This window comes from Passer domesticus, chromosome 3 (genome assembly GCF_036417665.1).
Source record: "Passer domesticus isolate bPasDom1 chromosome 3, bPasDom1.hap1, whole genome shotgun sequence".
NCBI classification, from domain to species: domain Eukaryota; kingdom Metazoa; phylum Chordata; class Aves; order Passeriformes; family Passeridae; genus Passer; species Passer domesticus.
The window spans coordinates 39,769,268-39,913,446 of NC_087476.1; the positions used below are offsets into that span (position 1 = coordinate 39,769,268).

The window sequence follows — 144,179 nt, forward strand, 5'->3', positions numbered from 1 at the left end:
TTCTTCAGACTGTTTTCTTGTTGTTTAGATTATAAGACTGAGGCAAATGTGGATACGTGGTGATGCCTTAAAGACCTAGAAATAACAGACTTTCAATACAATATTAGTATAGGAGATAACATGAAGGCTGGTCTTTAATGGAGACCTCCAGGCGTAGATATGGAAAAATGCCCACCCTACTCAGGGTGAATACAGTTCTATAAGTTTACCAAATTAGCATAATTGACAAGTATTGACAATTAGAAGCATAGGTGATGAGGGAATTCCCCCATCTGGTTAAACCCTTTTCTGGACAGCCCCTCTGCCCCCCTTGGTACTAGCTGTACTTTGCTCATGAGAAAGTGTCTGGGGAGAGTAGTTCATCCTTGCTTCCTAGAGAATTTAGTCTTGGACCCCCAAGACTTGGAGTCTCTGGAAGATATATTTTGTCTTTCTGCTTGTCAGGGGAGGAAAATTACTGGAGTTAGCTTGGAACTATGTAACTATACAGCGATAGTCTACAGACTATAGAGAGAATATATAGAGAGGAAATACAAAACAAAAATAATTTTGGCATCAGTGGTATATTCTGTTGTTCTGACTGCACAGGAATTCTAAGGATTCTACTCTCTAAATATATGCATACCCAGCGATGTGCTAATCATCGAAGCAAGAATATCACAATGGAAATTATAAAAACATGTTAACAGCTGGAAAAAAGTATCTGCACCAATTTTTTAAAGTCTGTTTGGTATTAAGGAGAAGTATAGATACCTCCTGAGACAAATGACATTTTAAGGATAAATATGAATTTCAGCAGCTGTTATTTTTCATCTTTTGTAGGTTATAGAGAGTAACTTTCTATTTACAGAGATGTGGAGACAGGTGAGCAGGAGTGTTTGCTGAGGGCAAACAAAGGTTAATTGATTTTACTTACATATCAAGCTCATCCCCTTCTCAGTGCCCTTTCTTGAACACACAGCAAGTAAATTTTATCCTCAGTTTTAATTATGTGTCTGTATGTTTGTTTACACACATAAGTAAGGGCTTGGACTGGTGACCTAGCCACTCATCATTGTTTTTTTTATTTTCCCTCAGTAACAATAGTGCTGTGCTGTATTGTAACACCAGACCATTACAAAATAAAACTATTTTGGGACTGTGCTCATTGCACTCGGGGATCCAATTGTTCAGGCCTCAGGCACTATCTGTACAAATGATGTAAAGAAATTATTTAATCTCTACTGGAAGGTAGAGAAGTATCACTGGAAACAGCTGAAAAGAGCCCAGGTAGGGAGAGTGGTCAAGCTCATTCTATATCAGGGCACAGGCATGTCCATGCACTTGCCTTATGGCAATGGGACTATAATTAGAGCTGTAGCTGCTGGATTAAAAGAAATGCTGCTATACTCAAACTCCTATTATGGGCAAAAAGGAACATAATATATAAATGAGGCTAAGAACATATTTTTATTCCATTTAAAGTTTTACTAGTCTAACAGTCTGAGTTAGATAATTAATTGTCATAGTCCTCAGCACATCAATAAGTTTTAATTGCTTTCACCTCCATCCATGTCCATTGGTCCAGGAGATGCAGTTAAGCTCCTTGCCTGAATTATGCTGTAGGTATGTTTGTGCTCAGCTCTGACCCTAGCTTTGTTGCTTGTTGCTTGGTGTCCTAGATCATCATTAGACTGCAGTAACATACACCACACCTATGCTTTTGTTAGAATGAATGCTGTCCATCTGCACATTGTTGTACCCAGCTTGAATATTATTTTTTGTGCTGAAAAATACTTAAAGAGCTATGCCACCAGCCTGGGTTTTATAACCCTGATATGGCATTATTGCTACAGTACAAGCAGCTGATGAAGAGCCAAGACACAGAGGCACATCTTACCTTCTATGGCAGCAACAAAAATGCATATTTTCTACCCAAACATTGTCTTTTCTGTTTCAGACTGTAATGGCTCAGCACGCCGTGCTGCTCCCCATCTGTGCCTCAAGCTACAGTAAAGCACTGAACTATCATGGAAGCTCTATTAACATGCTGATATGAATTCATTCAACACCTGTACATTAAGTACATTACTAAGTTTTATAGGATGAAAAAGAAGAGCGGGAAGAAAAAAAAATAAGTGCTTTAAGGAAGACTATTCTACAATGATTATCACTAAGACATGTTTGAAATAAGCAGTTTAGAAAAACATCTGATATTCACTCACAGATGCTGCCACCTAGAGTCTGGCATTATGACACAGTGAACACAAGGATTATAAAGTAACTTTCAGGCAGGAATATTCAATTTGTGTGGAGGTGGAGGTGTTAGTTTGTGGGGGAGTAGGTAGCAGGAAAAGGTGAAAGAGTAGCCAAGCAAGCAGAAGGCAAATTTAGACCTTGAAGTTTGTGTCTTCCTTCAGTAATGGTCAAAGTCAGGTCTTACAATGAAAGGTGGAATGGTAGAACTTAGAATGGGAAAGCAAATTGGACCTGCTATTCTGTCCATTTATCAGAATACTTAAAAATGAGATTTATTTCCAGTTCAATTTCCAGGTCTGAAAAATAATGGTCAGCAGAATAAGAGATGTTCTAGTTGTGCAACCTTGCCTTCAATTTTGATGAAAAAGCCTGCCAGTTCTCAAAAAGTCATAGAGAAAACATATTTAAGCTTCTCTTTCCTTCAGTAGAATATTGCAGAAGACAAAATATCCCCATGAAGCAGCCTAACTGGAAATCCAAGGCAGCCTGGAAAATGAGCTATCCTGCTATGCTTTAGAAATTGCAAATAGCAGTAACCCAGTTTCTCAGCTAACCTGAAGGACCTGGCAGCATTTGCTACAAGATGCCTAATTCCATGCCTGGACTCTCACACTGTGTGTTATTTGTTTAGAAATGAGCTACAAACCTGGATCTCAATTTGCTCAACAGGATATGGTTTGATTAAATGTGCCTGGATGCATTTGTAATGGGGTTATAGATTTCAATTAGGAGTCATTACAAAGCAGTACTTTGTCATGCATACTTTAGCAAGCAGAACTGGGGCAATATATAGGACTATGATGGCAAAGTCTCTCTTTTCCCTCCAAGACGTTATTACTGCTTCTTCACACTCTAGTACTGTTTTGTTTTTCTTTTTTCTCAAGTTCATATTATGTTTCTTTCCTTTCTCTTTGCTGTACTGTTGTCAAATTGATGGCTTCTAGTTCCACTGAGCTCTGAACGTGGTCCCAGTAACAGGCTGATCTGCAATTCTTCTTCCTGCTGGTGAATGAGATTGAATAGATCTTTACTGTATATGATTGCAGAAGGGTTAAGCCAATTGCCTCCATGTTGGTAGGGGTTTGACTGAACTAAACCAGCACTGCTTTACCTTCTGTCTGTCCTGCATGGTGGAGAACAGGCTTGAGAAGTGTCTGTTCTGAGCCCCACAATCCTCCCAGCTGGTGACAGCTGAAAGAGCCAAAACCCAACACCTACTGATAAAAGGTGAGTAAGCCTTACTTAATCTGCTTTGTCAGCCTGCATCCCAAAGTGCCCTGCTGCAGAGCCATGCACACAAGGATTCTCTCTTCTCCAGGAAGCACTAGAGCTAAGACTGGTTTGGCCCCTTCATGCAAAATTAGAGGTTTACAACATGGTTTGTGGTCAGTTCTCCTCTAATGAGTGGATTCATATCTCTGCTGCCTATAGTAGAGACTACTGTCACAGAGACATGTAACACAGTGCAATTTACAACCATGCACCTGTATTTTCTTTCCACCAAACACAATGAACTCATTCAAAATGGAAATGATGCATAGCCTGTACTGCTCTCCAGTCTGAAAGAAGTCTGAAAAGCTATTACCTGGCATGGGCTAAAATCATGCTAAAAAGAGAGTGCTGGACTTCACTTGGATCTGTGCCCTAGACTTGAATAGTCCTGTGTCCTCAGAAAGCAGGAACTCAAGACAGCAGTGAAAATAGGTGTGCTACTGATTTTGAATAGGATGCTGGTTTAACAAAATACTGTTTGTTAACTATGGTTTAAGTGCCCATATCCTCCTGTGAAAAAATAAAAAAGCTGAATGGCAAAGGTGAAAACAAGACAAAGCAGCTTATTCTCCCAGGCTCCCTCTAAGGGCATTGTTACTGAAACAAAAAATAATCATTTAGGATAGGCAAGACAGCAAGGTTCTTACGTGTTTTACAAGCATGACATCAGGAAATCTATACAGTCCCATACAATATAATGGAATCACAGAATCATAGAATGGTTTGGGTTGGAAGGGGATCTTGATGATCATCTAGTTACAAACCCCCTGCTGTGGGCAGGGACATCTTCAACTAGGCCAAGTTGATCAGAACACCTTCCAACCTGGTCTTGAACACCTCCAGGGATGGGGCATTCACAACTTCCCTAGGCAACTGGTTCCAGAGCCTCATCACCTTCCCAGTAGAGAATTTTTTTCCCAATAACTAACCTAAACCTACTCTCTTTTGATTTGAAGCCATTCCCCCTTGTCCTGTCACTACATGCTCTCGCCCCATCTTTCCTTACTGGTTAGAGCTACCTTTTCTCCTTATCTATCTTTGTGGTGGTTTGTTATGTCTATTATTAGATAGACATCTGGCCTGCTACTGTTATGATCTGTCAGTGATTGCACATGCTCAGATTTTATTCCAACCTACAGAACCAGTCTGCATCAGTTTGCACTGTACTGGAAGCCCCGTTTGCATACACTGCTGTGCACTGGCACAAACAGTATGGAAATGACTCATAGGCAATGCACTACTTATAATTTTGCCAAATGGGGCAGTGTATTGGCAATTTTGTTGCATCTGCCATGATATTCAGGCCAACTTTCTCTTCTGCAAAGGAAAGAATACTGTCTTCCAGACGAGATGAATTTAAAAGGAAATATGACAAATTCTGCCCATTCATTCTACTAACATATTCACTAGTTACTATTCACTAGTAACTATTCACTAGTTACTATTTATTTACATCCTTTAGCATAGTGAAGATCTGGTGCCTCTTAGTTCCAGTAATCTGGGTAGCTATTACCAACCCTTTTTTTCTTACTACTAAGAAAAAAACTCCTTTCTACAAGAACAGCACAAAAATATGCAGTTATTTAGCCTGGACTGATCACCCAGTTTCTTGTTAATCCTTTATTTGATGGAATTCAATTCTTTGAAATGTACAGCAAAAAAAAAAAAAAAAAAAAAAAGTAAATACATGCCAGAGAAATGGAAAACCAACTAAGAAGAAGAAGAGAAAGTGAGAAAAGCAGGTAACAATTCCAAAGGCTCACAGTGGACTCACATGATGAATTATCACTAACTGTGTCAGAAAGGAGCTGACAATATCCTACAGACATATCTGGTTACTTCAATAAATGAGAGAGTGGGAAGAAAGATTGCTGACAAATTGCAGTGACCTGAGATTAAGTTATCCTGAAAATCAGTCCATAGGGGACATAAATTTTAAAGTTATAGGTATGCTTTTGAAAAGCACCCACCTTTATACCATTTTCCAGGATCACAAAGCATGTGATGTTAGAGGTACATCAGACACAATTGTCAAAGGTCATAAGCAAAACCAGTCTTCGTTAAAGATAGGGTTATTAGACCAGACAATATCACTGAAAATGTTTCCTTCAGAAGGAATTTCCCTTATGTCTGAAATTAAAACCTGACCTGAAGATCTTCCATTCTTCCCAAATTTCTAAATCCTCTCTAGACCTCTCTGCTTCCTACTGGTCACCTCCAGGAAAACCCTCCAGGAGAAAGATTTCAGAAGCTTACAGATCAGGAGCAAGACTGAGTATCTGATATGTGGGGTGGCCAATGAGTTCAGGGCAAATCAAGCAATGAGCAGATTGAAAAAGGATGCCTTAAATGGCCAGTGTGATTCCTCTGTTCAGGGAAAAATGGGAGTCAGTGGAACCCATAGTCACTCTTCATTTTCTCATCCACCCCACTAATCCATATTTCCTAAGATTTTAATTTTTATTGTAATACTATTTATAACACTTCTTTTCTCCAGAGTCAAAACTAATAAACAGGGAAGTACAAATATGGTGGGATTCAGACAGGTGTAGGACCAACATGTATATGCCAAAAGGTAGCTGCCTGGGAGAATTAAATGCCAGCACTAATGAGCAGTGATACATTATTTTCACAACAGAGACAAGTTTTAATGCTTTAAATTGGAATACATTCAAGTTTTAGGTAAGGGTTTTGGGAGGTCTTTAGGGGTTTGGTTTTTTTGCTAGTTTGTTTAGAGAAAATAGAATGTATTTCCAAGACTGCACATTGGAAGAAATATTAATTTCCCTTCATCTTACAGGATCAGAGAAAAGAGTATCAGGTCTGTGTTCTCAGGAACACTTATCTGCTTCCACTGAGCAATGCCAGAACTGCTGTATTCCATGTGGCAGTATAATAAAGTTCACTGGAACCTCAGAAGGCTCATATTTATTTAAGCACATCATTTTTTAGTGCTGTTCTAGATAACAGTTTTGATCTATAATTCCCTGGGTGGTTAAAAGCCACTGATATTCTTACATTTTCCACCAGCAGCTGAAACCTCCTAAACCAAAAGCCACTGTGGGGTGTTTGCTGCATGCACAGCTAGGTTTTTCAGCAGTCAGCCTTTGCAACCTACCCTTGATTCAATGAAGCTGAAAGACATCTGACTTTCACCTAACAGAGCAAGGCAGAGAGCATTTTTCAAGGAATGGGAAGGCAATCCCAGCAGGGATTGCAGGCACACAAATGAAAACATTACTGTGGTTTCTTTGGAAGGACAATTGGATATGTAGTGAGGACATTTCATGGGCATACACTTCTCCCACCCTACCCTCAAATGAAGGACTTCACCACCCAAATGATTGGAAAAGCAGAGGCAAATACTACTCTGGATTTACCAAGCCATTAGTCCTCAATAAGTTGACATCTCTAAGACTGTGCTTAAAGTGGACACATGCTCACACACAACCTAACTCCATAAAGGACTGTTTCCTTAGCGTGTCCTTACTGAAGCATTTTAATTGCTCTTTACCTGACATATCAGCTACTTGTAAAGATTCCAATATTTTAGCACATTTATTCTTTCCTTATATTCATATCTGTTTCACTTTTTTATTCAACTGAGAAATGAAGAACAGGAGACACGTTAGTGCCTTCTGGGCTTGCCATAAGGACACCTGAGATGATCAGTAAAAATTCCCAGTAAGCACTTTGTCAAGAACTGAAGTATATAAAAAAGGGATGACCAACTTTCTGCTCTAGGCCAGCTGTGCCTCTTAAACACTCACAGCTTTACTACTGCTGACAGTGCAGTACAGACAGGCAACAAACAGCACTTGCATGCGGAGCATCTCTTGGCTAACAGTACAATGCACGATCCATAACAATTCAGTCCCGCTGGGAAGCATGGGCAAAAGACACTGTTGCAAGAATTACAAATTCTGACTTTTGATTCAAAGGAACTTCTATGACAGGTCTTGCATTTTAAAAGATCAGTTCTCTGGGAATGTGAATCTTTCCATTGTATTCACATATCATTTTGCTCAGCATCTGTGGACTGAGATTTCCTTTTCTATTCCTCTTATACACTGTCAGTCCATTTGATTTGGCATTTATTCTACTCACCTCTGGAGTCATCCTAAGGCAGCTGGTTAGCCATGGAGAACGTAATAAAATTAAAAACAGGAAACAAAATCCCAGAAGGGAATAGGTTGACTACCTCAGGGATATTTCATTTTATACAAATGAGCTATGCAATTTAGATTCATGAAATGTGAGAATCCAAGCTTTGACTCCAATTTGCAGATGTTACTTCATGCAGAAAAGAAACATGCTTAAGCAGTTAAATCTTTTGATGTCAGAATTAACTTATAAATGTATAAGTTATTTGTCAATTTTCCTCTATTTTCAATCAGTCTTCACTACTGCAAATTTTTTTCTATAAGACAGATCTCCAAGTTTCTGAACTGTTTGGGAATGAAAAGCTGTACTAACAGTGTTAAACTCAGCCACTCAAATTCATTGGCATTTATTTTACAGATTTCTTCTGTGCAAAATCCAAGAGTAAAATAGTGGAACTTATTTGCAAATCATCCTAGATGTTATCGGCTCAATGGTTATAAACATTACTTTGATTTCTGTGCACTCTGCTTTCCAGTCCTTTAAAAGTTATTGCCTCAGCTACCTGCAAGCTGTATTTTTGTCATGAAACCTACACAACTCATAACCCATTGCAGAATAATCAGAGGTTTGTAAAAGCATATTTAATCTATTGCCACACATATTTTCTTTCATTAGGTATTTCACAGTTCATGCCATGAGGTTTTTTAACTATATGGAACTAGAATGACTGCCTTAAGGTCTAGATCCCTGATTTCATTAGATGAAATTTGTTTCAAGGAGAGGATGAAAGCGTGCCAATTTCTGAGACTGGAAATAGATTTGAGTTCATTAAATGTCACTTAGATTAAAATATCAGATTCTGACTATACAATTAAGATTCTGTGAAATCCACTTCACTTTTTCTTCCATTTCTTAAAACTCCATTCCCTCAAGATGACTTTTCCTCCATATTATGGTGGATTGACCCTGGCTGGATGCTGGGTGCCCACCAAGCCACTCTGACACCTTGCTCTGCAGCTGGATGGGGAAATTTAAAAGGCTCATAGGTCAAGAGAAGGAGAGGGAGAGATTACTCAGAAATTAACAGCAGGAGTGACTTGACCTGAGGAAACTGTTTAATTATTACCAAACAAATCAAAGTAGGATAATGAAAAATAAAGACAAATCTTGAAACACTTTCCACCTATGCACCCCTTTGTCCTGGGATTAACTTTTCCCCAAATTCTCTTTCTCCTTCCCTCCAGCAGCTAGGTGGGACAGGAGATGGGGCTGTGGTCAGTTCACCACAGGATGTCTCTGCCACTCCTTCCTCCTCCATGGGGAATTCCTCACACTCCTTCCCTGCTCCAGTGTGGGGTCCATCCCATGGGAAACATTCCTTTGTAGACTTCCATGAAAACTGGCATAGTACTCAGACTTTAATTCCATTACTTTAAATTTCTATTCTTGATAGAATATCAACCTCCATAGCTTCAACCTTCATAGCTACTGAGAACACATAAGGAATGAGCCAAAAAAGCTGCAAAACAAGAAGGCAAATAAAGAACTCAAAAAATTATTCCTTTAATAAAAAATAAATTTAAAAATATAGACATAAAAGCAAAACTCATCATTTTGAAGTTAAGTTCCAGTTTTGCTGAACATTAGGGACAACCATTGCTCAAGTATTTGTCAAGGAAGTTAAGTGCCAGGTTTCTGTTTGTGGCTCCTGCCTGCAGCACTCCTGGTCACCGCTCTCCTGAAATGCCAGTTAAAAAGCAAACAGGAGCCAGGTGCAGGCATCTCCCACTCTTGTGGAAGATGCCTGTCCCCAGCAGGTTCCTTCTTGTAAAACTAAACATGCCGCCCTGAACCTCCTGGGCACAGCTCACATAGCTGTGTATGTAACACCATTACTGTCACATGCTCATTCTCCCCATGCCAACATCACAGCAAACTCAAGTAAAACCATAATTAGATATTGGTTACCAATTAAATAGGCATTTCTAAATTTTACCTGGGGTGACAGTCTCAGTGAGTGCTGAAGAATTAAATGCATCACATATTTTCACTGTCCAAAAATGCATTTAAGCTATTCTAAGCAGCTTTGTTCTGAATTCTCATGGCTGAGTAATGGACAAACTTGAACAATTTGTTCAATTTGTTGTTTTGAAGGCAACACCAGAAGACCAGCCGACATATCTACCATCTGTAAGCTAAATCTGAGTGTTCAATGTCAGTGCAGATTTTATGAAAAGCTCAAGAGCTTGTTAGCATATTCACAGCATTCCACATTCCAATTACAAAAGGGAAGATTAATATTATCAACTTCAGTCAATTTAAAGTTGACTACTTCAAAATGAGTAACCTTAAGCCCTGTATGTATGAAGAGAATGAATGAGGCACCTCCAGTGGGTAATTCATCTCACCTTAAATCTGGTGTTTTAGACAAGATAAATCACTCCATGCAGACACTCAATTCATTTCACTGACTCAAAACTCAGTGTGTAAACTTACGCAACTTCCAAGATTATAAATCAGATAGCATAAAGGTTGCATAAAACATCTCTTGTCTGAACTTTGTTATCAGATATCTACATAGCCATTTTCATTTGGAATGTATGTCCAGAAACACCTAGAAAAATAGGTTTCATAACAACAGGCAGATTCTGAGTGCAAATATTTCAGAGCTTAAAAACACAGTCATTATATAGCATTCAGTTCCTAATATCCATAGACATGACAAAGCACTACAGTATATATATGAACCTTCAGTAAAAAGATCCATGACTTTTCAGAATTCTGCTAATAGACTTTTCAAATATCCTTTCTGAAATGAACAAACCGAAATTTTGTCCCCTCTCAAGGAGAGGACCTGTTGACAAGGCTACAGTAGTTAGAAAAACTAAACAAAGCAGAAACTAGACATTTAAAAGGCCCAAATAATTTGTATTAAAATGTATTATCATTTTAGTATCATCATGCCTGGAATTCTGCATACACAATATTAGACACAGCAATTGTGCAGTTCCCTTATTCAGCAAATGCCAGAAGTACTGATGCTGTAAGTATGTGTCATGAGAAAGGGAATAAGCACATCACAAAACAAAAGAGCACAGAGGTGCTACAGAAATAGTGAGGCAGTTGGCTCATGAATACCTCAGACCGAAGTTGTTAACTTCTCATGGTCAATTATCTGGTGTTAGCCTTTCTATTAAAAGGTTGATCACCATCCCCTGCCCCCCAGTCTTTTTGGCTCTGCTGGAACTGGAAATTCCACTTCTGATCACAGCACTTTGGGGCTATCCTAAGAACTATTTTTCTTCTGTGTGTAAGCTGAAGATAATGGCTGCAATTCCACATGAGGTTAAATAAGCTGGAGAGTAAGTACAGACATCCAATGCATATGAAATGCTTTCAGCTGTTCAGAACACCTGCACAGGGCCTGTAAACATGACACAATCCCTGAGGAAGACACACATTTCTACAGGTGCTGTGAGAGAGCAAAAGAAATAGCCCACAAAACTTAAAAGACACTAGATACATGCAGCTGAATCCTTCCCAAAGGTAAGTGCCTGCAATCATGCTGCTTACTTAGGGTCTCACTACAACTAATGAACACTTAACCAGCATAATCCAAGGAGCCTAGAAAGCATCATCTTCCTGAGTAGATATTGACAGCTTGATTTCATTGTCCATCACCTGGTATTATTTCTGATGTCATAAGCTATTGAAAACTCATGACTCCCAAACATGACACAGGACTTGGGGAAAACCAGTGTCCTTCTGGAGTAGTGGCCAGAGGCCAGCAGGGTAGCTCTTTAATATCTCAAACAGCACTCAATATCTGTACAACCACCTCTCATAGCTGGTCACCTGAATCTTCCTCTGGGCTCCACTGACAATATTGACTAGATTCTCATTTTAGTTGACTAAGCATAAGAACCTAATACCATTTGAGATGTTTAAAAATCTTCCATGTGACTTTCAGAAAAGCTGACTCCTTTAGGCATTATGTTATACTTATCAGATTCACACAGGTGGCAAATGTTAATCTCAGACTGGATCCCAAGCAAGATTTCTTATCTAATATCTGAAGTTAACTAACTAGGAGGTTGCTAGAAGAGATAAAAAAAAAGCATAAAATGCTCATGGACTTTCACTTGAGGGCATTAATCAAGAAGACTATTCTCTTACTAGTAAGACTAAAATTTGTACTTGTGTTATGGAGCCAATGTTATGCAGAGAGTTCCAGCATATCAATGTAATTGCTGGCTCTTCCTTAGACAACAGTCTAACATCAAAAAACTCCAAAACCCATCCTAAAAACCAAGGAACATTGTTTTGCTACTTTGTCCTGTTGCAGCTGTTTAGGCACTCTTCCCAAGCCAAGCGTTCATTTTATTAAGTTGTGTGTGTGTATATATATATATCTCCAACAAAAGGGCAAATATCTGCCCTAGGAACCTGCAGTCTAACAACAAGACAAGACATAGCAGATGGAGACCAGTGAAATCACGACACATCTTTATGTGTCAAGTGCTCTCTCTGCACACCGGCAATCTGTTAACTTCTGTAAGAAAACAAAATTTTTATGAGAACTTTATAGGTGGCAAACTGATATAAAAGCATTTTCTCTATTTGAAATTAAATTTAAAAATCCGATCTCAGAAACAGAGTTAAACAGATTGTTTTTTTAAATAATAGATTGTATCTCAATTGATGACTCAATGATTTTTTTCCTATTTTTTCTTTCCGGCTTTTAATTCTCCTATTCCTCACCAGCATCAGTTTCTCTGTGCCCTTTACTTAGACTGACATTAAAAGATGGTGACTTCCATAGGGAAAGAGTGAATTAATTATTCAAAATATTGAGACAATGTGCCATGTGGAGAAAACAGAAGAGGAAAATCTCTACAAACTAATTTTCTGAGATTTAACATTTACATCGGTCATGATAACAGCAATGCAATAATAAATACTTTGTGCAGAATGCCAAAATCTAAGGCATACTTTTTGCCCTAAATATCTGACTCCTCAGGTTCAGTGGTTATCATTGGAGCACTTAGGAAGACTATTCTATTCAATTTTTGCATGTGCACAGGAAGACTTTTTTTCCTCAAACCTAACATCTGCAGATGTGCATTTTGCAGAAGGTTGAATTTAATTTTCTTTTTTTTTTTAAGCTGTATTGTTTCTTGTAGGATGAATTTGCTTCTCAGTGTGCATTGGCATTTCATAAATATCCATCTAAAAGATCTATTTGAAGTGTGCACAGCACAAATACACCCTCAAATAAAACACCATAGAACTGAATAAATTAATATGTTGAACTAAAATAGAGTTGTTCTGCTTGAGCATGCCTATAATTTCAGAGGTTTGGTGCTGCACTAAATTGAAACAAATATGAAAAAAAATCTGTCTTTGAAGGTTTTTCTGAAAACCTTCTACTTCTTTGAGTCTGTTTAATTAGTTTTCTAGAAAGATGTTAAAATTAAGTTTTTCAAGTAATTTTATTGTTCAGTTCACAAAGGAAAAGCCAAAGCGTAGGATTGTTTATTTCACTTACAAACATAAACAAATTTTGGTAAGAGCAGTCAGGAAATTGATTAGCAAATAGTATGCAAGACCACAATCAGAAACATTTGGGCTACTGCAACCTGGCAGGTTACCACACAGGACAGATCTCCTGCAGTGATCCACACCCTGGTCATTTTAGGCAACTGAGTCTCATCTCCCTTACAAAACTCTAGCTAAAACCAGTTCAGTTGTTTGCCTCATAACTCACATCCTGAAGTAGTTACAGAACCTCACTGTTCTGTTGAACCAAATTTGCCTCTGTCTTAATTATAGCTTTTCCCTATAGATCAGTTTTTAACCTGACTAAAGGCTCAATCATATTTCAGGCTTTTCAGATAATTTTTGTAAAACAGACCCTCCATTCCCTTGTCATAAACTGTACCTACACACATTACAGGGATTTTTCCTTTTTAATTTGGACAGTTAAAATTGTACATGATTCTGATAAGCACTGCCTTTCACTAGGGCATTAACACTCCCATCTTTACCAGAAATATCCGACCTCCAGCATCCTTGCATCATAGTAATCCTTCTCACAATATTACACATTTTTAGGCCACACTGATTCTGTGGACTAATTCAACTGGAGTGCTATGGTGACACAAACACTAATGCTCATTAAGTCAATCTGGAAATTAGATTAAATCATCTAGATAGACTGATTCCAAAACAGCTTTCCAGATGGAAGAGAGAATGAGGGAAGAAGACAGTTACTACTTGTACTTTGAAATGAAGAACATCTGGTCTCCTGTGAAGTGATATGAGAAAGGCAAAGCAGTGATCTGAAGTTTCTATTCTCACTCAGGACTGAAAACATCCCAAGGAGGATGGGAGAGCAGGAAAGAATCTGCAGTCGAAAGCCTTCTCTCCTGTAAAGTGATGGAAGCCACATGGTTCAAAGGGGCAATTTCAGAGGTCAAGGCATGACAGAGAGACAGGTAGGCTTGAAACTTGGTTCCTTCCTTTCCATTAAAATACCCTCTCCTGTGTGAAATACAGAATTCTACGCTTTTATGAAGTTCTCTCCCATTTTATAGCAATGTATTTCCAGCACCTTTAGTACCTGAACCCACGCTGTGCTCTGAACTGGCACCTCTGCCGATCTTTTGATATCTGTCAAGAATATGCAAAATCTCAGTTCTCTGCTTTAGGATGAGATTAGTGACAGCTCAACTACAACATAATCCTCAGACAAATGAACCATCACATGAAAAGCCTTTCAAAATATACCACTGTGAAAAAAAAAAAACCACTCCAGGGATTAAAAAATGTGGTTTTCTTTTTATTTAAGTATTTGTCCACATTGCATTTTTAATTGTATTAGCCATAAATCTGTACTTCCCTCCTGTCTTTAAGGTCTTTTATTTTAATTCTTTGCTTGTAAGTGCTACTTAAGTATTTGCTTGCCATTGGATTTTGAGACCTTCTGTTGATAAACTCCTTAAAATTTTCTCCGTTCGTTTTGATAGTATAAATGCTTCTTTATTTATGCAGCAACATATATTTTGTATTGTTGTGATACTTCACAAGGGTTTCTAGCACACTATGAATAAAAATTTTATATACTACTTCAGTGCTTTGTTCCATGATAGCTCAGTATATCAGAGGAAGATATATTTAATGTTTGCAGTTTCTCACTATGACATGCTGTACTATTACTGACAATTTGATCCTCTATTTAGCATTAATCAAAATATTCAGCTGAATGACAAAATGTGGGTGGCTTTTGTTTTTTTCAATTTTTTTTCTACAAATATTGAATTTTTAACTGGGCATATGGCTGAAAACTGCAGGAATACACATCTCTTCCCTTGAATCATGTTCACAGATCAGGTCAAACAAATGGTTACTCTAAATTCTGTGTATTTTGTTTAACCATTCCTCAGAACAGATCAAAGGCAGTTTTGTCAAACACAAGGTGGGAATTTGCTCATTTGAACACTTCAGTACATTTAGTCTTCTAATCCAAACAGAGAGAACTACCTTTCAAACAAGGATATAAACTGAACTCAGTACTTCAAAGCTTAGAAAAACTCATTAGCTGTATACATATCTTAACAGAAAGAGCTACTTAAAATAGTACAAAAACCATGGTACTTATATGAATATAATTTTATGACCATATGTCTGAACCACATTAATAAAGTGTATGAATGAGGCAGCTGCTGATGCATTTAGTACACTCACTTGTGAGATTTTGCACATACATGTGCTTGTTTAATACCCTGTATATCTAGAAATATTTTGCTCGGGGAAGATTTTATTATTGATACAAATATTCACTGCAAAGAAAGAACCAAATGAGTACCAAATTTCCTCTACCTACTGTTAGGTAGGTAATCACACTAATTAATTGAAAGTGTGTTGTCTCCTAACTGAACCAATTATGCAGAAAAGGCTGCCTGAGGTTGAGCTAAGCACACTCCCATTAGCACAGCTACAGTGCAAATGACAGGAAAAGAGAAAAGAGTGCACTGAAAAGCAAAGCATTATGCTATTTATAGCTCCGCATTAAAAAGGGACTGGGAAAATGAAAAAAGCAAAAGCCACACACAGCACAAACAGCAACAAAACCCTTCCTCTAATGAAAGTCCAATAGCCAGTTACCATTTAAAAAAAGCTTGTGCTTCATCCTGGCAGCTCTCTCTGATAAAGGAAGGGGTCATTAGGCACCTGTTCCCTCATCAGAATAATCCTTATGAATCACCACATCAAAATTGTTACTAATATTTTGTATACCAGAACAATAAAAAACAAATGAGATGAGAAGTAACCTTTTTGATTGCTGAAATCAAACCAAACACATTAATGAGCAAAACATGACAGCTGAACCATCCAAATCCACAAATTCACCTGTTTGGTATGAAAATATGTCCAGCAAGTTATGAAGATAATATCATGACATATGCAGAAGAACCATAAAAAAATTCTAATTCATATTCCATTTCATTCAGTTTACAAACCATTTTCAGACATCCTATTACACAATTATTTATTCATTTCCACCTGCCTCATTTCTAATTTTACACCAAAACAGTGGTTACACTGCTATTTACTGTCTTTGTCTTCATAAATTCTGTGTATCAAAAACATAGATTGCACACAATCCAATTCCCCTGCAAATATCAGGTAAAGTTCCATTATGAGGTGTGACACTGGTGTTCTGAGCAAAAGCAAAATATACTCTGCATTTCAGAATTCCTCCAACTCATTTTTATGCCAAGCAAAAAGTTTTGTAATAAACCACACTTCTTAGAAACTTTGTTCATCCCTATTTTGCATTACTCATTTCTTCGATGTTTTTTTCGATATACTCCTAAAAATACTTGCTATATTACTATTATATTATTACATGAATACTAGAATACCAACCTTCATAACGTACTTTATGTCATACAGACAGCACTGATTCATTTTGACAGGAGTAAAAACCTTATCATTTGCTTTTTTTTTCCCTCATTAAGACAGTGTAATTGATATTCCTAGGGTGAATCAATGCAATTCTGTGCATGGCTTTCATAAGAAATTATTTACTTTGTGTCAATGGAATATAGCCATCAATCTATATTATAATAACTATGTAAAAGTCCATTTAAACTTTTGCCCTCATTATAGCTACAAAACCTTTCACACTTATTTTATATACCTGCAACAATGAAACAAAAACACTTCTGCAATTGTGATAGCTCTGGAATCAATGAGCTCAGAAGAACTGCAGAAAAATTAATGGTATCAACTTCATTTTTCAGCATCATACCCATGCATAAAATAGATGCTAATGGCATTAAGGCTCAGTCAACTGCAAGAGGTTTGTGCAAGTATAGTAAAATGAATCAGTTACTCTATTTTTAAAACAAGATTTAACTTAACTTATAAGCTGTCTAAAGAAAATGGATTTTGACAGAAAAAAATAAATCTGAATTGCTACTTGATTAGCAATTCGGCATTGAAAATATTAATGCATCTGTTGTGCATGTGTACATAGATCTCAAAAGAAAAGTGTCCTTATAAAATTTCTTTGATTGCCGACTCAAAACAGAACCTGCAATTTGAAAATATTAAATGCTTGTAACAGTTGCGTATTTATGATTCATCTGCTTCTTCTTTGCATGGTGGTGGAACATATCTCTAAGCTTAATAAATATAAAAACAAACAAACAACAAGGAAAAAAAACAAACAAATAAACAAAAAACAAAAAAAAAAAAAAAAACAAAAAAAAAAAAAAAAACCAACCCAGCTGTATTTACAGACGAATATTTCCAAAAAATCTGGGAACAGTGGCTTGAACTCAAGTCATGCACAGACAAGTGAAGGTCCAGCCATAATACATCACTTTGGAATCTTAACTACAACACTCAGTTTGGTCAGTCCAGTGGTTCATATTTTAGCTGAAAAGGACTCTCTATTGCCTGGTAGAGTATACATATAATTAAAGGACTTCAAATCCATTCAAGATTAGGTAGGAGGGATACAGTTCTATGTCCCTAGTTCTTTTTCCTTGTCCCCCATGGTAGTCTATTTCTATATAATCTTCATAAATACTGTCCATAAAATTGCTATCACATTTTTCCCCTATTCTTCCACTACACTATTCATTCACAGAAATATGCCTAAATCAAGGACCTGGCTAAGCAATCTCCCTTGCTGTCTTCTTTGCCTGCGGAGGAACACAGACACCTCCCTGCTGTAATGAGTGAGCTTGGTTTAGAGCTATGTTTTAGGAAGAGATGTTCTTTGGGGAGCCTGTCTCGCTGCCGGCAAAGGCTCCAAGACCAGACCTCAACAGCAAACCTCAGATGCCCAAGCAAAATGAATCCTGCCCCTAATTTTTTATCTCAAAGGGAAGGACCAGTAAACCTGAAGGCACATACTTATCCCACTATAAATGCTGCTACAGCTTACTATGCCTGTTGCGAAGTCTTTGTTCACGCTATTTAAACCGCACCCAGCACGACACCAACCCTGACAGACACATTTTCCTGTGACTTTTGGAAGGCAGAGTCACAGGCTGTCAGGGTCAGTGAAAACAGCGGCCACGCAGGACGCAGCAAGAAATCTGGAAGGACAGGGACAGAGCCTCAGCAGCACGAACCCCTCTCCCGGTGCTGGGCAGCTGCCAGTGTCCTGCTGCTGTCCCGCCTGGCAGGTGCCAGCACTGTGTCCTGTTCCTGTCCCGCCTGGCAGGTGCCAGGCACTGGTGGCTGAGGCGGCGGGAGCGCTCCCTGTGCGGTGCTCTCTGCCATCGCCACAGGCGAGTCGGCTCCAGATAAGCGTCCAAAAGGCCTCTAAGTCTGTAGCGCTCACCTCTAGTCTGACAGCTAAATAAACCCAGCTTGCCCCTCGCTGCGTAACAGTGATCCCGCTAAGTGGCGACACTATTGGCCTCAACCCAACTCGCGGTCTAAATTTCATTTCAGGTTTCGCTAGTGGCGCTAGAGCGCGCTTCACGCTGAGAGCCGGGCTCCAGCCCAGGCCCGGCTGCGATACCCCAAGGCCAGACGGAGCTGCTGCCGTGCCAGCTCCGCCCGCATCCAGCTGCTGGAGCCAGCCCCGACTGCAGACGCCGCTTTTTGTTCCTTTTCCCGTGGGTAGCTTTTGTTCCGTTTGTTCGCAATTACCCAGCCCGCGCAGCTGCGCCTCCGTGCCGCGGGGCGGCGCTGCGGGCGGAGGCCGGCCCCGCTGCCTGCCCGCCGCCGCCCGCCCGCGGCTGACGTGTCGCTGCGCGATGGCGGCGGCCTGGGAGGAGATCCGGCGGCTGGCGGCCGATTTCCAGCGGGCGCAGTTCGCCGAGGTAGCCCACAGGTGAGCCGGGTGGCGCCGGCACCGCCGCCGAGCCCGCCTGCCGCGCCCGCCTGCCGCGCCCCTTCCCCGCGCCGGCCGCCCCCTTCCCCGCAGCCCCCGGTCCGGGCACCCCGCGGGGCCCGGCCTGGCACGGCCCGCTGCCGTCCCTGTGTCACTGCTGCAGCCCCGCGTCCCTTCGGGGACCCCAGAGCACGGGCAGGCCCAGGGACGCGACTGAGTGTGTAGCCACAGCTACGTTCGTGTTGCTCAAAATCGTCACGGCTCCAGTGCTCGGCTTCTCCCTTCTGTTTGCTTGACTAGCTGAGGCCGTTGCCCAGAACTTGTTTTTGTTGAAGAAAAATGAATCCGAAATGCGCAGAAGTAAAATAAAAACGCACCGAAGTGTCGTAGACACGAATTCTTTAATTACGGGCATTCCTAAATTCACCAGCAGGTGACAGGGCTGAAAGCTGTTCAGGAGGAGAGTAAAAGTTTTGGAGATTACCCGCTCAAGTGAAACCATATGGATGATTTGGTGGGTAATAAGCAGGATACAGACATTAATTTCTTAGTATGGACAAGTATATTGACAAAGAACTGCAGGCAGTCTTCATTGCATTTCCCATGTTTTGTGTGTTTGAAACTTTCAAAGGTAATTTTAGCAAGTATTTCCTTAGAATAACTGCTGCCTTCTTCTGCTTCTGCTAGATTGTCAGAACGGAATTGTATAGAAATTGTCACAAAGCTGATCGCAGAAAAGCAGCTGGAAGTAGTGCACACACTTGATGGCAAGGAGTATGTCACTCCAGCACAGATTAGTAAGGAGATCCGCGATGAGCTTCATGTTTCTGGTGGTAAGCTTGGTATTTTCCTTCTTCCTATGGATTTGGAAGTTAATTTTGAACACTACAGAAAGATTTTCAAAGTTTTCAGTACCCTTAATCTTTCAGAAAAAGTCTGTTTGCTTCATCTACACATTAATTCACCTACTGCTCTTTTATTTTCACTTCAGATGTGTGTCAGGCTTTTAGATAAGCATATCAAGATAGGCTGTTTGGTTTATTTTCATCCATGTGGAATTTCTGACATAAAAGTTGTATAAAAATCCTTTTGAAGGAAATTTGGCGGTTTAATATGATTTAGTACCTGGCCGAGATGTTTGGCCTTGTCTTAGAATTTTAAAATCATTCTCCTCTCACACCATTAGTGAGAATAATATTTCTAATTGTTATTGAGAGATTCTTTTATTTTACCAATGTGAAAAGCCACTTGTATTGGAAGATATGACTTAGATATGTAAGGAAGTTCAGTTTTTGTCGATGGCTTTAATGAGCACGCAGTGTATTGTACTTTGAGTTATACTTAAGGGTGAATTCCAAAGAGTCATATGTTCAGAAAAATGGACTTCTTATTATGTCCATACAGATTAGCCATTCTGTCACTGTTGCCACAGGTTTGCCTCAGTTGCCATGGTGTATCATACCAGTGGGACAGCTTGGACTGAATTAAAATTTGCTGGGTTTTTTGTTAGTAGCATCATGCAAAGATAGAAAGTTTTAACAATCTCTGGGCACTTACGGACTAGTTTAATTGGTCTATGGAAAAAGTAATTAAATATTTTATGCACAATGATTGCACTTTATTCTAAATCTGTTCAAATATGTTTCATGTACTAAAAGTGTGTTTTAACTTTTCTTGAAGGTCGAGTTAACATTGTCGACTTACAACAGGTAACTTTAGTAATAAAAATTTTGTACTTCTTTATTTTCTTCACCATGTATAATGTCAATGTGGAGTTCACTAGTTATACTCCAGCTAAATAATTTTTTTAAAACAGAACAAATTTTATGAATATCTGGTAGCTCCTGTCAGGGTACTGCAGATTACTTAATCTGTCCATTTATTGCTTTATTGAAACCTCTCTGCTTAGTGATAATCTAGGAGTTGTGAAATCACTACTGATATATACAGTTTTTGTTTATGAACTTTGTAGACTAATGAGGGCAGACGGAAATATGTTACCCATTTAAATTTAAAGCTGCATGAGCATGCATAATTAACTTTGCATGACTTTGAATCTGTCCTCTTCCTTCATTATTCTTTGTCTCCAATAATCTTTGTCCTGCAGTAGTCTTCCTCTGTGGCTAATTTTTCCTTCAGGCTTGAGCAAAATTACTTGGAAACAGAAAGCCTTTCTGAAAGTCACTTTCCTATTTTGTCTTACTGCTTTCTGGTATTATTTTATTATATAAGTTTCTTTTAACCTTGTATCAGTTGCAAACAGAGGTTTTTTTTCCCTAAAGGATTGCTGTTTTATTCCAAAACACAGATAAAGTGTGTTTGTATGCAATAGTATAAAAAGATAAGAGCAGCTTTCCTCAAGATATAGGAATGTGTACCTAATATCTCAATGTCTGAGAATGATTTTCAATTTAAAGTTCTGATAAGAGGTGTTTCTTTTAGGTAATAAATGTGGACCTTCTGCACATTGAAAACAGAGCTAATGACATTGTTAAATCTGAAAAAGGTATTCAGCTTGTACTGGGACAGCTTATAAATGAGTGAGTACCTTCAGGAGCAATATGTATAATTCATATTGTGTTTATTTTTTAAAACACAGACTAAAAATAATGTCCAACCTTTGCTGCTTCTGAAGTGAAATGCATTTTTCTTGGCTGATCTTAGAGCTGCTTGGTTGTGATCAGTGCTACTCTTGGCAGGTGAGACCCATCTCAGCAAAGCATCCAGTGAACCCACGGAGTGAAGGCCCTGCTGAATGTCTGTGTTCAGTGTCCTGCGTTTAAGGACTACATTTCTTACCCAGTGTCTTCGTGTACAGCAGCCAGATCTCATTTGCTCTCTGGCTTTGCTGTCTGCCTCCGCTATTGACGAACCTTCTACATCTTGTTTTACCTCACAAGCCTAAGATGTTTGAGCTAGTTATTTAATGGCTTCCAGCACACTAACAGCCACTGAAGTAATACTCTTATGGGGCTGTCCTTTTTATTGATTGAGCTTCAGGATCTGTTCCTGTCAAAGAATATGAAGTACCTGACTCTCTTGAAGTAGTTAAGACCTGTCTTGCTTACTAAAGCTGTTTTCCAATTTTCATTGACATACTGTTTTCCTCTTTCTCTTGCTTGAAGTTTTCATACAAGTAGATAAATGACCCATCTTACTACTAGCTACCTGCTTAGCAGGCTTTTAAAAAAAAAAAAACACACATTTTCACTTACACTGTTCTCCTTTATTAATTTAAAATAACTTTCAATTTATTTTTGCAATGATGTGGCAGGAAGAGGTCAGTTATTCAGTATGTGATCTTGAGGTTGATTTTGAATGTCATACTTAATGTGTTGTCTTTTTTTCCCCTCGTTTTTATGAAAGGAGTTATCTGGATCAATTAGCAGAAGAAATAAATGATAAACTACAGGAAACTGGCCAGGTGACAATATCGGAACTCTGCAAGGCATATGACCTTCCAGGAGACTTCCTGATACAGGTGATGAAAGCCACCAACCTGGTAAATGCAGAATTGGTTATGACCAGGTTCTTTCTTTGTCTTTGCCATATCCATGGCAAAGTTCAGTACAAAATTTATACTGAGTTTTCATGGTGCATCTGCAAACCATACTTCTGTTTTCTGCAAAGTTTTCTGTCATTAGATACCCATATATCTGATGGAAGAAAGCGTGCTTAGAAAAGCTTAATTCTTCTATTTACAGGCATTATCCAGGCGTTTGGGCAGAATTATTCATGGACAACTAGACCAGGAAAACCGTGGGGTGATTTTTACAGAAGCCTTCGTGTCCCGCCATCGAGCACGCATTCGTGGGCTCTTCACCGCGATTACTCGGTAAATTGCAATGCCTGCAACCACATATTGAAATATTTTTGCTGTACGTCTTTATGGTCCAGATTCACTTGTGATTGAAAAAGAAAAGAAAAACAGACCTATGGATAGATTTCCCTAAGTGTAGTTCAGTTCCTGGGACCAATTCTCAGTTACATTAGACTCACTTGTTAGAAATGGAGACTCTCTTTTGGAAAACAAGGGAAGTATAACAATATACCCTATACAACATACATTAGTGTTTTGGCTGAAGAAAATGTTGCTCTATAGTTATTTTGCTACTTTGTAGAATATCTGTCCTCCTGTCACTCCACTGCTTCTTAGTCGGTTACATATTGGTGTGGTTGCTACATATGGTTATAGATAAGTTTTTGTTATTAAATCAATATGGTTTTGTGTCACTTTGTAGGAAGAGGAAAACTTAACAGAGCAGAAATTTCCTTACAATTATTATCATAGCTTTTGTGTTATCACTTCACAGTAATTCAGAATTAAACGCTTGTAAGCTATTTTAACATTGGTGTAGTACCTTGAGGCTATGTTCGTCTGTAGTGACCTTTATAATTTTGGATTCTTCCCGTCAGTTTCACATCATTAATTTCTATTGTTTTGTTTTTCTTTTTTTCCCAAGGCCTACACCTGTAAGTAGCTTGATCACTCGGTATGGATTTCAAGAACATTTACTTTACTGTGAGTTTCATTCAGAATATTTTGTGTGTTTGTTAGGAAATCGATTCCTCATTATTAAAAGTGCTTTCAAAGAAGCTTTTTAGCACATAGCCTTAATTCTGAAATACAGAACAATGTGTTTCTCTTTAGTGTAGGAAGTATTAAACCCTTTGTGCTATCCATAACTGAAGGGATGTTCTCTGTATCCAAAGCAATGAAAACATTTGTTGATGAGATGCCTCTGGGGACAGAATGATGCAAGAAGTACAGTACTTATTTATTCATCTCTTTCATTATTTGCCCTTAGCTACTGGCAGTTTTATCAGTGAAGCACACAAAAGGGGACAGATTTTATGTAGCCAAATGACATTAATTGCTCAGGATTTTATTTACTGACTTTTTTCTGTGATAATGGAGGCTAAGCTTTTGTCATACTCTTAGTTAAATTACTTTGTATGCTAAGAGATAAAACATATCCTTAAACTGTTTGCTTTACTTTCTACAGTTCCTTTTCTAAATAGAAATGCATAAAGAATCCCTATTCAGCTGCTGAAATCTTTAGACTCTACTTGTTTGTCACTTTGTGTGCTTTCTCATATCTCTCAAAAATGCTGCTTCAAGCACCATTAGTCTTTTGTGCTGGCTGACCAAGTGGTGCTGGTCTTTTAAAATCCTTTAATGGTTTTCTGTCTTTTCTGGTGAACCTTAATGCTTCTTTTGATTGGGTCTTTTTGCCTTCAGGACGTTGCTCTCTTTAGCTCCACTGTTTATCCTGTCGTATCCACTGTTTATCTCTCTGCTTATCCTGTTCTCCACCACAAGCTTATTCATTAAAAATTAAAATCCTAGCACTTAAATAAAATCATATAAACAGTCTGCTTCCACATGTTCAATTTAAATTTCCACCTTTTTTTTAATAAACCATCCAAATTTTCATATATTAAAGGGAAAATCTGTGAAATTGCATTATCATAATGTCTGAATACCCAGCAAATTTCAGTGTTTCATTACAGTCCATTTCAGATAAGTCCTTCAAGCACATCATCATGCTTTAATGATGTACAGTGTTAATGTGAATTGAAGTTCTGGTATTTTCCTGACATCAGTGAGAATCACAATACATACTTCTAGTACTTCCATAGGGTTTTTTTAGTGAGTTTGTTCATCCTTTTCTTTAGTTTTTCTTACTTTCTCTCATTACCTCTGCAGTTTCTAAGTTTCAGAGAGTTTTTTATCTTTTTATTCACTGCCAGATTTTATTGTGTCCATTTGCTGAGATACCATTTTGATTTCACAAATGTTGGGAACTTGAAAAATACCTTTTAATGATGTTGCTTTTTATGTCTGTTGCTGTTAGCAATGTGTTTAAAAGTGGTCTTCATCAGTTTTCTGTCTCTTCCAGAATAAAAATATATGTTCAGTGTAATATTTGTATTATTTACAAACAGCTGATTATTTAATCAATACTTTGGTTTAGACAGGATAAACATTGTTCTTTGGTTCTTTCATTTAGATGTGCTGCTTTTCATCTTAAGCTCTCATAAAGTTACAATAAAAAGTAGTTTCAGAAATGAGAAACTCTTCAGGTTAAGACAGTAATTGCAAAGCATAATGAAATAGCATATGTTATTCATTTCTGGGCATTATGTTACTGGTGTAGGACTGACATGGAGGGACACTTACCATCTTTGTTAGACTTTGATGGAGCCTTAACAGGACACTACAAACTACTTGGTCACCTTTAAAAATAAATGAGAATTCATGGTAGTTCTACAGGGAGGGATCCTGTTGTTTTAAAACAAAATACGGTCTAGACATTGCCTGGCAGCAGCATAGAGCTAGACATTGTAGCAATGGTTTGTGAAATCTCTGAGAGCACCTCCTCTGCTCTGGAGTTTTAAAACTGGCACTTGATAAAATACAGAATTTAATTGGTATTTTCATTTCACTTCTTTATTTCTGACATCTTCTTTCCCTAAAGAATAGATTTTTCTTTCACTTCACAAACGGATTTTTCAACCAATTTTGTGGAGCTCTGGGAAAGTCTAATTATTTTTCCTAAAAACTTTGAATAAAAGAAGTTGAAATTGCAAACAGAGAACCATTCTGTGTTATCTGACAATTGCTTAAGTGGAATAGACACCTTGACTCTATTTTCTAGGGCAACTAAAATATTATGAAGTATAAAAAACTAATTTTATTTCCAGAATTGGTCTTAAAAGTTCCATTTTATTCAATGTAACTGAACCGTGGCAGAACATGATTTCTGGGTCTTGTCTTAAATTACATAGAGATATATCTTGTTTAAATCAGTTTCTCTTTCTGCTGCATTTTTTCAGTATAAGTATTGTTCAGCTTTGCTAGTGGCAGTTGTGTTCAATAACTGCTAGCTATAGAAGCTCATCTACACTGTGGGCATATCTGACAAAAACTATATGATTTGCTATGCACTGTTTCTTCTGGAACTGGGCTTTCAGGTAAACTTTCCTGCATAAGTGAGCTAAACCTCTGTGTGCTGTACTAAGCATGTTGAAGTGTTGATTGCTGCTTCTATTTAATGAGGAGGAAGCCTTGCCATATGATACCATTTAATGTTTTGTTCCAGAGTAGAACACGGCTTTTAATGAAATAAAAATGAACATAAACTGAGTATTAAAAAAAGCCGTCTGGCAAAGCCTAGAAATTCACGGAGTTAGTTAGTTGATGTCACTGATTTTTTAAATTATATCTCTTGTAAAACAGAAAGGCAGAAGCAGATCATAGTAGGCAAAACAGATATTCCTATGCAACTTAAATGTATTTAAAAAATCTTTTTCAGCATTGTACTACCAGTTACCAATATGTTTTTTATTAGCAGTATTTGTGTATTCTCAAGAGGTTATTATTGGCAACTGTGTTATGCAGTTTAGATGATGACTTTTCATGTCATTTTCTGCGTTCAGATCTTTTTTTTTTCCATTTTGGTTAACATGCAAGCAGTGAATTCAAAGAAAAATTACTAATAAAATGCTAGTATATTCTACTCTTTGGGCCAGAGAAAGATTCTTCTATGTCTGCATTTTTTAAATTACAAGCTAAAAGTGCCCAGGTATATATTCAATAAGAAATGTTTTGATCCTGCCATTGTGGCTCAGTCTTTAGAAACATTGTCTGTTTTCCAGAACTTTTGTGAAGAAATTCTCATAAGTGTTAAAAATAATTGATAGAGTTTGGCAATGTTTCACTAGAACAAGGACAAACTAATTGGTGGAAAGAAAGAGGAAACAAACCAGAGAAAATAATTACTGTCTTTTGATTAATGAATATACTGACTTAGGAAACATCTCTTCATTTATTTTCCTCTTGTAGCTTTGCTAGAAGAACTTGTTAACGCTGGTCGTCTGAAAGGCACCGTGGTTGGTGGGAGACAGGATAAGGCTGTGTTTGTGCCAGACATCTATACCAAAACACAGAACAAATGGGTGGATTCCTTTTTCAAGCAGAATGGTTACTTAGGTAATTAATCTATATTCTTACAGATAAAATAGCTTTCTAAAACTAGGGTAGGTAATTGGTCTTACCTTATATAGCTAGTGCTTAGAGTGAAGCCTCACAAGGAGAAGTAGAAATCAATGCAGTGGCTGATACACTTTTACTAAAAGATCTTCTTGCTCATAATGATGTGTGTTGCTTTATCGCAATGAACTGTATTTCAGCAGAGGGGACCATACTGCTAAACAGTAATTATTTCTCACAAACAATTGCAAATGCTGTTTTTGTTACTACTCTGAAGATTTTGATTAGCCTGCTCATTGTAGACTTTTCAGATCATCACAGCTGGAGTTTCAGGCCAAGTGTCCAGATTACAACCAAACTTTGGCTGCTAATAGTCCAAACATGCATTTTTTTCCCAAAATAATATTTGTAGAACTAGAGTGAGTAGCACTAGTGTCCTGATTAGAATCTAGACAATTATATTTAACTTCAAGCTGAGTGACGCTGGATGATGGTGTTTTGAAACACCACCATGGGAAAATATGGATCTAAATAAAGAGAGGAATGTCCCCCTATGGTCCCAAATGGTCAGGCCCTAAGTGGAAGTTATTCTTGTAGATTGAAAATGTTCACCATAACTTAAATAACTGTAATACTGCTTGACTGATGGAGTGTCTGTCAGTCTTTGGATGTTTTCCCCACATGTTAAGTATAAGCTGCTAAATAGTTGAAAACAAAACACTTAGACACTGTATGTATTGTAAATATTGTTCATTATCTATTAGAATACTTTGGAAATATATGACTGCAAATATAAAGTTAATGGTATAAGAATCTGAAAAAAACAATTTTCTAAACTCATATCAAAGTCACATCCATGATTTAATCTGCATACTTCTATTAACAGCATTTGGATGTAGGTTGTACTGAACTAAGTTTTAGGTCAGCATTACCTTAAGACTGCATTGACTTGTATAAAAAATATGTTTAACTCTTCATTGCTTCCTTTCAAAATAAAGTCATCCCATAAGATCTTGTATGTATATGAAAGAAATAAATTTTAACAGACATCTAACTATTTTATAGAATTTGATGCGTTGTACAGACTTGGCATCCCTGATCCAGCAGGCTACATTAAAAAAAGGTACAAGTCCGCACAACTCTTATTTCTGAGAGCAGCTTGTGTTGGTCAAGAAATTGTGGATCAAGTTGAAGCCTCTGTGGAGGAAGCCATCAGCTCTGGAAACTGGATAGATGTAGCGGTAAGCAATCCTTTCAGTTGTTGTTGGATTTATTTTTTCTTATTTTTATGTCAAAATTATATTTTAATGAAACTACACATATGTAAAGTGAAATTCTATGTTGTCAATGAAGAAAAGTCAGTCTAATTAAAATGACGAGTAAAAGGGCATTATTTGTCTTTGATTTGATCTGAACAAAAACAGGGGAAGGACATACTGGCATTCAGTTTATAGGCATGTAACACTAACTTTAATTTCAGAACTAGTTCATTTCGCTACTAGAGAGCAATATATTTCTGTTGGGCTTTTTTTTGTTGTTTTTGTTTTGGTTTGGTTTTTTGAGGAAATTTATGAACTAAATGCTTACAACACTTTGGTGAGCAGAGGGACTTTAGCCATTTTGTCCTAAGTACTAATTTTAGGCCTTATAGCACTACCTTTGTTGCTCTTAAGTACTGCTGTTGTTTTGTGTTTGCTGTTGCTTTGTAACTGTCGAGCTTCATTTTGAAGAAGTTGCCATGCATTTACCCAGAGGTAGCACACATTTCTAGAGCAATGTGGATTTGCCATGTTGGAAGATTTAAAATAGTGTGTACTCTTAAATTAGTAGCTTCATTGGAAAAGTGCAATACTTTCTAAATAGTTAGCAGATGTCAAAATACCTGTTTCTATTCTGTTTATCCATTTACAAGGCTGTTGTATTTTAATTTTCTTTACCTTAGACTCTTCTGCCCAGCTCACTGTCAGTAGAAGATGTTGGTATTTTGCTCCAGCAAGTGATGAGATCTTTAAACAAAAGCTCTTCAGGTTTAGTCTTCAGTGACACCATTGCAGTCAGTGAGAAATTTCTAAGCAGCTGTGCTGACCTCTTTTCTGATCTGATGCAACAGAAAGCAGAAAAGGTACAGTAGGTTTTTTATTGGTCAAGATATAGTGCACGTTGAGTGTTGGAGTGAAGCTCATAGGACTTTTCAGTCACTGTTACAACTTTTGAACATCTCATCTGAAATACAACTAGAGAAGAAGCAAGACAAATGAACAACAGGTTCCTATATTTAATGGGTGTAATTTATATTCTGGTGCACTCAGGAAGTCGAGTCTCATGTGTTACACTTGGAAAATGTGATGTTTGATTCATGTACTTGAAAATGGCCAGCTGGCTGAAATGTTTCTTCCATTGCTGTATCTTTTTGCTATGATGTGCGTGTTCTTGATTTTAGGAAATCAAAAACAACCCTGTTAATTTAATCACTGAAGAAGATTTAAAACAGGCTTCTTGTTTAGAGAACTCATATGCTAATAAAAAAGACAAAAAGGATGAAAGAAGAAAGAAGGCAGCAGGTAAGATATCAATATTCAGCTTAAGCAAAAAAAATCCACAAAAACAAAACACACTTGTTTATCTTTGAAATATTTAAATATAAAGTTAGTATATTTTTTAGTCCATTAAATGTTTCCAGTCTATTGCTTAACATATTCAAGAAAAAATCCAACTGCTTACTATTATACTGTGGATATGCATACTTGTCAGTTATGCCCATGAGAACTAATTTCAGACTTAGAAATGCATAGGAAGTACTATAATGGATTCTTGAATTAGTTCAACACAAGGTAAATGTTTTTAATAGCAAGGAATCCTGTGTTCATTTATTATTTTATACAGTATGATCACATAAGACTGAATAAAACCAGTATTATCTGAGGGACCTCTGTGCCATGTTTTATTACACAGTATAGATAAAACTTTAGTCGCCATTTTTTAGGGGTACAGGAAAATTAATATGTTTCTTATTATTAGTTCTTTGGATGTTAATTCCAAAATAACTTTGTCTAAATTGAGAATGAGTTTTTGGGGTTTTTTTTTAAGAATACTTACCATCATTTCTGAGGAAACCATGCCATGGAATTTTCTGGTTTTGCACCTGTGACAGTTACTTGGAGGTTAAGACAGTTTACTTTGAGGTATATTCTTGATTAAATTAATCCCAAACCTTACTCCATTTTTGTGGTATCTGTTTGGAATAGATTTCAGTTGAGGAAATAATAAATATATGTGGGTTTAACCCTTTGAAATCTTTCTGATTTTTAAAACAATATTCAGTCTGAAGACTGTGAATCCCAAAACCTTTGTGTTTCTTGTGCTGCTGCAACACAGCTGAGCAATCTATGTTGAATTCACTTGCAGAGTGTTACTGTGCTACTGAAAATAAGAGAATTAGAGCACTGATGCATCTGACTTGATTGAATGTACTCATCTGTAAAACAGAACATTCTACTCTTAAAAAAAGAGTATGAGTAGGCCTGAGTTGACGTGGAAATTAAACTTATTCTTGCCACAAGAGATGGCAGATTTTTCTAGGCCATGCTTAAGGCAGAGAAGCTTGGATCTTTAATTGAACTATCATAATAGAATGACTTTGGCTTCCAGTCCTCTGTGGGGTGAGACTCTACTGAGCCTGTACTACATGTATAGACAAATTCACACCCACAGGTAACATTCTGCACCATCAGCAAGCACTACCCTGAAATGTTTTATTATGGACTGTTATGTGCATTACCTAAACACACCCCTTAAAATAACAGTTTTATGTAATGTAATTACTGTAATGCAGTCACATTTCAAATAAATTTGTGAAAAGCACTAATTTTTTTGGCTGTTCCTGCAAAGTGATGCTTAAAAATCCATCCATGGCATGTAACAGATGCAGTTAACTTTTTAAATAAGAGCACAATGTCTTTGTGTTTCCTTTTCTTAAACAATAGTAATTACATAATGAAGTTACTTGAAACCTTGGACCATATTTAAATGGAAAAAACACCCACTTTGTCAAGGCATAGTGTATATATGTCTGGCACCCTGGAGTTTAAATTTCTTCCAAGTGAAAAAATAACAGAAGAGGCTGTGAAAAAGGGAACAAGGAGCAGAACAGCTTGCGTGGTGGAGAGGGACTGTATAGCAAGTTGAGATTCTGTCTGCAGTTGCATACATTGATTGCAGGACTTCTGAACAAAGTAATTTGTTATGTGTGTCAGAACTGGAACATCCCATTACTCTGTAGTCATCTAGGAAAAGTCAGAAAAGATTGAGTGCTCTGGTTAATTGAATGTGTGCTTCCAAGAACATTTTGGGTAAATGCTTATAATGTAGGATTCTTTCTCTGAAAATGAACAAAGTTACATTATCTAAAATAGTTTTTATAAACTGTTGTTTAGCATCATTGAATAAAAATGCTAAAGGCTTACTAAGATGCTATTTTCAGTGAACAGAAAATTCCCCATTTCATTATGGACTCTGGTATCTCATTGTTTTTTAGCTGAAGCAAGATACTACTCTCTTTTTTTTTTTCCTTTTTTATTATATGTGCGTTTGATATTAGTGTTTGTTATTAATGACATTAGCTTAAACAAAGCTTTGCTTCAGTTGCTTTTTTTGTTAAGAATTAAACTTATGGCCTTTAGATTCTGAAATATATGTTCTAGGTTGTGTTTATAATCAGGTTGTGGTTTTCAATCCAGCATTAACAAGTAACATAGATAAATTACCGTGGTATTGTAAACTTTTTAAGTGCTACAGCTTTCCTGTGTACTAAGCAAGTAATTCCCCACCAGAGGGCAGTGGAAGCGTGAGAGGAGGAGGTGGTGGGAATGCCAGAGAGATAAAGATCAAGAAAACCAAGAAGAAAGGAAGAAAGGATGCTGACAGTGATGAAGAGTCACAAGGGACTGCTACAGGTTTGTAATTTTATTTTAGGCACTATCTATTAATATCTATTCAACGTGGTTTTGGTACTTTCCTTTTTTCCTACATATCTGTACTTCTCCCACTGTTTAGAGAAGGTCAGCTAAAATGTCAAGAAGATGAGAACACTATGTAGTTAAAATTGTATCTGTGCATCTGGCGTTGCTATTTAAATGAAATGGACATTACACGTTCACTGAACAGTATAACCTAGTCTTTGAAAAAGAAATTTAAGTCAAGGAAATAGTACCATTTTATATTCATTATTTTATGTAGGTAATGCTGTAGATTTTGGGGTGAATATTTCACTTGATTTTGTAACACCTGCTGCATAGCATATGATAAATGAATAGTCTAAATTAACAAATCATAGCAATCAAACAGTTTTTTTCTTCATAGGAATAAAATATACAGTCAAAACTAATATTTTGTTACTTTTAATATCACTCCTTATTGGTGCCTGTTTCTCTACCTTCACTATTAAATGAGCATGAATGTCTTGCTAAGTAAAAGCCAACATTGTTAGATTTAGAGCAAACAGTGGTTGTAAATGAAGCAATTGTGTTCTTTCTTTTGTTTGCTGAGAAACAGAAATGTGTGCTTCCATTTTATGTGTAGGATTGAGACGCTCAATACTGGCTGAAAAATACTTTGAAACATGATATTTGACATGTGAAATGCAGTGTACTAATTTTGTTTGATACTGTTCTCACAGAATACTGTAATTCACATATAAATGGAATTATTCTTCAGGACTACTCAGTTACTGAGAAAAACAATGTTCAGTCACTTTCGGTTTTTGGTGTAGGCTTTCTGTTTTGCCCTTATTGATGCTTGTATTGCTGTATTATAATAAATAGCTTGAACCATGATCTCAAGGTAAACTCAGATGAAACCATTCAAATATAAATAAGATCCTTTTTAAAACCTGATTTAACCCGCCGTTCACTTGTTTATAAACCTTGTATGTTCATTACTGCTGTGGCACAACAAGGAACATCATTGATCTCCATACTTATGTACACAATAAGCCTGTTTTAAGGTGAATCTGGAACATTTTCTGGTTCTCTGTCATCATTCGGATCTCATTCTTATATGTAAAAATTCTACAGCACCCAGGAAAGGTTCATGATTTGTGCAAAACCAAAATACAGGTGCACTAAATGGTATGCATGTAAGTTTGCTTTTATTACTGGAACACCTTGTCTGGTTTAATTTATCATGTTTCAGGTTTTATACTGTAACCTCAAGTTTAGGACACTGTGTTACCTGATTGTGTACCTTACTAAATGGAGTTTAAAAAAATAAAAACAATAGCGTTGTGAAATCCTTCAAGTAGGAACACGCAGTTCAGTTTTGGCCCTTTATTTGGTCTTGCTGACATTATGGTTTCTAAAATAATGGGCCAAGCAGAAAAAAAGTGTCACCAAAAATGCATATCCTCATACACTACTTCAGTTGTCTATTACAGAAACTTCTAAGTGATTAAAAGAGAAATTTTGTCAGTTTTTCATATGTGTGAAATTCCACTGTCATGTATAATCATCCCAGTTTTTCCATTGTTGATAAGCATTTCTTCTATGGTGTTTGGACTTTGAGGCTTTCCAGTGTCTCATGCCACAGAGTAATTGCAGCAATACTAAATGGAATGTTTTCTCAGTGAGTGTTTTTTATGGCCACTACAGGTAGGAGTAAGAAGCTGGAGTTCTCTTTCATGTCACAAGAGGAAATTGAGGATGTTTTAAAGACCCGCTTGCAGGATTGCCCTGAAGAGCTTATTACAGAAATTGCTGAACATCTAAGAAGGTAATTTCAATAATTCAGCTGGAATTAGAAAATCTGTGATTCACTTCAGATGAATCTATACTTCAGTCTTTTTTCTTGCTTAGAAAAGAGGGCCTTGTTGATAGAAGTGAACCACAATATTCTCTTTCTGTGCTGCTCCATGTTACAAGTGTCTTATGCATTAGAAAGCTGTGCTGACACAGGAATGTGTTTCCCTTAGCAGTACATGGTCCTGCAAGCTCATTCCAGCTTCATTAGTGTATTTCCACCCCCTTACACTGACCCATGCTGGGGTGTCACAAGTCCCATCTTCTAGACAGCCTTTGATATATGTTCATGTTTCCTGGCATCTGTGTCTCCACTGGTACCCATGAGAGCTGGGTAGTAAGTTATATTAGCAAACTGAGCTAGCTATGCAAAGATGAATAACTTCTTTTAAAAGGTGTTCCATACCAGAGAGAATGTGAATATGTATGTTCAGAGCAAAAGGAACATGAGATAAGGGAACAGCCAAGCTTGAATAAGCCTGGAGTGCCATAGTAACTGCATCTTTAGAAATTTGTCCAGAGGCCCCTGAAAGTTTGTGAATAGCATTGCTTCTAAAATTCTTTGAGCTTTCACCTTGTTTCCATTGAGGAGTTGTGAAGAGTTAAAACCATGTTATACATTTGCATACCATACATATTATAACATTAGACCATCTGCCATTAAGTATATTTAAATTTCCTCATGGGGGTTTTTTTCTGATTTTCATAATTTGCTTTTTGTTTATCTCACCATTCTGTAGCATTCCTGTCCCCATCATTTACTACATAATGGTAATTTTCTCTGTTGTTGATATATTTGGGAAAACCTTGTAGAGTTTCACACTTTCCTCAGTGTTTTCTCCTTTCTTTTTTCCTGTTCTAAGACCTTTGACAAAAACTTACCAGGAGGTTGTGCGTTCCGTTTTTACATCTTCAGCATCTTCCTCTGGAGCCAACAGAAGACAGGCTATGAAGGACTTGCAGGAGGAATTCTCAAACCTGTACAACAACATTCGGTTATTTGAAAAGGGAGCAAAGCATTTCACAGGTACAAAATATATGCTTTGAAAAATTAATATGCTCCTTCAAGGATGTTAAATTTGTTCCAGAATCTACGTTAAAGGTCAGACAGGAGCAAGAGTTTAAAAAGGAAAATCTAGAAAGAAAAAACTAGAGCTGTGTTTAGTATGCATAACACTGCCTTTATGCTGAAGTGCATAGCTTTGCACAGTAATTGAAATACATTATTTTTATTTCGTATCCATATTCTGTTACCTTATGTCAAGGTAACTGTGTTCTTGTCTTTCCTTCCCAAGTGCTTGCATTCCTTCCAATTTTTCACAGTCCAGATTAAAAAAAAAGGAAGATATTAGTAAGCTCATTTTATTCTGTCAGCTGTCCCACTAATGAAAAAATAGAATACCACCTGATTCTAAGAAGCTGCTCTTTAAACCTCATAGGTTTGATATTGAAAGTAGCTGCTGCTTGAGGATAGTCTGTCAGATTTGTTTTGCAGGGGATTATTCTGTAAGGTGTGGCAGAAAATTTAGCATTAGGAAAATGCTGTAGACATTTCCAAGATTCTCTGCTGTATTCAACTTTCTCCTGGAATTTTCCCTGTGGAAATCCTCTAGCAGAAGGAAACACTAGCACAACAACTTGATATTCCTGTATTTTGGAATATATAGAATTATTTCCCATTAGCCTTTGTTCTTGGACATACATTCTGTAGCTTTTTTTTTTTTTTCCCAAATTGCAGTATTTTAAAGTCACATGGATGTTCTTCCATTTAACTGCTTGTCCTGCAGAATTTTTCTTTGTGTACTCTTGACTTGATCAATAGCAATGGTACAGGAGGATTGTACAGGGACTGGCTTACAGCTTATACAGATACATCTTTGAAATGCTAGCAGTGCATGAAAATGTTCTTACAGAGCTGAAAGCTCACATTTTTCACTGAACAACATTCCATAAGAATGTCGCAGCAAATAAGGGCTGTTATCTTCATGTATCCAGATAACTTTCTTGTACTCATTGTTGATGGAGTCCACAGGTGGGAAAGTGGTGTGATAACATCATAGGAATCAGATAACTGTAAGAAGTTACTTCAATCACTTCTTTGTTTTAACAGATGATACTCAGGCTAACCTTGCCAAACACCTGTTGAAGACTCTGTGTACAGACATTACAAATCTGGTTTTCAACTTCTTGGCATCTGAGTCAATGATGTCAACAGAAAATTACTCTACAATCACAAGTGAGGTACAGAAATAAAAGTTCCTTTCTAATGGTCTCAAGTAGATCAGTGATGTTTGTTAATAAGTAATTGCTGCACTTGAAATATGTCTACATCTTAAAAGATGATTAATATTACAGATTATTTCCATTCTTGTCCCATACAGGGCAGAATCAAGATTTTAGGTAAACTGCCAGAAGATACCAAAGGTCCTTTAACTAAACTGCATACTTCTCTGAATGGCAAGGTAAAAATCAAGTTCAGATTTTCTGTTTTGCTGATAGAATGTTAATAAATAGCTGACACACATAGTTTAGTACGTAATCACTGCTGCTGTGAAGCTTGGAGGCAAAATCATCTGTATTTGTGTAAGGCAGTGAGAGAAAGTGTGGTTTTGTATCTGTGAATGTTCAGAGATGAAAAGGTGATCTTACATTTTGATACTGATGGTCACCTTTGGTTCCTTCCTGCCATATGGAATCCAGTGTGCCTTTCATAGGCAGGTGAGAAGAGTGAAAACTGAGCAGGAATCTCCAGTCTAAAGGGGTTGATGTTTTTGTATTTTGTTCCCAGAGTTCTTGCTTGTTCTCCCATGTATTTCTTAACTAGTAAAATTAAGGATATTTAAAAAAACCCCAAACGTTCAGATTATGGCAGTGTAGGCACACGGAGAGTTATTTATTGATTCTCTCATGCAAAAGGCCATATTGAAGTGTTTCTTAATAAAAAATATATCTGTAAATAGTTGTAGAACGTATATTCATATTTAATTTTATTTCCAAGACTAATGAATTACAGTTTGGGTTAGTGTTTAAGTATATGAGCCATTGTAAGATGAGCAAAGGTAATTTCTACTAAATACATGTTATTTTCTCTTTTCTTCTGTGGTTTATTTCAAGTGTATTCACAGTGTGATTTGTGTGATTAATTGTGAACAGCAGTTAAACTTTTTTATAATCTGCAAACACAGATTAAATATTTATATTATTTTAATAGAGTATAGAAGATTTTCTTTCGTGCCTTGATTCTGCAGTGGATATTTGTGGTGTTATGGTGAAAAAAGGAGACAAAAAGAAGGAAAGGTACATTCATTTTATTTATTTTATGAAATATGGTTATATTGCTGCACAAATGCTGGATGGTTAGTATGGGAGTCATGCTCAGTGTGTAAAGAGGCAGTCCTTCTTTCCAAACTGCTTAACTGAAAAATAGAAATTCAAGCAGTTCTAAATCCATGAGAATGGAGAGAATGAGAAGAGGAGAATTCACATTTAGCTAATTTTGTTGGCTTACTGCTTTCTGTGATATAGTGTATAAATTGCCTAGGGATCTTGGAAAATCTGAGCTATACCAGTGATACGGTTTTTTGGGTTTTTTTCAATTAACATTTTGGAATTCCACGTAAGTAAATGGTCAGAGAAGAAAATGAAAATTAATTGAGGTTAAATAAGTTTTAGCATATGTGATCAACTACTATATAATAAAATCATAGAATCATATTTTTGTTTAATATATTCTTGTTCTTTAGGCAAGTCCTGTTTCAGCATAGACAAGCTCTGATTGAACAGCTCAAAGTCACAGAAGATCCAGCTCTTGTTCTGCACCTGACATCAGTATTGTTATTTCAGTTTTCAACTCACTGCATGCTTCATGCACCAGGAAGATCAGTACCACAGATCATTAATTTCCTAAGTGGCAAGATCCCAGAGGTATTCTTTTCTAGGTTTTTAAGGGGAAATTACCTTTTTTCTATGACAGGACATGAAAGTTGTGCCTTACACTATTTTTGCTGCATAAACCTGACACCATTTGATTTCATGCCTAAACATTACTTTATGTGCAGAATATACAATCTGTACTGCATTGCAGATCAATCTCTTCAGGGATCTGTCATCAAAATTGTTTTTATAAAATTAAAAATCCTTCTGTTATTAGTCCTTTGACTTAACCATAGAGACACCTCTGTCTTTGGGCATATTACAGTTCTTACAACTGAACCTTTTTACATCTTTCCTCTGAGCTCGAGCATGGTTGCTTTTTAAACTTTTCTAATCCAGTTTTAAAGAAAGATGTACCTCTTAAAGAGCAAATACATTGAAATTCTGTATTTTATACCACTGAAACTTGTGATGTTTGCTAACTGCATTGCTTTCATGTTGCAGTGGTTTATTGTCCTGTTTTTGCAGCACTTGGATGCACTTTCAGTTTTTTGCCTCTTGGAACCTGTCTAGGAATTTAGGTTGTCAAGTACTATGTTAGAAATATATTTCTGTATCACTGACTCTCTTTGCCCAAGAATGGGAGAATGCTTTTTTAAAAGTTACATCCTTAATTATAGGTCTGTATACCTTTTCTGTAACACTGACATGCCCTGGGTTTGTTCTCATTTTTTGCCCTCAGGATCAGTATTCGCTGATAGCCAAATACCACGGATTAGTGGTGAAACAATTGACCAGCCAGACTAAGAAAACTGAACACGAGGACAGTGACACAAAAGATAACATGGAAGAGGAGGAAGGAGCAGAAAGCATTCGAAAAGAGCTTCAGGAAATCACTACCTCTATCAAAGATCTTGTTCTCAGACCTAGGAAATTTTCTGGAACAGAGGAATAAAAATGTTATCCAGCACATCCACCTCCATGACAGAGTCAGACTTTATTTTCTTTTATGCTGAAAAAAGGGACAACAGAAAATGCTTGACAGACTTTAAATTTGGCCTCTAGTAGTTTGCAAATCGCAGCCAGGAGACACAGTTGCTGGGTGATGGTGGCAAATGGAATTTTGTTACTTCTGCAGTGTACTTCTGACACACATTAATGTAGATGTGGCAGAACACACTTGTGGACGCTTTGGGTACAAAACCACTGGGTTTTTATTGGCATCCTCATGTGAGACCTCAAGAAATTACTCTTCAAATAACAGTGTATTTTGTTCCATACACACACAGGCTGATAGTTTTACTTCTCTGATTTGGATTTGTAGTGAGATAAGGATTGCGTATAAGCCTGTCTATCTTAATTTCAAATACTGGTTTTAGAATACCTAGCAGCACACCAGCAAAGGCCATCTTTACTCTGGTGTCATTAGGGGATGTTTTCAGTTTCTGTTCACTGGACTGCAACTGTAAAAGCAATTTGATTATGGGTGGATATTGATAAACTTAAGGGAAGTAGTCCGCTACTAATATGAGTTTCATGAACATTCAAGTTCATGAACATCAGCACACTGATACTACTGATGTATTCTGCTAATGTCTGAAATAGCTGTTCATTTAAAATTTGTAATTCAGAAAAGCTGACTCTCTGTTGCATTGGCATTTTTGAAGCAGATAAATCCTGTTACATTTGCCATATTGTACATGCCATGTGTTTAGTCAGCAGACTTATTGAGTGCTTAGTCCAGTTCCCATAGCAGATAGAAATATTTGCATTCTGTCAGCTCTTGAGAGAACTTGTGGTGTTCTGTTTATCCTGAGTTTCTTGAAAATAATTTAGTTCATGATCTTTCTACATAAGCTTCATAGACAGAAATACTGCTTCCCTCAAGTTTTTTGTGAGCCTTATATTTACATTAACAGTACTTTATGTCTTCAGGAAAGTACAAAAAAGTGAAAAATTGAGTTCTGTCACTATTAATGCCATTATTCTTGTATGGCAAATATACTTCTAAATTTATTTTGGAGAGAAGATAATTTTCAAACTTGAAATATCTAAGTTCTGTTACTTCAGTAATACCCATTGATTTCATGTATGTAATTTCAGGGGGTTTGTGTAATATCGAGGTTGAGTAACACGAGATGAAAAACTTTTCACTGAAAATGTCATTCACCCATCTTTACCAAAATTAATGCTCAAGGAGGGCAGATTCTGTGCAAATTCTGCCCCATTCAAATTTTTCTGTTTTCCAACAATTCACATATCCTTGTGAGCTTAATCATAAACATATCCAAGCCTGAAATTGCAACAATTGAAAGTTGAAGAGGCCAGGTATAGAACCCCAGTAACAGAGTAACAAAAATTAAGGTAATTTTGGCAATGTAAGCAATAGAATTTTACACATATTTAAAAGGCAGTAGTGCTTAACAATGTCGATGCCAATGCTGATCTTTTATCAGCCATGACACAAGAACAGTTTGAATTATAAGGCAGAAGCAAAGGCAGTTGTTTCTCTTTCCTTGGTGGGAGGTTATAACAGCTGGCAGTAAAAGAGAGTGGGGAATAAAAGACAATAAATATTCAGGTTGTTGAACTTTGTTTAAGAAATAGTTTGTGTACCAGGAATAGGTTTGATTTTGTGTTATCTAGCCAGAATAATTAATAAGTTCCTATAATGAATGTAAACAATTTTATATGACATTGAGCTCTTTTGTAAATAATATGCTATATGAAATTCTGTATGCAAATAAGAAATTATTTTAATAACATTAAATGATGAAGTATTTGAAGAGCATTCTGTTGACATCACCAGTGTTTGATCGTCTTGCCACTTGCAGCTTTCAAACAGCAATAGGTAATATTAGACTGTTAGACTTAACACACCGTTCTGAGTGTCCCTGAGTGTATTTTTGTTTGGTATAATAATCAACCTACTGCAGAATTTACTTAATCATGTGTTCAACTTGCTATGTTCCAGCCTATGTTTTAAGAAGGACTTAAGAAACAACAGATTTTTTGAAGTAGATACAATGGAAACACTATAGTTCAGAGCTATCTTCTGGCTACTAACAGAATTCAAGGAGACATGGTTGGAAAACTGTCCCAGGTATTTTTTCTTGATTTGGAAATTCAGTCTTTCATTTATGATACAGAAGTGTGTCTTCTGAAAGAGGAAAAAGCAATTTTGCTAATTCACAGGTTTTTTTCCTCTCCCTAGGAGGAATGTATGTGGGAGGAAGAGTAATCTTGTCTTACAAATCAGAGGTGCAGTTCACAAAGCAAAAATGCCCTTTGGAATATCTAGGAAAATGAAAGGCCCTACAAAGTATACAAATTAACACTTTTGTTTGAAGTGTTAGTGTCAGCCTCTCACCTTCACTTATGCGATCTAAACACCACCATTATGTTTTTAATCTCATAAACTGACATGTATAGATGCATGTATGTGTCTATACACAACCACTTAACAATGTTCTCATATCCTTGTTTGCTGCTACTCTCAGATTGGAGTGGGTGCATTAGCCATAGGTAGAGTAATCCTGTGTCAGCAACAGCCTTGCCTTTCCTTTTTTTGAAGTGGCTAAAGATGACTCTTGTAGTTGGTTACTTGCAGATCTGCTAGAACTGAGCAAATTGTTGCTCTGTTAGAACTTTCATCTCATAGTTTCACAGCTTCTTAAATTTGTTACTGGTTTCTAAATATCAGTGGGGTTTGTTGTCTGCATGAATCCATCTGAGAGCTTGTTCAGGTAAAACTACAGTAGTTCTGTTCTCTCTAGGCTCGTGAGTAAGGCTAGTCAAGCAGTGGTTGCTCTTTGAATGTTTTTCCTAGTAAGTGACCGTAGGCCAAGAAATTTGAAATTTCTACAAATATGGGTAGATTGGGGTTTCTTGTTTAATAGGAAGTTTAGTACTCCTGCAGATGACAGAAGAATGACTGTGGTGGGTCAGACTGAAGGTGAGTGTAGCCCAGTATTGTCTCCAGCAGAGGCCAAAAGTGAGTGCTCAGAGAGAATATAAGAACGAGACACGTATTTCTCCTTTGAGTGCTTTCTGAGCCTCCAAATCCATGTTGCCCAAACTTTTTGAACAACAGTTGTACTTTATTATAGATACTCCTTGCTAGCCCAAATAACAGAACATATTCAGTAAATGCCAAAGATATTTTGTCAGGAAAGCAAGGTATTTCTTTAGGAATTGTTAAGGAATTGCATCTCTTTGAAATTTTGTTATTTAAAAAATGAATGAGTAATGGAACGAGTAACTCGAGTAGTTTAAGGAAAACCACCATTTGCTTGATGAATTTCCCAAACCTTCAACATGAAGAGGAAGGTAAGTCAAGACAGGTCGTGTTGGGAAACAGATAAAAGAAGCTGCTTTGTATTTCAGGAAGTGCTGTGGGAGCTGCAGGAGACATCATCTAATTGATAGTCTGAAGAAATCACAGGAATTTGCTGACCTCCTCATTTGTACATAATTTGTACCTGTTAGGGAAAACTCTAATTCTGTTTTAGAAGTTTCTCTGGGCCTGTCTTCTATTAATACAGTTGTTATCTCCATCTACAGCTTAGACAAGTTTGAGGGTAGTCTTCGAAGCATAAGAAAAGTGATAGGACATGTCTGACTTCTCATCCTTGAAGTCAAGAACATATTGTATTAGTATTTCTAAGTGCCATTAACTCTCTCAACAGATCTACTTGAGAAATACTTCTGTCTGGATCTGGTTTATGAACTTGAAAAGGTACTTGGTTAAGAGCTATGCTATTGGGGTTTTTTCTTTCTGGAAGGAAGACAAGAGAAAACTATTTACAATTCTCATTCAAATTCACACCTAGCTGGTCCTCTCTCTCCTCAATCTGCTAAAATCACAGGCTTGAAATGAAAGGTGCTTGGTATAAATAAAGATTGTAGCACAAATTAAAATAGGAGGAAAGAGATCAGTCTTGTTTAAGTAATGACTGCATATCTGGAGAGGTTTAACAAGACTACAAGCAGAGATCATCAGGTCTTGGCAATAGTAGTCAGAAGATCAGTCTTAACTGTGAGGCACAATCTAGACACAGATAACCTCCAGAACATGTCCAGATTTGGCAATTTTACCAAAGTACTCAGATAACGTAATACATATTTAAACCACTCAAACATTTCCTTCTTTCTTCTATCTGTGATATTAAACAGCTCCCACCCATTTGACGTTGTAGAGTGATTCAGATCTATTGGCTCTTGGTTGTGGAAAAATCTGCCTTGAGGTCAGTTGTGGTTCATACCACAAGCAGCCATCCTTTCTTCAGTCTGCCTAACTTCAGCCTGATTTATTAAATGGACACAATATCCTTACTTTCTGCTGTTAAGAATCTGCATAGAGTTGTATGCAAAGTATAAGAACTTCTGAATGCTCCGTGCATGCAGGAGCCTGTCTGTGAAAGCTGGCCCCTGTTGGGCCCAAGCAGAAAGTAAAGGAGGTGGCTGTGACTCAAAAGCCAGAAATACTGAGAGAGAGCCTAGAGGAGTCCGTTGCTGCCACACTGATGGTAACCCTTGTGAACACCTTCCCACCCTGTGGAAAGCAGCAAATTGTAACAGCCCAGAAAATGCTTAAGACGTGTCAGAATTTCGAGTTCTGCTGTGTTCCTGAACGTCTTTCCTCAAACTAGAGGAGGTTTTTTCCCTGCCTCCTGCTCCCCTGGGATTGTTTCCTGTACACAACAATCAGATTTTAGTGATTGCAACTTTTTCTTTTCTGATTTACAAGCCTACATGAGGTCTTTTGGATTCATTATGCATGAACCAGTCTGTATCTGGGGACGAATGATGTTCCATCTTACTTTCTTTTTGCCCTTGCACTGAACAGTTTTGTTTTTTAACAGAAATGCTTTTTTCCTTTTGAGAACTCTCAGAAATATGTTCCTTTAAGAACCTCCTACATGGTATGCATTTGCCATTTGTAAACAGTATGTCAAAGAATGATTTGATTCAGTGGTGAGGCAGCCAGATATTTGCATGTCATGAGGTCTAAGGGAAACAAACTGACCCTCAGCCTTCCCCCATCCAGGGAAATTCTGATGGGACCCTCAAATAGCTCTGGCAAAGTGTTCTGTTTCTTTTGGACTTGATGGATGCTTGTTTCTGTGAAGACGTGTAATTATTTCTTCCTTTATTTTGCTGTGCAAGTTACTGAGAGAAGCAGCTTAAAACTAAATGTGAGTATTGAGGCTTTTTTTCCCATTATTCCTTTATCTGATAAGCTTTAAACTTGTTAGTATAGAAGGTACTTAATTTGATATTTTGAGCAAGAGTGCAGGAAGTTTTTCCTAACAAAACTGCTGAATAAATTAGATGCAGACTTCCACATATATATTATGTTTTTAATTTTGTGTACCTAAAGAGAGAGAGTTTAAAAAAAATAAATTTTTATTAATTCTTTTCATTGTATTAATTGGCTCACCCATTAATTTGCAGAAAGATTGTCTGAGGTCTCCCTTGTAAAGAGATGAGGATAAGTTTTGTTTACTCCAAAGAACCATCCAACAAAATATGAGTATGCTTTTTCCCATTACATTTTTATCTCCTAGCAAGATTTCATTTCCCTTTGCAAGAAAAAATTTTAGATAGTGTATTTTCTGTTAAGTCACTTGTTTCTGGTATGAGTACTTTTAGCACCTAATGTGGATTGCTCTTGATTTTGGAAGTAAAACAGTTTCCAAGCTGGCTTTTGTAAGAAGTCAAAATATTGCTCTAAACAACAAGTATAATCTCCAAATTCTCCCTCCATGAGACGTTTTCTGTTATATTTCTTTATTTTTAGGATCATACTTTTTTTAGAATTTACATTTAGAAATTAAATTTCAGATACCTTTTTTTGTTTGTTTGTGTTAATATTTTTGTTCTCTTTGTGCAACAAGTTGTTATTTGTACAGTAACAGAACAAACTGCAGTGGATTTGATATATTAACATTATTACAGATTGCTGGTGGCCATCCCTTGTAATTTTAACTCAGGATCAGGAAAATCGCTTTGACTCAAGGATGTTTAATTGGTAGAATACTGAGATGATACTAACTAACTAACAAGATTAGAGAAAAATGAATTCAAAACCTGCTTGAAAGAGATTCTGATGTATGGTGTCTCCAAATTATTTGCAGGCAGTCATAATTTATAAGGCATGTATTTTTTGGTTGACATGGTAAGACGCATGTTCTGTCTGTTCTCTGTACCCATAATCCCAACTTTTTTCATTTCTTTTCCCTACCAGAGTTTTATTTCTTGAAACAACAGTTAAAAGCTTTTAGTATTGCCTAACCATGGACAGACAGACAGAAGTATTTTAACCAGCATGCTTCTAAACATCAAGTCCAAAATCAGAGGGTGAAATTCCAAACCTGTTGGAAGGAGCAGCCCTCCTGCCGACTCAAGCTCTAGGTGTTGTCAAGGCTTTCAGATCACCTGGAGAGTAAATCCAAGCAGAGTTTTACTCCACATTTCCCTGCCAATTTAGGGTAAATTATGCTCATAAATTTATCATCTCTAGTTCAACTGTTCTATTAAAATCTCTAGAGCCCTAAGTTTGGAAGCTGGCGTGCTGAAATGCTGCTAATGTTCCACTTGGGCTGCTGCAGCTGAACTCATTCTTTTGGGAACGGGGCATGCAGCTCTTATGAGAAAGGAGGCTGTGAGGTCCTTGTTTCATACATTTGTGTTTTCCTGTAAAATGTCAGAGGGATCAAGTAAGGACATTTGTGTGGAAATATGCTAACATGACTCCAAGAAAACAAGTTAATAAAACCCCATGGCAGAAATTCTGCAGCAGAGATAAAGGGAAAGACAAGACTCACAAAGAGAAGCTACACTTAGTTCCTTCATAACGATGGCTAATTCTAATTTCTGCTAGAAGTCACCCTGGAGAGGAATTTGTATCTGTCCTTTAGCTTAAAAAAGTGCCTTACTCATTAGCTTCACCAGGTTTAAGCTAGTTTTTGTGAATATCCTCATTCTCTGTTGCCATGTAGTACGTGTCAGCTATTGTCCCTTCTTGTTCCCCTTTCTTAAACTTAGGAGGTTTTTTTGATTCTACTGCATTCATGCTACTTTTCTTCCCAGCTATGGTTGTCTTTGAATTTGTTCAAGATCCATGTAAGAGGACTGGTTAATTCTTGCACATCTCAGCGTAATGGATCTGAACGGGATGTCCTTGCTGGTCACTGGCCTCACACTTGAGAGGCTTTCTCAGTCAGAAAAATATTCATCTTCCTGTAATGTGTCTTTGTGCATAGGTAGCAGAATTAATAGCAAGAATGACCAAGTGCCAGAGGATGGTGTAGTTGCTGACTGAACATTTTGCATAAGAATGTTCATCATAACCTCAGAGTCACAAAGGACAATTGCAAAGTGCGCAACTGGAACATTTTATTGCTTTGGCTAAATTTGGAAGTGTTTTCTACCTCTAGCACTGGGAGTTGACCAGTTGGCAACCTTTGCACACTGCTTTAAACTATCCCAGGCCAGTGTCATGGAAACAGCCTGATGAGCAGACCCATCTTATATCAAAGGTGCAGTGAATGGCTTCCCACTCCTGACGGTTTGCTCTCTGACCTCAAGGAAGTCAATTACATTGCTTTGACAAGTATTAATCTTTTCTGTAGACAAGCAACTTACAAATGTGTTTTAGGATTACTTTATTACTGTTGTTAGAAAAGCATTCTGAAACCTTTGAAAGGATGGCTGTAAAATACCTCAGAGGTTTAGGTTTCATTCTATTTATCAGAAGCCCATAACAATATTAGGCTTAAACTTGCTTGTCAAGATCAGTCTTTCTCAAGTGAACTCTTCAAGTTTCAAATTCAGCCACATAATGATTAATTTATGTACTAAAACATACAAAACTGTGGCATAATTAGAGTTCAAAAATCTAACTTGCATGGGAAAAAATGTTTAGAGTAAAAACTATTTCATGCTGGTCTTCCAACTGGCAATCTTTCTTTAGTTTAGTGCTTGAAAGTTGAAGAGCATTGAGAACTATTTCAAATTAAAAGATCAAAGAGTTTGGGTTTATTTGATTATTTAAAAATACAGTAGCAGAATTCTTAATTTGTTTGATCACTTGCTTAGACTTTTTACTGAAAATATTTAATAAATTTTACATAAATTAGCAGAAAGGCTTTGGATTGTATTTGTTCCTTGGTGCAGTTCTGCCACTGTCCCCCTCCTCGACAAACATTTTTCACCACAGCTGATCAGAATTATCTGAACACCATCCTCTACCAAAACCAGTCAAATCCATTTGAGTTTTGTAAAGATGGTTGTTGCTAAATTCTTCACATCGTCACTAGAATAAGTCCACAACCAGACTCTACAGGTATCAGTGGGCTCACTGTTCCACAATATCCTCGAGTTAAATTACATATTCTTAAATTGCTCCTTCATGTTAGAAAGGAATTTCTTCATTCTTACCAAATTTCCTCCAGCATTCTAAGATATAGTGGTAGGTTTTATTTGTCTGAAACAAATGCTGACTCTCTTGGATGTTCAGATAAACATTAGCCTTAATTTTTCTTCAATCGGATAAGGTCAATCCTACACTAGAACCAATTTTTAGATAGTGTATATTTATAATCATAGGAAGAAATTCACTCTGAAGTCATGGTGCCAAAAACAAAACAACAACAACAACAAAAAAGACTTTTTCACATATCAGGACATTACAAAAATCCCAGCAGGGCAGTTACTGAAGGGTCAGTAACCTCACATCATAATAAAGACAGAATACCGTGGTCTACTAATTTTAAATCATAGCCACTTCTAGACTATTTTAAGTAGAAAATGTTTAATGTGTGGTGCAGAGACTTTAAGGCTCGAGGGAAATATTAGGATACCCAGTCACATAATTGTTCTGCAGATTTTATCTCCCAAGAAGGCAGAACAGGTAATGTAAGAGTCACAAAGTCTTCAAGTAGGGAGCAAATGTCACTGGTGGGAACTCAGGGCTGAATCTCTGTAAGGACTGGTCATTGTTGCTGCCACAGGATGTGAGGATTCAAGCTAAAACTGAGTCAATGCTATGTTATCCCCTGTCTTGTTTGACAGCACATTATCTACTCAACTGCTCAAGACTCCAGAGGTCTTTAAGTACCATTTTTTGCCTGTTTAATGGATGATTCACAAAGCCACATATTTAAAGAGCAAAAATAGGAAAAGCACCAATATTTTTTTCCTATATTTGTCCTAGTGACCCTGTTATTTTTCCTCCCTGGTAGAGGACAAACAAAAAGCCAAAGACCTCCACTCCCTGGTCTTTTTTCCACCAGCCCCACTCCCAAAAGGGTTCTCCTAAAAACATTCACTGCCTTCAAAATTCCTTTTGTGAGATCACTTCTAAAACTCTTTTTACACTGTGAGTCCATATATCCTTTGACTGTGCTAGAATGAAATGTGCTGGATAACTATCAACAGTGAATATAGGACATGATGTAAAGGAATGTGTATATCTGAATATTTAATCTTTTTTTTTTCCCCAGCCCAAAAGCCAGCAGTCTGTCCCTGATGCACCCATGTAGATAATCTTAAAAGGCTTTCCTGTCCACAGTGTGTATAAGGCACCCAGGGCAGGAAATAAAAGCAAAAAGCCACCCTGCTATAATTCCACATCACTGGTGGTATGCACACACAGCTGAATTGCACTAGTTTGTAACTGCAACCATGGTGCAGATACTGAGACTTCATAACAGAATTGTGCATAGCACTGCCCAATAGATAATAGCACACCAACTGCAGAATTAAACCCTAATCCAGACAATAGTAAATCACCTAATTTGACATCCATGAGTTGAGATAAATTATTCAGCTACATTAATTTGCACACAGATGACAGTGTTCCTAGTGATCTGTTTTAAGAGAAGACACAGCAGGTGGCCATGTAGCACTTAGAGGGAAGCAGAAGGAGGAGAAATAAGTCTGTTGAAGAGTAGCCACAGCATATTTTGATGTTGGTTGTTTGTTGTGAGCTCTCCTAGAAACCTTTCTCGCCATCTGTCTGTTATATCATACAACCAGTTCATTACTGTAAAAATGGTATAATACAAAGAGTGACACTTCTTTCAGATTTTCTTCACCAGATTATATGCTTCGTGGTCTGTCTACCTAGGAGATGCAATATATGCATTTTAATATGCTTCTGCTGTTATTATTATATCTCTGTATTCCAAAAACAGTGCAACTGCAGAGCATCATTAGTGCTAAATATCATAACCATACCTACTGTGCTAATTGTCATCAAAAATCCAGTGTCCTTAGGTAGAGATCAGACTGTTTCTAGCTCTCTTCAATGTTTCTGCTTGCCCCTTCTCTCCTTGTTGCCTAGAGAAGCTGTGGATGTTCCACTCCTGACAGGGTTTAAGGCCAGGCTGGATGGGGCTCTGGGTAGCCTGGTCTACTGGGAGGGGTCTCTGTCCATGGCAGGGGGATAGGAAATAGGTGATTTTTAAGGTCCCTTCCAACCCAAACCATTCCACTATTACTTGATCCTGCCTCTTGGAATTGCCCATCTTGAAGCCTGTTTTCCCTTGGGATGGATTGGAGAGTGGCATAGCAGTGGTTGCCCCAAACATCTCAGATATAACAGGAAGACATTTGCAGTGCTACATTTGTAGTGGCCAGCTTTTCTTAGACTGTACAGCAGTGGCTTTACAATGATTTCTGTTGTGATAAGCAGCCTAGGGCTTGTCATCATCCTATTTTCAGAGATGAGCTTGATAAGAAGGTGGCAACCAAGCCTGAGGTTGCTTGCAAGCAGCAAAACTGGCCTATGGAATATTTGGCCTACAAATCAAAATACCTGGAAATAAAGCTAATTGAAGTAGGGATCTTACATACCAGTACTACTGACAGTAGCCTCTGCTTTTCCTGAGGTGTAATGCCATCTAACTCATCACAATCTCTTAACAAGGCTGAGACTAGAAAATTTTAGATTTGGTTCATTTTGATAAGGTGTCATCCTTTTATTAAAAGAGTGCTGTTTCTCAGTTTATATTTTTCCTCAGGAAATTAGGTTAGGTTGGCATAGCACAGCTGGAGATAAGAGGCAAAACCACTGCAGCAGACACTTGATTATCATTTGGGGGATTTATGTTTGGGTTTGGGAGAAGCAAGTATTTCTTTTTTTAAATTGGGTAATGAAAATCCTTTCCAATTTTAGCTTGTTGCTAACAATGCTGCTGCTGATCTTTATATCTTTGTTCATTTTATTTTTTAAAGCAGTTCTAAGTAGATCACAGGCTTTTAAATAACCCTTCTACAAAAAGATGTGCTGTGTAGGCAGTTATAGTTTTGGGGTTTTTCTATTATTTTAATTCATGTAATGCACCCCTTCTTACACAATAGAGTAATCTTCATCCACCTTGCTATTCCTGAAATAAAATGTTAGGGTAGGGAAATCTGGTCTCTACATCTAGGACATCTGCAAAGATGAGAAATTACATATTTATTTTCATTAAGATCTTAATGATTACTATCAGAATCAGCATTCCCTATTGAAGTTCTGTTACTTCTTGTTAGTGGCAAGACTGTTTTCACCAGTGACCTCCAGACACTTCACTCACCCTTGTACAACAGGTATAATTTCTTGTAACTACTGGTTTTCCCGGGAAAGATTTCAGTCCCAAAGGCAGGCTTGTGTCACTTCCAGGGAGGTGTGTCCCTGCCAGGTGGTGTCAGTGTATGGATGAGATGCTGCTGTTTCCTTGGGGCACTTCTGCCCAGCTGTGTAGGCATTTTGTGCAGATGTTGCTCTAGCAGAGATGGTTCCAAAGTGCTCCTTTGATTTTCTGCTCCCTACCAGTATCCAAAGGGGGCCTGGAGGGAAGCTGGAGAGGGACTCTTCATCAAGAGCTGTAGTGATAGGAGTAATGGGTACAAACTGAAAGATGGGAAATTTATTATAGACATTAGCAAGAAATTCTTCATAGTGAGGGTGGTGAGGCACTGGAAGGGGTTGCACAGAGAAATTATGGATGCCCCACCTCTGGAAGTTTTCATAGCCAGATTGGATGGGGCATTGAGCAGCCTGGTCTAGTGAGAGGTGCCCCTGGCCATGGCATGGGAATTGGAACCAGATGATCTTTAAGGTTCCCTCCAACCCTTAAAATTCTATGAGTCTAGGGATGAACTCACTAGAGGAAGTCTCACAATAGGAACGAACTCACTGGTGGAAGTCTCAGATCAGGACTTCAGTGTATGTCTTCATTTCTAATTTTCACTTTCTGTTTATTTAAACACTTTTTGATGTATCATTCATGATTCCCTATTCACGGATTGTAGGTGAGTGTCAAGACAAGAAAGGGTACTTGAAAAAAACAGGCATCTGCAAGAGACCTGTTTGTTTTTATGAGAATGCTATCACTCCTGTTCTAATGCCCATAAGAGAATACTGAGGGCTTGTGGAGAATTTTGCCCTCCCTCTTGTCATTCAGCAGTGATACATTTTCTGTGGTCCATCACAGAATCACTTTGCAACTCCCCCTGCTGAAGCTCATGAGCATCCTGTTCCCCCCACTTCTCCGGTTAGAGCGAGGTCCCTCTGGATAACAGCACATCCATGTGGTGCATCAGCCTCTCCTCCCACTGTGGTGTCATCCACTAGTTTGCTGTGGGTGCCACTCTGTCCCATCTAGCTCACCAGTTAGTTTGAATGTTCTTTATCAGATGAGCCCTTGTAACAGATGCAATCCTCAAACCTGATTTCTGGTTCAATATGGGAAGTACAACTAAGAATACTGACAGGATTTTACATGGAAACTACAACAGTGTGCAGCTGAATTATTTCGTCACTTCATTTTATTCCATACATTTGACAGTAGTCAGAAAGGAATGAGCTCCACAATGACGCAGGAGAAAACTCTACCAGACTGTGTGAAAACCTGTAAAAAATGTGGGTAAGAATTATTTCAAAAAAAAAAAAAAAAAAAGGAAGAATTTAGATGACTACACCGTTTGAGTTTGTATGGTGTAAACAAAGCAGACAGCAATACCAATTAAGGAAAAAATTACAAAATTCCTGAGATGCTTGATCCCCTAGTTAAGCCATAGCTCTTGCCCTTTTTGCTTTCAGTCATGGGGTGTGTAAACACAGTACAGTTTAGTACAAATTACCAGACCAACCTCCAAAATATCTGCTTTGCCTTGACACCCCACCAAAACAGTGTCACTTGTGGACCATGGAGCAGGATAGTTGGATTCTTATGGCTGCATCCCATCCTGGCTGCTTAAAGGAGAATTTGAACAGTGAGAGCTCTGCACTCACTCAGATGCTTCCAGGACCTGACACTGTATTACTACCCTGTGCCACAGAGATAAGATAGTTCAGAGTTAGTATCTGTGTCTTCTTTCCTGTAGGTTCTTGGTTTGACTTGATCTGTAATATATTCTCTTAATTCCTATTGCTTCTCTAGCCATTTTTAGAAAAGCAAATATTACAGAACGCTTAATGTATGTAAATGCATAAGACAAAAATAGAAATAGGGAAAATGAAGTCAGCAAATTCATGCAAATAAGGCAAATAATGTTAGAAAATTAAAACATGCAAGTGCAGGTAAGTACCTGAAAATGAAAAAGTGCCTAGGGCAGCTTGCAGGGTGTCCTCATCATAAGTTATCAAATTATTTTTCTTATCCTTCGGTGCTTATATTTAGATTGAGAAATAGTCCATTAGAATTTCCACAAAGTGAAAGATAGAACATTTTTACCTATATGTACGTATCTACATCCATAAGTATATACTAATTCCTTACTGAGTAGTATGAATGTTTCTGGGCTTTTCATTTTTGTATGTGGTGAGGGAGATTAACAAATATTCATAGAAAACATCAAGATTGATTATTGAAAGGTATATTAACTTTGTGGCTCTGCATTATATCTCCAGTGAGAAAAAAAAAACACATTATTTTCCTGATGGTTCCATATTTACCAGGATTCACAACTTCACAACCATTTTCTTTCAGCTTTCTTCATTGGAAGTCTTCTAGTGCTCTGCATTTTATGGGAAATAATTTGACTCTCCAGAAAGTCCCTGTCCTAATTTGTAGCTAAATTCTATCTTAGTCTGCTTTAACAGCAGGCTGACCAGCCAGCTCTCTTTTTTGTATTTTCGCCTCTTTTATCATTCAGTCCATGAAACTGCTGCATTCTCAGATCTGACCCCAGGGACTCCAGTTACAATATCCTCACGTCCTTGGCAACATCTCTCTGCACCTCCTTGAATATTCTTACCATTAAAAATGATACCTCATATCCCTACCTACCAGGTACATAAAAATCAACAGTATTTAGCTTCCAATTTAAGATGTTCCAATTTAAATAATTAAATCATCTTTTCCCAAGGAATGGCAACATCACAGTTTTTCCCTGTGCCTAGGACTCGAGTTAGCAGCTGGAATGCTGGAGTCAGCGTTTCATTCCATGAGAGGGAATAACATCAGATCTCCAGAGATTTCTTAGCTGACCTTCAAAACACAAAGTCTAGCTTCCAGCAAACTTAAAGTAAACACATTTCTCTAGAGATTAGGATCAAAGCATAAGAAAAACATTCTATTTCACTGCGTGGCCCTCGTACCATTACTTATTTATTGGAGCAAAGATAAGTGGTGCTGGGAGAGACGAGATTCATCTTTTTTGTTGCATTTTCTAATGATAAAAGTAGAGTTTAACTCTTCGCAAGAGTTACCCATATTTTTGCCAAAAGGTTTGCAAAAAATCTTCATTCTTTTGCATACTATTGCTGCTTCATTCCCAAACATGGTCTTTTACGATGATTCATGGTCAAACTCTGAAGACTGTCTGAAGAAAAGTTTTGGGCAACTTGAGCATTTTACTAGAGAAGCAGCCCAAAGATACCCTCAGGCTTTGAATCTGTTCTTGGGGGTACTTAAATAAGTTCTCAAGCAACAACTCTCATCTGTAGAACAGGATTAATAGCACTTTGCTCCCATACCCATATAGGAGTTTAGGAGGATAATTACATTGCATATTCAGTCGTTCTGAAGTATTACAGTAGTGGGTCTTGTTTGTACACACAGCCTGAGCTTCCTGAACAGACTGACTCCCTGCAGGGAAAAATAGCAATAATCAAGAGAACTGCTTTTTAAAAAAAAATTACTTGGAATGCAGAGTTTTTGATAACTTAAAAACCTGATTGACATTCATTAGAATGAAAATACAGAGATCTTTCTACAGATATGGGAAGCTATTTGTTGGAGAGCTTTCTGCAACAAAAATGCTGTATAAGTAACAAAACTTTTCATGAATATCCTGTTTGGGTTTTGGTCTCTTTTAGGCTGAGATGAAACTCTGTCAGGAATCAGGAGAACTGATCCAGCAGGGAGGGCATCAGAAAGGTGGTTCACTGGGGGTTAACCTCCGAGGCAGCTCATAACTTTAGTTCCCACTAAAAAAAATAAATGAAAATCCTCTGAAACCCAGTTTCAAGCCTGTCCTGTGACCTTGACTATGGAGAACAGTTAACCACAAACACTCCTTGATTTTGTCCTTAGACACCAGTTTATACTTCTTCCCCGACAAAGACAAAATGCGCAAAAGTTAACCTTGATTTTCGTCATGACTGTGATTGTGCATTAAAGACACTGAGATCTGCCTGTCTTTATATGTCATGTTCTGTAAATGTACAAGCTGATGGATGTAATTTTCTCATATAAATGGGTTTATTTGTTACATGTACAAATCTCTGTTTGATCTTAAGGAAATGGAAGTCCTGATTCAAGCCCTGTTATATTATTTTTCCAAGGATATCACATAAAACACATCAGAAATATTTTTAAGAAAGCATGTTTCCCACTGATCTGGGTTCCAGATTATTTTATTTCTTTACTACACCCTGTCTTGGCTGACCGGGTGTAGTAATATTAAGGGCAGTGAGAAATACAATATATCAATTCAACTCATGACTTTCAATTTACAGGAGCAATGAGTTTTCCAATCAAGTAATTACTTTTGGTCTGAAATTAGCATGACAGCCTCGCCTCCTGCCCCCTTTCCACTGTTTTACTACTACACCTCTCAGGACAGATTAATAAATGCCTGACTTTATGCATTTGTGCCAGTGGAAACCTGCAGTAATTGTTTTTTTCTCACAGCTCAAACAACCATTTTGGTTTAGAGCTTACCAAAGCAAAAACCCAAAAAAGATTTTGTGACTTTTTAAAGCTGAACCATGGGTATAAGACAGTCAGTGAGTGCATGAAAACAAAGTAGGAGGGTGTAACTCCAGGTGGACTGGATGTAGGCTTTGTCATGGCTGAGAAGTCACTCAGATCTTGTCTTCTGTATGTTCTTCCTTATTCTCAGGCTGTGCATCTGGTTAAGAGAAACTAATTCGCACTGTTATTGAAAGTGCAAAAATTTCAGCTGCCCAAAGTCACTGATATGTAAATATTTTAGGAGAACTTCCCCAGTCATTTTCAGCTCTTCTAAAATTCATGATTGCTGGTGCTGGCTGCAGCTACACCCATTGAGTTTAATGAAGAATGCGACTCAACAAGCCCAGCAGATGTTGTTGGGGTTGCTTCACTGTGAACTTTTTGGTTTCTTCTTCCTTCATTTCCAAGAATCAAGACCCAATTTTAGCAAAGTGATGATGATCCAACCAGCAATAAGAAGACTGAAATAGGTTTTCATCTCCATAATCCTTAAAACATTCACTAATGCATATCTATAAGAACTGAGGTTTGGATGCTTGTCCAAGCCTCTTTAGCCTGAAAAACTGAAGGGTGGGAAATTCATATAACTGACTCTCAATAGATTTGTGGTATTTCCTGCACTTTTCTGGCAGACAAATATAAACTATTTCACATTATTTTGGTACTGCCAATGTGGAATCCAATATATAAATAAAGAAATATGTAAGAAAAAACAATCTTTTCCAATAACAACAAGGAAAACTTTCTTTGAGTTCTGATTTTGTTTGACTTATTATTTAGTTTGTTTTTCTTTATATTTCACCCTTTTGTTCTCCAGGGGTATTTGTGTGACCTTACAAAGCCACAACTATTAGCAGCACAGTTCGGATAATGCAAAAAACTGTCATGTATCCTGGAATCCCTTCCTTCCACTGGGTCAGGTAGATCTGGGGGTATTTTGAAAAGGAACGAGCAGAAGGACAGGAGTATCAAGAGAAAGTCAGGAGCACACTACAAAGTGCCTGCCTCTTCTCTTTGGCCTTTTAACTCTTCAGTTGGTTTCATTTCTGAATTATTGCTTCTATCTCCATTAACCAATTTCTGGATGAGCCATATCTCAGAATCCAGTATATAATGCTCACAATGCCAGTAGTTTTACGTAGAGGATGTGAAGTTGGCTTCATTTTCAGGTGTCTGACCTGGAACGGTGTTAGAATAAGCTGAAGCAGCCCTCTTGCTCCCCATCATGTAGGTGATACAATTTACAGTATATGTTGTTAAAGGCTACCTACCATTTTATTGTTGAACAAGCCAGCATTAAGAAATCCAGGGCACTGCAAATGACCAGGAAATGCCTGTCTACCTTTCACAGGTAATGCAGCATTACTTAGTATTTGAGCAAGCATTATGCACTGAATTACACGATTTTTCCCTCTTTTGCAGATCACGTGGAGGGCCCCAGCAGGATGACCAGCAGCCACACAGACTGCCATTTCTGCCTGCAGTCTCTCCGTGGCAGGAAATACGCGCTAAGAGAAGAAAATGCTTACTGTGTTCCGTGTTACGACAGCCTGTACGCCAACCCCTGCGAAGAGTGCAAGCAGCCCATTGAGTGCAACTCCAAGGTAAAGATTTAGCTTGCACTGTTTGTTCCTTGTTAAATTATACACAAATCCAACTTCTTTAATGGTAGATGTGATACCCCTCCCTTTGCAAATCCCTGTATCACTGAAGAGACCTAAGCATAGCAGTTGTACATCCATACACAGCAGAGTGAAACAGCACTATTTTCCCTGAATAGGAAAGCTCTGGATCAAAGACGAGGAAGTCTGCACATGCATACACCCCAAGCATGCAGCAGGGCTGTGGTGTATGTGTGGACCTCAGCTGGGCTCTATCTTTCACCTCCAGTCGCTCACTAGCTGCAGAGGCTGCACCATGCTGGAGGGGTGATAGGGAGGACAGTGTAATTCAGTGTATCAGGCTGATTGACACTTTGGAATGTCTGAGACATGTTCATTGAAAAAATATTTTGAGCATTGAATAAATTACTTTTATTGTAGGTGTTGACAAGCAGATGCCAAGCTGAGAAGACAACATGTTTATAATTTGCATATTCTCTCTCTCTCTCTCTTTTGGAAATTAAGGGGGTTTTTTTATTTCTGCTTAATTCCATGCTTACCTTGCTTATCTCACAGATGGTGTATTAGTGACAGTGCTTCTGACCTTGTCTTTCCTTTCACCTCTCCATTTTTTACAATATTAATTAATAATTCAAGTTCCTCTGTGGTCTTTGACAGACTTTCTAGTGCCCCATATTGCAAGTTAGAGGATGTATACTTGACATTGAATTTCAAGGTCAAATGAAACCTATCAAAAAGCATTTATTTTGCCAAGTCCAGTGTGTACTGGTCACCTTCTCCCATGCTCTCTTTGCCTATGTTCCTTAGAAAGAAAATAACAGAAAAATATTAAAATAAACCTCTTGGGAGGCTTTCCCAGCCCAAGCACTTCAAGGCACATAGTCTGCATACAGGAATCATCCAAGGAAAATGCTGATTTGGACGAAGACACTCCTCAAAGTCTCATCAGCATTTCACCCACAGCAATATTGAACACATAGCACCCATCAGATTAACCAGGAGACCACATACTTTGAGTTCACTTAATTTCACCTTTAAAATCAAAAATTAAATCAGTGACAGAATTACTATTGTTGAAGATCATAAACAAAAAGCCGTGTCTTTGGACTGAGTGGAAGGAAAAAATGTGAGAAAAAAGCAGACGTGGTAAGAAAGGAGGGCATCTGGCTAGAGACATCTAGAAAAGTGACACACAGAGATCTACAGCTGATTGCCTCACCTCTGCCAAGGGGCTAGAGCTTGGTTTTCTTCTTCTCCTCCTCACTCAGTCTTTGCCTCAGGCTGCTCTGGGCTGACAGCCCAGTTCCTGCAAAGTTCAGAGTGCTAATTAAAGCAAATCAAAGTGCTAGGTGCTCAGCACCTCCTGAAACAAAACATGGTAGTTCTTTTATTTTTATCTCTTTAAAAGACAGGGACATGATCAAGGAGAACAATGAGATTGGACATGTACCCTTTTATGTTTCTTATTTATAAAAGAGACCTGGAAGGGTTTCTTTTTTAAGCTGGGAAGGTTTTTTTGAGGTGTATTTTTCTCTTGCTTTTCTAACTGTGGGAAAATTAAATCTGCTGTTTGGTCTTTTTTTGAATTCTTAGTCAGGATCTCATACAGATATTGTTACTCTTTCATATACATATGTTGTTAGCTCTTTCATCCCTTAAGCCCACTGACTCTTAAACATTTTTCCGTCAAGTTTTCAGGAGGATTTATATCAGATGTAAACAAAAGCAATTATTTTTTTAAATTTTACTAACAATCATTTTATTCTCAATGAGATTTTAATTGCTTGTATTCTGTCAGCTATTAGAATTATGTCATGTCAGATGGAAGAAGAAGTAGTAACATTGAAAATACATAAGGTTCATTTTTTCAGATTGTATAGAATCTTCTCAGATTGTGAGATGATATAGATTGTATAGAGTCTGTTTCTTCTCCAGTGGTCTGTTGATCACTAAAAATTATCTAAAAATGTTGATCACTTATTTCCCCTTGAAAGACAACTGTAATATATAACATGATTCTTCCAACAAAAACATACCTCTCTGTTACATAGGGAAGGACATTCTGCCAAAGCAGCTCCTAATGGCCTCTGAAAGAGATCTACACAACACTATGACATTGAGTACCTACACCTTTCCTGAGCACACTTCTGGTTGGATCCACCACTGCAATGCTCTTCCTTGTTTTTTTTCAGGTCTGGAAGGAACTGAAGGATAAAAGCACTGTAAATAAATGTTTTCATTAACATGAACTTACTTTCTCCAAGGATCTAGCCTACAAAGGCCGCCACTGGCATGAGGGGTGCTTCAAGTGTGCCAAGTGCAGTCGCTCACTCGTGGAGAAACCATTTGCTGCCAAGGACGAGGTATTGCTGTGCACTGAGTGCTACTCTGATGAGTATTCATCCAAGTGTTTTCACTGCCAGAGGACCATTATGCCTGGTAAGACAACAGGGGCCTTTTGTTGAGAAATGGAACACATTTTTAATGATAACTACCTCTTGGAATAACCAAGCTACAGGGTCCTTGACTTTCAGAGCAGCTTGGAGGTGACTATTCTTCCTTTGTGTGTAGCATTCTCCTAGGAGTAAGGAGAAGGCAGGCAGACACTTCAGATCTATCACTGACAGGTCTTATGAATGCTTATAAAAATATAAAGAGTTCAATAGAGGGTACATTTGTGCTCATGTGGTGTCCTTGATTCCATTGCAGTTCTTAGGAATCATATCCCGCTGTGAGAATAGGTAGACAAACTGAGCTATTGTCAGCAGAAGTGCCACATTAGACAAGTCATCTGCAAGTTTTCCACATTGACCAGACCCTGTGCTTGTGTTCTTTATACTAGTGCTTTCACTCAGAAATAATTTTTGTTTAAATTGTCAAAACATGACAATTTGCTTTCAAATCGTTAGCAGCATTTTTCCTAAAATGAATAAAAGTCAATTTTACAATATTGTCCGTGTTTACAATAGGCTTATTTCCTGCAATTAGGAATCTTGAAGATTCTGCACTTTCCATTAAGTTGCTTCTCAGCTTTTGATTGTGTCTGTTCAGGACACGCTCTTTTCATTGCCACCACACCAGTAAAGCCCATACAGCAAAGTGTTTACCCAGAAGCTGCCTCTTCACAGGCATCCGAAAGAACCACAGCACCATTTGTTGCAAAAGGTAGCTGCTTGCTTAGGAAAGTGTGCCCCTAACTTTTTGAACATCAGTAAATTTGGTAGTGACATTAGAATTTTATTTTTCAGTATAACTTAATGCCAAACAGTAAAATCCAGGCTGTGCAAAATTATAGTCTTACTATTGGCACTAGATTACTCAGGTTGTATTCAACCTGTAACACTAGCTTGTATTTTTACAGTTTGTTTCCTTTTCATTACAAGTAAAATCTGCATTAATGGAAGCAAATATTGTAACAATATAGTTGTGTTTATTTTAAGGATTGCTTAAATTGTATATAGTTTACAAAAATGTTGTCAAATATGCACACCTCACTAGATGTGATCAAAAAAGTGCCAGAATACACTGATACTGTTTGCATCATTATTTTCTGGTGTATATCCATGCTGCTTGTTTTGTCACAGAGTCTAAATTCTTGCAGCAAGTGCCCAAAGGTGTGAGAAACAGTGCAGCATGGCATGGGAATGCCAGCCAGTCTCTATATCATTCACTTCCTTCTCACCAGCTTGCTAGCTCTGTGTTGAAAAGAACTAGTTGTGAAATTTGCCTTATGATCACTGGGATGAAGCTGCAAATTTTTCTGTCCGAATACAACCAGTAGTTTCTCCACTGGCCCCACAGTTCAGGAAACAGGTACAGTGGGATTAATCAGATATAGCAGAAATCCTCTTCTTCATGTGGAAAGGATGGTAAAGTACCTTGCACCTCTCTGTGCAGTCTTACGCTACCTACAGATAGGAAGTTGAGGATGGACATCCACTGGAAAAATTGCTCCCAGATATATGTGCATATCTTAGACTTATGTTTCTATATCAAGATAAGACACCTGTACACAGAGATAAAAGCTCTGAGACTCCTCTGACAAACATTTAACTGAGCAACTTTCTGTCATTGTGCTGTATCAAAAGCATCTAGTTAAACATGATAAAAAGAATTGTTGGTCTAAGACAGAAATGGTGAGCTATAGGAGAAGGCAGTGTAATGTGCTGTAGCAGAGAAAAAATATTTACTTTTAGAAAGTTGCCAATTTAAGATAAGATTAAGATAAATAATGCATTTATAAGTGAAGGAGCCTTAGTTTAAGAAAGACACAAGACAGGCCAATAATAAATGTACTAAGCATCCAACAAACTAGTTTCTAATTTATAAAATTGCTGTGTACCTGAACATTATCACTGAGTTGGCTGGTTTGAGAGAAACTGAGCAATTCAAGCATAATCACAAAGAAGAAACCCTGAAAAATTCATATAAGACAAACTAAAAATCACAGCTTAGGCAATTCAGCACATCTTTTGCCAGACGAATATATGGCACTGAATGTGTTCTTGAAATTTCAAGTGCATTCTTAAAAGCTCTGGATAACTGCTTTCTTGGGTAATCCAATGCTGATGTAGACAGTTCAAGACAAGACCATTCCCAACATCTAAAACTTGTATTACAAGGCTATATCTGAGAGGATTATTCACTTTGGTTTTTTTCAGGTTCACGTAAAATGGAATTTAAGGGAAGTTGCTGGCATGAATCCTGTTTCGTTTGCCAGTATTGTCGGCAACCATTGGGAACAAAACCTTTAATCACCAAAGACAATGAGAATTACTGTGTGCCCTGTTTTGAGAAGCAATTCGCTCACCATTGCTATGCTTGCAAAAAGGTAATTAAACACACAGTACAAAAAAATGCCCTAGTGAGGCAATATTGCTCATAGGAGAAATGTGAAGTGTGTGGTAAGATCAGAATTTTCCCAATGACATTGGACACCGAAAGGCAACTGTGACAATATCTACTGTCCACTCTTGTTAATCTAAGACTGATTATATCTGAAATAATCTTATTTGCCAAAACAAATGCTTTGGGCTTCTTTAGTTATTGATAGTGATTTTTAGCAAAGTTTAAATGGAAAGTTATATAAAACCCTTCTTTCCTGAAAATCTCTGACTTTGTCTTTGTAAACATGCCTCTTTCCATCATTTTTCAGATGTATTCATATGTATAATTAGCCACCTGAACTGAGCAAATCATCCACAATCTTGGCTACTTTTTCTTGAAATTTATCAGGCAATTAGCAGATCAATTAACTTGCAATTGTGATAATACTATTCAGGATTCCTACTGATCACTGATGCAATGTGTAATGATACCCTTGTGGGTACCAGAAATCTTGATTTGATTTCTTTTTCCCCCAAGTACAGATAAATCATATCTTCCCTCTCTTGACTTCTCGTCTCTTGTTCATGAAAATACTCAAAGCATCATACTATATTAGTGTGATACTTTTCTCTAGGGAAATGTTTGAAGCTGTTTTTAAGGCCAGAATTTTACTTATTCTTTAGTACCTGCATCACTCTGGAAGCTTTTTTTTTTTCCACTCATCAAATAACTTATAATTTCCTGTAGTTATGTAATGATTACCTGTAAACCTCTACCTCTAACAAAAGCTTTTAATTTCAGGAAAATATGCTGTCTACTTTTTTCTTCAGTAACTAAACTTTAGAAAGTGCTTTTATATATTCCCAAGACTCTACATCTAGCCTTTAACTTGCATTAAATGAACACATGGCAATTATAGTAATTATGCTCAATGTTTATTACAGGCATTGATTTTAACACCACCTACATGAAATAATCAGGATTTTCTTCTTAAAAATTCTAGGAATGCAAATAGTCCCCCTACATAATAGCTGAAACTCACATCAATTCCCATACCTGAGAATTGAGCCCAAATAAATTAAATTGCCAAACTGAATCTTGAAATTTTGTCAGTAATTTTTAGATTTTAATGGAAAAGCAAATGTAACCACAAAATAGCCCAAAACTGGAATGATAAAGGGATTGGAAACAATTTCAATCTCTTTATTGCTTGACATGACCCCATATTATTCTTGATTTACCTGAAACTGTATTCCCCAGGGAAATTTGATGATATCACTATTTTTACTTAACTTTCTTCAACTTTTTCTCCTCCTGTTTCAACAGTATTCATTCATTCATTCATTCATTCATTCATTCATTCATTCACTCATTCATTAATTCGCTGTCATGCATGTGACTTGATAGTAGAAACACTGTCTTACAGCTCATCTTTATAGAAATTTCTCTGTACAGCCTCTCACAAATTCTGTGAAACCAGCTCTTTACCACACATATGGGAGCCACAGAACAACTGGAAATTTCCCTCTTCAGAAGTAACCAGTGCAGAGCTGTGAGTGTATTGCTGGCAAACAGAAGTTGATGACACTGATAAACATGATTTTTTTTCTTCTTCTGATTGTGTAGACCTCCATTCTGTTTTACTTCTGTTTCTTTGCTGTCCTTCTTCCTGTTTAAAATACTGCTGCAGTTGAGAGACAGCAAAATCCTGGTTGGAGATTAACAATTATCTCAGCATCAGTTCTCTCACCCACTGCCTGTCACTGAGAATTTATCTTCTGAGAGCACGCTTGATTCTAAACACTTATCTACAGTACAATAGAAAATTTCATTTAAAGATAACATATTTATTACAAATTATGAGGTTATACTGTGGTAGAAAATTGAAAATAACAAACCAGTAGCATATAGAATTCAACTGCAGATTGGTTAAATGGATAATCCAGATGAAAAAAAGTTGATGTGACCACCCTCTCTTCTCTTGTGCATGTTGGAAGAGAGAAAACAAGTGGAAGTACTTATGAAGGATTGGACAATCCTTCATGATTCACACCTTTATTTCTTTTTTCTGCCTTTGTTTGTCAATACATTAGGTTATAACTTCTGGAGGAGTGGCCTACCACGACCAGCCTTGGCATGAAGAATGCTTTGTGTGTGCTGTGTGCAAAACTCAGCTGTCTAGGCAAAGATTCATTTCCAAAGATGAGTACCCATACTGTGTAGATTGTTTCAGCAAATTTCATGCCAAGAAGTGTGCTGCTTGCAAGAAACCTATTGCAGGTGAGTCTTGTCTTCTAGAGGGGACCAGACAGAAATGAATCATCAGTCACCTCTCAAAGACTTTCACTTTAGGAAAAAAAAACCTTAAAATTACTCCCATCATAATGAAAGACTGAAGGAGTTAACTATCATAGAGACTCTCTCTGTGTCACATGTCCTGTATCTTCCTAGGACATACTGATCACGCATGTTCTCTAACAGATGAGGAGTGGTTTTATGTGCCCAAAGGCATTGTTTGATGTAGTATTTTTTGTAGAAAATTCCTCCTTAAGAATGTTTCAAAAGGTGCTTTTTTTTGCTCTTCCCAGGACAGTACACACAAGCCCCTCCGTGATTTCTTCACAGTTTAATTTTTAAATGCAAATGTGATCAAACTGAACACAGATTAACTGCCTGCTGGTAAGGCACACGTGTCAAATTAGAAAGCTTGCCAAATGCAGCAATTTCTTGAATCATTGTATACTTATATATGATTTATAATTAGACATGTATGTCACTGGTCTATGATAGCTGGAATTTTCTGAGAACATTTGCTGGTGTTCTGCACTTTAATCCTATTATGTGTGGAGTCAGCTGTTGAAAAGTAGTTCTTGATTCTTAGGTGGATGCTGCATATGCCATTGGACAAAGAAATCAATGAACACCCAATCACATGTGCATGATTTAAAAAATACCCAAACTACAAAACAACAACCCCATCAAAACTATTAAAATTCCCTCAGTCTTCAAGATTTTATTTCAGATAATTCTGCTAGGAATATCATTATCTGGTAATTTCCAAAAGAATCCATCTTGAAGAAACTTAATTATTAAATTTCATTCAGAGTTCTATAGAAACTATACAAATATTGCAAATAACTTCCATGAGAGCTTGTTGGGAAGATCAGCAAACCTGAATGGACATTCTGATAAACCCATTGTGTTCAGATCTCATAATGGGACATGCAAGCAACTTGTGGCTTTGCTTTAAATATTACCCACTGTTTAAATTTTAAAGATACTTTTCAATTCAGCCAATGAAGAATATTTCACATTATGGATTTTTGTTCATTTTTCCATTCGCTGTATGAATGACAGACAACCTGAACATACATCAGAAAGTCATCTGTTGCATTACTGAACCAGGTCCAGAAATACTGGATTCAAATCTTCTCTTTTTTCTTTTCTTTCGTACTCTCTTTCAGCTCTCGGAGGTGCCAAATACATCTCATTTGAGGAACGTCAGTGGCATGGGGAATGCTTTAGCTGTGCAAAATGCTCTGTTTCCCTGGTGGGCCAGGAATTCCTCACTCGGCAGGATGACATCCTCTGCCACAAATGTGGCTCTGCTTCATAGTCTGTGGAAAGCTCTACAGCTGCAGTATTCTCACTCTGTAGCAAGGTAGTTCATTGGTCTACTGTAAGAAAACCAGATAAAAGGTACTACAGTTATTTTGTCATTCAAGTAACTTTCCAACAGCAGTTTAACATCGTTGTAGTTCTCAACTGCTTATAAACAAAAACTAATCAGCTGCCCCATATTGGTTAATAAAACAATGCAGAAAAGATTTGTATATATTTTAAGCCTAACTGCAGTATGTTTTCCTTGTAACATACTGCACTCTGCTGTTAGAAGCTTAAAAATTTATCTTTTATCTCCTCTGAACTAAGAAGGATTGTGAAACGTTTGTTTGGCATATGAATAATGATGAAGCATTAGCACTGATTCACAGATGCAGATTTTGGCATGGAAAGCTGGGAACAAGCATTTTTCTCTTCAATCATAACACTGAAGTGAGCACCTTGTAAATATTATATTCTTCCATACTTTGGGCAAAAAAGATGCTGACAAAGCAGGCAGAAATTGTGAGTAGGAGATGCTTCCACATTGAGGAGCACAGAGTCAGAAAGGCCCATTCCAAGGGCCAATTCAACCGGCAAAAAGGTCACTTACCTTCCCTTACTGGGATTGCTACCCAAAGAAGTCACCCTAAATACTACAGCACAGCACGGATCCTTTCCCAAATTTGGGTGACTGTACTTAATTTTTTAGGCATAGCTGCTCTAGAACATAAATAAACCCTAAAACCTATTTACGTTGTAGTTGCTCTAGAACACAAATATTTTCAGCTACTGCAAGAGGTAAGGAATGCCCAAGACTGAATAGTGCTGATGTACATTTTCCCATAACTAATATGCCTTAAGACACTGTTTTTGCTATGCCTTCAAATATAGGTCCAAAACATACTTTCTTTATTAGTTGACTCAAGAGCCAACTCATAGTGTTCCATTTAACCTTGTCCTTTCCTTAATTAAATACTGCTTTGCCAGCAATTGAAGCCCTGTTATGTGCTTGGTCTTTGATTCACAGTTCACTCCTCTGCTTGTGGACAGCAGGCTATCAACTGAACCAATTCCTGATTCATTTCACCATTAGCCACATGTGTTTTTTAACAGTATGTCAAGAATTAGTAATTGTCATTGCAAGCCAGACAGCTCTTTCTTGCAGCACAGGGCCTCAGTTTCTAAGTAGCCAGCCTTAATATCTGCTTGCTGAGCTCCAGCACTCAAATGTCTACTATGAAAGGTCACCTAGAGCTGAGTCACAAACATCTGTCTGCCTCCTTCTTCCACAGTGAGTGTTGCAGTGGCCTGGTTCCTGTGCTGGGCCATTGTGGATGGAGCAGTGATGTTAGGAATGGCAGGCTCTGCACTGTCCAGCAGAGTTTGAGTCTCATCTCGGATGTCTTTAAGTCATTTTTCTTCAGACTCTGACCTTGAGAGCATAGGGTTATGTGGCTGACTTGAGTGGCCTTTATTCATATTGAAGACAGCCATTATTTTAGGTAGAAAAGTGGAAAAAAAGGAAGAATATGTGTACATGGCTAAGCTAGAGCCAAAGTGCAGTGGCATAAAATCAATATAGGTAATGATTGACCAATGAGTACATAGCAGTGTGTTGTCAGTCAATAAAATATTGATCTTTTGCTCTATGTAGTGTTAATTTTTGGTTTTCATTTTCTTCTTTCATCACAGCTTTTATTGCAGTCTAGAGTTTGATTAGTTTATGTTTTTCATTTTATCCCAGCTGCTTCCTTTTCTATTTACACATCTCCCATGACTGACACAGGTTCTTGGTAAGGCTTAGATTCTCATAAATAGAAATGTGCTTCATTGCCTTATATGTATAAATATGTATCTATATATACACACACAAAACATGGTGGTTCACAGTTATTTATGATGTTCTAAAAATTTGCATTGAAATATCAGAAATTAGTAAATGCCAATCGTCTTAAAATTTTAAATTAAAATGATGAATCAGAATATTCGGGCTTGTCTGTGGGGTGTACCTTTTGTTTGTTTGTGTGAAATTACATTCAGCACATCTCAAGAAAGCGGTTTGCGCCCTTTATTCAGTCTCCTCTGAAGAATCATACATCTTAATTACAAATTGATGCAGGAATTACCAGGCAGCCTCCTAAGACATGAGAGAGTCACAGGTCAGACACACTGATCATGATAATCCCAGTCTTCCAGCCTTAACATTTATGAAAATTAAATTCTTCTCTGACTCATCAACTAATCATATTTTTAGAAATACCAACTGAATTATGTATTTCTTCTGCAGTAAATACAGTACGGTCAAACCTGACACTGAGCATTTTCACTTTAGAAAAATAATAGGAAATAAATGTGATTGCTATAAATAGTCTGAATAAAAGTTATATCAGATAAAAATTGCTATTTCCTAGTCTCTGTCACCAGCTACCTGGTTCCTGAGTATAAGTACATATATGAGTATAAATATGAGTATATGTGAGTATGAATGCCTGAATATAAGTACAGTGATAGTCTGGTGGTGGGCTGACCCCGGCTGGACACCTGGTGCCCACAAAAGCCCATCACTCCCCTCTGCACTTGGACAGGGGAAAAGAAACACTCCTCAAGGCTCGTGGGTGTAGATAAGGAGAGACAGAGACATCTGTCAGCAATTACTGTGACAGCAAAACAGTCTTGACTTAGGTAAAAAAAAAAATTACCAGTCAAATCAGAGTGAATAATTAGAAATAAAACAACATTTCAGAAACACCTTTTCCCCACCCCTCCTTTCTTTTCAGGCTTAACTTGGCTCCTGAATTCTCTATCTGCTTCCCCCCAGTGATGCAGGGGGACAGGAAATGGGGTCTCAGGTCAGTTCATCACACATTGTCTCTGTTGTCCCTTCCTCCTCGGCAGGAGAACTCCTCACACTCTTTCCCTGCTGCAGCATGGGGTCTCTCCCACAGCAGACAGTCCTCCATGAACTGCTCCAAATGGAGTGTCTCCCACAGGCTACAGTTCTTCAAACACTGCTCTTGTGTGGGATCCCTCACATGGAGTGCATCCCTATAGGAAGAGGCTGCTCCAGTGGGTCTCCCTTGGGGTTGTAAGTCCTGCCAGAAAACTTGCTCCAGTGTGGGCTCCTTTTTCCAGAGGTCTACCAGCCTTGCCAGGAGCCTGCTCCAGCAGGTCACAGTCTCCTTCAGGCACCATGTCTCTGGCATGGGATTCTCCAGGGGCAGAAAGCAGATACCAGCTCCACCATGGACCTCCATGTGTTGCAGGAGAATCTGCTCTGACACACAGAGCACCTCCTCCCCCTCCATCTTCACTGACCTTGGTGTCTGCAGAGGTGTTTCTCCCACACATTCTCACTCTTCTCTTTGGCTGCTGTTTTCACAGCCATTCTCATTCCTCCCCTCCCCACCCTTTTCCAGTCTGCAATCCCAGAGGCTCTACCGCCATCTCTGGTGGGCTCAGCTGTGGCCAGCAGTGGGTCCATCCTGCAGCCAGCTGGCATTGGCTCTGTCAGGCACGGGGGAAGCTTCCAGCAGCTTCTCACACAAGGCCCTCCTGGAGCCCCTTGCTACCAAAACCTGCTCACACAAGCCCAAGGGAACTCTGCACAGTTTGGGTTTTTTATACTTTATGTAGATGAAACGTACTTGAATAGGTGCAGAGAAGGGCAGCGGGAGGAGCAGTGTGTCTCTGTGGAGGACTGCAGGTCATGAAGGGGATAGGTGGCTACTCTAAGTGAAGAGACTACATTTGGTTCAAGAACAACAACAATTAAACTCCTCAGCACAGGAAACTGGAAATTAGAAGGTGATGTCTGCTGCTTTCCAGAACAAAGAGGGAAACAGCCATGTGGACAGTTTTGAAGTGATGCCTGATCGATGTGTTGAATATATTATAGAACATGATTGCCTGGTATAGAAAAATAATGAGAAAAAATCAACCTGATGATCAGCTTCAGTCTGTGTTGCTAACATTGGATTTATTGCAGGATAACCAGGATGCAGACTCCAGCACAATTCAATTTTCTTTAATAAACTTTGAAGGATAGAAAATTTGAGAGATTTATTTTATAGTAAATTTTTAAATGTCATATGTCTTTCTTTAACATTGTACTGTTTAATTTTAAAATATATATAGTTTTTCCCTGTGTATGTAGCAGCCCAGCTCTAAGATAATTGCATTGCTTTTTTTACAATCAAGCTAAATTACCCTGAGGTGATGTCTCTAGTGCCCTGATCACATCTCTGCTGTACTCATAGTTATCCCAGGGGACCAGGAGGGAGGTTGCCTTTTGGGATTAACTAAGAATGAATAGCTGTCCTATTATCTCCCTCAATATTTCAGGCTAAAGTTTAAGTTTCTCAACCATTGCCTGATTGTCAGAGAACTTCCCGAGACAAATGTGCTTAAAATACAGAGAGAAGCCCTGAGGCATTGTTATCTCGTGACCCTTCTCTGTCCATATTTCTGAATGTCACATTTTTTACTCTGAAGCAAGGTCATATTATGAGAACAAGGTATCAGCCTTTTCCCAGACAACTACTTTTAAAATCCAGACAAGTTTTGGTAGATGTTGTGGCAAGCAACACAGAGCTGTAGTAATGTTGGAACCCAGGATCACTTCGGCAAACAAAGGCATGAACTCCAGAATCATAGCTTATGTCTGTGATGAAACCCAGACATTTTTCGTTCTCTAACCTTGTGCCCTAGTTCTCCAGAGAACTAGGGTGGGTCTAGACTGGGGAAGAGCTAGGATATAGCCTGGCCATGTCAGTGAAGTGGATGTCACACAGGTTTTCTGCAGTATCTCAGGCCATGCAAGTTCAGCTGGTCCTTGTACTCTGCCAGTGGACAGGTACCAGGTTTTCTTCATGTTGACCATGGCTCAGTGCTAGCAGAGCAGTTTTATGAAGTGGATAATGAGGTTTTGCAGGGAATTCTAAACTTGTGGTTTCAAACCCTTCCCAGGCCAGGCCTGTCACAAGAAGGGCTAATGGGGGGTGTCTGTGAGTGTGTAAATGCTCAACCCTAAAGAATTGACCAGCAACTTCAGCACCTGCTCCAAGGTTTTATGAATCTCACTTGATTCCATAGAATGGGCATAAAGCACTATTTTAGGAAGTAAAAATAGTGATTTTTATACAGTGACAGATAACAACAGGTGAAGGAAAGTAATGTTAAATGACTGCCTAAGTGGAAACTGAGAGATCATTTCTGTAAACAAAAAAGTTGGATGAAATCCAAATGTATAGCCAGAACAAATTTGTTTACCAATCAAGCAGGAAAGCTGCAATAAATCCTCTACATTCTTGTTAATAATATCTCAAAGAAAATATGTGTATGTGCATTGATGCTTGTTCACCCTGGAACTGCCAAAGCTTGAATGGACTGACTCATGGGAAACTTGGCAATTTAAACCAAAGTACAAAATTCCTGGCATGGCTATAGACTACTATAACCACAACGTTTCAGTTCATCGTATTCAAAAGTACCATTATCTTGATCAGAAGTACCAGGTACAAGTAGTTCAATACAAGAGAGAAAAGTACCAGGTATGAGTTGTTCAATACAAGAGATAAGTTATTTGAAGGACAGACATGTTTGCACTCAGGGACATAACACTGGTATGTTATCCAAATGGCAATACACAGCTGCAGTGGAGGATCTAGACATATCAGCTTGGGCCAGGATCATTAGGCTTTGCTTAGTTTGTTTGCAAGAATATTTGTCCAATAGCATCTGCTTAAACATTTATATAGGCTTTCATCTGCATTTTTCAGCCAAATTCTTACTGGAGATTCTTGAAGATGAGGCCAGACACAAGCACAGTGACACAGACCTGCACAATGCCCATAAGAACCTAGATTTTCTCAGTGTAAACCAATTCCATGTCAGAAGAACCATTGCACAACATTATATCCAAGCTAATAAACCTTATCTCTGTCTTGAATGTAATTCAATATCTGGTTTTATTAACTTGAGTCCCTGCTGTACATCTTTTACTGTCCTCTCCAGTAAGATATTCAAGACTGTAGGCACTGACCTAATTCACTGCAGATTTTTCACAGCACCAACTGAATTCTAAGTTATTGAATACAAGAAGCTGCACTACCACCACATCCCTGAAAAACAGGAGCCATGAATCCCTTTCATGCATGATGTGTGTGGGGCTTTGAGAACATTAAAACAAACAAAAAACCCCACTCAGCTCCTTTCTGTAGCCTGGGCACAGATACAAAGGCACAAAAATACTCAGATAAGATCACTTTTAGAGCAAGCAAAGGAGCATGGCCTCAGATGTTTCAAGAACAGTCAGGCAGAAGGTTACCTAGCAAAATCAGGAAACAACTGAGCAAGTTTTTTGGGATTGAGGTGTTTCACTCCAGTGTCTCTGTCCTCTCTCAAGTCACTTCTTAGCTCACATCCAGCACCTCATGTCCTAACTGCCTAAAGGGCATTCTCATCATTTTCACTTGTGACCACGAGAGCAGACCACTGCAGCAACAGGATCTCAGTCTGGCACAATGACTCAGCCTCAGGAATCTCATGGGTGACTCATTCAATAGAGGATAGGCCCAGCTGGAGGTAAAAAAAGTCCCACCAGCCTCAGATAATTGCTCACATTTAAATACCAGTGCTCATCTTAATAGTGTTTTCATAACAAAGACGTACTTCAGGTAGATATTTCCAAATTGTTCCTGGATGAAAGTCCTCATTTAACATCTTCATTTTCACCTTGGATTTTGGAATAGCTTTTGCTAGACTTAGTATCAAATAAATAAATAAATAAATAAAATATCTTCCAGCCAAGCCCAACTTGCCTGGATTAAAAAACTACAGTGTAAAGTAATACAAATAGTTTATCCAGTTCTGCTGAGTTGCATTTTTTGTTGCTGTTTCCCAAAGGAAAAAAAAAAAAAGACTACTTATTTCTTGAGAACAAGATCTTTATTTATAAAAAAAGCAAATCAAGGTCTTAGTCAAACATTTTCATTGGAAGGACAGCAATCTGAGTAGAAATTTATGGCTATGAATGCAGATGACCGTAAAAGGCTACTAACATGAAGAATTTCTCACAATAGCCATCTTATTCCTTGATAGCTTGATTATTTTTTAATTGCTACAGAATTCTTATTGTAATCTTAACTCTCAATTCACTGGAAAGTAACTCCCCCCGGCTGACTGGGGGGCAATGTCTGTTATTGGTTACCAAGGTCTTTGATTCAGGGTATGTTTCCACTTGCCCATAAAACACTGTCAATGTTAAACTCTTTGTGCTGAGCCCTGTGCCAGACTTTCTCAGGCCAGGTCCTGCTTTCTTCTTCACGTTTTTCTTCTCATCCTCAAAAGATTTCAGTCAGAACCATCTTACCTTTCACAAAACAAAACAGGGAAAAATACAATGTTTTCCCTATACTAAAGAAGCCTGAACCTTTTCTTTGAAGAGTTCAGGTGCTTCACTTGAATTTGTCTTGGGAACCTAACTGAAAACATAAAAGAAAAATTTCTTCCATGGAGATGTGTCCTGCCAAAAATCCAGTTGTCCCAGTTGTATCTCTTCTCCATTAAGGAAAGGCATTTGCACATTTTCCAGGGCAAATATGTGGTCCAGTTACTATGTGCTCAGTGACAGTCACTTGTAAACATTTGAGATTGGGTACATGTCTCAGTTCCTACCATGAAGGAATCTAGCTAGACAACTGTGAGAAGTGATCCATTAAAGCACTGTCAGAGCAGTGGTGCTGCTGGTGACCAATCTGATGAGGTCAACCTCTAAGCTGAGCTCCCAGCTCTGTCATTAAAATGATGCTCAGCATGGAGCCACACAGAAAGCAGAGCTGAGAGTCCCAGCAAGCATGGCCACCACGAGTGTGAAAAACTCTCTTCTTTGTCCAGTTTGAATTGAAGATTTGAGCTTCCTTCCTAAACTGTCCTGTCCTGAGCGCTGGTTAATTGTGTGCTCTGGAATCAAGACAAGCTTCTTGCTGAAGACACACTTCTTGATGAAGAAAATTTCCTATTCCATAGATTAATTAAACATTCTACCATACACAATGTAAGAAGACCTTTACCATACATAATCATGTTGCTCAGCTGGGAAATCTGGAGTATTCAATTCCAGCTGCAGCAGATGACAATTCTCTTTGTGACTGCATCTACCAGCCCCAAGAATCAGACATGGATTAGTTGGGATGCAGTTTTCCAGAGGAAAGGCTGCACATCTGCAGACATTCATACACTAGGGTGGGGGCATTTTTAGCTCCTCTCCTCTCAAGGCTACACTATGAACATCACAGTATGGATTTAGCTGAGAAAACCTCTCCAAAAAGAACATAGAATGTGTTTCAGCATAGTGGTACACAGCCATGGTTATCTAGTAGTATTTGCTGTAACACTCTGAGCAATTTACTTTATTTTCTCAGAATGATAAACATGGGAAGGAAGAAATTTAGCTCATTCATTGGTACTATCAGTAACACCATGATTTCAGATACTGGTCCTGATGGGAACTGTCTCTCTCCTGAGCATCAGGAGTGAAATGGGTTTGCAGAGATGCTGCTGGACTCCCAGAGGCTGGGACAATGACAGAACAAGGGGTGGTGGTCCCTTGAAAGGGGTAGAAGGTTGTCATGACCTACCTGTGACAAAAGGACCTGAGAGCTCCTTTCAGACCAAGTTCCCATGTGAACTCTGGAGGTGGAGAATCACACATTTATCAGACAATTGGGAAACCTTTGAAAGATATGTACTTTCTGCTTCTCATTCTACACAGCCAGGTGGGAATTTTAAAATTATATAGAATGAAAACATTCAAGAATAACTCTCAACTGGCCTATTCCGGGAGGAATTGATGTGTTGAAAAGGACCATTTTTATTCTGTTGAATGATTGGAAAAAGAAACTGTCTTTACTAAAGTCCCTGATGGATAGTAAAGGGGATAGAATTAGTAATAGTTGGATGAAAACTTCCCAAATAAAAGGCTGTGGTGTAAGCAACAAAAGAAGGGTGTATTAATGAAAATAAAAATCCAGCAATAGCTGTTAGAATGAGACAGAAAATAAATAAATAGGTCTGTTGCAGCTAGCTACAGGTTTATTTATGAGAATGATGCTTTTAAGTACTGAACCAAAAGCATAGGTGCAATTCCTCTAAATATCAAATATTAAACATGCAGAACACATTCTAAGAGTGACAAGCATAGTAACAGAAAAGTGAAAGGAAGCTAATGAAATATAGGAAAATAATAATAATGCATCAATCAGTATTGACAGCAGAACTTTCTTATTTTAAAATTATGTAGCAATTTAGTCACAGAAAGATGATGTCAAATCTAAAGACTTTCCACATGAATCAGTAATCTTTAGCAAAAAAACCAAAAAAATCATGAAAATTGAAAAAAAACCAAACCCAAAAGAAGTCTATTGCATTGTTAGAACAGTCCCCACCTGGGGGAAAAGTTAATAAAGTGCCATGACAATTTAAATGCATTTCTCCTTATAAATAATTTATATATGTTCAGCATACTTAGTATTTCTGCCACTTAGGCCACATATAGCTGAGTCTGTGTAAAAGCCTGTTATTATAATCTCTGCTTGCTGAGATTATTTTTACTTGATGAAAACATTTTGTGTTACCACACAGATTTCCTTATCTTGTTAACTGGAGAAACAGTAAATGTGTGTGCATATTTATTTCTCACTTGTCCCATAGACTTCATCAACAAAAAAAAGGGAATTTTCTTTGTTGAAATGAATCTATGAAAAGCAAATGCTTCAAGGCTTTTTTAGTCCTGTCCAGCTTAATTGGGACAATATTTTAAAACCAGTTTGGCTACCCTATCTTATGGCTACTCTCACAGTTAGAAACTCAGTCCTCTGTGACATGGAAAACAGCAGAAAACTTGGGTTTGCACTCACACAATTTAGAAGAGCTGGTTTCTTCATTCTGATATGGAAGATCTCAGTCAGACAGCAATAAGCCTGCCTTACCTCACTGCACATAGGAAAAGGCTCCTCAGGACACAAGCAGCTTGAACAGCTTCTCTGCTGTTACGCAGCACCCAGAGAAGCGTGAAAGTTGGTAGGACAACTACTTTTAATCCAGCTTTGCAATCCATCCTCTGCTGTGCTCAAACAAGACTATGATAAATTATTTACCTCTGCAGTGACAGATGTAGTCTGTCACACAGTATGTGCCAGCCACATGAGATGGCTCAGAGATAAGCACACCCACCCTGACCTGCTCAGATGAAGCTCACACAGCAGCCCCCCACTGTCCTGCACATCAGACTGGTGCTGAACAAGCCTTCCAGAGTGCATTCTCCAGTGAACTCAAAACCCTGAGCTGTCAGATCATGAAAAAGAGGTGGCAGTTCTGACAGATTCAATGAAAAACCAGCACAAGTGCCTTTTACGCTCAGCCCTCTGGAATGACCGGAAATTCAACTTTAAGCATGAAGAAGCAGAAATGCAGCTCATTTGCCATTGTCCTTTACAAATGCAAAACTTTCTAAAGAAAGCTCTTGAAAGGATAGTCTATCAGAATTGGTTAAACATCACCTGCAGTGCAGTACTTTTCTTTCCCACCACAGGAATCTGTCATTCATGTGTCAGTCAGGTCAGCCATGGTACTGTTCACAAAGGGCTCTTCATAGAGCCCATCATTTTAACCCATTCAACTGCAAGAAACTCTCACTAAGCTCATCATTAAGTTCATAATAAAACACACTCCACTTCCTCAGAAACAAGAAGTTCAAAATTCATACTTTTGCCATTTCTACATTTGGTTGAAAGTCATCACTTGTGAAATGTAGTAGCTTGGTGTTGCTACGAGTTCCTTGGCAAGAAGCCTGTCAGAGAAAGTCCGTCACCCCCAGATCATCTGTAATTAGTCAGTACAATGCCCTGACAGGTTTAATGCATGACATTGTGTGGAGGAAAACTACAGTATTTCTCACTTCCCTAAAAACTGTCTGTCCAGCCAGTGGTTCATCACAGGTATCAATAATACTTTGTGAGTAACATTCACCATCTCTAGTGACAAAATCAAAGATAAATCTATCCTGAGTTGGGAGCTCTGGCTCTGTCTCGAGGTAAGGTCTTGCTAATACTGACTAGGAGTACCTCTCCTCTTCAAGGATGAACTCTCACTGACAGTCTGTCAGCACACCTAAGATCTAGTTGCATGTTCTGCTTGTAAAGGAAAAAATACAGTTGGAAACTGTCTTCAAAAGCTGTGGATTTGTGACTTGAGAACTACTCAAGATCAAGAGAATTTCTACATTAGGCTTGTCAGTGCTGGCTAGCCAGTCTGGGGTTGTTTCTGAAGATCATCAGCAGCAAATGCTCATGAATCAGTTTAACACCCAGGATAGGAGAGAAAATGCTTTATTAGGACCATCATAAGAGAGAAGATGGAGGCTTTTCTGGCACTGGTGCACTCAGAGTTGGAGTTATACTCATAAAATTATTTAACTCTGATTTTTCTTTTTTTCATATCTGAAACATTAGGGTTTTATTTTTAAATTCCAGAAGCACAAATCTTTCTTTAATGATATTTGGCAATTTTTCACCACAGCACTTCACAGTGCTTTAGAAACATTAACCACATTTTAAAGGTAGAGAATAGCAGCTAAATAAAATGATTGATGTATTTATAGTCATGGGCAGTTGGGAAGCGGGGGAAAATGGGCATGTAACTGCAGTTCTTTATTCTGGGGTGAAACAGAAATCTCACCTTCATAAAAACCTCAGCAAGCAAGATAAACAAAACCAAAAGCTTTAGAAGCACAGTGGGAATAAAGCAACATGCAAAAATATGGTTCATTTAACCATGTAGACACATTTTGAGACACTAGAACTGGTATTGCTTAACTTTGTTAATGACCCAAGTAGCAAAGGAGAAAGTACCCCAGGAAGCTCTGGACCACATGCAATGGAGGGGGTAATTCACATGCTGGAGGGCTGGGTTGCCATTCAGAGAGCCCACAGGAGCTGGGGATGTGGCCCAACAGGAGCCTGATGAAATCAAACTGTGGGAATGCAAAATAGACCAGAAGAATCCCACGCATCAGTATGGGCTGAACTCCAAACTGTGGTTTGTAGAAAAAGATCTGGGGCGTGGCAGACATCAAGCTGAATATGAGCCATCAATAAACGTTTGCAGAATAGGAGGCCAGACAATTTTGGACTGCATTAGAAAGACTACTGCTAGCAGGTGATGTTTGCCCTCGCTTCATCACTGGTGATGATGCATCCACAGCCCTGTGCCCAGTTTTGGGCTTCCCTGTCCAAGAGAGACCATGCTATTCTGAAATGGATAGATCAATATCCCATTCTTATTTCTGAAGCAGACACTAGAAATGAAGACACTTGAAACAGCATGGAAAAATTCCTTCAATTCCTTCCCTCTACATAAAGAAAAAAGTTACTATGTCACATAATTGAATTAATAGTCTAAGGGAGAAAGCACAGAAGAAAATGTAATTTTAACCGGTGTTCTCCAGAACCTCCTCTTTGTGTTCTCTGCTGTTTCTCAAACTCAAGTTGCTACAGGAAAGCTTTGACAAACCAATGACTACCACACAACATTCTGCTTACAGACAAGATGAATCATTTCCTCCAGTAGCTCATTCCAGATACATCTCAGAGGCAACAGCCTCCCACCACTGATACTTAATTAGGCCAGCTTGGGGCTGATTCTTTCATGAGAATGCACTGAGAGAGGCAGGAGCAGTACATGGCCCTCACCAAGCTGAGAACAAGGCCCACGATTAGAGAAATGGCTTCTGTGTTGTCAGCCCTGCTGCATTCAGTTTGCTGCCAGACAGCCTGACTCTGACCCAGATTAATCATTGTACATGTGCATGTGGTCATACACAGCAAGTGTGAATGTGCAGCAGCTGTCTGATGACCCTCTCTGGCAGATGGTGTCAGCCCTCACAGGCTGATGCATTACATTCCCATATTTTTTGAACTATATTGCTCCCATAGATGTTGGTGAAGCTGGTCAGGTGCCATTCAGTACCTGAAATTTACAGGGTTAAAATTGCTTGTATATCTATGACTTCTAAACAAGACCATGAAAACTGCTTCTGTGCTGAACATAATCCACAGTCTCTCATAACAAAATACTTCAATATGCACAGAGTTCCTGTGTTTTCAAGAGCCACTTCTGCAAATCTAAATCAGTCAACATCATCCAACACCATATCTGCAACCTTTTATAATAAAAATTTCCTTAACACCATTGATAAAGCTGAAGCGATGCCATTTGGTGCCCATTAATATGGACATTCCTTTCTTCCATGATTAAACTTTTCTAGTTAATTTCTACCACTGTATTAGGCTTATCCTTGCTATTCATCCACACAGTGAAAACCTTAACCTGAATGGGACCTCAAGCTTGTGTTCCAACATATTTAAAATAACCTTTCAGACAGTAATTCAGCAAGCCAATGTAACTTTCCAGATTTATTTGATCTGTATCTTTGGAGCAAACAGTTAAGCTGCCTGTCTCAGAAAGAAAATAAAGCACTTGAACTCTTGCCTTGGTCCTATTTTAGAGTTCTGTTTGCATGTTTGTTTTAGCATCTTCTGGGAACATTCTGTCTCCTCAAGGGCTATTCTACCAACATAGAAACACAATTTGATTGAGGCTTTTTCCATCTGCTTTGTCAACTTGATTTTGTCTTAAATATGCAAAACACAAAGATATAAATTATACTTGGCATGATAAACATATATGGCCATAAATAGAAAATCTCAGCAACAGTTATACTGCCACTATATGTGAATACAGTATTTGGCTGCAAAATAGAATATCAGCTAGAGATTTTTATAGAAAAGCTGAAAGATGACCAGTTTCTACCTCACAAATAATTTTCTCCAAACTACTGAAATACCTGTGAGACATAATAACTAAGTGCAATATCACATTTTTATGGACTTCTCACTTCTGTGTGTTTGAGTGTTAGTGATGCCTAATTGAACTGAATGATATTTTGCCTTCTTAAATTACTGCTAGAGGAAAGCAAAGGGAGCAGTCCTTTGCATTTTGATAATCTGATCGGTAGCCTAAAAGTCAATTTAAAGCAATTTCAGTGAGCTGTAGCATTATAGTCATATCAGAGTAGCTTATAGCAAGAAAAAATTTGGCTTTATTGACGTGAACACAGCAAACATCTGCCAGAATTAGAATCATTGTTCTGAATACATTAACATATTTGTCACTTTGCAGAATAATGTAAAAACTCGCTGCAGAGTGAGTCAGTTGCACAAACACGTGGGAGAAATCACTTTATTACCAAAGGCTTAAACTTCAGTCAAGAAACTGCTTGTGACAACCAAAATGGGGCAGAAGTACAATGGGATTGACTGAAGAATGGGGCAAGCCATAAAGTAAATTATTTTGGACCACTGTAGCATGTTTACATTGCACGTTCTCAGCTGCCATCCTCGGGATAATCCCAGTTGTAGCCAGTCTGTCAATATGAGACGTTTGCTTTGCAGCTATGCCAGCCTCAGAGGCTGATCTTCTGCACCAGCCCAGAATGTCAATACAGCACTGACACTACTTCACCAGAAATTATGGAGTTTTAACCACTTGTTTTCTCATTGCTGAGCAGAATTTACTCATGCTAATCCTGGAGCAATAAAAAAAAAATTAAAAGGAGAAAACAGTTAATAGTATCATAGAATCACAGAATATCCTGAATTGGAAGGGTCTCACAGGGATTATCAAAGTCCAGCTCCTGGCCCTGCACAGGACAGGCAGAAGAATCACACCATGTGCCTGAGAGCACTGTCCAAATGCTTCTTGAACTCTGACAGGTTTGGTGCTGTGACCATTTCCTGTGGAGCCTGTTCCAGTGCCCAACCACCCTCTGGGGAAAGAACCTTATCCTAATATCCAACCTAAACCTCCCCTGACACAGCTTCAGGCCATTTCCTGGGGTCCTGTCACTGGTAACCACAAAGAAGAGAACAGTGCCTGCCCCTTCCCTTCCCAATATGAGGATTTTGAAAACTGCAGAGAGGTCTGCCCTCAGTCTCCTCTTCTCCAGGCTGAACAGACCAAGTGACCTCAGCTGCTCTTCGTACAGCCTCTCTCCAGTTTAGCCATTCCCTTTCTAGGGTGGTGAAGGAGCTGGCTGAAGCAAGCTCGGCATAGAACTTCTTCATCTGGGTGACAGAGAAAACTCCTGTGTGAGGTAATGGTAGATTACAATGGGACAGAAAGCTGTAGCATTTCACAGCTGACAAATTGCCTTTGAGACAAAGCCCAGCTGGCTCTCAGCTGGTGATCCTCTGGCTCACACAACATCACAAATCAGTATGACATATGAAGAGCCAAATGACAGCTATCCGTGGCAATAACAATGGGTGGGGTGGCAGTGTACCCATGGGAAAAAACAAGTCAGAGTAGCAGCTGCCATTATAAGTTTTGGGGAAGAAGGAGAAAAGGGAGGTTTGAAGCATAAACAGCTCTTTTAAACAGTCATCAAGATCTAAATACAGTAAAAATATGTAAAGAAGAAGCAGCAAAAAATGAGCACCCCAGAATACAGTGTAACTTAGGCCTGTATGAACAACAACAAAAACAACATCCCAAATAATAAAAACATATTTAGTAAATATATTTGTGTTAAGAAATTTTCTTTTAAAAACAAATATCCTAGACATAGAAGAAATTCTGTGATAAGAAATCTGTTGACATAACGACATTGCAAGGGATTTAGATCCAGTGTATGAGCTTCAATTTGGCTTACCAGCAAATAGGCTTGTCTTCCCTCCTGTTTGACTAGATAAGACAACATGAGTGAAAGACCCATGCTTCTTCACCTACTTACTCTCTTGGTGGAAATAAGCCAGTCACACTTCTCTTACCTTGGTAGGTCTGAGGACTGAAGCAGAGACAAAAACAGCTGTTCTCCATTCCTCTCTTCTCATAGTTTTTTTCCTGGCAGAACATCTAATTAAGTTTTGCTTGGATGCAGTTTATGCAGTATTGAGTAAACAAACCCATATATTTACTAAAGCAAAAGAAAATTCCCATTGTCTGGCTGGATCCTACTGCTTAAATCACAGCCTGGAGCCACTGCTATGTCCCATGTAAGACTGCAGGGAAATAGACATCTGAGGCCTGGTGGATGATTGAACTAACACTAAGTACCTATATTTAGACAAAAACCACAATATACTGGAAAAATAGATAGGAAAAATGGAGTCTTGTCGGGTCTGAGAACTCACTAAAGGGAAGGTGACTACATCATCACCAAAATAAGTGTCTGATGGTTAATCATGTATTTATTAGGACAGTTAATTCCAGTGTCTTTTTCATCAAACCAGTAGCCCAGGTGTTTTGGAAAAAAAAAAGCAGAAAATCTCTAAAGCAGGCAATAGAACATGCTCTAGCTGAAAGCCATCAGTTTATTGTTAATGCAGTGGAAAAGACCCAATACAACCATTCCACAATTTAGTATCTAGAAATATAGCATTCTCATCAAGAATAAGAAAGATTAACCAAAGGAAAAAAAACCAAAACTGTTGCAGTGCAATAACGTTTTATCTTAAAATCAGAGGTCTGTGTTTTCCCCCTTCAAAGTCTCATGTAGTCAAGTCTTTTCCAGCACGCAGAGAAACAAAAAAAAAAAATCCCGAAATATCAGATAATTGTTGCAATAAGAAAATAATTGCAATAAGAAAATAATAACAATTCAAAAATGGTGACTACTCTCTGAAAATTGTAAAATAAGTTTTACACAATCAAGGAGAAAAAGGTGTAAGACAAGAATAACCAAGCTCCAGGCAAGACTCATAGAGGCAGTTGATATACAGTTCACTGCAAAATTAATGAAAACCATTTTAAAGCTACTTAATCAAAGAATTTTACCTTTTAACCTACAATGACATTTCTCCTAATTTAATAGAGGAGTTCTATTGAAAGTTCCTAATAAAAGATGCAACAAAATGCCATAATAAAATTATATTTTAGATACACCTGAAATAAAATGAAAAATAATTCTTCATGTTCTTCTCTATATGAGAACATTTGTTCCTATAAGTAAGTGTTTTCAAGTTTCTTAACTGGATTTTAACTCTGGAGTGGGGGCAATATCATTACAACCCTGTCCCAAATACTATTAATCTGGGACAAAGTAATGAGGCTTTTGCTGTCACCACTTTTCTAGAGAGACATCTAAATAGAACATAAAACCTCATTTCAGTCAAACAAGATATTCTGTACCTTATTCAGCTCTACTGAACAAATACACACCCTTCCAGAATGTATGGGTTTCCTAAAACATTCAGACAAATTGAAGAGCAATACAGCTGAATTATACCAAATGCAGCAGAATACACTGGATACTTTCATAGTAAAACCTTGACAGCTCAGCTCTGATTATCCACCAAAGTTCTCTGTTCCTTCTCCTTCATCTTCCTCCAGCCTCAACTGAATTACTCCCAGGTGTTCCTAATCTTCATATATCTTTCCATATCTACCCATCCCTCGGTTCTCCTGCATCTTCTTGCAATGCTCTCCAAGCCATGTAGAACCCAGCTCCCAAACAGGTGTTAAGAATCTTCAGAGGTGGCTGAATCCAACACATGTGAAGCATTTAGTTGCCAAATGATTTTCTCTTTTAAAAAGGCTGTGCAACAAGAAATCACATTTTGGAAGTTGGTTTGTAAAGGTGCATTGGTTTTCAAGTTCAGTGTTATGAGTGACTGAAGGCTTAGTAACTGTGTCTGGTTATGGAGTTCTGCTTCCCCACTTCAGCTTTTCTCGAGAAATTTACCAGGACTCCAGGCAGGTTTGTGTACACACAAGTAAAAGCAGATGAAAGTTTTTGGGGAAAGGAGTGAACTGCAGCCAGTTCTGACTGCAGAGGTTTCAAAATGCCTTTTTCCTCCCTCATCCTCCTGTCAATTTGCCAAGGAACTTAAAAAAAATATAAATTTATGAGGTATGGTCAATGTCAGGGAGTCCAAAATTTTAAGACCTCGGTCATAAGATTAAAAATAGTTAAAAACAACAGGAAGAACTAAAAGATCTTTCTGTTACTACTGTAGTTTTGTTAGTATTCGGCTTTCAAAGTCTCCAGTAGTTTAACTCCACCTGGGAGGATGCTTGTCTATAGCACAGAGAAGCTGAAATATGTCTTATATTTTGTAAAATATCTGATATTCTCCCTGAGTCAACAAAAATTGGTTAATAAGAAAAATTGGTTAATAAGGAAAAAATCAACAAAAATTGGTTAATAAGGAAAAAATATACACCACAAGCCAGGTAGGAAAATGGGAATTGTGGCAGTACTGATGCCATTTCTCTCATCCTTCCCAGAAAGGCACAGAAACACTGACAGTGAAAGGACAAAAGGAAAGAACAGCTGCAAAGAGTTGTTCCTTTTTAATTCCTCTGCATGCTACACTTGCCAGAGCAAAAATGTCCCAAAAACTTCATTTGGAACCAAAGTGCAAGCTTTTGGTACTTATGTTTTTTGTTGTCCTCTGAGTAACAAGGCAACCTCCCTTGAGGTGTAGGAGGCTTTGAGCTGGTTTGTCTGGGCTTACAGATGAACAGCTATTGTCAGGGTGGCAGCTTGAGCAGAGTCACCCACCAGCCTCACAACCACCTGTCTTTGGAATGCTGAAAGCAATCCAGTATCCAGGCTGGGTGGCCTCATTAAAGGCATCCAGGGATTCCTCTCCATGTTTGTGTGCTGACTACCTGTGCCAGCATTAGCTGTTGTGTCTAATCCTCAAAACTAATGAGGTCTATCTCCAGATCCAAGGCAGGCTCATCATTCTCAGTCTTCCTGAACTGACAAATCTCCCAGGGACATAGCATGCTGGAATAACTAACTGAAGTGCTAAACATTACTATAGCAACTGGGGAAAAACAGAGGTTCAGAATATAACTCAGCTACATTTTCTTCCTCTTTTATCATTCATACTCAGTCTTTAGACAACTGTAGCACAGTCTTTTGGCATTATAAACCTTCCTATTTATTACAAATAAAGTAAACCAGTGTTACTCAGCATGATTGCATTTGCTTCCCTGGAGATTCACCTTGCACATTCATTGACAGGCTAGCTCCCTTTCTGTGTCAACAGAGAAAATTAAACCTTTCTGTCCTAAAGTGAACTGAAGAAGAGTAGGAAACAGAATGACAGAGTTTATAATGAAATGTAAATCATATAGCTTCTTCTTTTTTTTTTTTTTTAAATTGTTTCATAGTTTTTACTGTAACTCTCATCATATTGTAAGAGGCATGAGGGAGATCTGATTTTTTCTGGTTTTCCAGCTTTAGTATTTCCCTGGTAGATGTTTGAAGGAGCACAGGATATGGAGTTTTGCTTGACAGCATGACAATTTTTGTATGTTAAAGCCCCAATAATTTTTTTCTTCTTTCATTCTTTTATCCATTTAAATGTACAATGTTCGATGAAGAGAATTTAGTCTGTCAAAGAGTGTGCTAAAGGGTACTCCAATACCTGGATTCCAAAACTGCCTGGGACTAGGGACCAGAATCTAGATTTCCCCTTTATGAGACAAAGATTGTGCCAAAAAAATAGCGCTGTCTGTCTGAAGAAAAACATCTCCCTTTTCTCCATTATTACTGTGTGGGTTTCAGGTCTGGATTCCACTCACTGTTCTGGCAATTCCCTCTAGCTTCATAACACTCTGCTGAACTTTGCCATAAAAAAGCCAGAAAGAAAATTCATTTGCTTTCCAAAAATATGAGTTACATCCTTTATTTTTTTTGTCAGGCTTCAGATCTCATTAGAAGACGGTGATGTAAATTCCACATGTGTGCCCTGCAATGACTTCTTGTGTAAAAAAAAGCCTTTTTAAGGTTATTATTTTTAACGCTCTATATAGGGAATGTCTAATGGAGGTGGGTGTATTTATCTCAGATAGCCTTTGATGAAATAACTCCCTTTTTATCATGCAATTTATCTGAGATTTGGCATGGTTCTAATAATTTTCAGACACCTCAGATTAAATGCATATTCTAAAGAGATTTTGAAAATTGATCTTTAGAATTAATAATCCTGTATTCTCATATTTGGAGTAATCAGAATATTCTCCACTGTACAGATTTTTTTTCACTTTAATTTAAGGTGGTCCTTTTAATATTAACCCTAATAATGTCCTACCCCACTTAAGAGTTCTCATATTTGAGTAACTCATTCATTAAGCTAAGTCAAACAGAATGAAGGCTTTGATGTGCATTAATTTTGATTCTTTTTAATAAATGGCTGGCAAGATATGACTATTCAATAAAAACAATGTTATAATTCATATTCATTGGCTACAGTATAAATCTGGAAAAAGGACATAACAGGTTCAGGAAAATTATGAAAAAATCTTCGCAACTGGAAATGGGTCATAAAAACTAATATGCTTTGACTATTTGTAAAAAACTTCAGAATTTTTCTATTTTAAAGGCATGTGTTTGGTATATGCCAGATAAAACTAATTCATATAGCAGTTAGAATAACTGAGGTATTATTTAGAAGAACTCTGAGCCTGCCTTCATAATCAAGTAGTTGCTTCATCATCTGCATTTTTGAGAGTAAATTTACATTTCAAATTATTGAAAACAGTCACTGTTTATGAGTAAATACAGTATAATCAGCGAGAGAGAAAAATTTATGAGAGTAATTGCTGAAGCAATAACAAAAGAAAATGCTACAAGAACACAGAGACAGAAGATGCCTGGAAATATCAATCTACATTGTTTCTCTTCCCCCTGCCCTACTTCTCACCCCAACTTGTCCACATGCTCTGGGAAACAGAGATCAGTTAATATGACTCATCTGGAGCAGGGTCCATGTGGATAGGCCAGCCTGTTACGTGCATCCCTGATTACCGAGGAGGTTGCTATGAAATAGGAATACAATGACTGAGCTGTGCCTTCCTTGGAAGAGTCATAAATTTCTCCTTTATCCTGATATTTGTTTCCATTAGACTACTAGGAAAACATCTTTGAGTACTGCACCGTTTTTCAAAGCCAGTTAAAACTATCCAACATCAAAAATAATGGGGGGAAACGACTTGGCAAAGGGATCAATGTGAAAATTATATAAAAGCCTTTTTAAAATGTATTTTTATAGAAATTCATGTCTAAAAGGATTATAATTTGAAGCATTCATGCTCTGTTTTATTAGTAGTATTTCTTTACCCATCCCAAATGCAGAAAAATTAGATGTTGATTAATTTCTAAAGTAAACAAGTTTTTCAGAGCTCATAACTTGAACCCTGACTTGCAGTGAGTGCTGAGTCTGTTGCAAGCCCCACGGGACTCAGTGGGATTGAAACCTCTTGGATAGAAATGTGGAGCTGCCTACCTAGGTTGTTTTAATGACAATATTTACTCAGCCAATATTTCCTTGGTAGCTCAGCACCTCATAAACTGCAAGTTCTTTATTTTCATCTCTGTGAAGCACAGAGGCTCCTGGTTCACACATAAGATACTTTTTAAAGTTACCTCCACCAAGGGAGATGACTGAAAAATCTTTCGGCACTGTTACAGTAAATTTTCAGATGCCAGGTGCCTAAAGACACATGATTCTTCAGCAGGTCCTTGATTTCTTCGTTTTGCAAAGCTGAGCAATTTCAGTGCCCACACCAGGGCAGACAATGTGTTAGGGCACCCCACCTTGTCTCCAGGTGCCACTCCAGGAAGAAACACACCTCCAAACCTACTGTGCTGTACCTGTCTGCTCCACATTGACATCTTGGTAACCAAGGCCATCTCCACTGGCACTTGGCACCTGCATTGATGTATCTATGTCCCACCATAGGTGGGGGAATTCACAAGAACCAGGAATCTCTGCATTGATGTGATCAAAACATATTTAAAAAAAAAAAAAAGTCCAGAATAGGCAGGGGTACTGAAGGACTCAAAATTTGTGAAATCTTATGGGGTTTGGGCATGAAGTGGGCATGTTTCACCCAGCGTTTGCCAGGGAGATACTGCCCACACTGAGTGCTGTAGACATGAATAATTTTATAAGACTTTGTTTTATCACTGACAAGCTAAGGAAGATCTTGAGCCAAAATGTTTTGATTTGTCATAAAGAACATCTAAAGGAAAGGAAGAAATTGGACCTTTCTCTTTTGTCACCTAAAGCACTGGCCCATCCAACCTTACAGCACACTAGCCTGGAAAACAGTATCATAGCAATACCAACCAAATCCCTACTTGTTTGACTCTTTATTTTTATATTTCTTCTCTTGGAAATGATTCTCAGAGAAGTCTGACTATATTAAAGAGGTTTAAGAAGAACAAAAGGGATACAGACTTTCTGGGAAGTGAAAGACAAAGCTTGAAAAGAAGATTGGAGGAGGTTAAATGGGAGTAATTTGTGCAATTGGGAAGTACCACTCAAGAAAGGTCTTGCTTCCTTTAGTTCTAGTACCAGAACTGATGAGTGCTAAATGCACTGGCACTGTAGAATGATTGGTAAAAGAATTGAAAAGCAAAATAGATGGCAACCCTTACTTTCCCTAATTAAAACAGTTTAGTTACAGCAATTTACTGTCACGATTAATGCAGCAGCAGCCAGGCAGATGTGATCTATTAAATACTTCTGCTTTTGCCAAAAGGAATTAATTCAGTACAACTGGATTTTATAAAATCTTCTTTGCATCTAAACATCTGCATCTAAATCTTCAAAACTTTATGGCATTTTTTACATTCTTTTCCTAAATGTTTTATTACCAGAGCATATTCTGTGCTTTAAGGTACTTATAAATATGCATTCCTTTATCTGTGCCCTCTATTAAGAAAACAGTTGCACTGTAAGGCTTTGTCTAGATCACAGCAGCAAATATTTCAATCTCACCAAGAACAGGAAAAATCAAGAAAGCTAAAGTTTAAGTGGCACTGGACCTCCATCTAGTGAGAAGAAGAATAGTGCATGCTTTTATGTTATAATATTTTCATGAGGGGAATTGTGCTTAGCTGCCAGAAGAAGTGTGGATACATTTGCATAAAATACAAAGGAAAATGTTATATATTATGCAAAAACCTTTACAAAATCCATAATTTCAGTTTAAGTGTCAGTGATTGCTCACATATCTTAGTAAATGAAAAAGACGTCGATAAAAACATATCTGTAGTCAGATATGTGAGAGCTGATCTTGTATTGCAATGCCATGCTCCACTGTCTATCCAGTTTAAAGACTGAAAAGGCCTCTCAAGCCCCTCTTCTGAGGTGGGGAGTTGTTACCACCCCATTGCACAGATATGGGTGAAACACAGCAAGCAAGGGCTGGATTTTAAAGGTTTTAAGATAGGCACCTACTTATCTTTCCAGATATGTCTCAATCTGTATTTTTAAATCAAGGTGTTAAGTGCCTGACTCCTCCTAAGCATCGTGGCAGATGTCTGTCTGCACCTACTGCCACATAAATGCCTGTAAAACTTGTCCTGAGGTGCCAGACTGATGCTCTGCTCTTCTTCCCATCTGGAGGGGAGCAGAACTCCAGAGTTAGTATCTGCTCACTGATACACCTGCAATAATGACAGATCCTCAGGGGGTTGCATCAAGGAGATCTTCCAAGCATGACTTGTAACATCACTGTAAAAATTTTGTCATTTGATTTCATAGCCTGGAACTCAGTTCACTTTAAAATTTTTCAATGTCATCATAAAATCTGAGGCAAGACACAAGCCATTGTTCAAAGTAATGTTCAGTTCTTGTTTTAAAAGTGGTACTACTACGCAAACAGGAGCTCTGCATAAAGCTAAAGTAAGTTCTATAAAGGTAAGTCCTATAAAGACAAAAAAACCTCATTCCACACACAAAAAAAAGGCAGCACATATCACTGGAGAGTGTTTATGAGTTCATGACTTGCAAATTATATAACACTGAGATATGTTTATCCAGACTGAAACTCTCTAAATATAAAGATACAGACACTAGGCATTCAATGAATTACATCTAGACATCCAGACAGTTACCAAGGCAGCTTAAAATACCCTTTAATGTGTTGAGCTGTTAAATTGCAGGATCTGTATTTGGCACACAAATCTAAGTATCCAGCTTAGCTCACATAGATGCCTATTGCAAAATCCTGTCTAATATCTGTGTCCCTTTTTTTTTCTGGCATTAGCAAATGAGAGTCTGACAGATTTTTCATTGGTTCTGTTAATTAAGATGCTCTAGAGTGTTTTTAAGAGGACTGGGAAACTAATTTTCCTTTTTATGTGGAATTACCTCAGGGTACCAAGAGAGTATTGGCTTTCTATTAATCCTTTCTATAACCTTACTACAGAATAAATGTACCTGTGCAAAGATAATATACATCAGCTATTTAAATGCATGTCTTAAGCCATGTAAACAAGATTGGTTTAAACAGTAAAGAAGACCATGTCTGGGTGGGATGCCCAAGAATATTAGAGGAGTTTACAAAAATTCAGACAGTCTGGAATGGTTTCTCTGCAGCTGTAATTATAAACATACCATAATGAACTCTAATAAGTTACTATTGATAATCAGGAAAATCTATCAATCATTTGAAATATGTTCCTTAAACAATGTAACTCTGGAAATAGAAGATGAGGCATTATTGTAGAAATAATTGAGAAGAAATGGAGGAAAATCTCTCAAATTTCTCTTCAACACTTTTTGTCACTTCATCTTGAAGATAACAGGCAAGGGTAGAGGAAAGAATGATTGAAATGATGGAAGATAAGAAACAGTTTCCTAAGAGCTTTGGAACAGATTCCTGACTAGGAAATACTGACTAAATGAGGATGTCCTTTTTTGAAAGGACACAACTGAGAGGGAATACAAACAACTCTACCCAACACAGGACCAATAGAAAAGGGAAACACTATTCAGGATCATGGAAGCTTGGCCCCACCTTTGCTCCCTCCTTTTCTTGTCCCATTTTTGTGGTGGAGGAAAGCCTTCCTGTGTCCTTGGGGGTCACAGGTGCCTGGGCAAGGAATCCAGAGTGGGTTCTTCTTATGAGGGCTTTACAACAACAGTCAATGCCTTTGACAACAGGATGAGCCTTTAACAGGAGGGACACTGAACAAAACCAAGGTTCCAGGCTGTGTACCAAAGGGCAAGGCTTTACTGGGGCTTGGCCAGACTCGCCACATCCCCAGACTATAGCTGGATTTCCTCCATTATGCTCTCGCTACACTGCCACCTGGCTTTAGATTGTGCTCATTTTGTAAGCCTTGAAAGTGCTTTTCCAGGGCAATGGTATTTAGTCTGCCTCACCCTCATCTTCTTGATGTAGAAATGAAGTCCAGGTGCAATTCATTAGCTCCTAGTTAGTATAATTTTACATTTTGAGGACAATTGTTACAATAAAAAGATTTTAAATCTTAATTTTTGAAGAAAACAAGGCAGCACTTTTCTTTCTGACTCCCTAAAGTTTCCTTGCTTATCTTGGGACCTCAAGAGCTTTGCAACCCTGCTGAATTTCAGGAGCAAAACATAACCACATGGGATAAATAGAACAGTTTCAGCCAACTTTTTTCAATTTCTTCAGGTGTTAAAATGTTAAGAATTTATAAACATGTCAGAGAAGTTTATATAATTTCTTTATGCGCAATAAAAAGATGTATGTACATATATATCATTAAAATTGCCTCTGATGAAATAGTGACAGTAAGATGAAAAGCTATTTAATGATTATTGAGCTTTGCTGCATGCAAACTGGACATAGGAATGCATAAACAAATGTCAGATGCATCATTAATAGCATGGCATTTTTTCTTCCTCATTCCTAACTCCCTGAACACTGTGAAGCCCATATAAGCCTTAAGAAACTTCCTGTATGACTGTCAGCCACAGACTTGACACCTCACTCAGAATAAAAATATCAAGGCAGTGTTCTTCTTTTAGTTGAAAAGATTCTCTTTATTAGCAGGAGATTTGCACTACCAGATGCCATTTATATCTTCCCTTCTTCCCTATCCTAATTTAAAACATTACTTTTCAAGGCTGCACAGAGGTAATGGATCGAGAACAGCTTATTAACTGGCATAGCACAAAAGAAATGCAGGACTGGAAATGAAACAGAAAGGTTGCAAGAACACAAAAATTGTGTTCATGAAACCACTGATTTCCTGAGGCTCATTGCACCTTGCTGTCATTCGTTTTTAAGTGCCTTAGCTTGTCTGCAAACACCACTACTTGCACATAAAAATATTCTTGTATACTTAATAGAAGAAAAATGTGCTGAATTCTGAGGCCTTTGTTCCAAAAAAATCCATCCAAACTTCCTCTTGAAACTCAAAATCCTATAACTGCAAAAATAACTTCACCTGGATAAGGTATCTGAAAGATGGCCATAAGATTGCAAGGTTCTGCAGCCACATGTACAGGTATAGTCTGCCTTCCTCTAGGTATGCTTGATATTCAGAGATACCTCATTGCTTTGTTATCTTGTGAGGAAGTAAGGAAGGATTGTGCAGTCATACTCACACATAAACACACATAAATCTATCATTGATGTGTCTATATCGTAGTTATTCTCTGGTGTTTGCCCATTTTTAGTACAACTGTCATAATTCATTACTTAAATTCAAAATGAAGTCAATTATTATTCCTTTGTTCTGGATTGCATATTTGTTTAGTTGTTTGAATTTATTCTATGTGAATGTATTATAACACTCTGCAGTTATCATTCAATTTTAAATTTAAATTCCCCAAATATTATGCATGTGTGGATTTACTTAAGAGATAAAAATGGGGGGGGGGGGTGGGGGTGTGGAATGTTCTGAATATGCTATTACTTTGTTCCCAGCACATGCAGTAACTTTTTGTCATTTTAATTTCTTATGGTTTTAAATTCCTCACTAGATTTCCCTTTGTCCAGTTCAAAAAAGCCACTCTTAGATACAGCAGGCTCAGGTGTGAGTCTCCAAACTATTTTTAGGATGCCCTTGCACTAAGATTTATATCATTCTCTGGAGGCGTCTGTCTCTCTACACTGATTAAATTGGCAGGCTGTGTGATTAAGCTTCTAATTCAGGCTTCTCGATGCTGGGTTAGGCACAGGTTGTTCTCAAGGGTCCTGGCCACAGCACCTGCATATCTGGCATCATTAAGAAAAGCACTTCGCTTCTTACAAAAAGTCTTCACTGCACAGACAGTGACAATTTATTAAGTCCTTGGCCATGGGAACAGCAATATTCAACAGTGCCTGACTTTCATGAGAAGATTTTGGCCACTTCAAATGGATATCTCAAGCCAGCTGCCTGTGATTTTCTAAGTCCCTTATCAGCATCTCAACACACAACTTGAGCTCAGCTGATGAAGACTGCGCATGTGAAGAGTGAACATGTACAAAGCCCACCATGCCAAGTGGAGCTCCGGTTCAGGCATTATGAGTCAAGATGATGCTACTGTCAGTACTGCCAGGAGCTGGTTTCTGTTCCTGTTCCCTCTTTTTATCCCAGATCCTGCCATAAGAGCCATCCATAATTTTTCTCAGTTTTATTCTTCATAACTGAAATATGTAATGTATTTTCATCCAGAATTTGTTAGATGATTGTCAAATATCACAGAACTTTATAATTCAGATAGGGATGGAGAATTTTAAATATTTTCCTATTTCAAACATGATAAACGTTTCTGACCCCTTGATGCTTAACCATCCATTGATAGTGTCACCTAATGTTTTAGGTTTGAAAAAACTTCTTAGATTATCGAACCTAACGTTAATCCAGGGCTGCCATATTCACCACTAAACAATATCCCTAAGTCAATGTCTTTTTAATATCTCCAGGGGTGGTGACTCAACCATTTCTCTGAGCAGCTTGTTCCAGTGCTTGACAATCCCTTTTTCTGAAGAAATTTTACCTAATATCCAATCTGCACCTCCCCTGCAGCAACTTGAGATTGTTTCCTCACGTCCTATTGCTTGTTACCTGAACAATAAGGTCTCTCCTGAGCCTCCTTTTTCCCCTTGGCTGCTCCTCAAAAGATTTTGCTCCAGACCCTTCACCAGCTTTCTTGCCTTTCTCTGGATATGCTCCAGCAAGTCAATGTCTTTCTTGTAGTGAGGGGTGCAAAACTGAACACAGGATTTGAGGTGCAGTCTCCCAGCTCAGAGGAGTGGATACCCAGAGAACAACTAGTCTTGCTCTTAAAGACTGAGACAAAGAAAACATTAAGTATGTCAGTATCTTCATCATCCTTTGACATTACATTTACCCAATAAAGGATAGAGGGTCTCCTTAAGCCTCAATGTGCTGCTGATTTATTTATAGAAACACTTCTTATTGTGTTGTACAGCAGCGGCCAGATTAAATTCTAGTTTGGCTTTTCTGCCTGCATAACCTCACTTCATCCTTGTAGTCCTCCTGAGTTGCTGCCCCATCTTTCAAAGGTCAAAACTCTTGTTTTTTCCTAAGCTCTGTTCAGCCAGGCTGGTTGTCCCTGCTGGCCTGCTCCTGTGCTTTAACATATCCTTCCTGAAGAATGTCCGGTCTTCCTGAACTCCTTTGCCTTTCAGGATTATTTTCTGACTCTGTCAGCCAGGTTCCTAAGGAGGCCATGCCTGGCCCACAGAAGTCCAAACTCACAGCTCAGCTGGCACCTATCATTAATTCTCTGAGAATTGAAAGCAACCATTTTGTGATCTCTGTGCCCAGCATCACCCACCAGTCTTTCTCTGTTCATGAACAGCAGGTCCATTAGGGAGCCCTCCCTAGCTGACTCCCTCACCAGTTGTATGAAGAGATTATCTTTCACACACTCCAGGAATGTCCCAGACTGCTTCCTCTCTGTGGAAGCTGTGCTGTGTTTCTAACAGACATTTTGTAAACTGAAACTCCCCAGATGAACAAGGCTCGTGATTGTGAGACTTCTGCCAGCTGCATATAGAATATTTCATCTACGTTTACACCCTGTTTGGGTGGTCCCTAATAGGCTCCCACCATGATATCTGCTGGGCCTCTCCCTGATTCGTACCCATAAGAACACAACCCTATCATCACCATCATGGTGGACTCCCATGAAATCCTTTCCTGGTGGAAGAAACCCTGCTGCCCTGGGCAGGGATACCTTCCAATAGACCAGCTTGCCCAGAGCCCCATACACTCTGGCTTTGAGCGCTTCTAGGTATGAGGCATCCACAGCTTCCCTGGGCAACCTGTTCCAGTGCCTCACCACTCTCACAGTAAGGAACTTCTTCATATATCTAATCTAAACTCATCCTCTTTCATTTTAAAGCCGTTATGCCTTGTCCTATCACTACATGCCCTTGTAAAAAGTCTCTCTCCAGCCTTTCTGTAAGCCCCCTTAGGTACTGGAATATGCTATAAGATCTCCCCAGAACCTTCTCTTCTCCAGTCTGAACAATTACAACTCTCTAAGCCTGTCCTTGTAGGAGAGGTGCTGCAGACCTCTGACCACCTTTGTGGCCCTCCTCTAGACTTGATCCAGCATTTTCATATCCTTCTTAATGGTTAATTTTTATCATCTACTAGTTCCCTCAGGACCCAATGGGTGCATCTCAAAAGTACCATGGGCTTTTGCACTGCCAGATTCCTTAGATTATCTCAAATCTAGTCTTGCCCTAAAACAGGCAGTTCTTCATTCTCCCAGTCCCCGACTTTGCCTTCTGTGACTCGGGTGATGTGGCTGAATCGCTTGTTGGTGAAGCTGAGGCAAAAATATTGTTGAGTACCTCAGCCTTCTCTGCATCCCAAATAACCAGTTCTGCTCTTTCCTTACAGAGAAGGCCCACATTTTCCCTAGTCTCCCTTTTTTCTTTGACATACCTACATCAGCTTTTTCTTGCTGCCCTTGATGGCCCTAACTCATTCCTTATTACAGTTTTAACTTTCCTGACCTGATCCCTGTCTGCTCAGAGAATTTCTCTGTATTCCTCCCAAGATGCCCTTCCTTGCTTCCATCCTCTATGGGCTTCCTTTTAGTCTTTGAGTTTGTCCAGAAGTTCTTCTTGTTCTTCTCTTTGGAAGGCATTTTCGGGATGTATCAATCCTGAGCTTGGAGGAGGTGACTCTTATTTACCAGCTTTCTTGTATGGGTTTTGTCCCATACTCTACCAAGCAGATCCCTGAAAAGGCCAAAGTCTACTCATAAGTGAAAATGAGGCCACTGTATGCTTATCCTCTTTATTTTTAAAAGTATGAATCCAGGAGATAAGATGTTGTTTAGAGAGAAAGGCAACATTTTTCTTCCAAGTGGTTCTTGTTAAATGCATCTTTGTTTGGTGAGTGGGATGGGGTTGTGCTGTAACTATTACACAGTAAGAAATGAGAAGAGAAAGTTCATTAAATGAGCAGAGAAAATGAACATCAGTCAGGCCAGCTTGATCTATTTCAATTTAGTATTAGAGGTGCACAGAAACGAGTGCCTCAGGAAAGTAAATATGTGGATTTCTCTGACAGAAAGAACAGTTGCAAACTGTAAGAAATGTAATAAGAAAAAAAAATTAGTCACATGGTGAGTTTGAATGAATCACACACAACTGTACATAGTGTGTTCATAGCCAGGAAAGGCATTTTTTCTTAATATAGCCCCTTGCTGACTCCTTTAAATGCTGTTATTATTTCTGCAACTCAAAGGTAAAAAAAAAACCAAAAAAACTAGCACAAATTGAAAATGGCTATATCATTGTCCTCCCCCAGCAGAGTTTAAAGTTATCTAAATTTGGATAAATTTTGGATTTGCATTATGTTTGATTACAGCATATTTTGGAAACTAAAGCCTTCGGATAAAACCAATGGCTGTGCAGGCTAAAAAAGCCTTGAAATAATAAACCCAGCTCCTGCTGGAACACAGATTCAGCACTACAACAGTGAGAAAGCAAATCAAATGATCACTTTGGATTGCCAGAAGATCAGGACTCCCCAGCAGCTGCCTTTTTAGTTTCCTAATGGACACCAACAGATGGAAAAAAGCTGAAGAGAGTAGGCTTGTTTTCTCTGCACACTGAATTATTCCTTTTTGTCTATCTATAGCTTACAGCTCTATTTATCAAAAATGCCTAGAGCTTTCTGTGAAACAGAAACTTGGAGGAACACAGAAGGTCACGAACATTCTTGCTGATGCAGTCACCTGTTGTCTTGCCACATTCTCCATTTATTTACTACTGACATGCCAAATGGGACCTAGATTTCTTCTTTTCACTTTTATGTAGCAAGGTAACAAAACGACAAAATAGTCTGCCCAATTTTGTAACCTTTCTCTAGTGACATTTGTCCTGCCTTTACCAAAAATCATCACGATTTTACTTCCTGACACTTGCTCAGCATACAAGGGAGGTGATGGTGCTGTGGGTTTCCAGACATAGGAAATAGTTTTGAGTCAAGTGCACAATCAAAAAGGCATGAGAAGGGAGCAAGGCAGAATATTCATATTGAAGTCACTTTGCAATGACAAATCAACTAAGCCCCTGGGTTATTTTCTGAAACAACTTGGCTCTACTAGAGATTAATTTTCTCTGCAGGACTTTTGGCAATGTTGTTACAGCCTGCTGAGACACTCTGGATTGCCAAAATCCAGACTAGTAAGGGTCTGCAATATGATAGCATTTCTAGGTCAAGCTGATTCTGAGATAAGATTTTTATAGAATATACCACAAGGCATTTCATAAAATGAAGCACTTACTTTTTATAGGCCTTTCTCTGCAAAATAAGCATTGTCTAATTATGTTGAAACTTTCCCAGAAAAAAATGTACCTCTGGCCACAGCTCTACTCTACCTGGCAATTTTAGATGGAAAATACTTTAAAAAAAAGAACAAGAAAAGTGGTAATCATTTGTTGATTGGATGAAGCAGCCAGAATTAGACTTAGAACAGAAGGCAATTCCCATTTTATCTTTGGATTTACTGTACAACATCTGTGATTTCACCTGTTCTCAATTTGCAGGAAGACAAAGAGGGAAGAAAAAAAAATCAGGGCTGGAGATAAGTTGAAGGAGGCCATGGGCACATGTCTCTGACTTTCAGGAGCACCCAGGGGAAGTTCATATAACTACTTCAGTGGCCTTTTGTCACAATCACTGTCTTCTGCTTCTCTGAGAAGCTGGATGAACCGAGGCACATGTTTAAGAGATTTTCCCAATTGCTTTCAAACTTTAATTGACTAACCCTTTAGACAGATCATCTATCTATCAGACTTCTTCCATGAAGAAGCAGTGTTAGCTTTTATTTTCAATCACAAAGGTCTTAATTCAGTGTTTCTAAATGGTTTTGGGAAGATCTGAGATCCTTTGGTTGCTAATGAAACCAGTTAACTGCATGAATTGAAAGAGTGGCTGGGCAAGCATCCTTTTTTGGGGTAAACCTTGTTAATAATACTTGCAGTGGGAAGTATTAGCTGCCTTAGTCAGCATCAACATTTTACTTCAGAAATTCTGTTAAATGATCTGTCAGATTATATTCACTGTTTGAGGTTTTTTTAGGAAGAAGTACTCAAATTAGACTTGGAAATATTGCAAAGCAATGAGATATGTTAGAGAAAAAACAGAAGGAAAAAAAAGACACCACTGAAAAGAGAATGAGAAGAGGTCAGACATGGTGAGTTATATGGGCTGATAGTGGCCACCTGCCCAAACAGCACATGCACAGCTCTAGGTTACTCAAGCTCTGTTCTGGCTGTCATTTAGGTCCTAAAAGGAGGCTTCAGCACCCAAATAGCTTGAGCTGGCTCCAGCAAGCTTCACAGCTCCACACATGCTTGGTTTCAGCTACCTGCTACTTGGGGAGAGCCATTTCTTCTCCAGTACTATACCAGTTGCCAAGCAGAAACCCATCAAGAGCACTTTTTTTTCCCTACTCAGAAAGTGTCTGGAAAGCAGTACGAAGTTACATCTTAGATAAACTGAAGTAGGGCACACTAGGACAGAGTGATAAAGGAGATTTAAGTAGTAAAAACCAAATAGCTCCCATCTTGAGGGCTAGGATTACATTTCCCATTCTGAGTTTGGACACTGCTATCCCAGTGAAACCACTTGAGAAGTCTGACAGGAAATCTGCTTGTCTAAGTTAAAAGATCACAAAATGTTAAGGACTGTAAGGGATATTAAAGGTCACCATGTTCAAATTCCCATTAGAACAGGTTGCTAAAAGTCTCTGCCCCAGATAACACTGGCAGTAATAACAGTCATTATTGATTCTGGAGGCAAGGACAAGATTCTTGCCTTCACCTTGCCCTTGGGTGATACACACAATGGACACTCATGGGATGGTGGCCCCATAGGTGCTGGTTCTGTGGTGTTCAATGTAATGTTCAAGCCATCCAGGAATCCAGGACATTTAGGAAGATCCATCAAATGTCAGGTAAGCATCCAAATGCACGCTCTGTCCAGAGAGAGAACATGGAGACCCCCTATTTTTACAGCAGGAAACCAGGGAAAAAGGACAGAGTAGTATGTGTCACATCACAGGCTGATAGCCTGGCTTTAATGGTGTTACTCCACTAGAAGGAAGAGATCGTGGGTCTGGCACTGAAAAAGATAGGACTCATATTTGGCCAAAGGATAAGCAAGCTGATCCTGATGTTTCTGCTTGCCTGAGGCATCAATCCACCAGAGGAGAGAGGTTTGTGACTCTTGGTCCTCTACAGAAGCCCTGTACAGCCCTTCCTCTTGTCCTGAGGGGATAGACACTGAGCTCCAGACAATGAGGGCAGGCTGCTCAAAGTTTGAACGGATGTCCCAAGTTCAGGCATAGCCTTTTTCCATTGCCTGCCCCTTGAGCAGTGAGTCAAAGAAGAGAGAATTTTGCAACCCTTGAATCCTTGCCATTAAGAGTAGGCAGAACTGATACAAGTGACACTGGAGAGGTGGTGCAGACAAGCTGAGGAAGTGTGGGCAGAGAAACCAGTGTTGGGGAGACATGAGAAGTCCATGAAACTGCAAGATGGGATTTACTTCTGCCAGGCTTTGCATGCAGCTGAAGCAACCTGGAGATAAATGGCTGTGATTAAAGCAAGTGGAGACCAGAGCAAAAGCCAGGCAACCTGTAGTGCTCTCTTCAAGAAAAAAAGGCTTTTTAAGGCTCATGTCTAATTTCACTGCTAGAATAGCAAAGCACCCAGGCTTCCCAGAAGATACAGAAAGGAAATTGAAGAATTCAAGCTGTAGTGTAATGAAATGCGCTTTCCACCCACTTAGATTTAAGACTGTGATTCAGTACTGCATTTATACAGTTTCTGGAATGGAGGGGCATTGTGATGCATCTAAATAAGATTTCTGAGCCAGTGCTAGCAGATGGACCTCAAGAAAAAAACCCCACACAGTCATATAGCTAAAATAAGGAGATATTTTTCACCACCGCTATTTCGGTGATGGTGTCACCCTCTGTCATTGCCAATTCCAAAACTAATAGCCTCTTTAAAAATTGAAACACATGGGAGATAAAAATATCAAAAGCAGTGATTAGTCAAATTAGTAGCCTCACACATTTTCTGCACAATTTGCATCATCTATATATCTGTCTGACACTTTGACAAACAGTTACACACAGATCCTTTACTTGCAGCCCAGGACACCAACCATTAAAAGTTATTCCATGAATATTACTGAAAAAAAACCAACCCATTAATAGACATCTTGAGAAACTGATGGCAGCCATACTTGATAATTAACTCAATTTTAAAGAAAAGTATAACAGACTGTAAATTTGCAGTTTTATCATTAATTTGCTTTATTAAAATACAACTCTAAAATTAAATAAACCAATGAGGCATTGAAAATCTTTTAGGTCTAATCTTGATCCTAAGAGAGAAAAGTTCCTTCCACTTTAAAGTCACACAGCCATTCTGCAAATTTTACTTAGTGTTTCCCTACCAAAGCAGCATTTGTATTTCTTATTCCCACATTGGGAAGTCCTGTACTCCCACTTGCTGTTTTAAAAAACCCAACAAACAAAAAATAAAAAGTCAACCAACTAAACATACAAAAGCAATACAACCCCCCCCCACCAATTTTCAGGACTATGTGATTGCTTTTTATATGATTTGGACAATCCAGTGTTCACCCAAAATATTCAGTTTAATCTAAGGGAGATAAATCACTCCAGCATAATGACAAACACAGCCTGTGGCTTCAAGCAGAGGAATAATTATTGCTTTCCAAGTCTAACCTAGATGGGGATATTAAAAACAAGTAAATTTAGACTAGCATGTAAAGCAGAAAAGTTCAATCATCCTGAGGCAGACCAGGATAGCTTATAAATTAGGAAGACATATGCACTGATTTAACATTTTTTGCTTCTGAGACTTTCAGTTACAGAAATTGCCGTACTTAAATACGTCATTACCATTTCATTCACTGCTTAAGATAAAATGTGGCCAAAAGCATCCATCTGTTCATCTTTAGCACCCACCCAGACAGAATCTATAGTGCCAATTTCTACTCAGAAGTACACCGAGGTAAACCAGTAATAACCACTTTGACAGTAATGTATTCAGGTTTAATATAGAATGAAATTTGTTTCCTGTTTGGCAGCTCTCGAAAGACTAGAAAATCTCCTTGGAGCCCTACCTAATATTTCTTCTGAAAAAATCTCCCTAGAGAACTACCTAACACTTTTGGAAAAAATAATGCTTATCTACAATAGTGTTTAAGTCATTGTTTGGCAGATCAGTGTAAACACTCTGACCATTGTTTAACTGCTGGGCAATCTGCTTTAAGGCATCATATTTTAGAAAAGCATCCTATGATGCCACAGTATATTGAATATGTAGGAAAAAACCTCCAAACAACATTCCTTCCCCAATATCCAGTTCTCTAATTATAAGACAAGATACCTGTGGGATATTATAAGAAGTTTTGAATGTTCTTAAAACATCCAGTTTTGCCGTGCACAGATCAAAGCTACAGAGGGTTGAGGTTACAACAATCTTCAAACCAATCCACTCTGGGTCTCAAATGGCTTCATGAGCATATGAAATCTCGTATGAGACTCTGCACTCTCATGTTCAATGGAGATCACAAGTGAAATAAAGTTGAGAGACCTTGGAGTGCAGCTAAAGAACCTGTGGTCATTCTCACTCTCCAGCAAAAGCTCGTGATAAGTCTGTTTCTTAGTAGAAACATATTAAAGGGTGGAAACAATATCAGTTGATTCTGTTGCCCATATCAAGGTCTGGGAAAAACCCTATGAAAATTCCATTTTAGGATTTTTCTGGTAAGAGTAGTTGGAACTCACTATCAGTTTCTGAGAACATTAGTGGTTGCTGAAAACCCTCCTTATGTTGGTCTTTGATGCCTCTAATTTAAACTATTCATATATTTTCAGATCTATAATCCTAATTAGAGTTTTGTTTCACTTCTGCAAATTTCAAGCTCTCTCAAAGGCAATGGCATTTCTAAATGTGAAGAAATAAATGTGTTTGTAGTAAATGAGTGCATCTCAAGTTCACTGCTGTATTTTCTACTTGGCTACACAATCTATATATGAAATTAGTATTAAAAATAAATTGATGTTACATTTGGAAGGCCCACCTCTTATTTGATAGCTTCAGAAATCTACTTTGAAACCATGAAACATATCCAATACAATTCATTAAAAATTTATTAAACTCTGTTGAGCCTGAGTGTTAGAAACACAGTCACCATTTCCTGATGAGACTATGACCAATATAAATGTATGCCATGACACAGTGTAGTAAATGAGGTTAAAATGGTAATGTCTGGAATTAAGAAACTTTCCTCACTGCATTCCTGCAGTGTGACTTTGTTGGCTTTAGTGGGAGTCATGCAGCAATATCTGGCAAATGGGTTTGTCTGCACGTCCCCATGGCTGACACTCACTAATAGGATTGTGCCCACAGAAACATTCTCCCATAAAGCAGGGCAACCATAATATAATCTCCATTTCTGTCTTTTCACACTTACCTTTGCTCAGACAGTAAAGCTACACTGACAGATCAGAAACTGCCTCCTTGTGCACAAGTAGCTTTCAAAAAAATTGACTTTTTGCAGCTTGCACATTTCTCAAATAAATATACCCGTTCTTGCATGAGCTAAAACTTCAGTTAGGCCTTCAGCATCTCTAGCAAAGAAGAAGCTCCTGCCTAGTCACTGACCCCCATTTTGACCTCTAATCAACATATGAAGAACTATTCAGTGCCCTGGACAGACCTGGCAGGAAACCCTTCTGATGTGTCTGCAAATGTGGTGATAGCACCTTGCTAAAGTTTAAAAGGAGTTCTTGGAAACTCATCTTGCTTACCACACACACTTGCTGGGAATAACACTCTCCACTGTGACACTGGACAGTCTTTTTCCTTCCTATTTAAGACAGCACTAGGTTAAAGTAACCTGGGCTGTGCACCACGGTCCCAGAGTACATTACAGTAACTATTATGGTACTCTTGTGCCACAGTACATCACAAGCTGTGTTGTAGCTATATTTAGGTCCCGCATTGTGAGGACAATTCTCTGTAGATGGAATTGAAAGACTGATTTGCTGAAGATATTAAAAATATCACAAGAGAGAGTGGATGAAAGAGAGAAATGCTGCTGGACACAGCTTGGAGCTGAGTGAAACTTCTAGACAAGTTTTCCTCTGTGTGGTACTTTATATTGATAGTTAACAAAAAAAATTAAAACAACATCACATAACTGCACCATAACAGTGAGTGGTATAAAACAACCTAACTAAATGTCACTAACAATACAGTTAGTGATACAATTAGATACAGAACATGACAGTAGCAACATCTTTGTTATTTTATAATGCTGAAATATCTGCCATAACAGAAGTTTTGACTTATTTTTTTAGCAACTAAAATTCAAAATCTTAAGGAATGATACAGTAAGTTAGCTACAGGAAAATTATGGATTGAGTTACTGTAAGAAAGTAAAATATGATGACTCCTGAAAAAAGGGTAAGGCTGAGTGCATGGCCTGTCATAATAATCACACTGAAGAGCCTGAGAACTCTCACCTAAAAATTTGAGGGGTCATTTGCAAGCTTTAAGTAATGTCATACAGGAGAAAAACAAGGTGCTCATTATTTCTGCTGCTGACACAGAAGCAAGAAAAAAACCACAATGAGACAACACTGGCCAGTCACAATTTGAACTAAAGCAATTTATTGCCTCTTTATACCTCTGAGCAGAGGGGACTATTGTATATATTCAAGAGACAGTGGGAATGCTATATCAGGTACCTCTTTTGCCTGCTCACAGAGGACTTGATTCAGTAAAACTATTCATTAAGTACCACAGGATAATCACGGTGCAATTCTGTGCTTCTCTCTTTTTGAAACAAACACGGTAATAAAACAAGTCACAGATTAAGAGAACCAAACTCTTCACTTCATTTTACCACACTTTGGAGATGCAAAAGTTAATCCCCCCCAGTTTAAGCTTGCCCTGCTCAAGAGTCATTGGAAGCAGGTGGACATTTCTGAATAATGACTCATCCTCCTAAAATAACTTTCTTGGATAGAAGGAATGATTCACCACCTGAAGACACCTAGAGAGCACATGGGAGTTGTTTAGATTAGATGCCTAATGTTTTAGTGCTGAAAGTTAGGTAAAATGAATCTGTAGTACATTAACTATCTGATATTTCCCAGAATCCAGAAATTTAAAAAAAAAAAACCCACACACACGCAAAAAAACCCCCCACTAAAGTTTCATTAATTTGCCTCACTCTCCTAGACCTACATTGCCTTTCAGAGCTGGAAAATAGTTGCAGTTCATTCTTGACAAAATTCAAAGTAAATGCGGTTAAAAGACATGTACTGAGCAGATAAATTCAGTAACAAAGTAACATTTTACTATTTCTTTTATTTCTCACATTGCTATTATGGAAAGGAGGCACACAGTTCAGGAAACCATAATGAGTCCTATTATTAACTTTCAAATACAAACCTCTTAATGCAATGTGCATTTCACTGTAAGACATAAAAACCAGCACAAAATCATGCTGGTCCAAGACACTGGCACCAACAACTTCAAGCAACATCCAGCCTGTCTGAAAAACCCACCAACCTACACTAACTGAAGAAAAAAAATCCAAGTTCAAGTCCCTGCCTTGTCAAATGAATGTTTCACAGTGGTATAACTGAATATACAGCCCCTGCAGGTTTAACAATAGTGGATGTTTCCCAATAGCTCCTAATCCCTACTGGAGCTAGAGGGCCTTTTTATAAACAAAGTATTTCAGCATACAGTACACAGGAACTGAAAGTTAATAGACCCTTATTCCCAAAATGAAGCATCCTCTGTATTAGGTTCACACGAGGATATTTCATAGCAGTGTATGGCTTGAATTATTTCTTCAGCAGGAAGAGGTTTCATTCCACACGTAACTTTTCCTGGGACAGGAGTGGGGCTATCACACTCCTTGTGTTATACTAGTCCTGGTGGCAAGGAAATATCTGAGACATTAAAAAGTCATGCATTTGTTGTTTTTGATATTCTGTTGAAAGACTATAATCCCAATTTCTGGCAAACATGTGTTGCCATCTTATTGCAAAAGTTTCGTACCTTCTCAGTGGTTTCTCATGGGCAGCTCCTCACAGCACTGACTTTTTCTCCTCTGCACAGCCAACAAACTCCATCTGACATTTCGACCAGCCAACCTGCTCTTTTATAATACCCCTCTTAATTGGATCCAGCTGTGGCCTATTAAGGGCAGGCTTGTTCTTAATGCTTGATAATTGGCACAGCTGTAAATCTTTAGGGGTGAGATTACTTTCACCACTATCTCTAGTCTCCTACCTTCTATCTATCCACAAACATGTTTAAACTAATTCCTCAAATGCAGGGGAATATCAGGGAACAGCGGGAAACTCTGGGCAAAAGCATGTTCTGACAGGCATATTTAGAAAAATTTTATTTTTCCAGAAGTTCAAGCACATTACTACCTAAGCCATAATTGCACTTACTCTGCATTTGTCAGGAGTGGTTGCATTCTTAGTATTGAATGAAATGTTCAAAAAAGCAATAAAAGCACAGATTTTACTATGCATATTTTACTATTTCCCACACTTTTAAACCAAAGTTTTCTACTGCACTCTGAGTTCAGCAGGGTATCTTATTGTTTGAGGCACAATGCCTATGATTAAATATTCCTGACTGGAAATGAGTTAAATTAAAATAGCACTGCTAGATAAGTTCATTGGAAAAAAAAAAAAAAAAAAAAAAGTCAAAATTTGATGTTAAGAGACTTGTTCACTAAGACATTTTTATGCTAAGTCTGGAGAAGAAAAGTGATATATAGGTAATCAATATATTACAAATACCAGGTTTTTTTGCTTTACAAGAGTCATACTTCCATGTCAGAAATATTCAGTCAGGTTTATATTTTCAGCATATTTGCTTTTAGTCCCTCTGTCTAGGGCAGGTCTCAATCAGCAGATTGGTTCTAGGGGGTCCAAGCACAGTGATCATGATTTGATGATATATCATGATATCATGATATTATGTAATAGCAATTGATAGGATGTGATGATTCAGGCTCTTTACCTTCCATCCTAAAATACCTTGAGTTTTGCAAATCAGGTCATTTGAAAATGACATCACCTTCCTAGGGCAAGACATGCATTTTTCCATCACCATGAATGATGGCTTTATCATTTTCCTCTCCAGCTGGGAAGGAGGCCAATACAAAAGACTATAGCAATATCATTATTTTTACATATTCAAAATGCAGTAAGAAATGTGTAGCAGTAGAGCTCTCCCTTTCCCACTGTGGCTGTATCTATCTTTGAAGACCAATTCTAAATTATAGGATTCATTTTATGGAGCTTAGTGTAGGTAAGTCTGTAAACACAAATGACAGTGATGACACTGACGACAACGATATGCAAGTACACATACACACTCAATCTAGACCACAGACAATTGTGATTTGAAAGGCATCCACAAGGATCACCAAGTCCGACTCTTAAATGAATGGCTGATATGAGGATTGAGCTCACAATCTTGGTGTTATTAGTACCATGCTCTATGTACACTCATCCAAAAAATTATTTAGTTCTGGAGAGTGCCATACCTTTTATACTGGCATCTGCCAAATTCAGAAAACTAGGACCTACTGCAGAAACATAACCCAAAATTTTCCATGCCAAATTATTCTTGAGAATAATTACTCCTCCAGCAGCAAAACTAAGGAATTCTTGTTTCCCAGTTTACAGATTATGTATACTTATGCACTTCCCCCTACATTAACTACATATTTCTCTTTGTTCCTTATAGTTTTGGATATAACAAAATGTACCGAAGCCAGTAAAAACAATAACTGCTCTATGTCACTCTAACATCAATTTTAAAGTAGTGCTAGTATCAAAATTTTGAAAACCATTAATTTTCTCAACATTTTTATAAAATATAAGCATCATTCCAGATATGCAATTGACCTGTGGGAACACCACAAAATCTTTACTGCTGTAAGACTGAAAGGTATACTTATTGTAATCAGTTAATGAGACTTCCCACAACTTATTTATTCTATACCCTTGCTTAAATGATTTACAGCCAACAACACAAAACAGAGATGCAATTAAAGAGAACCTATGTCTAACTGCACATTCATTTTAAAAGCCATCCAGTCACTCGATATACATAACAGAAGCAGAGACAGTGGTGATCTTTAAACTGAACTGCAAAATTTCTACATAGATCAGGGTGGGAGAGATATAATGGGTTCAGATTCCCAAGCATTTTGTCCCTGATTATTTTTACTTCATCTACTCTCACAGAGAAGTCACGGGGAAACAGATTGCCCTTTCTAAAATCTCAATCCCTTTAAACTGAGTAAGGTTTAACATTCAGAATCAGACATCTGGAAAAAGTCCATCATGCAAAACAAGATATAGAATGTTCTGGAAAAGGTGTGAGCCATTTCAGGTCTGAAATGAGAATAGACCTGAAGTTGAGCATAACCCTTATCTACAGCTTCAGGTCAGTCCAATTCTATTTTCAATTTATTTACCTGTTTGAGCAGTGAGATCATTCTCATGTGATAAGGTATCTCCCAGAACAGCCAAACATAATCTGCAGAGTATTCCTGGGACAATACTAAACTGTGCAGAGATAGTCATTAAGCCCAAAACCTGTTGTTGCTACCAGGTATGATGGCTGCAGGGGCTTTCTGTGGAAGGAGACCTGTATTTAAGTCCTTGTGTAATGAATATGTGTGTTTTAATAAAGTCCTGGGTTCTTGAGGAAAAGAGTGGGCATGAGATAACTGTACCACCTTTGCAGGCAGGAATTACATTAAATGCCTGGGCACTGGCAGGGCTTTGGTGTGACTTAAGCAGCTCCATCACAGCCAGATGAGGACACAGGTACTCCTAGAAATGTCCGAAGAACCTACTTCACATAGCTTGGAAATGTAGACACCTGCTGAGCCTCAGTACCTCCGGGGACAAGGAAGCATCTAGCTAGAGGTTGTTTACTTCATTTCTCTAAAAATTAGTTATTTTGTGCCTCACTAGCCACTTCATAAAACTTTGGATTATAATAAATCTTTATTTCATGGTGTCAGAAGATATATTTTGAAAAGAAACTGTGAATGTAATGGTCAGAGCAGTTAGAAAACACTTTTATTTCTCAACTGCTTTGTATATTCTGTTCTTATCTTTGGAGAGACAGTTTTAACTCAAATATTTAGAATATTTTACTTATTTCCAGATTGTACATATCCTACATGTACCATGATTAGTGGTACATGTATATTGTAAATTACGCATGATATTGTAAATTAATTAATTTACATTAATTCTACTTAACAAATATTGAAATTCACCTTATGCAAATTCTACACCAGAAAACTACACCACTTACAGAATCACCCAAACTGAACATGAGAAAGAAAAGACCAAGACCAAAGGAGCTCACTCAAACATTTGAAAGGTTATTGGAAGTAATCAAGGGGTTTGGAGGTTTTTTTTATCATTTGTACTTTGTATTTAGCTAAGCCGGTGGATAAAGGCAAATTAAGAGGGCAGAATGAAACCTCTATCCTCAAAAAGCTGACTATGCAGGTGTGCTTTTTTTTTTTACTTTAGCAAGCATCAAATACATATTTCTACTTTGACACAAAGCTGCACAGAAGATGACACCATCTTTTGTGACTCAAGAAAGCACTCCTGCATTTAATTTCCCTCTGCTCTCACAGCTGGAATAACCATTCCTCTTTTAATATCACTGAAGTATATTACAGGTGATTGCTTTTCTCCAAAGAATTATGGATGATGAAATATATTTGGGACTAGTTCTTTTTTCCCCTGGTTTACCTCTACATTTGAGTACAGGCTGAACCTTGCATTACGTTCACCACAGATGGTGATAATGGTTCATGCTGCTTTTTTGCTCTTGCAGGAGCTTTCCCATTAGTCAAAAAACAGCTTTCAAGGAAGGAGACTCCAAAACAGGCCCTGGCCATGGACTATTTGTGGCCTCTGTGTCTGGGGATAGTATTTCATCATTTTCTGCACTGTTTTGTTTTACTCTTTGTACATATAACAGTTTCAGCCCCCCAGGAGACATTCTGCAGAATCTGTTGCTTAGTAATAGTAACCTTCATGGAAATTAGCTTGGACTTCAAAAGAACAAAACATCTTTCATTAGTCACAGGTTTTCAGTTAATGAATTCCTCTGAGAAAGTTGATTAGAAAAGTAAACTTTCCAGAATCAAGTGCCACCAGTGTTGGATGGTGGATGAATTAGCCTCTTGAAAGTGCAATTTCTTTGTCCTCTTTACATTATGTTTGAGATTGTTTCTATCAATAATCAGACTTACCTTGACAATGGCTCTAATAAAATTAAGTTTCATGTAAGTGGAATCAGGATCTCATATAGAATACAGCCAGAAAAAGTTATTACAGTCATGTAGTCTGGCCTCCTGTGTAATACCAATCACATGAATTAATTATTGTGCTAACAAAAGCACCTCTCAAATTATCTCAATATAAAATACTTTTAGAAATTTTCTTTCTTCTTGAAGATCTGCTTTAGTTTCAAAAAAGTCTCCTGTTGTGTGATAAAGATGGCATTAAGGACCAGAAGGGCACCAGAATTGCTGCAGCCTCCTCCTGAGAGGGTCAGAGGTAGGGACCTACACCTGCTGCCTTGTGAGTGAAGACGTCAGCCACCCCTGCAGGCTGTCTCAGGTTGTCCAGGTGCAGCCATTCAGTAGGACTACTTGGCAGGACTGACACCTTCCTCCTGAAGTCCTGGTTTCCATCCCCCACAGCACCTACCTGAAACCCTACATTTCCAGTTCATATGGAGGAAGGCAGGGATCTAACAATAAAGAACTCATCTCCTTTAAAACACAGATGCATGGAAAAGGATTGGTTCAGCATGTGCTGCTGAAGAGGCAAAGTGACATCCAAGTGCCTCTCCCACCACTTACCTGGGAGGCTCAGCACACTGAAAGAGGCCACAAAACTTCATGGGGACAGAATGAGGGGAACAAGAATGAATGAGATGCTGGTGCTTGGAGATCAGGACCTGTAAAGCTTCACCTCCCACTGACATTTACAGGACTGCTTCTGCATTTCACATCACATAATACCCAAACAAAAGCTGAAATCAAATGGGCAGTTAGGGCTGTCTTCAAGGATTCTGACTTGCCCAAATTAGTAGGCTGCAAAGTCAAGTCCCCTCAAGAGAGTCCCTGGGCTTCGTTCTTACCTAAATTTAGTCTTACAAATCTTCCATTGTTCCCTCTATCTAGTCTAACAAAATAGATATTAGAGCAGCTCAGCCTATGCAGTGATGTCTTCTGGATTTCTAAATTTGACATAACAGAAATGGAATAATTGGCAGAACTTTAAAAACTCATGCTAGAAAGCTGGGCAATTTTAGAAGTGACTTAAAAAAACTTGTTTATATTGGAACACAAAATCAACAACCAAGTAATTAAAGGTACAAGGGCAATGCATTCTAGTTTAACAATACTAACTCTCATTGTAGGGGGTCTCACATAGAAGCAAAGGGCTCTAATTCCTTCTGAAAAATTGGACCAAACTGAGCCCAATTTAATTTTTCAGGAGAAAATCCATGTCATGGTTAGAAGTACAGGAATTGCATCTCATCTACAAAGAAGCACTGGAGGAAGTGAATCAAGTTTTATAATGCCCAATCTTTTTTCCAGTGGAGTCGTCACCAGAAATAAAAAAAAATATTGTTTAGGGCTTTTTCATGCTGTTTTTCTCACTCCTTTTGGAAGGTAGCCTTCCAGAGGAGCTGCTAAAAACTTGAAAGCATCCACTAATCTCCACTGGCTGCAAAAGAGCCTCAAGTGATTGGTGGAGCTATCTATGCTACAGATAGCTGAAGTATCAGAGATGTGTGTATCTCATCATATATACCTGCTTCTGCATATGTCCTGAAGTGCTGCAGCACTGATGGCAGTAAGCCATGCCCATCCCAAAGTAGAATTTACAAAACAGGCTTTACATTATCTGTGCCACAGAGAAGATCCAGCCGTAGGCATTTTCAGAGCTCAACCAGCAGCTTAGGCTGCAAAAAAAAGCCCATACATGAAACAGAAAGTCTTGGTAGACCACTCCCTTAACCTAATAATTCAGTAGTGAAAATATTAGGAAGGAGATGTGGTTTCAGTTGTTCTCAGGATCCCAGGGGACTTTCAACAGTCTCTCCTCACATCTTGAATCAGTGGATTACTATCTAATCTCAGTTAGGAACAGAAGGGCACCCTCCCTCACCTCTGTAAAAGCTGTTTCACTTCTAAAGAGTAATTAAATATTCAGCAGAAGGGAGACACCTGGGCTGGGGTAGTTACTGCACTGATGGAGAGAGCCTGGCTTTCACTGCTGCTCTCCTGACAGCCAAACTACGAAACTCTACATCATCTGGTACCAAACAGTGGCTGGAGCACATCCTCCCACTGCCTTCCCACACTCACCCTTTCTCTGCAGCCCAAGGAGTGTTAAGTGTGAAGGAGTTCACAGGAGGGGCTGATGGAACCGATTCTCTCCTCCAGATCAGATGCAGAACACAGGCTGATAAATGACAGCTTCAATTCCCCTTCAGTGAGGAAGGGAAACAAACCCAAGTCCAGGGAACCAAATTCAAAATTAGTATTCTCAGTTAAAGTGTCAATAAGGAAGCAAGAAATGATGTAAGAGATGCCATTTCATCTCTCTTCCTTTGAAAGTAATTACTTTTACAGAAAAAAACACTGTTACCGAAAGAACAGCGGGGTTCAAACTATAGCACTGAGGTTTTAACATAGGCTTCAGTGGCTCCCTCTTGCTATCCTGGGGGTTCAGATAATACCCTCAGCCACCAAAAACTTCCCTTTGTCTTTGACACAGAGCCTAAGCCAAATAAATCAAAGGAGGATATTGTTAAATTTATTACAGCTGTGATTACATCCCCTCTGGAGTCCAGATTAACTGACTCTTGGAGGAACTGTCATTTATTTCACAAGACCTTCTCTTTCAAAAGACAGGGAAATGTTAGTGGAATTTCTACTCATGATGGCAAAAAGGCTTAATTTTATTTCAGGTCAACCACAGAGGTTTGGACTGCAGTAACCTATTGAAGGCAGAGCACCGATTAAATGAGGAGTATATCTCATTATTGCTATGTTCTGTGCCTGCACATTGGCAAAGCTGGTTACGTAGTCAGGATAATAATATAAGCCAGGAACAAGTATTTATGAACACTATGTTACCTACCAGCAGTACTGTAATGATTTGGTATCGAGCTGCACTCACTGTCACACAATGAGGCAGAACAACACAACCCAAGAGTCTGTGCATAAATACCCATACATCAATTTTAAAAACTAACACCGTCTCTGTAAGGGGCACTTAAGTCCCATTACAATTTACATTTTCCTCCACCATACAGTGCAGCCACTGACTTATGACTATTTTACCACTTACATCTGAGCAGAGTTGTCTCCATGTATGCCATTTTGTTTTGAGAGGAAGCTGCAGGAAGTTTTGTTACGCTGGAAGCTCACTGGCAGATCCTGTGCCCAGAACACTCATAGAGACACTGGTCAGCTCAGGGATTCTTATTCAGTCGTGAACTGGCTGAAGATAGATGAAGCTCAGTTGCTGAAAGATGAGGTAGAATAAAATTTCTAGCACTACTGGGGATAAAACAAGGATCCTGCACTAGCACTAGAGGCAAACATATGTGCTCCTGTAACACCTCTCCTATCCTGGCACAATGTTAAAACCAGAGGTGATAAAACTCATCCTCAGCCTGTCATTGATGGTCCAACCTGAACTCAAAGACAGGAAAGAGTGGCACAGGGTGAGAGGTTTGCTGCCTCCACAGCCTGCCCAGGGACCTCCACCTCCTCCGTCACCACTGTACCTACCTCCTGCAACACAGTGGTGCAGAAGTAGCTGCCTTGGGGGGATGGAGGCAGCAGGAGAGAATGAGGGAGGAAAAAGGGCTGTTGCAGAGATATGGAGTCTCAGAATGAGGCACGTCAGCAGCTGAGCACAGCCATTTTCAAGCAACCAGAAATATCTCTCCCCACTCAGGCACTCTTTGGGGACATGTCTTTATCACTTAGAGAAATTACTCCAGCAGCATTTCTGCTAAGTCATCGTCAAGCTGAAAGTTTTCCCCAAAAGAGCTGAGATGCTTTTTTCACTCTATTAATATGTGGAATAATCCATCACATACAGACATGCAGCACTTGAGTCATAAAGGTCACTGTCTTGTGTTGATATGAATCATGCCCTGCAGTACTACTGCCTGCTTTATTTATTACACAGCAACATGATCATAATTACTTAGTGCAAGCTAAAAGGTGGGACACCCAATTCAGGTAGTATTTTAGGAAAGTTACTTTCTTATTAGGCTCTCTCTCTGCTTGCTGGATACTATTCCAATTGCTCTACATATTTTGACATGTCTTTACTGCAGTGCCTCAGCAAAGAGCATTCTGCAAATGCTTTATACTAGAAACATTTTGGCTTAAACAAAATCTCCTATATCAGGCAATCCTGGTTATTTCATAGACAGATAAAAGAAGTGTTTGAAACTATGCAGGCGGGCATTAAATACAAGGAACAAGTTCATGTACTAGCAAGAGAGTCAATTCTAAAGACTTTTGCTATATTTTTGAGAATGTTTATGTTTATTTTCTCCTTTTTTTGTTGTTGTTGTTTCTCAGGTATTTTCATGGGTGTATTATATACAGAAAAGACAATGCAATTCTACTTAACAACTTTCTTTAAAACAATAATTCAAGATTTCTCCACATCAAAAAATGACTAGCCAAAAAAAAAATTTAACCAGTTCAAATAATGGCAAAGTAGTGGCTCCTGGAAAACCGGACTTAGGATATTTCTCACCATTCCAACCACAACAAACTTGTGCCCTGCATTTTTAGTTTTCCCTCTAAAATAAATTAAAATCTCTTTCAAGGAGGGCTTTGTTGAATGATTTAAGAATTAAAAATCTCAAACATATTCAGAAAGATCACTGAAATCTCACAGTTATTTATGCATATGCCCAAAATAAAATATAAAAGCATTAAGCATACAAGTAAAAAAAAATTAGTGACAGAAATCAATAAGAGGCAAAACAGTTTTCTTCTCTATATACAGAAATATTTTTACATAAGTAACAAGAAATGTCAAAAATACACAATTTTGAGTACAAAAGAATCATTTCAGCAATAGATTTGTACAATTGAGACCTGTGTAAGCAGCATGCTTTGACTGAATGAATTAAACTGCAACATACTTCAAAATACATTCATTTAAATCCTCCATACTAAAGATGTCTGAAAATAGAACATGAGGAAATACAGATTAGTAATGACTATCATCTCTGGAGAGGAAGAAAATGAAAATTTCTCTTTAAAGTCAAGAAGGATCAGTCTGAGTTTTTAAATTCCTTGGTCTTGGTCAAGACCATTAAATTGCCTCAGGAGACCCATTTCTGCCAATATGTATGTGTTTTAACATTACAAATCTCAGCGAGGTTATGCAGGATTCTTGGCAGGATCACAGACAGCAAGACTGAGCAGTTCAGAGGTCTTCAACTTGGTCCTAGGACTTCAGCTGTAATTATCAAGGCACTGCTCTCAAGACAGTACATAGACACAATAGCTCAAATGATTCTGTAAACACATAATTACCCTGGGGATACTTCTACACCACACCTTGTTTCTTTTTTTGAACACCCTTTTGTTCGCTATATGCTTTGATCACCTCAAAAAACCTGGCAAGTGTGAATACTGTATCACTATGGAAATCACCTCTGAATTTGGGACACACAATTAGGTTTCTTTTCTCCAAGGATCAGTAGATGCAGCTTTGACCAGAAACCTTGTTACAGTCAGTGTAAACAAGTGCTTAATTATCAAGACAAATTAACTGTCTGATGTTTGCAATTTATACTTGACATTCAGTACATATCAGAGACCACAAAAATCCCACAAATGCTTTCCCCTCCTCCTTCAGGAATGTAATTTCATTAATTGTCCTGTATTGCTCATCTTCTTTCTTTCTTGAATTACTGTGTTTTACAACATTCAAATCTCTTGCATCGTAGAGCTGGAAGACAGCAAAAATACCTGTTCCTACCATTTAGACAATGTACATTCTCACTCTGTCACAATAACTCTAACCACAGTTTTGCTGCTTTCAGAGATAAACAGGTATGACAGCTTTGAAACCGAAAATTTATACTAACCAGGTCATGAACTTGTGCTATCAATGTAAATGTAATTGAAAAATAAAAGCTTTACTGCCAAGACACACTAAAGCACTCTGCTTTATAATGGAACTCCTTTAGATCAGAGAAATCTATACCATCATCAGTAAAACTGCCAAGAAAGGGAAAGCATGGCGATCAATAACATCACCACTGCCAGGTGCCTTTACACATAATCCACAGTCTCAGCTGGCAGCTTTTTTTTTAAATGAAATTACTGAATTCAAAATTGTTCCTTGTATGCTCCTAAAATTTAAATAACAACAGTTTTACCAATAGCTGTGAATGAGAAGAACAGAGCTAACTTAGCTTAAATTAGTTCTTTATTCAAGACCTTTAAAAAAAATCTGGAGTTTGAACACTTTGTTGCCATCAGAAAGCAAACAGTCCCTGGACACCCACATAGGGCATTTCCTTCATACACATGTGTACTGTGGGATACACAGAAGCAGATAAAATTGCTATTATTTTGGCTCCTCCGGTACAACAACAACGGAGAGGTCCCTATGCTTTGGGGCATTGAAAGACAGATGGAAGCAAGAGAAGCTCAAACCCTAGCTCTGGTTGTTCATTGTTGCACATCAATCCCTCTGCTCATAGTCACAGCCTCAAAAAGCTGATTCTGCAGGTATTCTTCCCAGCCCCAGAGCAACTGGGGATCTGGCTCCAAAACCCAAACCTAAGTCTTAATTCTACTTGTCTCACAATAAATATTTATTTAGCTGATTGAAAAAAAAAAAAAGTATCTGAGTTTGGTTTGCTGTATCAAGGAAATCCTTGTTTCTTTGCATTCCAGGAGGATACCAACACAGCCTGAGATTAATCAGAGAGGTGGTTTGGCATTTTAGGGACAGAAGCTGATGCCTAATAGATGAGAACAGTAAGTAAACCCTTGAGGCAGCAGCCACTACAGAGACAAAGAGGTAATGAAAAAATCAATGTGAAGTAGTATCAGAGGGAAAAGGGGAATTTAACTTACAACCCCAGCAAACTCTGCTGTCTGACTGTTATAAGGGGTAATGGGTGAAGGAGAGTAAATTTAGAAAAGATAGAGGAAGAAATTTTTCCATGTGAGGGTGGTGAAGCAATGGAACAGGTTTCCCAAAGAAGTGTGGATGGTTCCATCCCTGGAAGAGTTCAAGGCCAAATTGAATGGGCCTCTGAATAGCCTGGTCTAGTGGAAGGTGTCCCTTCCCATGGCAGGGGGATTGGAGCAGGATGATATTTATGGTTCCTTGCAAACCAAGCCATTTTATGATTCTGTGACTGTTTATGGTTTTGATCCAATACTTAAACTGCAAAACACATCAAGAATTCTTTAGCTCCCTGCAATTACTATGCAGACTAAATCCTAATCTCAACTATGGTTTATTTGCTATTTGTGTGCTGGTTTACCCTACTATTTCTAATCCTATCCCAACAAATGCCTGACAGCATGATTTCAGCAGTGTACAGCACACGTAGCCTTATATGAGCTCCAAGCAGAAACAACATTACACCAACACAGTATAAACTGCAGGCCCAAAAATCACTATTTCAGATAGGTTTTCAGGCTTATCATGATGTTTGAATAACTTGTAATAGCCTCAAGTAACAACTACAGTCACCCTTTACCCTGTAACAACTTTAACATAGACACTATTCTTCTAAACCATGTGTTAGCCTAAATCTCAGGTCATGGTATTTTTCTTGCTTTCTCTTTCATTCCTCTGTTTTCTCCTTCTAACTCTCCGGATAACTGAGCAGGTAATTTTGATCAGTTGCTAGAAAACCAGAAAATCTATGACTGTACATGTAGTTATACCAACATAAATTACCCTCCTAGAGCTTACATGGGTCTTTCATTGAAATTCACCAACAAATAATAATAAGCAATAATAATACACCTTCAATACAGAACAAAATATTCAAATGAACAAACTATATAGTAAATTTTATAAAGTGCACAAAAATATTAATGGAAATATTAAAAAACCAGGTTTTTAATGTTACCATGAAAACTTCTGAAATATCGTTAAATTAGAGAGAAATAATCTAATGAGACTTTTTGGCTCTAATATACTGGCAGACAGCAGCAATAGTTCTCAAAAAAATTACACCAACTAAATACACCGTATCTTAGCAGCATAAAAAAAGTTCCTACAATTAGATAAAATTGCAGGCCTAGTAAGCATAAACCTGACAAGATGTTCCAAATATAGTTTTCATTAAAGGAATGGATTTCCATGGAATCCTAGAGGTAACATTTGTTATTCTGCTTACATTGTATTCTGGTAGTAAACCCAACTATAGGCAATCACATTCCCTCCCTCTATCTTCGCACAATTGCACAAAATTACTGAAAATTTAATCAAGTTATAAGATATGGCCACACTGAAAAAGCCATATGAAACAAAACAAAATTCAACCTAAAGCCTAAAAAGAAATTACCCCAGCAAATAACAATCATAGTCAAACAACTGCAGTTTCAAACGACCGACCGATGCTCCCCACACACGTAGATGGCACTGGGCCGGATGCGCCGCCTCGTATGGCCTGGGAGCTGTGGCAAGAACTTGAAGAATCTGGGCATCAAGTCTAAGCATGCATCATGAAACTTCTTAATCCTCCAGTAGTAAATCAGTGGATTCAGTGCAGACTTGAGGTAGCAGAGCCAAAGGAGCCAAGTGCTTATCTCAAAAAAGTTGTGCTTGTAGTAGAAGTGGCTGTTGAACGTGGCAATAAGGCTGTAAGTGGTGAATGGTGCCCAACAGACTATGAAGACAAGGAACAAAATCAGGATGGTTGTGAAGGCACGAGTTTTAAAGCTCATATCAATATTCATCTGAAAAGGTCTCTGTAGGCTCATGAGACCAAGTTTGCTGGCCTGGCTGAGACATATGCTATCAGGGTGGCTATGGATACGAACTGCGTTGTGGCGGACAGTGTTGAGGATGCCCATAAAAGAATACAGCATGACCAGGAATGGAATAAAAAAAGCAATTAGCAAGATAACTATCACGTAGGCTCGGTAACCTGGGCTTGTAGAGTAGCCAAAAACACACTGAGGTGCTCTCGAGGGTATCTGCAGATTAGGATTCCCTACTGATAATGGAAAAGCAACAACAAAGGATGCTGCCCAGGAAATCACAATAAGAATCTTTGCACGGTAGGGGTTCAGTTTATCTTGCCTCTGAACTATGATAAGAAATCGGTCAATACTAATGATAAGAAGAATGGCTACCCCCTCTACAACAAAAAGCCAGAAGAACATGGCAGAAACTCTGCAAAATATATCCCCAAAAATCCACTGAGTGGTAATGATTGTTATCAGAGCAAATGGCATGTTCAGCACTGCCAGCAGCAGGTCTGCAAAAGCCAGGCTTGCTAAGAGGATATTAATTGCAGATCTCATAGCTGCCTTCTGGTAGACCATCAGGCAGACAACGAAGTTTCCAAGGAAAGAAACCAATAAGATAAATATCATAGCAGCAGAAAGAATGATCTGGAGTGGCAAACTCAAGCTCTTGAAAACTTCTTGTGACGGCAGGATAGCTGTGGTGTTTACTAGGAAAGTACTTCTCTCAGTGGTGAGCACAGCACCTGAACTATAGCTCAATGGCTGTGTTGTGCCACTATGAAGTAAGAACTGGGGAGTGGTAAAATTCGTATAGGCATTTTCATAAACAATGAAAGTAGCATTTGAGGTCCCAGAGTGGGCCAGCGTCAACATTGCTGAGAAAACCATTGCTTCAAGAAAAATGAAAGCAGAACCAAAGGTCTTCAAGGCATTTCATCTTGTTCAGGCAGTATTTTGAACTGGTCATTTAACAATCAAAATTCAAGGCTTGAAAGCATCAAAGTTCTTAAGTTCATGTCAGTATTTCCATCTGAAAAAGAAGAAAGAAATATAAATACACAATGTAAAACTCTCTGAAACCAGCAGTAACCTAATGATTGATCAGCTTTCCTTAATGAGAATAGTATCCTCAATATTATGTTTATACTTCAGGCTGACACAATTTACTTAAGCACCAGAAACAGGAGTTGGCTTTTCTCCCATAGGTCCTACTCCTGTAGTCCTACTGATACTGTACAATACTCTCAACTCACCCTGCTTTTTTTCTACCACAACCAAGGCTGGAGAACTTTTGTGTTTGAAAACAAACTTTACTGATTAAGAACGAATAAATCAAAAAAGTATTTCTATTTGAATCTCGTAATTTTTGAACGAACTTCTTTATTTTGTTTGAAACTGCCTACAGGTAGAAACTACAATAACATTTAAAAATAGCTTAAATGGTATCAGTATATTGCCTATTTGCCTGCTTCCTAAGCACTGAAAGCCTACTTATCCAAGTTATTGCACACAATACAGAATTCTTAGCTCCATGTCAGTCATGCACATCAGACACTTCAGGAAAAACATGCAAAATATCCTAACCTGTTGTTATTATGAAATAACTTGTACACAGGATAAATGATTTTTTCAATTTGTTTCATTTAGGGGCAGACACACATTCAGGTGCAGGAAACCATCACTTCTTTGGTCACTACAACTCTTCCCCTGGCAGTAAGCTTTCCTGCTTGCACTGGTCTGGGCACATTTTTTTTTAATTCATCTTGGTATCCCATATAATTTAACCCCATGCACTCTATTTTTCCTTGTAAATCTAATACTTACACATCCTGCTGAACTCCCTCCCTTGTCATTAGTCATAGAATGGTTTGGGCTGGAAGGGCCTGTAAAGATCTTCTAGTTCTGACCCTCCTGCTCTAGCAGCAACACTTTCCACCAGACCATGTTGCTCAGAGCCCCATCCAACCCGGCCTTGAACATTTCCAGGGATAGGACATCCACAACATCCATAGGCAACCTGTACCACTGCCTCACCAGTCTCACAGTAAAGAATTCCTTCCTAATATCTAGTGTGAATCTATCATCCTTCAGCTGAACACCATTGCCATGATCTTGTAGAAAGTCCCTCTCTAGCCCTCCTGCAGGCCCCCTATATGTACTGACACAATGCAACATTTCCTTTTAGTTCCAAGCACTGTCTTGTTGCACTATTACTACTAGTACTGTATTGTTACATATATTTGTATGTACATATTCTTAACAAATGAAATGCAAAGGAGTTGAGAGCTCCCTCACCTTTTCAGTGCTAGCTTCTCCACGCTGTCTTGGACTACTAAATTAAACACTCTCAGAGCACACTGGCATCTGATCAAGCTGAAAACCAGAAGAATTCAATGTCCTTTTCAAAAAATGATCACTACAGCCAGAAACATAAAGTGGGCTTCATCTCATTCATTCTGGATGACTGCAATAGTCCCTTCTGGCTGTTTTCATGTTTGCCATTAGAAAAGGGATAAAGGCATCTTCAGAGGGCAATCTCTCTCCTTCATCTCTGCACACGATGACACACTTGTGCTACTAACACAAACAGCTTAAGGTAGCACAAACCCTGCCCACAGCATTTACGCAGGTTCTGTTTAGTATCAATGTCAGTCAAAAATAAAGGGAGGAAGGAATGTTTTTTATCAATTTACACAAGGACCACATGTTTTGTGTAGGATAAAAAGCTTACCTTTTGCTGGATAATACTTCACCAACAAAGAAATTAACTGTACGAACAACAAAATCTGATCTATGCCTCCAGTTTGGACTTCTAGCATTCTGAAAGCAAGCCTGCTCAGGCTGCTGTCAGGAATCCATCAAATAAAATCAGCACTATGACCTGCTCCTTTCACTCCCTATCTGCAGGCTCTATCACGAGATGATTTCCAGGGCCAGACTACCATCAGCATTTTTATTTCTGATAAATTATTAATCTCTCTGTGTCCTTTAATTGCCAAAGGTATCACACAAGACATTATTATAAATATCCTAGTTTAATTTACCCTTGTGGTGGGCTGATCCTGGCTGGACACCACATGCCCACAAGGACCACTCCTTCACTCACCTCCTCAACTGGCCAGGGGAGAAGAAATATTACAAGAGGCTTGTATGTTCAAGTAAGAACAGGGAGAGATCATCACCTGTCACTATGACAGGCAAAACCTCAACTTGGGGAAATTAGATTAAATTATTACCAATTAAATCACAGTAGGGTAATGAGAAAATAGAGCTAAATCTTAAAAACACCTTCACCCTACTCCTCCCTTCTTCCTGAGTTTAACCTTCTGCCTAATTATCTTCTCCCCACTAGCAAGGGGAGGGAACAGGGATTGCAGTCAGTTCATCACACATTGTCTCTGCTGCCCCTTCCTCATCAAGGGAAAGACTCAAACTCTTCCCCTCCTTGAGTGTGTATTCCTCCCATGGGACACAGTCCTTCATGAACTTCTCCAACACCGTCCTTCCCACAGGCTGCAGTTTTTCTTGAACACTCACGTGTGGGTCCCTTCCACTGGCTCTATAGATCATAGAGGAAGCTTCTGGCAGCTTCTCACAGAAGCCACCCCTGCTACCAAAACCTTGTCACACAAACCCAATAGAGAGTCATACAAATTCCACCTTCTAGAGGTCTTACTGCTTGAATGAAAGTTATAATTTTCTATTCTGTCATATTGTATTTCAAAGAAAACCAAACCTCGTCTAATTATATAAAGCTCTTAAAACTCATCAAAAGTATATAAAGCTATGTACACTAACATTTTGCAAAAGTGACCAGTTCCATTAACTTTATTATAGATTTTTCTTTCCCTCCATTCTCTCGCTTTATATTTTATTTTGACACTAACTCCTTTAGAGAAAACCTCAAGGTTAATTACAGGCTGAAGCACATATACTAGCCAAAGCTCTTCTTTCTTTGGTCTATATAAACTTTTCTTCTACTAGTCTTCTTTAACACTTTTTAGAATAAAATATGTAACCAACAGGACAAAGGTCAACAGAACTTTCCAGAATAAATAAGAAATATTTTAGCAATGAACAAGAAAATCTCACCCAAAGTTCCACCGAGGTTTATGACTCCACAAACTGAGAACACCATGAAGAAAAGGAAGCTGTAGCATTCTGCAGGAACTGCAAAAGAACACAAATTCAACAAATAATTCTGGATTTAAAATCTCGGAGCAAGAAAATTAGATCCCCAGGGTAGTATCTTTTAGAGCTCTGTAAGCAATAATTCAGCAAAGGTAACTTCTGTATTTCTGATTGGCTTTGTATAGGTCTTCCTACCACGGCTCTAAAATAAACTAATCTGCCCTTAGATAAATGTAAAACCCTCCTACAGACAATAATTGGCTTCAAATCAGAAACAAAAAAGGGAGTGTTTAGTTTTGCAGAAAAAAGAGGTCACAAGAATGATCCTACAAATAAAATCTTTACTGGGGTTCAAGCTCTTTAATCTATAGAGGAGAAGAGGGAAATGCAAAACCATGGCATTTCCTGATGATGAACATAAACTGTTTTTAGGTCAATTTAATAAAAAAAAAGGTCAGCTATAAAAAGGTACAGAGGGATCTCTCAAGAGCTAGTGGCAAGCTAACAGTCTACCCCATAAAATTCAGAGCTAAAGCTATGCCTGTACTGAAACCAGTTATCTACACAGTAACAGATGCTAAACCAATAATTACCATCCAGAAGAAAAACAGATCTTCAAATTTTCATAGTCTGCTCTATGAAAACATCAGCCATGTGTTCAGCATTGTTAGCAAAGGAACTGAGAAGAAAACCAGGAGCTAGCTATATACACTGTATATTTAGATATACCACCTGCTACAATACACATCTATGGCATTTCTTCAGTACTATGTTCAGTTCTGCTCCACTTGATAAAGCAACTGAAAAAAGCTATCAGAGATCTACCAAGTTTTTAGTGACACAGGGAAAGTGAATGATTGCTGTCTCTCATAACATAAGAATAGGAATAGTCAAACAAATCACAAAACACCTGTGGAGATCATCTCCTCCAATCTCTCTGCTCAAGCAGGGCCACCTAGCAGAGGGCCACAATAGAGAAAAATTGTCTCCTGATGCTCAGGAATTTCCTGTTTCAGTTTCTGCCCATTGCCTCTATCACCTGGCACCACTGCAAAGATCCTGGCTCTGTCCTCTTTGTACCCTCTCTTCAAGTATTCATATACATTGGTAAGATTCCCCTGAGCCTTCTCTACTTCAGACTGAATAGTCCCACCTCTCTCAGTCTTTCCTCACAGAAGGGATGCTTCAGACTCTTCATCATCTTTGTAACCCTTTACTCTACTCTCTTCAATATATCCATGTCTCTCCCAAACTGAGGAGCCCACATCTGGAAATTATAATTTCACAAGTAATTATGAAAACACTTGTTACAGGATGTTGTGGATGTCACAGAGCTTCTGTGAATTCAGACAGCATTTGGGACATACTTCATATCATTATACAGATGTCCATGTAGAAAGAGGTGAATCACCCATCTCTCTGCTGACTGCAAAGGATAAATGGCCTTCTGATTGAATACAGACATCTGAGCACATACATGCAGTTACTTGACTAGCTTTAAATACACATAACAGAATTTGCCCACTCAGATTAAGTTTACATCCTTTATGCCACAAAACCTCACACTCTGAAATATGAAGTTCAGCAGAGGCTTAAATGATAATGTATCATTTGATGATTTATGTATCATAAAAGCTTTAAAGAGGAAAACAAATCAAACAAAAGCCAGAGAAACAACTGCTAATGTTTCATAGTAAACAATCAAAGTTTCAGAAAATACTGCTATATCCTAAATTTTCCTTCTTAACAGAAGAAACCAGACAAGGGGAGAAGGAGTAAAAGTGTTTTGCATCCTTAACTTAGCTGAAAAGATTGTGCTACCCTACATTTCTCAAGTCAATAGCACCCAGTATAAAGCAAAGGACAAAGGACCCACAGATCTCTAGAGTGTATTCCTAATAAACCCATGAAAAGAAAGAAAAATAATCTCACTTATGTTCTCCCACCAACCCGGCTTGCTATGCAAATAGCTACATCCCCTCATCCTCTTTTGTGCTTTGTCCCCTCTGTGTGATGTTTGCATGTTTCTCTGTGCAACATTAAGAGAGGAGGAGGAGAATGACCTAATCCAAGCTGCTGTCTGGACCCAGCCTAGTGCTTAAAGTGGAAAGAGCACCAGCCATTTGGCTGCTGTATAAGTCATCAGCCCTATCTTTTCAAGAAGGATGAGAGAGTGAGCAGTGATCAGCTGCTGCAAAGAAGACACCTAACCTAGTAAGAGAAGTGTAGGCTTTGGATCCTACATTGCTCCTGTGCTCCTTGCTTCCTGATGGTTTTGAGCAGCACCTTTCTCTGGGCTCTGTTTATCACTCTGAGTATGAAATATCTGTGTGCAGTGCAGACAGAATCTGCATGCTCAGTTATTGGTTTGGATTTACACTTATCTAACCTGCAGGCAATGCTCTTTCTTGGCTATCATCCTTCATGAAAGTGACTGACTAATTCAGCCAATAAACTCATGAGGTTCCTTTCTGTTGCCACCACATATACATTTTTCTCTTTTTTTTTCTCCCTACTTAAAGGCCTTCTTCTGTGAGTATGCACATGACTATTAAACAAGTGCCTCCACCCTTATGTAAAGGGTAAATTATGTAAAATTATGCAAAGATAAAAATATAAGATGAAAGAAACCAATAAGACAATTTCACAGCAACAGCATTTCAGTCCTCACTCACTCTCTGAGAAAGGCAGATCCTGTCATTTCAAAGCCCCAGTCCTCGCTGAATGGTAATCACACAGCTTGTAAAAGACAACCATGCTTTGATAGTTTAAATGGGTAAATCTACGGATGGTCAGGTACTCAAGCAAGAGGCAGATAGGTACCTTTTTGGCACAGCATTCTCACTCTTGGAACACGTACTCACAGATTCTTTTCAGATGCAAAAAAAGCTTGATACAATCATTTTTTTCAATTTCAGTGCCAAAATTTACTGTGTATGCACATTTTCTCTCAAGCAAGGTTCTCACTCATATACAACTTTCTTTTTATGGAACATAATAGACACAATTATTTCAATGAAGTACATACTTATAGCTAAATAACACACAAATTCCATTCATCAAATACAATTATTGCTAGAACTATGGCGTCTGTTTTTAACAGCTTTAGAAGCTAAAAGGTTCCTGTTCAAAATTTGGATAGCATGCTCAACTCGAAATAAAAGATTATATGTTATATGCAAAACTGACATCAGTCAAAGCCAGGAACACCTAAAAAGACAAAAGAGGGAACATAACAGGGTCATAATAACAGTTAACAGAGATCAGAATACACTATGAACAGCTGCCAAAATGTTCAATGACTTCATAGATTTGTCAGCTAAAATCAAGCATATATTGGCAATACTGACCAGCACCAAGATTTCATTCAGCACACAAAAATCATTCTTATTCAGAAACCTGAAGACAGCACTGCCTAGTAGAGTGATCCTATTTCTTTCAGATATTTTAAGTGGTCCCAGAAGCTTCTGCATGCTTTATAGCTACCATCAATGGTTTAATTTTATAGGCAAACTTCGGAAAAAAGATTTTCTGCAAGATAAAAAAAAATTAAAAAGCAAAATATTCTTTGGGGAAAAACAATAAAAAGAAGCATGAAGGACATAGGCTTATTTTGTTTTCAAAAGAATTTATGTGCCAAGAGAAAATACTCGAATGCTCTCTGACACCACATTATTGTACAAATAAGCCCAGGACACACCCCTCTAAACACGAATTAAGCATTGTTCCCCTTGCAATTAAGCAGAGGCAGGAACATGTTACAATAGAATCCTTTCTGCTAACACCAGTGAAAAGAATGAGTCAGAGCACAAAGCAGCAGGGACAATGTTCTTACTCACCTAAAGAAACCAGCAGTTTTCAGTTTTAATATCTATTTACATATAACCTAAATTGAAACTAATCAACTACACTGCATGAGTAGATGACCCATAAAACTATTCACAAGAGGCATTACTTTAACTTAGGAAATTGTTCTTTTTTCCACTCTATAAACACTGCTGTGGCAATTTTCATAGGAAAGTACTGTGGGAAACAGTCACCTCTGCTTTGGGTCATTTAGTACAACTAATTGCTCTCTCAATGATATTTCCTTATGACCTTAATTCAGAGAGCCATTAATTGTCAAGAAACGTCAGTCATGGTAATCATTATCACTACTGTAAACTACAAATATTCAAAATGTAAAAAATAATTGTGTTTTCTTAGCTCTTAGGAAAAATCATGTTCTCAATTTGCAGATTATGTGAAAGGACTTGGTCATTTCTAGTTCTGTCATATTTTCCTGACAGTTCAATGGTCACATTAACCATAATCATGATGAAAAGCTGAGTAAGTACTGTAGTACCTTGAGCATCAGAAAATATTGAACATTATTGGAAACATACTGAAAACATTCATAGTCTCCAACTAGTTATTAAATGCAACTAAGAAGTTGAAAGCTTCCTTAATTTTAAGTGAATCTTTGAATTATACATGCAATCATTCTATGTCAATGTAGCAAAAAAAACCCCAAAACACAAACAACCCAACACACAAAACTCATAGCATACCAATCCAGACAGGCTTCCACGAAGAACAGGAATCATAAGTCATCTTGTGCTGTTTTGTTCAGCTAATTATTCTCTTCCCAAATAACCTGCCAAAAAAAAAAAAAAAGTGTGACATATTCACATTCAAGGACAAGAGCAGAACAGCAAAATTTTCCCGGTAACAAATGGGAGAAGTAGGATATTCCATGTCTCTTGACAGAAGGCAGACTGTATGCCCCCTTTCTGGCAGAAGGTATAGAAAGGATATCAAAGTTTCATCAATCCACAGAAATTCTCAGCTATGTCACCTAAGGATGGTAACAATCTCACCATTTCATACAAGTATCTGTCAGGGCTGGAGTAACACATTGTTTCAGGTCTCATTCAGCTATGTTTGCTTCACTTGTAGACAAGCACATAGCAGCCAGCTGTTCTAAGTCTTACTGCATCTATCAAAATAAATTCTTACCCTTAACCATCAGGATCCTGATATTTATATTCCTTAAGACACTCAAAACAATAACATTTAAATTTACTACTGAGCATCATAAAGAAGAAAAATAAATTTTCCTCAAACAGCAAAGATAACAGCATTGGACAAAAAAGAAAACAGGTCTACAGAAGAAGAATAAAGCATTTAAATTTCAGTGCAGGATCTCAGCACTTCCTTTACACGTGGTTGTACCAATCAATCATCATCCACTGCTAATATACCTCAGCTAAATTATTTCTGCAAACTGGGCCTAAAATAGCTAAAAAACTGCATATTCTATTATGAGTTCATGACAGAATCAGTTATCATCAGATATCAATCAGTTCTTAAACAAGAATGTAAATTTTCAAGGTAGCTTTTAATTATACTCTTAGAAGGAAGCCATAAAATTTCAGTGAGCCTTGAAAATTGAGTTTGTGTCACACTAATAGTTTTAAGTAACCTAATTAATTTATAAATAAATAAATATAAATAAAGAGGACAAATATATGAGACACTTTACATGCTTGCTTTTGAAAGGCTACACAACTTTTAATTTCTGTAAGAATAAGCTTTAGGAACATCTCTAAGTCACCTCCACACCGGAACAAAAGGTATCAGGATCCTTCAGGAACAGGTTTCTAAATGAATGATGCACAACAGGGGCTGAAGAACAAACCAGCCAATGAGTTTACAATGGCCTTCAGCAAGGGAAGCAGTAACAACAAGCTGCTCTAAGACCTCCCATAATGTACTGACCCCTCCAATCATTCAGTGCTGAGTTTCTGTATCTGCAGCCAACTCAACATGGACTTCAAACATCCAAAGCATAAGGGTTGATTTACCAGACTGGAGTCTGCTGAAACATCTGCCTTCTGCAGAACATATTATCTAGCCACAAGGGAAGCCAGTGTCTGAAAGATTTTTCTGATAATCTATTAATACAAGTTGTTTTCCATGAGCAGAAAAATTTGGTCTTTGCATTTATTCCACAGAACAAAGAGGGAAGGAAAACAATTCCCAGATATACCTATGTATGAAAGAGATAAAATGTAGCCATTGGATTATTATAGATTTTCTCCATTTGGTTTGTTCCTTCTTTAGTGAGCTAAGTAATATATACTGGTAATCTTGTCTCTTCTGCTTTTTGAAGTGTCAAAGAAGTGAATACATTTGCAAAGAGGCAGAAAACTACTGGGAGCCTGGACAAGATTAAATACCTCAATATCCTGTAAGATCTTCCCACCAGACAAGCACATCCTCTGACACAAGAGCCATTTCTCTCTACTCACATGATCATAGAAAATATTCACAACTCACTAAAATAAAAGTATCTTTAAAATCAATTTAGACAAGCATCTGAAACATCATGATGAACTAGGAAATTCTTTCACTTCTAATCTCCAAGAAGAAAAAAAAAAACAGAAGTACTTTTCCAAAGTAAATCTGGAAAATTTTATTAAATTGGAGTACATTAGAGACCTTGCTGGACGAGATTGCTTTGGGTAGTTTTCTGTTGACAGTTAGGGGTTAAAACTGTTTTGTAATGAAATTCCTTTTTTTTCCACTCTATTATAAATTTTTAGTGAGACTTTTTTCTAAGGACAGAGGGGAAAAGCTTTGTAACCCATCACGAAATTTGAGTGCGAGGATTCCTGATCCTGCAAAGAGTTCTACTTGTGGAAATAAGCCTTGATGATATCAGCATTTGGCCGAGCTACTGAAAGGGTAGTCCTGACCTTTTCCTTCTTCATTCACTCATTCCTGAACCCAGCACCCCAGTCTCAAAGCAGAAGGAATAAGCTGAACTAAAACCCACCCTGGCAAGCTAATTTAAAAGCTTCACATTCCTGGCCTGAAGCTGGATCAAGGCTTAAGATGTAGATTTAGATTCTACATACTAAGAGATATTTTAATTTAACAGTCAGTCCTGTGCCACAAGCAAGAAAGGTGCAAAACCTGTACTTACTGATGATCATAGAAAAATTTGCATCTTTGATTCCCCAAATCAGGAACCTGTCATTTACAAAGAACTGAAATAGTGGAGCTAAAATCACAAAGATCATACACATAATTAAACTTAAATGTGTTCCCCACAAGTATCCAGATTACACTTAGCAAGAGCCTAGAGAAGTTCAGAAATATTATGAAATTGTTTTTCAAGTGAATCATAATTTTGTTAGGTACTTTACTAAGAATTCTCTATGTCTCTTCATGCCTAGTCTGTAGCCATATTATATCGAATTTTCCTAGCACTTTCTTGGATACTAAGTCAAACCACAGGCTACAACAAAGTGAAATATTGAAAGCTTACTTCCTTCACAAAAGAGTGAGGCTATCAGAAGATAATAAGCAAGAAAAAAGTCTGCTTAAAGTCAGAAAGCTTTAAGAGAGTTGTCCTAAGGCTATTTTGGCTTTTCAGCTACAGAAACTCCTCCACTATATTCTCCGAACTCTGTGCATATGTTCCACCTTCATATATCTTAAGGTAAAGATCTAAAGGCTCCTTGCATTACATCATTCTTACTTCCTCTGTAGTGTCCCAGTACACCCAACATACTACTGCATTGCCTTCTGCTAAAAACAGGGGAAGATGAACTTTTCTGTCAGTAGTTTGGACAACCACTGTTAGCACACTGTCTTTTGTAAGCAAGGGCTTAAAAAACTCAGCCTATAAGAATGGCAATGCTAGCAGCAGCACTCTACACTGGTAGAATTTAAGATGTATCTCCCACAGAAACATACCTGCTTCTTGAAACAAAATTAATTTTAACAAAAATTCATTTCTTTATGAAAAGATGCAGGGATGCTAATGAAAAAGTGATTAGAATGGCCAGATGTGTACACTCTTCACACAGTGTGCTGCTCACAAATTCTTGGGATTTGATTTAGCTCCCAGAGCAAAGCGATCAGCCCTGCTTCTGCTTTTTCCTCAGGGATTCAGGTCATGCTAGAGCCAAATTCTGTGCCTGCCCAGGAAGGAGTCCTGCTGCTACAATCCAGGTGTTATGGACCTCAACCTTGGCACTTGGCTCCCATGGAAGAGATGCTGGTAGCAAGTTAAGTGAGGCAAATCCCACTCACAGCATTCTGCTCTGAGAGTGCTCAAAGGCTGCAATGGCAAGATTCAGCTGAGAACTAAGCCAAGATTTACTTTATAGGCCTATTTATATTATAACCTTTCTTCTCATAAATATACACCCATGCGCATATATTTCCAGTAGTTATTATCATCTCTATTCAAGCAAAGACAAACACAAAGTGTTTAATACAAAAAAATCATCCTTTGGTTCTTTCCCCAGATTTACCCTATACTTTGCTTTTAGTCTAAATTAGTCTATTAAAAATCTACATGTTACAATAGTAACTTATTTTTCCTAGAAACAGAGAATAAATAAACAATCAAATTATTGATAATTATCTGTGTCATCTGATTTGACAGCTTCAGAATTATTTTTAGGTCACGTCAGCCAACTGGAATAAAACTTTTAAGACAGCAACTCTTTTGGAGAAACAATCCTAGTCAGAAATCTATTCATGCTAGGGATTAAAAGACAGTTAAATTAAGAGCTCCCATCTGGTCACCTCTCAGGGTGAGATGATGTATTACAGACATTCAGACCCTATGCAATACAGGCACTAACAATTTCTTTTCAGACGCAACAAGCAGGGCTTGTAACATGCATCCCAAAGAAATAAAAAAATTGATTACATTTGCAAGCCAAAAACATATAAATGAGCTAGTCTAATGATTTTTAACGCACACTTTTTTTCATGTAATACAAGAGATCAGTACTTCAATTTTTTCCAGACTCTTTAATCATAAAAATGCAAAATAAACAAATATCAACTGAAGAATTCAAATCCTTTCTAGGACATTTTAAAGTACCTTATAATTTCTTGTTACAAATAAATTAACAGTTAATCGAATGGACTCTGTACTACTGATTAGTTCTGTACTACTTGGGAACTTTTAAGCAAACAGGAGACCAAATCAAATGCCTTCCATAGGTAGTTACAGCAGTTCTGAGTTCACAAACTTCATATTTAAGAAAGATCTCTTTCCATGGAAATGCTCCTTCAGTAGTAAGTTAGGGATTTTCACATTATTTTTAAAAAGTAGAGAAATAAAAACTAAAAATCTGCAAAAACACACACCCCTAAAAAGAACAACAAATCAACAAAAAAAACCTTCAAAAACAACGAAAAAAACCACTGAAAAATAAAAACATCCCAAATCCGTCCAACCTACAAAGAGAAGTATTACCTTACCAGAAAGGTGTAATCCATTAATTCCTGTTGTCTTCCACTTTGATAGCTAAAGATCATATCTTTCTACTCAACCAAAGGCTGTTTAAATATGCTCAACTAATGAATTTTGCAAATAATGATGGTGTTTCTTCTGTTATGGAGAAGTATATTCAGTCTCTATTTAGACATGAAATTGAACCTGAGAAAATATCATATGGAATTTATCATCCTGCAACCAGAATAACTCTAAATAGCATAAATGTAACATATAACTTCTAATTCAATTACAGCTACTCAGTAACAGCTGAAAAATTCAGACCAAGAGAGTTGCATCAACCTTTTAAAACACATAAAAGTTTGAAATAAAGTTATAGGCATGATTTATAGGAAAACAAGTGCAATGACATCCACCATGAGACCAGAAAACTAAACCCTTGCCTCTATGCTCTCTGTAAACCTCTTTACAGACCATAATGATACTGCTGAAATTAACATTATTCACCATTAGACATCAAAAACGAACACACATAAAATCAGAAGTGATGCTTCTCCTGTATTTCTATCTCAGGAGAAAAAAATTCTTTATCAACAGCTTTCTCGTGGTCCTACTGCTCTTTTCACCACACATTGAGCACACAAGAGTGACTTATAGGAAGATTCAAGGTATCAGGAGCAACCATCCTCCAGGACAATTAAACTTGCTCAGTCCCAAAGCCCCTCAGCAAAGGAGCGATTGTAGAGGAAAAGTCATGTTTTACATGCCATGAAGTTCTAGTCTGCGCCTAGCTACTGTTCCAGTGAAAAGAGAGTGGCAGATCCTGATCTGTATGCAAACTGACAGCACTCATATAAATCAAATAAATCCATTCATTTGACAATCATGGAGAGAAATGTTATAGTGCCTTAATGCCACCTCCACAAAGACCTCTGTTGCCTACCTGGCAGAAGAGACCAGAAACAATTCTCTCAAATGTACTCTAAACAACAGTTCAAATGCTGCAGGTTGAGAAGGTTTAACATTGCTGGAACAAAGACACATTTTCAACAATGTGTTTTACTGGAAGCAGTTTAATTTCAATTCACAACACATAGAATGGAAATTCTACCAGCCACCTGTACATAGCTGAAAACCTTCCCTAGCCTTCCACTTCATATTTAGTTTACAAACTATCTTTGCTTGGCAAGTTCTCACCCTTTTCAGTCTTACCAAGAGCTCTCCAGACCTTTTTGTTACAGGAGTAGCTAAGGCATGTTTCTGAAGCCCCACAGACTGAACCATTGCCTGTCCTCCTCCCAGTCCACCTTATCAACAGGAGGGGTTGCTGTCTGTCCTGCAGGCTCAGCTAACTTAAGTCTTTATCTATTAGCTGCACGCTTAGCGAGAATGGCTCAGGTATGCTTGCCCTTTTCACTGGTAAGGAAAGAAAAACCAAAACCACCACCTGTGCTGTATCAGGCATTAACCCTGGTCTGGAAACCTGATACATTTTCAGCAAAAGCACTAGGAAAAAAAGAGCCAGGTATCTTCTTGGGCAGAGCAAGTATCAAAACCACAACCCAATTCCTTTGCTCTGATCAACTTCATGTATGCGTATCAAATAGCTATAATATATATGTTCATACATGAAGTTCAGGTCTGTAGAAGCTCTGTTATTTCCCAAGTACTCTGAAGCAACTCAGCTCATTCCCCATCAGTTTTTCAGTCAGACCATACTGTTGCCAGTATGCACTGTTACCTATCTACTAGTCAGTAGTTTGAATGATTATTTGAGAACCTGTGTCTCTGTACAGCTTCTGTCCATTTTCTAATTCCCATAGCAATTTTTTGTTCAATGACCCACATGCCAGGTAGCATGAGTGGGAAGTTAAGGTACCTTTTGTAAATACTAATAAAGCAATGAAAATTAACGAACCATAAGATACAGGAAATTAACTTCTCATCACGTCATCTAGCTACCCACCTAAATGAGTTTAAAATACCAGCTTCAAGCAGTCTGATATTCTAGGGACACCCAGTTGCCACTTCATTTATAGTCCGTTTCCTTAGCAACACTATAATCCATCTGGCTGCAGAAAGCTAAATTCTCAAACCATATCCTCCCGCACACCGGAAATAGGCTCAAAACCATTTATATTTTAAACAGTCGTCGTGATTACTGAGCATATAAATTAATCTGAAATGGCAATAATGTCCTTAAAACACACATGCAAATTCTCACTGCTCTAGTTTGAAAAGCTGGTTCCCATACTGAGAATATCTTCCACGAAGAGTTTCAGAATGAAAATACTTTATCTTTGTTTCACCATGTCCAGCTGAAGAGGCCTTCAGAACTGCATCTGGTCAATCAATGCCATTAATGACGGCCAAAAAAACCCTGATGAAAGTTGATCACATTGCAAAGCAGAGCCACTTTCTTAGAAGTACTTACTCTTCAACTTTTTGCATCTAAAACTGTAAACATAATCTATACAAACTAAACTAAAAATCCAGTCCACAACAGTAACTTTAAACAATAAGGGTGTAAAAATAACAGGGTCAAAATATTCAGGATATCCAGGTCAAGAACTGGATGGTTACTAGCAATTTCCCAGTGAAACCGGATAACATCAGATCTATCACAGGATGAATGGACAGAACTTAAAATCACAGAATGTATCTTAAACATATATATCATTTTGCATTAATTTGGCAACTTCAACCTTGCAAAGTTATGTAGAATAGAAGCACCACTGCCTATATCTCAAAGACTCATCAACAGCAAGCCAGTCTTTAATCCACAGAATACCTCTGGCACGCAGTGAACCATTTCAATTCTGCATGACTTTTGTGTGACTCAGCTGCACAGTGGTGGCACAAAAGTCCTCATTGCCTGACCTGCTGACAGCAATGAAGAGAGATTTGAGCAGGCTGAACAATGAACTGGGTAGCCCTTTTGGCAATATTTGGCAAAATTGGTAAAGTGCTTATCAATATGAAGCCCCAGCCTCAGACCTTAGGGAATTCCATTTCCTTACCAGCATCTGGTTTTACACACACCATTTCCCTCCTCCTTTTCTTCCGACTAGGGCTGAGACTGATCTCACCTAATTCAACCCAGCTTTGAGGTAACCACATAAGCTTACTCAGCAGCCAGACAGAACACACATTTCTGGAAAGTGAATTCACCTAAATCATTTAATGTACCTATTTTATTTCTCTTGTTTTGTAACAGTATTGTATATGAACACCTCTGGGTACCTATAATGGTCTGCACACGTCTGCCTGAAAATCTGACTCATGGTTCTATGTAAGAGCAACATAATGCTTAGTAGGTACAATCTGCAGTTCTGTAGTTTCAGCAAACTACAGAAACTGCGCTGTCAACAGTTGACACCAGCCTCCCCAAGGAGTGATTCACCAGGGCCCTCCTTCCTGGAGTTAAGATACTGAGATCTTCAGCATGCTCTGAAGCTTGTCAGGATCCCAAAAACACTGTAACAGAATCAAGATAACCCATCTTCGCCATCATTTCAGAAGTGTGAAATCTTGGAAGACCACCAAAGGGACTGGTCAGTCTCTGAACCAATGCCTAATTCACACTCATTTATACTGGCATGAAGAAACAGAATCTGATTGTTTATTCAAATAGCTTGGATATTGCTTGGATATTCAACATATCCAAGAACAGAGACAGACTTTGCAAACAGTGCAAAAAAACGAGAGAGAATATTCCAGGGCTATTTTATTTTCAGCCTTGCTGAAAATAGCTTGAAGTATATCACCATATTGGCAGTGTACCATGAAGATGCTTTTTCAAGTCTATCATTTGTGGCGGCCTTGAAAACACATTTAATCCAGTTCATTTGGATCTAACAGTTTAACAGCATAAGTGCTATTACCTGAGATTTCATGCTTTGATTTGATATCTCCAGAAAAGATAAATGCAGTCGGAAATTGCCTTCTTATCAAAATGAAGGGAATGGGGAGGGAAAATACTCCTAACTTCAGCCAGCAAATGCACTCAACCCCATCCCTATTGTCATAATAAATGCAATGGAAATTTCTAACAGCAGATGCAGATGTCCCAATATCAGTAATGCATAGTACAACTTCTCCCTGCTATAAATACTCTCAACATGCCTTATGAGTCATTATTAAATATTGCCAAATTTCTTTTAAATGTCACCTCCTTATCATAAGTGACACACTTGGAGCTTGAGCAGACATGCTGAATGAATTCAGTTGTGTAAAGGACAGAATTAGCTTTTCTCAGCTCTACCAACTCACAAACCTTCAAACCAGAAATAAGGCATGTGGTGGGAGGCCCTACTGCAATTCAGTTGATTTTGCTTCAAAAATAAAGAGGTGGTTTCTTTCCAGGCCACATGATTTTCCCAGAGTACTGAAGCACATGAAGTTCAGGGCTACTAATGGGCACGTGTGCATTGTTGAGAGAACGGAAGCACAAATACAGCACACTCATTTCTTCTACGTTTCATAATGTGTCTTTGGCTAGATGTGGGAAGTTTGGATTTTTACTTTGGTTCTTAAAGTCATTTTGGTAATAGGATGAAACACAGGAAATTTGGATGGGAATTTTAAACCATTATCTGCATGTTGAAGTTTATATATGCAAAAGCATATGCACATATAGTTAGTAATATCAAAATATCATGTGCATATGATGGTCAAAGCTTTTAAACACATCTACAAGTCTCATGTAAGACTCAAGAAAATGGTCTAGAGAAAATTCAGAACTGACAAGAGTCAAAATAAAAATGATCAAGTAATAAAAGGCTTGTTGGAACATCTACTGAAAATAAGAACTTAATCAAGATATATAATGCATTTTCAAATTACATTTCAAGTCTTTGACAAAAGAAAGTCATCTCTATTTTTCACAAGGTATCAGACTCTTTCTATCATTATACCAAATGAACCTTGTACAATCCTTTGAAAGGGATAATTTTATGAATTACACTACTGATGCAGAAAACTAGTAGCAATAACTACTACTAAGTAGTATCAGGTTTTGAAGTTCTAAGACTGCTTTAGAAAGACAGGATTATTATTTCACAATTTGCATTAAAAATACAAGCTTTTTCTTCTGCTTTGTTGCACAGTTCTCCCCTTGTGCTCAAAGCAATCAAAACCTCTTGTTTGTGAAGTTTTCTACCCTCGTCCCATCACTTTTTTCCTTTTTAAAAGGCAGGATGACTTGGACAAGACAGTAGGGTAATGAAGATAATTTAACTTTTCCTGAAGAACCGAGACACAGAGATGAACATCACCACAAAAGAAACACACATTGAAGTTAATTGTTAAACATTCAGAATAGGCTGCAAGCAAGGCATGTGATCACATATTAAGCAATGACAAGAAAATAAAGAACTGAAAAGGTGCTCACTAAGAATTAACCTTGCCTAAACGTAGCTGTCCTGAAAGCTGGATAGAAAGGCTAAGAGCCATTGATACTCTAATGATACAAAGCAGAGAGACACTGAGCAAATAATACAGCCATAGGAATATACTACTTTCTGAACAGGCTTATTTTTGTCCCCACTGATTGTGCCTGAAAGGCTAGTTGAGACTACTTCAGTGTCAATGTAGTACTCTGCAGATCATTTCTAACAGAGCCCTCAAAAGTAGTCAGTGGGTTTAAATTTGCTATGCAGAGGGTCCATACACCTAACAAGGTGGGGAAAAAAAGTCACAGGAAGACATAGCTGGCTTTCAGAAGCCCAGCTTGAAGACTTAAATTTACCTCCTAACCACCAGCATCTATTCACCACACACAATGAGGCAGTCACCTGATGGAATATACAATGCATGGCCATGTGTAAGAAAGGAGAAATTTCAAACATCTCATCTGATTTAAAAAGCAAGGCTAGGAAAAGACTTTTATTTTGCCCCCATTAAAAAAAAAAAGTAATCCAACTGATTTGATCAGCCTGTTATTGAATAAGGTGTGCAGCCATGGCTGGGACAGAATTGTTTTTTACGTATTTGACAAAAGTTATCTATATTCCTAACAGAAAGTGAGCTATTAAGCATTAGAAAAATATCTGTTGCTTTTAAGTGCACAAGAACCTCATTCTTCTTGGAGGTTCATAGAAAAGAACCAGGACAATCAACACAAGCTACAGTATGGTAACTTCAATTAGGCCTTAGGGGAAAAACTTCACAGTGACAGTGGTCAAACACTAGAACAGGTTGTGCAGCTTCCATCCTCTGTGGTTTTCAACACTCAAGTGGACATGACCCTGAGCAACCTCATCTAACTTCCAACCAGACTCATCTCTGAGCAGAGAGGTGGCCTACATGACCTCCAGAGACCTTCCAATCTCAATTATTCTGTAGTTCTGTGCCCCAGCCTCAGTCCACCTAGGTTATAACAGCGATTATTTCCTCACTACAGCCTGCAAAAGCCAAGCACTGGATCGGAAAGGCAGTTTCCTCTTTGCTTTCTGAACCTGATCTGCTTGGCCAGCTGACCTGACCCATGTAACTAGAGGGCTGCATGCTAGATTAGGACAAAATAGTCACACTGGCCAAATGAAGTCACTAGCAACTACAACTTATTAAATCAACAAAGAAAAGGATGTGTCGTAAAAACGTAGAAAGCAGGAGGGCAATAAGATAGCCCAGGAAGAAACAGGTAAGTAGAATATTGCAGGGAAAACAACAGTAAAGTCACCAGACAGAATCGTCCACAGAATGGGTGGCCAACAGAATTGGAACTGGGCAAAGCTTCAAGTCAGTTGTATTACATTACATAAAAATTAGGAGGGTTACTTCATAACAAGTATATAAAGGCTGCTATCTCTCTTAATTGTCAATCCACCTATGGATCATGACCTACCACATTTTAGACAGTTACAGCCTGAGCTGGCATTTAGAGGTTCTCACTTTGCAAATGATATCAGAAATTATCAAAGATACTGTGAAAAAAAAAAACAAACATATTTTGCTTCTATTTCCTTTAGGGGTAAAAAAAAAAACAAAAAAAAACCCAAAAAAACCCCACAAACTTAGAAAATTACACCCAAAACTACACCCAAAAACTATGTTAAAAAATTAGGGTTCAAAAGTCAAGCTCTGAAGACTTGAGAAGTAGTAGTTAACCCCTGTGCCTGCAATTAAACCCTGTGACATTGGCTTTAACTACGTGACTAAATTCTACTTATCCACGCAGAATCCATCTTCTTTCAGAACGTCACCAAGAAGAACAAGAGTTCAAACCCTTGCTTTCTCCACAATTACTGTATGTCACCATGTCACTTTTAATCCACATGATTCAAGCCTTGCTTTAGAAGGAGGAGAAAATCCAGGAGAGATGCAAAAGTCATAACCAGACACTAATTTTGGCTGCCTTATTTGAGATGCAAAGCATTCTGAAAAAAAACTGGGTCCTAGCTAGTAGAAGGCACAGTTCCCACAGGCCACATCATCACTACTTCAAAGCTTTAAATTTCCACACTCTTCTGTGCTTATGTGGTCTTGATAATATTCTTTTAAACATGGCTTGTGTATAATAAACATCTAGATTGAGGTAAATTAGGTTACAGTTATGCAAGAGATTTCTCAGAGTGCCATTCAAACCAGTGGGACTCCTCACATACCTCCAATATATGTTTAAGTGTAATACACCTTACTGAACCAGTGCTTTTACTCAGGCAAGGAGAAAAAAAAAAAAAAAGATAGCTCATCTTTCTCCTAAACTACACACAGAAATAGCTCAATATTAAGAATTGTATTTTATGAGGTTTCATTCTAATGAAATCAACAGAAATTCCACAGTGCCAAGCCTGTTTGGGAAAGTACTTTGGAGCATTAACCCTGTCCCATCACATACTTACATAAGTATCTAAGTATTACCCTCAGCTGGAAATGAGATGGTTAAACAATTACACTATTCAAGTTCAAACTGTGCTGCTATCTAGGTTAGCAAAATAAAGATTGACAACAAATTACAGAGATAAAAAGTACACCATTCTATTAAAGTGTTTTATATGTCTATGAGAGGCAGCATGATCTGACAATTTTTGACCTGAAACTCTACTTCTGGATACTACAAGTAGTGCCCTTCTTGTCTCACCTCACTTTTAACAACTAAGTCCGACATCATTTGAAGCATTAAAAAACAAAACAAAAACTAACAAACCCAACTTGCTCTGCCCAACTTGCTACCTGTAGCAAAATAATTATAGAACTTCCATGTGACTGCAGGCCAAGGACCTTCACATCTAGCCATCAGGACTGCTTATGGACATGCATTGCCCTAGGAGTACATTGCCAGACAACCAGAACAAGTCACGTAAGCCTCTTCCTGACCCTCTTTACCTTTCCCTTATGGACAAGTGGGAAAACCACCAAGCCTTCACCTACTCCCTCTTCAACAACATGCACAAGCAAAGAAAAAAGAAAGAAAACAGTCCTGGCACTTCTAAGCAGCTGATTATGAAAAGCAGCATTTTATAGTGCCAGAGATCCTCAATGCAGGGAAATTAAATCACTATCATTGAGTACAGAGTTAAGGGAGACTACCTGCAGATAGACAACATTACAGATAGACTGTGGCCACAGTAAACCAAGCAATGCCAGGATTCACTCCCTGGAAATAGAATTCACTGTCACACAGACTGCTGAGCTGCCACACACCAGCACAGCATCCTTCTAACACAGAGCAGCTACAGGTCTCCCATGCAAATTTCCTGTTCTGGAAGGCAAGAGAGTTAAACAGCATTGACAAGGGCTAAGCCACAGCACTTAGCTTCAGAATCAGAAAATGGTCTTGGGTGCATTTCATTAACTGCAGAGAAGCAACCACAGCCTCTCCAAGCTTTATCTGCTACTATTCCTAGAGGAATATTTTAAAAGTGGCAGATGCAATGATGAAGCACACAAGCAATGCCTGATCAGCAGCACCTGACAAAAGTCACCTACGCATTGTAGTGCACAAGAAGAAAATTAGAAACTCGGAGAGTTCATCTTGCCTTCTTCCTCTTTCCTCTGAGTAGGCAGACATTGCATGTGAACTAGTAATTTCCAGAGTCTCATTTATTTTCTCACTTAAAAAAAAGTTCTATACATTTAGAATACATTCTTACAGTGAGGCTACTCTCTAATAAAGGAGTAAGGTAGAACAGCTAAGAGAATGTACTTTAGACTGCTGATCATTTGCCAGTAGATATTTCAAAGGGAAGTTATTTAGAAATTACTGTACTTCTAATTACTAGTCATTACCAAATATGCTTCTGTAGACTAAGAATATAATTACTAGTGGCTTTATACTGTTATGCTGGAGCTACAGCAACATTAGTGAATACATTTTTGTAACATATTAACTGTGCAAAAACAACAAAAAACCCCATATTTAACACCTGACAATATGCAGGTATTCTATGTCACCAATCTTGAAACAATTCCCTTTCACATTTCTTTACAATTTCAGTTAACTTGAAATGGTCTATTTAAACTGCCCGCTTCATAATCTGATGCCTCTGATGCCTTTGCTCTAATGTTAGAATGTGCAATATGTCCCAGAGAAAATGCATTATGTAAAACCCATTTGCCACTGCTTAAGCATTCGTTATCCATTTCAGTAAGGACAAACAATTTTAACAACCTCCTTGGGCACAGATCTAACTTTCCAGCCATGCCTAGCTCTGACCATTGAAAATTCCTATGCTATCTGTATCTTTCTGTAAATCAACTGGAAAGGTGTTTTTGTTAATTTACAAGAAAGTTTATTGTTTGCTTTGTTATATACATATATACGTATATATACATGCACACAAGGCTGTACTGTTATCATTTGACTTTTACAAAACAAGTTTGGAACACCATGTGGCACACCCAAACAAAAATTACACACACTTTCAAGTAGCTGAAAAACAATCAAAACCAAGCGAGACGTTTCTATTTCATTTTTGCAGGAGCGACACACACACACACCGTACCGACACCGGCGGCTTCAAGAGTCGAGCAGAAGCAGCAGCCTGATGAGCAGGTGACAGCGAGCAGTCAGCTCCCCGGTGCCGCTAAGCAGCGTCCCGGAGCGCCGATGGCGGGCAGCGGCGGGAGCCAGGCCACCTCCCGGGACGGAACCCCGGCCGGAAGCGCGGCCCCCGCCCGCCGCCCCCACCGCCGCCGGGGGAGGAGGAAGCCCCCACGGGCGGCTCCACGGGCGCCGGGACGCGGCCGAGCGCGCCCACCCGGCTCCGGCAGCGCTCCTGCCCCCGCTGCCCGCCGACGGCTCCGGCGGCCCCGCCGGGAGAAGAGACGCCCGGCTCCCGGCGCCCACGCAGCCTCCTCGGGGCGCAGACCCCCGAGCAGTTCCTGGCGCACGGGACGGATCCCCGGGGCTAGAACGCCTTCCCGGTGGCGGGACCGCGGCCGGGGGAAGCGGCAGAGCCGTGGGCGCTCCCCGCGGTCCCCAGCGCAACTCTCTCCGCGCTCCCGCCGCCCGTCCCGCCGCCCCTCGGCCGGGCGGAGCAGCAGCCGGTCCCGCGGCACTGCCGCGGCCGCGGCGCCACGCCGCCGCTCGCCTCGCCTCACCTCACGGTGTGGCCGGAGCCCTGCGGAGCCGGGCGCAGCACAAGCCCGGCCTGAGCCCATCCCTCCGGGAAGTTTCCTGCCATCACAGCGGCCGGGGAAAACAAAAGCTTCAGAGCCGGGAGCGGGAGGAGAAGGAGGAAGGGCAGCGCAAACAGAGAAGTGAGGGGCATTGCTCGCCCGCCGCGCCGCTGCCCTCGGCTACCGACTCCCGCGGAGGGCAGCCCGCTCAGCGCCGCCTCCCCATTTGCTTCGGCGGTGGCTCTGCTGCCCGGGCAGCGCCGCGGAACCGGCGGACCGAGGAGCAGGCAGGCGAGCCAGCGCCTCCCCCGCTTTCCTCCGTCCCTGCCTGCCTGCCTGCCCGCCCGCCGACAGCAGAGCACAGCACGCCCCGTCCCGCCCGCCGCCGCAGAGCCGCCGAGCCCCGCCCGCGCCGCGGCTCCGCCTCCGGGGGCGCGCGCACGCTCCGGCCGAGCGGCTCCCGCCGCCCCCGGTGGCCGTGGGCGCTTCCCGGCGGAGCGGCCGCGACACCCCCGTGCCCGCTCCCGCGGGCGGCGCAGGCTGCGCTCAGCCGATCCGCAACCCACCCCCCCGTGGCGTTTCTCATCGCCCAGCGCCGAGCAGGCTGTTCCTGTAAAGTTGCAGGCGTCTCCTTAAAAATCCAGGTAAAAGATGCTGAGGAGCAGGATTAACAAATGCAGAGGGGCGACAAGCCTCCTGCCAGGCAGGGACGTAAATACGGTATGTGCTTAGTGGTACTGCAGTCCTGGTGTACATAAAGGGAAAATTAATATATTTCTAAACGTGGCTTTACTGCACAGAGTTGTTCCAGCTGATTTTCAAGGACCAAGACAAGGCGTTGTGTCTTCTCATTGTCCACACAGCTAACTTGGTAAGGAGGTTCTTCCAAATAGGATGTAGTTGCAATGCATAGTATGTGGCACTGGCAGCCATATCACTTCCAAACTGGGATAGGGTGGCTCCTGATTCTGAGAAGGGCAAGGCCATAGGTGATCATTTCAGACCAAAGTCTACGTGGTTTAGGGTAGTTAATGTAGTTTAAAGTAATTGTTTTAATATGTTAATATGTATTAGTGCCAAGACTCACTATATCATATTAAATGGGTATAAAAGGATGCAAATTGATACGAAAGCTATCTTTTCTCACAAAACTTGGTGTCTGAAGGAAGAATCTTTTACAATCCCTATTCAAAGTGCATTTACCTGATTACCAGCAAACACATCTCTCTCCACATCAGATCACAACTGCGCAAAGTGGACTCAGACCATTAAAGAGGAGAATAAGGAAGCTTCTTTTTCTCCCAAATGGTTCTCTTAGGCACACAGCTGATGGGATGTCAGCAGAATGCTAGAAGCTACATCTAATCAAAGCACTGATATTGCTTTGATTTTTGAGGAGTTCAACTCTTGATTGAGTTCAGCAGCCCTGTACCCACAAGGCTGTGGCTGGGAACTGCAAGGCAGAGGAAAAGCAATTCTTTCTGTCTTCTTTACAAAATTATTGACTGAGTAAAATTATTTCTTTATTCTTAAATTTTCTTTTACAAGTGGGTACAAGCACTATTTTTGGTTGCAGTTCGCCATCAGAGTTAAGTTCAGTTCTCATCACTGTTAAGTTCTGCTGCTCATTTTGAATGCAAAAGAAAAGACCTAAAGCAACCTGTGGGCTTTGTTTTTTGGGATGCACTCTGAACTCCTCTCATCTGAAATAGCCACAACTAACCTGCCCCACAGGAGCTTCTGATTTGTCTTGCTGTGGTTGGATAAAGTTTTTAAAGGGTTTTTCTAGCATAGGGGAGACATGATATATTGATTCAATTTGAAAATCCTATGATATTATCACTGCACTCCATCTTGTGGAAGAGACAACAACATGTTTTTAAATGATTCTGTAGTGGTTTGAGTAATTAAACCTAACAATGTTTGGTTCATACTGCCAAAGCAAAGAACTACATATAGCAATGGATACGAGAAATTGCTTAAGTTTTAATTTGCCTAATTGTACCCAGTGGATTTCTGTAAATGTCCCTTGGTTTTAAATATGAGCTTCACATATTCTTTGTTTTGGAAAGGAGCTTTAGGAAAGCATTCAAAGAGCCTAATTTGAAAAGAGAAACTAAAGGAGAAAACAATCTGCTTTCTAGGTGAGGCTGCCAAGGAGCACTCCGGATTTGGGAGAGATTTGGGGATGGTGATCCATTGGGAATATGTGGCTGGGGTAAAGACTGCTAAGCAAGATTGCTCTGTAGGGAACTTACTGGGTTTGGTGTTTGGTTTGTGTGATTTTGGCGTTTTTTATTACCCCTATATTAAGTACAATAATCGAGTTGTATCTGGACAGTGTTTTGAGGATCACTGTCTTACCAAAAAAAAGAAAAAAAGTGATGAGATTCACTCATATATTTCTGAAACTGGCTTTCATGGCTTGTGATATTTTGCCCCTTGATGTCTAGTGCTGCTTTGGGAAATCAAAATAGGTATTGAGGCAACAACTGTGAACCATAGCAGGGGCATAGTCATACATACCGCTGTCTGACCAGATTCAGAGGAAATTGAGAAACTTATCTGAATTCACAGCTCTAAAAAGGTTAACCTTATAATAGTTGCCCTAGGACAAGCTTGAAGATAAAGTCATTTAACTTTAATGAATAACTTAAAATACAAAGGGCTAGTTATTCTAACTGTTCCTGGGCCGGAAGCAAAAAAGTTTTATTGAAAAAAGACTGTAGAAAAGCTTAGTCATTCAGACCCAAAGAAGCAGAGAAAAACAGGTCTTGCATGGGAAGGAGTTAGGAGAAAATTCTTTTGTACAAATGAGGATCCTCTGAATTACCTCACCCTAGAAGTAGGTTCCACAAGGAGACTG

The 144,179-nt window shown here is 38.5% G+C and overlaps 4 protein-coding genes and 1 long non-coding RNA gene across 20 annotated transcripts in view; 4 read left to right on the forward strand and 1 right to left on the reverse strand.

Moving 5' to 3' along the window:
- The first annotated feature begins 18,861 nt into the window (after positions 1 to 18,861).
- Positions 18,862 to 38,618, forward strand: UFL1 (UFM1 specific ligase 1). The gene is made up of 19 exons (XM_064412727.1): positions 18,862 to 18,976; positions 19,664 to 19,809; positions 20,657 to 20,685; positions 21,419 to 21,516; positions 22,343 to 22,457; positions 22,681 to 22,811; positions 23,440 to 23,498; positions 26,826 to 26,972; positions 28,038 to 28,213; positions 28,915 to 29,094; positions 29,413 to 29,533; positions 31,802 to 31,924; positions 33,617 to 33,737; positions 34,627 to 34,790; positions 35,874 to 36,004; positions 36,145 to 36,225; positions 36,975 to 37,060; positions 37,507 to 37,687; positions 38,379 to 38,618. Exons 1-19 carry the CDS (start codon positions 18,900 to 18,902, stop codon positions 38,589 to 38,591), a joined length of 2,379 nt encoding a protein of 792 aa, XP_064268797.1. The 5' UTR covers positions 18,862 to 18,899; the 3' UTR covers positions 38,592 to 38,618.
- Positions 38,619 to 42,792: 4,174 nt separating this feature from the next.
- Positions 42,793 to 66,866, forward strand: FHL5 (four and a half LIM domains 5). 2 transcript variants are annotated; one of them, XM_064412730.1, is made up of 7 exons: positions 42,793 to 43,560; positions 43,805 to 43,833; positions 56,254 to 56,435; positions 58,718 to 58,892; positions 61,115 to 61,284; positions 63,374 to 63,560; positions 64,745 to 66,866. In XM_064412730.1, exons 3-7 carry the CDS (start codon positions 56,277 to 56,279, stop codon positions 64,894 to 64,896), a joined length of 843 nt encoding a protein of 280 aa, XP_064268800.1. In that variant the 5' UTR covers positions 42,793 to 43,560; positions 43,805 to 43,833; positions 56,254 to 56,276; the 3' UTR covers positions 64,897 to 66,866. The 2 variants fall into 2 exon arrangements, with proteins under 2 accessions (XP_064268800.1, XP_064268799.1); XM_064412729.1 differs by lacking the exon at positions 42,793 to 43,560 and having other exon boundaries at positions 43,567 to 43,833.
- Positions 66,867 to 79,164: 12,298 nt separating this feature from the next.
- Positions 79,165 to 141,701, reverse strand: GPR63 (G protein-coupled receptor 63). Its single transcript, XM_064412731.1, has 9 exons — positions 141,296 to 141,701; positions 126,054 to 126,139; positions 124,854 to 125,034; positions 122,657 to 122,770; positions 121,465 to 121,542; positions 111,731 to 118,402; positions 104,349 to 108,711; positions 80,768 to 80,840; positions 79,165 to 79,524 (listed from the first exon to the last, which is right to left on the reverse strand). The coding sequence occupies exon 6, from the start codon at positions 118,258 to 118,260 to the stop codon at positions 117,001 to 117,003; it is 1,260 nt and encodes a 419-aa protein (XP_064268801.1). The 5' UTR covers positions 118,261 to 118,402; positions 121,465 to 121,542; positions 122,657 to 122,770; positions 124,854 to 125,034; positions 126,054 to 126,139; positions 141,296 to 141,701; the 3' UTR covers positions 79,165 to 79,524; positions 80,768 to 80,840; positions 104,349 to 108,711; positions 111,731 to 117,000.
- Positions 140,802 to 141,458, forward strand: LOC135297815 (uncharacterized). The gene has a single exon (XM_064415771.1). It carries the CDS (start codon positions 140,802 to 140,804, stop codon positions 141,456 to 141,458), a length of 657 nt encoding a protein of 218 aa, XP_064271841.1.
- Positions 141,702 to 141,752: 51 nt separating the features above from the next.
- The window catches only part of LOC135296417 (uncharacterized), a 25,863-nt gene continuing 23,436 nt past the window's right edge, over positions 141,753 to 144,179 (forward strand). For 11 of the 15 annotated variants that reach the window (XR_010358484.1, XR_010358490.1, XR_010358485.1 and 8 more), the window contains exons 1-2: positions 141,753 to 141,957; positions 142,114 to 142,184. This is a non-coding gene — a long non-coding RNA (uncharacterized LOC135296417). The other 4 variants (XR_010358487.1, XR_010358493.1, XR_010358491.1 and 1 more) reach the window with 4 other exon arrangements.

Bases quoted from the DNA above. Each gene is read 5' to 3' on its own strand.
- UFL1 (XM_064412727.1), top strand. From the start codon at position 18,900: ATGGCGGCGGCCTGGGAGGAGATCCGGCGGCTGGCGGCCGATTTCCAG. The intron at 26,973-28,037 runs GTAATTAATCTA...ACTATTTTATAG, and splicing joins CAAGCAGAATGGTTACTTAG to AATTTGATGCGTTGTACAGA. The intron at 28,214-28,914 runs GTAAGCAATCCT...TCTTTACCTTAG, and splicing joins GAAACTGGATAGATGTAGCG to ACTCTTCTGCCCAGCTCACT.
- FHL5 (XM_064412730.1), top strand. From the start codon at position 56,277: ATGACCAGCAGCCACACAGACTGCCATTTCTGCCTGCAGTCTCTCCGT. The intron at 58,893-61,114 runs GTAAGACAACAG...GGTTTTTTTCAG, and splicing joins CCAGAGGACCATTATGCCTG to GTTCACGTAAAATGGAATTT. The intron at 61,285-63,373 runs GTAATTAAACAC...TCAATACATTAG, and splicing joins ATTGCTATGCTTGCAAAAAG to GTTATAACTTCTGGAGGAGT.
- GPR63 (XM_064412731.1), bottom strand. From the start codon at position 118,260: ATGGTTTTCTCAGCAATGTTGACGCTGGCCCACTCTGGGACCTCAAAT.
- LOC135297815 (XM_064415771.1), top strand. From the start codon at position 140,802: ATGGCGGGCAGCGGCGGGAGCCAGGCCACCTCCCGGGACGGAACCCCG.